This window comes from Phodopus roborovskii, unplaced genomic scaffold, assembly GCF_943737965.1.
Source record: "Phodopus roborovskii unplaced genomic scaffold, PHOROB, whole genome shotgun sequence".
Lineage (NCBI taxonomy): Eukaryota > Metazoa > Chordata > Mammalia > Rodentia > Cricetidae > Phodopus > Phodopus roborovskii.
In genome coordinates, this window is record NW_026126578.1 from 13,322,407 (window position 1) to 13,466,200 (window position 143,794).

General features: G+C 48.0%; 1 protein-coding gene across 1 annotated transcript; it reads right to left on the minus strand.

The window, feature by feature from the left end:
* Positions 1 to 7,245: 7,245 nt before the first annotated feature.
* Positions 7,246 to 99,502, minus strand: Iqsec3 (IQ motif and Sec7 domain ArfGEF 3). Its single transcript, XM_051203706.1, has 14 exons — positions 98,827 to 99,502; positions 70,713 to 70,796; positions 55,392 to 55,653; positions 41,558 to 42,657; positions 39,867 to 40,028; positions 22,647 to 22,769; positions 22,115 to 22,281; positions 19,174 to 19,313; positions 18,121 to 18,246; positions 15,774 to 15,873; positions 15,496 to 15,657; positions 13,182 to 13,274; positions 11,444 to 11,499; positions 7,246 to 8,015 (listed from the first exon to the last, which is right to left on the minus strand). The coding sequence occupies exons 1-14, from the start codon at positions 99,351 to 99,353 to the stop codon at positions 7,545 to 7,547; spliced, it is 3,573 nt and encodes a 1,190-aa protein (XP_051059663.1). The 5' UTR covers positions 99,354 to 99,502; the 3' UTR covers positions 7,246 to 7,544.
* Positions 99,503 to 143,794: the final 44,292 nt, after the last annotated feature.

Here is a 143,794-nt window from a genome sequence, read left to right on the forward strand (position 1 = left end):
GGCAAGCTTTATTAAAGAAAAAGTTCTCCTACTTTACTTTCCTGCCATCTATGATGGCATGCTTCTAATAACATCAGAAGCCTCCAGATCAATGACAGCCAGCATGTACACACTGTAGGATTTTCTGCATGCCGTGCCCAAGTCAATATTATTGCCACTGTGTTGGTGGGCAAGAGCTTTGGCAAACCTTTTGAGTTACCATGTCAGCTTTCCTCAGAGCTGGGCAGTTGGAGAGGATGAGCTACTGTGCTTTGCCTTTGGGTATCTTCAGAGTCAGCTGGTAGTCCAGCATATATGTTGAGTTCTTCATAAGTTGGGGCCTAGAGCTGACCATCTCCAGAGACATTTTGTTTTCTTTGTGACTGCCATCTTTCTGCCTTCGGGGTAGAATGCCCCTCAACCAAGGTGGCTGAGGGAAAACTTTTTTTTTTTTTTTTTTTTTTGAGAAAGTGTCTTACTATGTAGCCTAAGCTGTCCTTGAACTCACAAATCTCATGCTTCAACCTTCCAAGAGATCCTGGGATTGGAGGTATGCACTGCCATACCCATCTCTATTTGGTCTAATGATTTGGCGAGGCATTTTGATAGCCATGGGTTTACAGTTTCTTTGTAGTTTTTGGTTACAAGGAGCCTGTGCCGTGTCTGCAGCTCTGACTTCAGGGCTCGCTCACTGGCTTAGCCATGATGTCCCTTAGAAGGTTGTTAGCTTTGTCCGTCGTCACATGAGCTTTCAGTTCTATCAGTTTCTACAGCACACATATTTTCTATTCATCTCTGCTCTGTCTGTCTTATTTCTTTCCTTCTGTTTAATTTTGGGCGATTCTTTTGCTCTTCCTCCTGCAGCTAGGTATCTTCGTATCCACAAAAAGGATAGCTAACCTGGTTAGTTGGAGTAAGAGGCCAGGGATCCTGTGCATCCTTGTGAAAGGAGTGAGGCTCTCCTACCCCTGGCTTCTGTGTCCTGAGGGTGAGTTCTTGAAGGCATGGGGATCTTAGGAAAGAGGAGCAAGGCAGGTCTGCCTAGGAACCATGGGGAAAGTCAGGTTTCTAGCCTTCCCTGCAGCCAGCCTTGGTTTTCTCAGAGTCCAGCTTGGGCCTGAGGTCACTCAGTCCTGAGGTCGTGAGAGCAGGAAGCCCTGGGTTGCTAGGGGCTGGCTGGTTCTCTAGGGAGCAAAGCACACAGACCTGTTGGAGGGGACAGGGGTGGGGGCAGGGATGGAAAGAGTCTCCACCCTTCCTGCCCATCTCTGTTGGTACCCTCTGGCCTAATCCAGGGTGGAGTTTTCCTGCTGGGACCAGTTCTAGACCTGCCCCTTCTCCCATCCCTGATAATTAACCTCCTTGCTTCCAGGGCCTAGCTCTGGACCCTGTCGCCTATGTTGGAAGAACAGGGAACAGTAAAAAACGTGGGCTTGCTTTAGTTCCTGGGCTCTGGTGGCGCCTCAGCCCTCTCCACCCTCTGAAGGGTCTGCTTGGAGGGACATAGAGTGGACCTTGCTTCGGACAATCTGTCATATTTGTGTACACCGGCATGGGCTGTTCTCATAGTGTCCCCTCCACAGCTGGAACCTCATCTGCCACGTGAGCCTGTGGGTCAGAGGAAGGAGTTGGTGAATGAAAGGACCCAATGGACGTGGTACTTGGCAGGCTGTCACAGTTCTGTGATTACCCAGAGATCTGTGGGTAATGTGGTCATGGTCATCTGTGGGCCAGAGCACTGGGGAGATAGGGCAGCGCTGCTTTTCCCAGGAATCTGTTATCAGGTGTCAGAGTCATGAAGCCTGCTCTGGTTGGGCCTCACCCTGTAGTGTCTGCCTCCCAGATCAAGGGGGTCTCACCCCATAATGTCCAACCCCAGGACCCACAGGGGCAGCAAGGCCCAGCGTCCCCCCCCCAGGGCCCACAGGGGCAGGGGCAGCAGGCCCAGTGTCTGCCTCCCAGGCCACAGGGGCAGCACACTCATTCCCCAGCTTTGCCTCCCCTGAGCTGTCTGCCTCCCTCGGTCTTTCTCTGTTGGTTTGGGTTTCTGACAATCATCTGCTGTTTGTTTGTTTGCCTTTTCCTCTATTAACTTAAGGGAGTTTTTCATCTCCTCTTTAAGGGCCTCTATCATTTTCATAAAGTTTTTTAAAGGTCATTTTCTTCTGCTTTATCTGCATTGGGACGTTCAGGTCTTGCTGGCGGAGAACCCTAGCTCCTGGTGACGCCATATTGCTCTTTATGTTGTTGTCCTCGCTGTTGTCTACCCATCTCTTCCTTCAGTGGGTGCAGGTGGGGCCTGTGGCTTAGGCGAGGATCTTCCTACAGATGCAGGTGGACGATGAACGTGGATACAGCTCTGGGGCTCTGGGGCTCTTCTTGGCAGGGCCAAGGCTCTGGTGGTTGCAGATGCTGTGGGGGAGGGTTTGGGGTGTGGGGAGGCTGCTTCCAGGTCTCTGGGTTTCAGTGGGTGGGTGGGGGTGGGGCATGGGCCATGCTCCAGGTGATTAGGGCCTACTGAGTAGGGTCTTCCAGCCCAACACCCAGACACTCACCTCTCCTGGTGTGGGTAGGGTTCTGGCAATCATCTGACCTGGATATTCTAGAAGGCCGTTTTTATGATTTCCTTAGTGAGGGGTGGTGGTTTTATTGTTGTTGTTTCATGTTTATACTTTAGTGGAATTGTTTCCAATGCAGATATATTTACACATTAGGACATCATCTTTTGGCACATACCTTGGCTTCTACTTCAAGAAAGATATGTCTACCCTGCCCTGTAGATGTGGTTTCAGATGGTTTCTCTGACCTTGCTCTCCTCAGACAGCCTCTCCTTGAACACGCACTTTAACACAGGTCCCCATCACCCCTTGCCTGTCACCACACTGTAGATACCGCTGGATATTTCTTCTGTGAGATTTCCCTTCTGTGGCTTTGAGAGCAGAGCTTTGCATGTAGCGATGCATATTCCTCCCACGGCCTGTCAGCTGTGTATGAGCTGATGGGCCACCATCTTATCTGGCCCATTGCTCCCAGTCAGAAACCCATAAATTTTGGGAACCCCGGAAAATTTCTAAGCCAGTCACCAATATGTGACTCCTCTATCTACAAAGTACCACCACAGGCCTTGACATGTGACAGATGGGCCTAGAGGCTCCTTTAGGACATTCTGGCTTCCCTTTCTTTCTGGAGGGTGCCCTTTCTCCTGGACCACACTGCAGTGACCAGAATGTTGGGAGAGTGGAACTGCCTGCTAGCCTGCTTGCATCATTGGTCCTGTGGTCCTCTTGGCCTTCGGCCTTCTCCCAGGCCTAGCCCCAGATGAACCCCTTATGGATGCTCTCAAGGGGCCAGACTTCAGCTTTCTGGGTCAGAGAATTCCCAGGATGGGACAGGTCCATGCTGGTATCTGCTTCTTCTGGAATTTCCCACTTCCTGGGAAAGGGTGAGCTTATGTTCCCAGAGGTTTTAATAGAGGAACATGGAACCAGCCTGCGGAGCTGTTTAAATGTCTGGGTCTTCAGAACTCTGGGCATCTGGGAAGTTGGGCGTCCTCTTCGCAGGTGCCAATCATTTTTCTCCTTAAGAGATTCTCTGATGTATTGCTGAGGCCCTTCCCTCTGGCCCTGCCAGGAGAAAGCACCTTAGCCACTCCTGCCTTGTCCACTGAGCCGAGCTAAGCTCTTTGGCTGTTACTATGCACTCAAGCCCTTCTCTCCTCAGCCCCCTTCCCAGCCTCCCAGACACACCTTCTGTTTGTGTCCTTGACACAGTATCTTGCTTTATATTTGTGCCTGGCATGGCACTCACTATGTATCCCAGGTAGGTCTCAAACTCACAGTGACTCTCCCGTGTATTGGGATTACAGGAGTTTGCCACCATGTCCATCTCTGGACTCATCTTATAACCACTTGACTGCTGTCTTGCTCTTCTCAGAGCCTTGGATTCCTTTTCTGCTCCCAGCAGGAGACCTAGCACATGGGAGGGGTTTGGAAATACTGTCCTACTTACACATAGTAGCTTTTTCCCAACGGTGTCCCACAATTTCTTCACCCAAGCCTGTTGTCCTGGCTTTGTTAAGCCATTCTCTGGATTAGGTGTCAGACTTTGCATGTGAATGATGGTGAAAATCAGACATGAATGTTCAGGCCTCGCTCTCCACAGATTGCACACATGTACTAGTTGAGGGTGGAGGCAGGTTCCTCTTGACAATTTTCTGACCTTTTACCTCAGCTCTGCCCTCATACCCTCCCATCAGACGTCTAGTCCTTATTATCCTAGCTCCCAGACTGCAGATGTTTCTTAAGACAGGGCCTCCCGACAGAGTTATACCCTAAGGCATCATCTACGTGGCCACAGAGAAGCTGGGTATCCCCAAGGACTCGTGGTTGGGATATCTTCTTTCTGGACCCTAGCAAGAGAGACACTCTGATTCGAGGTGGTGTGCGTGCTGTGTGTCGTCCCCAATCCCTGCCCCCCCCCATGAGAGTGAAAGAAACAATAGACACAGGTTTGCTCAAGTGACACTTTCAATAGAATCTCTAAAACTCTATGAATTGAACAGATAAAATACCTCTGGGCTATTTTGTTACAAAATATTTGCCATTTGGGTTTGTTGCTGAGTGCAGCCACCCTGCCTGTCTCCAGAGAGCTGCCACTCCATCTGGTGAAGGGTGAGCAGGAGGAGAGGTACCATTGGAAGATGGCAGCTGATGCAGAGAGACAGACAGATGCTATCAGGAACCTCTCCAGGGTAACAGAGACACCCTGGCAGGCTCTGGACAGGTGGGGTATGTGTGGGGTATCAAAGATCCAGGGCCCATACATATTTGTGGGAGCAAGACATCTTTGCAGATGAAAAGACAGACAGCCTGGCTTCCAGGAGAGGCTGCCAAGATAGGACCTGCATTTGGAGATGGGTTTGCCTAAAAGTAGGTAGGAAACTGGTCCCACCTCCCACTTGATTTTGGAGTTGGGGCCAAATGTATAAATTGGGAGAGGGGCCCAAGCTCCCCAAAGTAAGGCCTAGAAAGTTGATGGAGGGCAAGTTTTGGGGTGATTTGGTCTGGTAGCTCAGCCAGCACTCTACTGCTCCCTTAACTTTGAGACAGCCAGCGTGTCAAGAGCCTCTTTCTGGGCCTCTGGGAAGACTGGTGGCCCTGACCTGGCCACTGCCATGGGAGGGGCAGGAGGCTTCTCCCAGATCCTCTGGGGACTAAGGTAGAGATGGAGTTCTACCATTAGCGGGTTGGCTGAGCATGCAAGAGATGCAACACATGCCGGCCTGGGGCTCTAACTTGGCCACCCCCTACCTCTCCCTTCCCTGGGGTATTGGGGCTGAAAGCTTGCCAGCTCAGGACTGTTCCATGTTGTGACCCCAAGCAGTGTGGCTTCCTGTGCTGGATTTTGCTCCTGCCAGCAGCATCTACTCAGCTACTGTAACAACCTTAGGTAAAGCTCTCCCTGGAGAAAAGGTGCAGGGTGCCTGGGAGGTGGTGTCCTCAGAGCTTGCACGTGTGGGCCAGCCTCCAAACCTCTGCTGGAGCTGGAGCAGCTCATCAGCAAAGTGAGGCTTCAGTGGATGTAGGAGGGACAGAGGACACTGTTAGCCTGAACCCCATATGAGCAGTGGGAGGGGCTTGACAATGGGAACTGAGTTTCCAGGGCTAATGTCCCTCTTCATTAGCCCTTGACACCATGACCCCTACTTCAGAAACATGCTTAGACACATTCATAACTCACACTCCTTCATACCTCACAGCCTTCCTACAAGTCATACGTTTCCTTCTATTTTTAGCCTTCTCATCCATCCAATCCCATTCAAAGCTCTGCTTTCCCTGGGCCCTAACCCTTTCTGCCCCAGTGTAGATGGGTGAGGTGTCTGAGTAGTGCACCCTGTCTGCCAGCTGTTACACTCTAACATGTTCTGATTATTTTCTGAAACATGGGTGCTCCAGAGGGGTTCAAGACAGCCAATTCAAACAAAACAAAGCAAAAAAAAAAAAACAAAACAAAACAAAACAAAACCAAAAACAGGCTGGGAGCCCCTGGGGAGATAGCACATTGGCCAAAAGTTACAGAAACAGCCCAAACCTCCCTGGGTGACATCATAATGACCTGTGGGTGGAAACACAGACATGCATGCACACACGCATGCACATACATGAAATGAGGTCATTTGGCCCCTCTAAGAGCCTGGATGCCTCCTATCTGGTCCAGAGAATTGAATCTTGGACTGAATAGCATCCAATGTGCCTCTCACCTCTTGGGAGAGGTGTTTAAAAACAGGCTATGACTAGGAGGGCATCTTAGTCAGAAATAGCTGCTGGCACAGGACAAAGGAGGCTGGCTGGGCTGGCATGTGACAGCCTATGACATCACCCCTGTAGTCTATGGGGCTGTCTCATCTGTCTGGGGCTCTGTAGGGTCAGGGCCACCTGTGCTGACTCTGGGTCCTGGTAGGCCTGGAAAGTTGATAAGCCCTGCATGGCTCTGCTCTGCAGTTTTGAAGGTCCAGGAATTCTTAGCCATCCCAGCTGGAAGCCAGCCTGCATTTTCCAGGGAGGGACTGTTTCAAGGCTGGGGCAGCAGGGGTCACACAGTGACGTTAGCACTCCACTGGTTCACCTTGCCTGTGTACACAGAGGCTGCAGAGTCATACATAATAAAGCCCTGACCACAGGCCAAGTCATACCTCTGCTGGGCAGGCCAGCACCCCGTCCCCTTGCTTCTGGTACCACACGGAAGTAACCAACCCGCTTCTCATATGAGTTTATAGATAACTGCCTGTGTGCACTCAGGATTGGCTGAGTGCTGTTGGAGGCTAGAGAACCAAGAAATGCTCTCTAAAAGTGCACTTCCCAGACATGCTCTCACAGTCCCAGGGTCCTGTTGAATTGACCCAGACAGAACTGAATGCCCTGCCCCCTTCCCTTTCTTGGCTCTTTCCTGGGTCGGGGTAGCTCAGAATTTTCTGGTGGTAGCAGGAGAGGTGACATGGTGAAAAGGGAGCCAATGTCCCCGGGGAGCTAAGAGCCAGTCTCCTACCTACAGGCTTGGGTGACAAGGTCCCCCTCCCCTGCTACTCTTAGCCAGGGCTAGCTTGCCTCTGTTCAGCTTGTCTATAGATATACCTTATGCCAGGGTAGTCTGCCTCTGCTGGGCTGTGCTGCTGGCAAGTCCAGCCATTAGCTCTTGCTCTCTGGCCCAAAGCTTGAATACTAGTAGATCAAGATTGCAAGCCCATCAGCCCACAGCTCCTCGGCTTTAGTTTCCCTCAATCTATAGTCCAGTTAGGGGAGCATGGTGAACACAGAGAAGGCATGGCCCATCTGGCTTCTGTGGGACCCCAGGAAGAGTAAGAAGGTGTTTACGTATTTGTGGTGAGGTACTCAAGTAAGTTAGTGAAGGATGGTTGGGTCAAGCAAACCATCTTGCCAGGACATTCTCTTTCCACAACAGTGATCAGTGGCCAGGAAGGCATTATGCCAAGATGTGAGGAGTGGCGAGGGGCAGCCCAGGCTCCTGAAGGACGGCCCATTGGAATAGCGGGGTGCTAAGGGTAGAGCTTACACCAGGCTCCTTGAGCCACTGGAATAGCGGCGCCGGAGCAGCAGGGAGCCTGGTGGGCAGAACTGATGAGGGTGGTTGTATGGGGGTGGGGGTGGGGGTAGTGGGGGCTGGTGGATGACCTTAACTGGGGAGCCTGGACCACGCAAGGGTGTGGAGCCACAGGAATCTGAGGAGGATGAGGCATAGCAGGACAGAGCCTGGCTCAACAGGGGCTCCATGCGGGCCAAGCAGGGTTTGTCCAGGACAATGACCTTGACAATTTGCTGGCACTGCACCAGGGTGCCTGGGGGTGTGGGTGGCGGCAGCTGCGGCGGCGGCAGCGGTGGGGGCTGCTCCCTCAGGGGGCTAGGCTGTGGGTCTGGCAGCAACGGTGGTGGTGATGTTGGTGGTGGCGGTGGTGGCTCTCCCCTCTCGACCCCCAACCTGGGGCTGTGCTGGGACGTTTGGAGCCTGTTGTGAATTGATACCTAGTTTAGAAACAGCCAGAGAAGCGTGAAATGTTACCACTAATTCCCAGCTGCCAGGGCTGGCCACCCAAGCCTCCCAGGGCCTCCCTTCAGACCTCTCCTGCCTACCAGGATGCTCTTAGCCTGGGGTAGACCCCATGCTGGTCTCTCCACTCAACAGGGAAACTGCTTTTAAACTCTGGAGTTATATGGAGATAGCCTATGACAGCCACGGTCCAGTCCTTCAGACCCCAGGTTCTTCATCTGTGAGATGGTTCCCCAGGGCAAATTCCTCCCTATGTACTCTCTAACCCCTGAGCTTGAGAACTAGTCCATCCTCCTAGTGGTCGCATGGGGTGTGATTAAGGAGGAAGCCTTATCATTTAAATTACCATCAAGGTGCCTGAGCCCAGGATGCCAGGGGACCTGGCCCCCTACAACCCCCCAAGGCCATGACCCCTGCATCTGAGAGCTGCTGAGACAGTCAAGGACAGGGCCAAGTCCTCATCACCTTCCTCTCCCGTCTGGTCTTGGTTAGAGCTGCTTGTTATGGGGCAGAGAGATGGAGAGCTCCTGTCTTGATTCCTTGCATGGTGTCCCAGACAGATTGTTTGTAAGGGTGTAATGAGTTTGGATCAGAGTTGCTGCTCAGGCTCAGTACCTGCAGCAGCAGCAGCCTTTCCTTTCCCACAGACATGGGGAGGGGGCATTGTCTCTGAGTCCCCAGCTAACAGGCTTCCAGGTGCTGGGGTTTCTCACCCAGAGAAGCACATTAACATCAAAGTGGATACTGGTGGTTGCACATCCTTGACTCCTGCCTGCGAATCAGAGAGCCTGGTGACAGGCCCATGCTCCTTCAGATGGCTCTAAGAAGAGGCACCCACTTTTGCCATGTGGGCCCTGATTTCTCCCTTCAGACTCCCACTCACGGTCTGTCCCTGGTGCTGGGACCTTTCTTTAGAGCCCCACCATGCTCATGTCCATCTGCCTCTGTCTGGGGTATCAATAACTCTTCTACTAAACTCCTTACCCCACAGCAGTCTGTCCCCCCATGAACCTGTGTACATTTCACTCATGATAGGCCTAGGAGTAGAAATCACCTAGCTTCATCTTGTTAGCAGAAGAGGACACAATGGGAGGAGAAAGATTTAATTCTTCATCCTCTTCTAATTCGCCCCCTCCGTCTCCCTAGCTGGTAGCCATGACACCATCATCCTCCCCAAACACGTGGGCCTTCTCGGGGTGACTAGGACCCTTCTGTCTGAAGATGTTTTCTGCTGTGCCTGTCTGTTCTCAGGTACCACGCTGTAGGGCCAACTTCTCAGGGCACAGAAGGGGATGCTGAGGCCACAGGGGAGAGGACCTTATCCCAGGCTGGGGCCAGAACAGCTCACACTGTGTCAGAACCCCAGATCAGCATTTACCTGTCCTGTTTATTGCCTAAAGGTATAATTTCAGATCTCTTTCCTAGACTTGGGCAGTCGCCCTTGCCCAACACATGTTCCCCTCAAGATTCTCAAGCCCCGGCACCATCCTCTGCCTGCCCTCATCTTCTTTTCCCTGTCATCCTCGTTTTCCATCCTGGCAGCATTGCCCGGGCCTGAAATCACCCTCGATGAGGTGCTCAGAGTCCTTTGCTGTTGATGCACACAGCCTTCAGAGGGCATGGCCAGTGTCTCTGTCCTCTCTGGGGATGTCACAGGCAGAAGACCCATGTCACCACGGCTGATGCGAGGCCTAGGCTAACCTCATCCCTACTTGTTTCTGAGCAATTCCCCAGAAGCGGCTTGAGACAGCCTGACCAGCCTCACCCTCTCTGCCTGCCAACCCCCGCCTTACAGGCACCCTAGGTCTGGCGCACCAATACTGGGCTACCCAATTTAGGGCTAGTGCGCCTTCCTTCTCTTTCTTCCCCAGCTGCTCCTACATAGCCCTCAGCTGGCACACAGTATGCACTTTCCTCTACATGCCAGTCCCACCCCTTTAAGACTCAGCAAATTGAGAGAGAGAGAGAGAGAGAGAGAGAGAGAGAGAGAGAGAGAGAGAATGAACATGGGTAGCAGTCAGAATAGCTCAGAGAAGATGGAAGAGTGCCTGCCATGGGGGCTTGGCTAAGCAATGCCGGAGGAGAGGGAGCTAGGGCCAAGCCGAGAGGAGGCTATGGGGTGGCCAGGTTGCCTCTGCTTAGGGGAGCAGAGGCTGGCAGGATCCCTGGAGCTAGCTGGAGGGGTGGGGCAGCCTTGCAGATAGCCACATGACCCCTTTGGGCAGGTAGGAGGAAAGATGGGCATCATATGGCTGGGCCTCCCTGGGTAGTCCCAAGAGGATGTGATGGAGGGTTGGTGGTTAGGGTTATCTGCAAGGCTGAGAATGGGCAGCTGCGGGAAGATGCGGGCGCAGGGCAGGGGATGGAATACCCACCCTGGGGGCTGGTCAGCTGCTGGGGCGGGAAGCTCCTCCGGGTAAAGGTGCCTCCTCCAGAAACACGTGGGGGGTGGGGTGCGGGGACAGAGAGAAACTGAACTCCCAGGTATCCTGCGGCTCCCCAGGGCTTGGCAGGCAGCTGGGTGGGCTTCTCCCTCACATCTAGGGGAGCCCTCCTGCTAGTGGGTGGGAGAGGACTGTCTATGAGCAGCTGGTGGTCCTCAAGGCCTGACAGCCATGGAGAGGGTCTGAATAGGAGGCAGTGCACGCTGCCTCCAGGGGCCCGCTTTGGGTCTGGCAGGAGCCAGCTGTTAACTTCTAGGTGCCCTTGTGGCTTGGAGATGGCAGCCTCTCCTCCAGTGAGGAGGGTCTTCAGCTTTATCAGCTCATCCCCCAAACCGTGGCATCTCAGCCCTGTTCTGCCTCCCTTTCTCCTGGGCTCACCCCACGCCACGGCCAGCTTTTCCAGAGACCATGTCTCCAGGGAGAAATTCCTTCTCGCTGTCTCAACCCCACTCCTCCGGTTTCCCCAGGAGGTATCCAAATGTCCCTAGGAGTGATCATGGGGGACTTTGGGAGCGAGCCCAGGCTCCCTGTTAAGGGAGCGTGTGTGTGTTGGGGGGCTTAGAAATGGATCATTGAGCTTCTGATACAGCACGTGTTGGGGGGGGTACTGAGCAGTGTGTTCCGGAAGTGGGTGTGCAGAGAGCATGGAAGGGAGGGCCTCGGAGGGTTGTGGGTTCATCTCCCTAGGCTGGTCTGGGAGCTGGGCCCTGGAGGGCAGTGGGCTGGGTTGGCTGGCTGGGGAGCAGTTTGGCAGTGCTTGTGGCTTAACTAGGCGCTGGAAGGATGGAGTTACCCATGCTAGCAGTAACTTTTAATTGTATCTCTTGAAATTGGTAAAATGGTGAGTCGGGCTGGGGAGGCATTGATTAATACCTGAGAAGAGAAACAACAGAGACGGTGAGAAGAGGGACAAGGGGTCACAGGATCACTCACCTGGATGCCACCAGGCTTCCACTTACCTCCCCCGAGCTCTCCCTCTCCGCTGCTTTCTCGCTTGCCATGGCTTCCCTTTTGGCTTTGAATGCAAACAGCACAGAGCTCATTCTCCACCAGTCCTGCCTGGAACCCTTGGCCCTCCTCCTCCCCATCCGGTATCTCTGCCCCTAGTGGTGTTCGCAGCAAGACTGTAGATGCCACACACACTCCACCAGGGTGCTGCCTGGCATAGCAGGCTGGGTAGCAGGAGCCTCATTCAGCCACTTAGTAGCTGTGCCATTTTGGGGAGAGTGCTGCACCTTTCTGGGCCTCTACAGACTTAGAAGCCTCTGGAATTCCTTCTGAAATTCGCACCCTGAAGTCATAGTCTCCCATGCCAATACAGTCTGGGAAAGCTGGCTTTTCAGTGGGTCCTGATTTGTGGGCACCATGTAAAATCTGCCTCGGTCCACGATAGGTTCCTCCAAGGAGGGGCTGTTATTTGCTATGGTCACTGTGACTCAGGGGAATTGTGAGGATTTGAGGGTCTAAATCCACACAGCACACCCACCACAGTGCCTGCCATCCATGGAGCTGCCGAGAGCCTGTTACTAAGATTATAGCTTCTCCCCATCTGATATGCATCAGGGACCCTGTAGACCCCCAGAATGCCTTGATGACCCTTGCTAAGTTCTTCTGAAGCTTAGCCCCTTGAGTTTCCCACTCCCTGCCCCCAGCATGGCAGTTTTCAACCCTGTGCTTCTCAAGGAGCAAAGGGAACTACACAGTCAAGGGCACCATGGGCAAGACTGTAGAGATACACATCCAGATCTGACCAGGGCTTGCAGCTCCCACAAGAGAAACTGGAAGAATGAAAAATCTCAGCTGAGAACTGGTGCTAAAATCCAGGCAGCCCTGAAAAAGAGCCATGACCCGCACCCTGAGCCCTTATAGAGTAAAAGAGGGCCATTGGTTCAGGTAGATGGAGAGTTACGGTAGCATATAGACGACAACTCAGAGAGATACTTTCTATAGCACAGAGCTGAAAACCTTGCTGGTAATGGGAATGACATGTCTTGGCTGGTGCAATCAATCCCTGTGATGCTGTCTATCCCTAGTCTGGCCATAGGACTAGCTGTAGAGGTGTGGGGACTGACCTGAGCCTGAGGATGCTCAGTGCTCACACTATAAGCTTTGAGTGTGGGGTGTGACACTGAGTGGACAAGCTAATGCCCAGGCTGTGTGTGGGGTTTCTGGGTATCCCCTGTTCTTCTAATTTCTCTTTAGGAGGGGGCTGTGGGGGGGGAGGGGCAAAGCCCACCTCCTACGATTCCTGCCAGTGGGTAAAACTGAGGTGGCTGACAGAAAGGATAGAGTCAGGCTGGGGTAAGCAGGCTTTCAGGGCTGAGCAGAGGGACAACTAAGCCCTAAGGTCATTTCTACTCCACTCGCCTAGTGGGGAAATTTAATCTGATGAAACCATTTAAGAAACAGAGTTTGAGGCTCATCTGGGTAGAAGCCAGGACATCAGGGCTCTTGGCCTGACTCCAAGGGCAAGTGGAGACAGCCCTGCACTTTGGGACAATTTACAAACTGGATGTATTTCTCTGTCACCTTTTCTCCACCCAAGCTAAGGACTAAAGGTTAAAGACGGAAGCCTGGGACTGCTCCATGGAAAGAAAGAGATGGAGGAACAGCATGCCCCACCCAAAGCCTCCAGAGCCAGGTGCAGGACTGTGGTGGCCTGTTCGTGGGCTGGGTAAGGGCAGAGCCCAGTCTCACCTGTGGGTGATCCTTGCTTTGACTGGGGGTCCCCCTGGGCTCCAGCAGACCTTACAGAGGGTGCCTTTGTTCCCTGCTGCTTCTCCAGTTCCCCTAAAGAAGGGAGAATCTGTGAACAGAGGTGTCCCCCTCACCCGCCTGGAGCCCCTGGGAGAGCAGAAGGGAGGAAGGAGGGCCCTTTCCTGCCCACGCTGACAGGGACTTCCCGCTGAGCATTGAGATCCAGTTAAATCTCTCTGGGAGTTGTATCTGTGAGTGGTGTTGGCAAGATTTGCTTGACTGCCAGAGGGACCATGAGAGACTGGTGTGGGACAAGGAGGCAGATGGCTGGAGTTGACACCCTACACTGATGGTTCTTAGGTACAGTATCTAGCGTGCTCTGCCTCGCTTGAGGAGACAGCTGGGCCCACATCCCAATGTCATTAGGAAGATTACCTGAGGTAAGACACGCAGAACAAGGCCTGACTTGGGCAAGTGTTCCACGAATTAGCATTAGGACAGTGTGCAAGAAAATGCTGCATGTGGTCCCTAGGCACAGTTGGTGACATCCATGTTTACCTAGCAGGATTATCCCCCTCGACAACCCCAGCTGCTGAGTTTCCTGCAGGGTGTGTGGTGTTCCCCCAAGGGGTAGATTCCATAGCATGTGTGGCTGGGACGTATTTCAGTTGGTCCTTCACCAGAGCCTCCCTGCACTGCCAACTAGCCCGCCTGTTCTCCCAGTTCTAGGGAACTGCTCGTTGCCATCCTTGTAGATTTGACAGGTATTATTAAAGTGTTCTCTCAGCTTCTTGGCTCCATGGGACATGACTCAAGTGTGCTTTATTAAAACTATCCACTTGGGTTCCATTCTCTGTTTCTTTGGCTGTCTAGAATCCAGGGATACTGAACAGGAAGTGTCCAGACCAGCAGTTTGTCCTTGTTGCTGGAACCATGCCATCCATCATTCTTACTGAGTTAGTTGCTTGCTGGCCCAAGAGGGCCCTCCTGGTTTTGGAGGGCTTAGTGCCATAATTACACATGAATCTAGAGAGCCTGAGTATGATGCCCATTGCCACTCGCTGGGAGAACTGGACTCCCTTCCACAGCTCTGCTGGCCTCAGTTTCCTTGCTTATGAGAGGATAAGAATAATGTGCACACATGGGGTGTTGCAGGGATTAATTAGTGGGTTCTGTCACCTGCCCAGCGCCAGGTGGGTAGCAGGTACTTAAACGGTGGCCACTGGTGGCTTCTGTTTACCTCTTTCTGACTCATTTCCTCTCCTGCCTGCCTCAGTGGGGAATCCTCTTCTGTACTCTGTTACTCCACTTTGTCTTCATCTGAAGACTGAGAACCAGTGCTCTGACTACGTTCCTTCCAGCTTTCTGGTCCCCAGGAAGCTGTGGAAGGCGTTTTCTCTCCCGCTTGATATAATGGACTCTGACCAGGACTGCACCTCTCTACTGCTTTGAGAAAGGACTTCCCGGATGCCCTGGGGCTAGAAGAAAGGTACCTCCCTCAGTACAGCCCAGCCAGGTGGCCAGTGGCTCTCTAAGCAATTGGAGCCTTTTGTGACATTCTGACCAGGAGAAAAGTAAATCCATTTCAAGGCACACCTTTGAGAATGTACAAGAACAAATAGCCACCCTGGGTCCTCTATGCCACTAGTCCGATCCCTGAAAAGAGTTTGTGACATTTCTGAGTCCAAATGGACCAGCATCATACAAACTAGCATGTACTTGATGACTGCACCCCCTTGCCAAGGAGCATCCTGTGCTCTGGGTTTTATTTTAGCCCAATTTTGAGTTATTTTCTTAGGAGAGTATACACAGAACCTCTGATTTCAGTCTCAATAGAAAGACTGTGAGGTGAAGCATTGGACTCAACTGTATATGCCATGTCTGCCTGTGTTAGCACTGGTTACCTTCTCAAAGGTGACAAAACAGCCACCTTGCAGGCTACTGCGAACAGAAGCAGAATTCAGCCCCTGGTCTCATGGATCTGCTCTGCCTGGATCAGCTGCCTGGGCTGTTCTGGTCAATGCAGAAGTGTTCTAGGTGAGAAAGGCCCCTGTGCACCCCACATGGCTGGCAAGTGTGCACATTCATGTGTGTACTCTGAGAGGTAGGGCTCAATTTAGCTGTGAAGCAACCCCACATTGGGATGGGATGTTGCCGCGATGTTAGGGGTGGGGTGTGGGTGTGGGTGTGGGTGGGGATCAGGCTGGGCACGGAAGGCATGGCAGTTCTCAGGAGGCAGAGGTAGGTGTGTATGCAGGCTTCCTCTACCTTTTGGACCCCATCATCTGCCTTAGGAACTGGGGCCCATCCTTACACTCTATCCGGATCTGCTCCAGCTCTGTCACCTCGGCAATGGACTCCTTCAGGTCCTCCACAAACTTCTGCATCTCATCGGAGCCAAGGGCGCAGAAATGCAACACCTGCTTCTTCTCAGAACCGGCGACTGGAGTTGCCAGCGTGATGCCGTGGGAGTAATCTGGAATCCAGCCACACCCCGCGGTGAGCACGTGCAGTAGGGAAGCTGGGGCAGCCAGGTTCAGGGCAGACTATGGTTTCAGGGAAGCTCCCATCCTCCCAGTCCCCAGGACTCACACTCGTTCTCAAAGAGGTGAAAGCGCATGCCTAAGAGGCCCACTGCCTTGCAGAAGGTGTAGGTGAAGGAGCTCTTCTTCTTGGGGCACAGCTTGAGAATCTGCTCAGGGGAGGGACAGAAACAGATGAGGGGGCTTCTGTAAATACTGTGTGCACACAGGCAGGCACCAGCGCCCACAGACATTGTGAACACCGTCAACACACAAAGATGCACACCTGTGCACACCAGGCACAATCACCCCCCCCCATACTTGGCACAGTACTCATGTGCCGTCCCTGCTTAAAAGCCACTCGAGCCCATCACTTCTGCATTAGAAGCCCTGGCCTGTAAGTCCCCCCCAGATCCAGACTCTGCCCCATGCCAAGTCCTATGGCAGCCATTCCCACCCCCCCCCCAGCTTTCTGCACAGCCAGATTACTCTCCTTGTCTCCTTATTTAACACAAATGCCCCTTAGAAAGTGTCCTTTCAAAAATCCCATTTAAACCCACAGACTAACAGCAAATGCCCGAGAGCCCCTTATACTCTGTTCCACCACAGCTTCATAGACTTCGTAGTACTCCCCCCATTGGGTACGGTCTCATTCATTTGTTTTCTTTCGTTTTTTTCTCTCAGTTTTTGTTTCTGCCTAAAAGGAGAGAACAGCTCACCGGTAGCTCAGGTATATAAACTTATATTTTATTTAGTAGCTCTTATGAGATGCAGAAGGACAGCTGTGACAGAAAGCCCTTCCCTCGAGAGGCTCATGTGATTGGGCAGGAAGACAGCTAAGGAGAAAACATTTCTACCCACCCAACAAACCAAAACAAGGCAAGGAAAGAAAGGGGTAATTTCAGAAACTTGAGGGTGTTCGGAAGGAAGCAAAGCAGGGTTAGAAATAGAAAGTGCTTGGGCAGACTGCCTTGCTTGTGCAAGAGGCCACCCAGGGAGGCCGCATTCAATTAGAGACCCCCTTGAAGAGCGGGAGATGACCACACCCAGAGGAGCTTTGGAGGGGAAGGGGCCATCAGAAAAGAGGTCTGGCAGGTGGGAGGCAGCATCTGGGGCCAGGGTGTTAGAGTAACCCAGGGTGTGTAGCAAATGAGCTCAGAGACCACTGGGGTTGGGGAACCCTGGGGAGAAGAAGCCCGGTAGAGGGGAAGACCCTGATGCACACTCCAGAAAGGCATGGAGGCTCTGTGGAAGTGAGGGAGACAGGAGGGACATGGCATTTTAACATCCTGTACTATACAGACATATTTGTACTCCATACTGCAGAAAGGAGCCAGCATGTGTATGTTATCACTGGCTGTTCACACACAGGTATCTGAGTTAAGCTCCCCCTCCTAAACCCCATGCCCCTGCGGGAATACAGTTAATACAGGCAGTCACTAACTAGATTCTGTTTCAATGAGTGCCTGAGCCTAAATTTCTACCATGCGAGGCAAGAGGCTAAGGGGTGGGAACAAAGGAAGCAGGGTCACCACAAATCCCCCAAGTGGCTGCCTGACGGGGACGGGGGGGGGGGGGCGAGACCAAGCCCCAGAAGGACTCAGTGGTTTCGCTGCCCCTCCCATTCCCCTATATAGCCTGCTGGGAGGAGATTGGATGGAAGACAGGGTTTAAGATGCTAATCCACTGTCTTCCAGATTATCATCTCTGTGAACAAAGCAGTTTTAAGATTCAGTTTCCACCTCTTCTCATTGGTTCTGCCAGTGACAGGCACCAAGTGCTCCTGTGTTCTGCTTACAGAAAGAGGGCCTGAGAGTCGCTGGGCCAGAATGTCAGGTGGGAAGAGCTAGAGAGTCCCTGGGCCAGAATGTCAGGTGGGAAGAGCTACAGGTGCTCCTGTGGGACCCTGCAGTGGTTTCCATGGGACTCACGGAAAGAGAAGGCCAGAGAGAACAAATCTGTGGGAGCTCACCACCCCCGCCTGCTTCTTGGCACTTGGGACAATTCCTGGCGCACTGGGATGGATTAAAGATTTATTTGTGGGACACTTGTTTTCAGAGAGAAACACACCATACATGCACATGCTCTCTCTCCAGCCTCTCCTTGGGACCAGGGACTGTGGCCCTCTGCTGACTTTCCAGGCAGGGATGTAATGTCAATACGGTGTGCCTTGCCCCGGGTTTCTGTGCCACAGAGAGGCAGGTTGTCTGGCTGGGGTCCCGCTCATTTTCACTGTCTCTGTGCTTCAGATTCATGGCTTATCAAGCAGGGACTGACTTATCCCCCTTAACTATAGTCTTGGTCCGCCTGCTCAGTGCCTCCATGCGTAGCCTTGCCCTGCCCAGCCCCAGTAGGCAGGGACTCAGGACAGCAGCAGCTTCAGCTCTCCCCTCCCCAGCCCTGGCCTGTGTGCTCACCACCAGCAGATCGTTGAAGAGGAACACTTCTCTCTGGTGCGCGGCCTGCTTCTGGAGCTTGTTCACATCGGTCACCTCAAAGAGCCGGCTGCAGCAGACCAGGCGGCGGTGTGGCATGGACAGCACCTGGAACTCACATAGGGCTCTATATGAAGCGCTAGAGACCCCAGGGCCCTCCCTTCATCACACCTCTGGGGCAGCAGATCTGAAGAGGGGGTTCATTATGCTTGGGTAATGAGATCATGGGATGGGGAACAGAAATTGAAACAAGCCTCCAGAGTTTTCAAAATCTGCCAGCCTGTCCCCCTCTATGACCATGCATGTGTGAAAGCCTTTTCTTTACTGCACACCCAAATACAAGTGTGCAAGGGAGAGGGGATTATAGGGACCCCAGAATCTACTCTAGTAGCTAAAATATCAACTGGCTTGTAGAGCAGACAAGCGCTGAGTCCTCAACTGCAGAGGCTCTGAAGTGAAGGTCCTTCCTGCACAGTTCACAAGCAGAGCTCCAAGGCATGCTCCAGTTGGGGGATAGGAACCTGGCCTGCCTCACCTACAGCTAGAGTAAGGTGCCAGGAGCACAGTGTGCCACAGAGGATGCCAGCTTTAAAACTCACTGCACATTAGAATACATTGTTTGGATCCAGGTTGCCACAACCTACAGTCTAGGTAGCTCATTTTTGTGCCTTCTACCCATTAGGGCCATCCAGGAATGTCTGTCCTCCACTGTTTCCTATGAGGGCATCCTAAGGTTTCTCAACTGGTCGTCCACAAGCTTAGATCACTGGCTGGTCCTTTCTAACATCTCACCCTAGTAACAGCAGCTGGTGGTAATGTGATGAGGCAGTTATGCAGAGAAAGAGGATGCCGTTCCTGGCACACAGCACAAACTCCATCAGTGACTCACAGAGAAATGTCTTTGAGAAAGGGAACAGGGAGCCTGGGGAGACGTCGGGAAGGACAGGACAGGGAACAGGAGATGGCTGGTTGGGTAGCCAGCCATGGAGAGGAGGTCAAGAGCTGTGCAGAGTGCTGTTTCACATGGATACTTACTGTCTTCATGCCCACAATGGACTTCTCCACCTTGGTAACATATGTGACGTGGTCCTCATTGGATTTGAGCTCCTTCTGCTGGATCCTTTCATAGATGCCTACCACCAGCTCTCTGGGGATGTCAGCACCATCATCCACACCTATCAACGTGGTAGGAAGGGCACCAGGGCATCAGACAAGAGGGACAAGGTTTCCCTCTCCAGCGGAGCACCAGGAAGGTGGCATTGGTTGTGTTTTGTTTCTGACCTAAAGCTTTTAACAACTGGTTCTCCAGTCCCACTAAAGGAGAGACACACGTTTCAGCCATGTCTGCTAACGTCCTCTGCTCCCACCTCCTAGGCCTCTTTCCTGAGGTCGCCACATTCCCACTAAACATCTCTGCTTCCGCACGAGTATTGTCTTCTGTTAGCTTGCCTTGACCTCACTCAGTGTCTCCCCAAGAGCATGCAGATCACCTGTCTTGTCTCTTTGGGGTCTTTTCTCTCTGGGTCGTCCTCTCCCCTTTAGCAGGGGACATGGTGTCAAGAATGGGTACCATGGAGCGGTGGAATGAGTGATAGGTGTCTTCCCTCGCTGGGAGTGGAAGAGCTGAGCAGGACACAAAGAGGCGGTTGATGCCTGGAGGTGGCACAGACAGTGGACCTCTCTGCCTATTCCCCAAATGTTATACACTGGTAACATTCAGAGGGCAAAAGGGTTACCGGATGGAAATAAAAAGCAGTGTGATCGTGGGAATGAAGAGTGAGGGAGAAAAAGTGAGAGGTAAGGCTGAGGAACAGCTTCCAGAAAGCCAGCCAAGACGTGTGTGTATAGAAAACTCCCACACACAGTAAATGAAGTAGGAAGCTCACACCTGAGTTACAGGAGTTCAAGAGAGAGCGATAAGAATGTGCAGAAGGTAAGTGACCAGTACACTGCACTGAACTGCTTCTGTGCCCATAGCTTTGCTCCAACCAAAGTATTCCCAGAACTGCATCTGTCCCAAACACATGCAGTTTTCCCCCCTTGTCTTCATTCTCTAAACAATACAGTATAACAACTGTTTTCATAGCATTTAAATTGTATTGGGCCTTAAAATACTCATCTAGAGATGACAGAGTATAAAGAGAGAGAGAGAGAGAACTTGAACACTCAACAGGGTCCTGGAAATAATTCCTTGCAAACATAGAAGGATAACTATGAATCAGAAAACTTTACACAGCTGGGCATGTGTTTTTAGATTAAAATGTTTGGCCCAAAACTACAGTGGATGAAGAAAAGCTTATCATTGTGAAAAATTTCTACATAAAGGCAGCCAAAAGACCCCAGAAGCTTTCACGTACAGAGGAAAAATGATGTTCCAAAGGCCAGGAACTGGATGGCCGAGCAGTACTTCAGCCACATCTAACATCTAACCTATGTATTTCCAGGCTGGGATTCTGTTCCAGTTAGCTCCCAGACACATGTGAAGGCAGAAGAAGGTAGATTCACAATGCTTTACCGCTTTGTCTCCCATGTGTCCTTTCTTTGGAAAACAACTAAAATGAGGACACTGTGTGACGTCCAGCTGTGTGATGGTAACACTGACAAGGAGATGAAACACCATGCAGATCTAAGAGGTTGGCATTTAGGATATGGTCAGATGTTTTAGTGGTGGAAACATAGGAAGCCAAATGGAAAACAAAGACAGGTACCAACTCCAAGGGAGTTGGAAAAACTGTAGCCATGATACTCTCAAGATTCAACTTTGGGCTGTGTTCACTTGGCTTTCCTACCCCGACTCTGTTTTTAGTGGTGGTTCATGAAAAAGTAGGAAAAAAAAACTCTATGTGATAGAATTTAAATAATGCTTAAAATCAAAAATGAACACAGTATTTGTACTGTGTCATCACATTTCTGTATCTCAGGGAGTTGACTAGGGTCCTTGACAGCATTAGGCAAGATAATCCCAAGCTCAGGACAGCGTCTCAGGTGAAACTCTTGTCATTTTTATACATCTTTACATAGTCTGTGTTTATAACAAGGGATAGGAAGAAAGAAACAGCATGTCATTTATTGATATGAGCGGAACACTAGACACATAGCCAACAGGCTGGGGATGTAGCTCAGTGGCAGATGGCTTGCCTAGCATTCAGAAGTCCCTGATTTCTATCCCAGCACCATAAAATAAATCAATAAACAACTAAAAACTATTGAAAGTGTGGCTCAACGGAATGCCAGTGGTAACAGGGCAGGCTCTTTTTTCTTTTTCTTTTTCTTTAATGAACCTTGTAGAATTATTTTACTTTATTGAGTACATAATGCATAACTTTGATTATTTTTTGTTTTAATTTTTGGAGGCAGGATATTATTCTACAACCCAGGCTGACCTTGAAGTCACTCCATAGCCCAAGCTGGCTTTGAACAAGCAGCAATCTTCCTGCTTTATCCTCCTGAGTGCTGAGATTATAGGTGCAGTATCACTCCTGGCACTTGGATTTTTTTTTTAATGCCCAAAGCTATCCACATTACAAACATTATATGCTGGTAGCTTTGATCTAGTCCCTGTGAGAGGTGAATGGTAGCAATTAGAAAGGTTTCCCTGGCAGGTACTATCAAGTGACCTGAGAGGCTGAAATCAAGGAACTCAGAACTGGAAAGCCTTATTCCCAGTCCTTTTCCTTGTAAGTGATGAAGTGAGAAGGGCTGGTCCCACCCAGACACCAGTCCAGTGCTAACGGCCTGGAGCTTACCCAGTGGGGATGGTCCACAGTACACAGAAGGCAGGAGGCATTGCTATAGGGCCTTGCTACTTTGTATAGGGCTGTGGTATCTGGAGACTCTCCCAGCCTGCTAGGGGTGGCTAGGTCCTCAGGAACAAATAACATCTACAGTTAGGGTGCACTTTCACAGAATTAACATGAACAGGACCAGGCCACACCGTGCAGTGTCCTTACCCTACCTACCCAGTGCAGCTTCTTACCTCGGAGGTTTCGGATAAAGTCTTCCAGCATCATCTTCCGATCAGGCTTGATGTTGGGGCTGTACATGTCGGTGTTGAGAAGGATGATGGCAAAGGCCAGGATGAAGATAGTGTCTGGGTTGTGGAATTGCTGCACCACCTCGGGGTTGCACATGCAGTAGCGCTGGCTGTGGGGGGCACGGGGCAGGACCGTGAGCTCCCCAGCCCCAGCTCTTGAAGAGTCTGGGGACCAGGGAGATCACTGGCTGACCATCCCCCAATACCCACCTCCCATATGTGCTTAGTACAATGGGCTGGCTGTAGGTGAGTGGGGAACGTCTATTAGAGGGTCCCATGTGGCTCCCAGCTTGGAGGATTCACTAAAGGATTCTGTTCTTGTTTCTTGCAGCCCACTGTCCCACCTATACGAGAAGGGCTTCACCCAGCTCAATATCTGAGTCCAGAATCATGGCAGCTTTTCTTCACCTCTCTGTTTCCCCGGGGTCAGGGCTGTGTGGAGGATCAGAGAGAGGAGGTGGGAAAGGGTTCTCACCTGAAAGCCTCTATGAGTCGCTCTACCTTCTGGGCTTCCCCCTGCACACGGATGTGAGCTTGAAACTTCCTCAGGGCCTCGTCCAGCTCCATGTTGGAAAAGTCCATTTCATCTACCACACAGCTGAGGGCAAGCAGGAGGGGCTTGTGAGTAAGGTCAGCCCCCCTCAACTCCTCTGGAGCTGTGGGGTGAGGTGAAGCCACCCTGGAGGGGGGGGCGCTGGCTTGCTTCTAACCAGGAGAGAATGGAGGAAGAGTCTTACAGCTTTGCTTACCCCTCCGGGGTCTCCTCCGAATAACCCAGGAAGACAGCAGTCTCCTGCCATCCTTTATCTTATTCAGCAGCCCCTGGAAGGCAAGCTATTACTGCTGTCTCTGTCCCACAGCAGAGTAACTGAGGCCTAGAGTGATGGACGTTTGTGGAATATTTGTTTAACTATGCAAAGATGTCTTGCATTTGCTTAATTAGGTACAGATGCGTTGCTGTTTTGCCTTGTCTGCCTAAGACAGCTGATTGGTCTAATAAAAAGCTGAATGGCCAATAGCAAGGGAGGAGGTATAGGCGGAACTTCCAGGCAGGGAGAATAAGTAGTCGGAGAATAAGTTAGGGGAAATAAAAGAAGGAGGAGAAGGAGACAGAGGGAGAGAGGGAGATGCCAGGGGCCAGTCAGACAGACAGACAGACAGACAGACATGGAGGAAGCAGGAAAGCAGGTCATACAAAATGAAGGAAAGGTAAAAAGCCCCAGTGAAAGAAAGGTAAAAAGCCCCGTGGCAAACATAGATGAATAGAAACTAGTTAAATTAAGTTGTAAGAGTTAGTGGGACAAGCATAAGCTAAAGGCCAAGCTTTCATAATCAACAAGTCTCTGTGTCTTTATTTGGGAGCTAGTTAGCAGCCTAAAGAAAATGCCAACTATGATGAGCTGGTGCCCAGTACCACCAAGAGTAGTGGAAGGCTGAGCTCAGGCCTTTCTGTTCTGGATCCAGGTTCTCTCTGAGCCCCATAGATCTGATGGTCAAACAACACTTGGAAATGGGACGAGCCAGGCATGGTGGCGCATACTTACAGTCCTAGCTACTTAGAACATTGAAGCAGAAGGATAATAAATGATTCTACCTCGGAAAAAAATGGATGGAGATAAATGCTAGACAGCATATATCCTATCAAGACTGATTAGGTGCCCCTTTCTCCACACTAGGGTCTCCAAGTGGGCGAGTCTTTCTAGCACCCCTTTTTTCTCAGGCTGTCTGGAAAGGACAACACCTACACAGAGTGTTTCCCCTGTTTGACCAAACCCATCACTTCCTTCTTGGGTGCTCTACTCCAAGGGTCTTGTGTGGGCTGATAGGAATCTGGGCATGGCCATGCTGCAGATCTGATCTTTCCAACATTAGACCTTCCTGCCGAGAGAGGCTTATCATGATGTGACTGGTAGGTGCCCACAGGCTCTCAGAGCTGATGGCTGTCATCTCTGTCACATGCCCCATCGTAGTTACCTCCCTATTGGTTCCTTCACAGCCTGCCCCTTGTTTCCTCAGTTAGCCGGGCAGACATCATCACAGCACAATGTGGGCATAAGTCACCTTGCCCTTCAAGGGTGCCCTCACATAGCTCAGCATCCAGCACTCCCAACAAGGGCTTATCACACATCTGCAGAGTGGCCAGCTGAGGTGCAGACAGGCTCTGAGCACAACCCACCTCTCCTATGATCTCGGAAGACCAAGAGATCCCCAACTCTATTGCCAGTTGTCATGTGAAAGCAAAGAGAGGTTCCAGGAAGCAATGATCTGGGCATGGAGGTGTGTGGACTCTGCCACCCCTCTGAGGGGGGAGTAGGAAGAGGAAGTGAGGTCCGACCCCAGAGAGTGCTAAGGAGGGAGGGTTGAGGGGGGCTAGGTCCCTTCCTCTTTCTCCTCCCTGCCTTGGGTAAAGCCATAGCCATCCTCAGCTGAGTTCACTGGGCTCTCTAAGGCTAGTCTCAAGCTTGTCTGGATTGGTTCATGGATGGGGCAGGAAGAGCATGAAGGCAAAAGGCTTGCCAAGCCTGAAAATCAGTCTGGAGCAGAGAAGGGCACCTGGGTGGCAGATCCTCTATACCCACCCAGGTAGACAGCACTCTGGTTGCTCACTGGCTTCTGCTCTGCACTTTGTGAGGGAGCACCATGTGTGGGTGCCCATGGCTCAGCCCAGGCAGGAGCCGGCATCAAGCCCCATAGTGCTGCTCTCCTGGGAAAGGAGACGGATGTGCAGCAGGGGGTGCAAAGACAGACAGACAGAGCAGGTGCAATACCAGGGGGCGGAGCCCAAGTCAGAGCCAGAGATGCGATAGAGCAGGTGTGGTGTGAGCCCTGTAGTCAGAGGCACAGAGGGGGCCAGGGAAGGCCAACGGAGAACAGAACAGAGAGAGAGAGACAAAGAAGGAAAGGACTATTGGAGGAGAGAGGAGAGAACAAGAGGAAGAGACAAGAGAAGAAAGGAGCAGACAGAGGAGGCAGAGAAATAAAGACAGGATAAGGAAGACGCCATGTGTTCAGTAAGGGGCCTGAGTGTGGAGCAGAGGGTGAACACGTTGTACCCTCTCATCCCAGAGTGGGGGCCTTATAAAGCTAAGGAAGAGAGCTGTTGGCTCAGCTGGGCCAACACTGACTAAAGATCCTGGCTCCTCCAAGGTCCAGGCTGGCCCGTGGCTCCAATGGGCTAATTATCTGGAGGCTTCTCCGGCCTGGACCGTTAGTCCTTTTATGCCCTTCCCCCATCCCTCTGCTGTGGGCTCCTGAACACTCCCCTCCCCTTTCTGTGTCTGTCCCTCTGCCCCCAGAGCTCTGGGCCAAGTCTCTCTCCTAGATGGTGGAAAAAGTGGGCGCTGGAGGCAGGGAAAGAAGCTGCAGCTGCTGGGGTGGGATCTGCCCAGCCAAGCACAATGGCCTAGTTTTTAGTCCTCTACTCAGGTGACATGCAGCCTGCTGCCTCACCGGCTCACTGGCTTGGGGACTGTGGCTAAGCACTCCGGTAATGAACCACGAGCCTGAGACCAGGAGCAGTTCAGGGAAGCAGTCAGGAGAAACAGCTCCCATCCCAAGACAGGGCTGGAGGACTGCCATGGGGCCAGAGAGCCTCTCATTCAGCATCTTCCAGCCTGTTCTAAGATCCCTCAGCTGGGATGGAGAAGATGTTAGCTAAAATACAGCTCTCTGGACCCCATCCTGATCCAGTGAATTAGAACTTTTGGAGGCTAGCCTAGGAATCTGCATTCTTCATCAGTTCTCTGAGTGATACTTGAAATGTGGAAACCAGGGGCTGAGCTGAAGCAGAGGGAAGGAGGAGGCTCAGCCCATTCACTGCAAGCATTGGAAGTGTGAGTCTAGCCACCATCAAGCCCCAGGGAGCAGACTTTGGTGTGTTTGGTGTGTTTGGTGTGTGTGTGGGGGGGGGTGCTTTTACCCTCCCAGGCTATCTGGGCTACTACTCTGTGTGGGGTAGTAAGGGACAAAGGGCGGGAATTATGGATAAATGCAGCATCCCCCACCCCTCAATGCCTCCCTGGGATGTACCTTGGGGAATCAGTGGTTTATTTTTTAATTATTTTTTATGTGCGTGAGTATTTTGTCTGCATGTGTGTGAGGGCAATATACTTATGCAATTCTCTCAGAAGCCAGAAGAGGGAATCAGATCCCCTGGACCTGGAGTTCCAGGCAGTGGTGAGCTGCCATTTGGGTGCTGGGCACTGAACACAGGTCTTCTGCAAAAGCAATCCGTGCTCCTAACAGCAGCATCAGTGTTCTAATCCTAGACATCCTGGGGGAGAATCCTGATTTTTTTTCTAGCTACAAAGCCCAGCTGGAAAGTAAAATAATGGGCTGAGCCATGGTAAAGCGCCCATTCTTCCATAATAGCAGGCCACTTCTTATATAATGGTGGATTAGCCAAGGTTATATAAGACCTGGGAATACCCTACCCTCATCTCAACTCTGATATTCCCTAAGCAGGACACAGAAGCGAAGTGAGCTCACAGCCCGCCTATGAAGGTACCATGGAACCCCCAACAATGGTGCCCAAGGGCATAGCTCTCTGGCTTGGAATTCACCTCCCTGTGACTAGCAGTGGCTACCCCACCCTCTACTCAGGGAGCTGTTATTTGCTTTCCTGATGGGGTCTGTATCCTCCTGAGGAAGGTGACTAGGTGGCAGACTGTGTTGTCACTCCAGTAGACAGTCATCTTTAGGACTGTCACCTGTGACCCTAACAACATGGGTTCCTTCAAGAAGGCTTGGCCGGCATCTCTACATTCTTTACCTTCTTCATTTTTCTTCTCTATACTTCATTTTGTAGCATCTGCTAGTGTTTAAAATTCCCCTTTCCATCCTTCTTTGTCACCTGGAATCCCTAAAGGGAGCAAGCAGACTGTTGGTCTGTTTACCAAAACTTGGGGGCTCCTTTTGGACCCTTGCTTATTGAGGGTTACTTTAGGGCTTCTTATGTGTTCAATGTGAGACATTTCCCACATCTCATGTGCATTGGCACATGATGGTACTGTTGTGGAGGTTATGAGACCTTTGGGGGCTCAGGACCTTGCTGGCAGATGTAAGCCCCTGGCAACCTTCTTCTGGTTCCCTCACCATACTTCCTGAACCCCTCTCCTGTAGAAAATTATTTTAAGGTATGTTACTTTTGTTTATGCTGCAGAACATTTGTTTTAATGACGCAAAAATGTGTTGCATTCTTTTATGTTGCATTTGTTTAACTCTGTGAAGCTGTGATTCTTTGCTGGTCTAAAATACCTGATGGTCTAATAAAGAGCTGAACAGCCAAGAGCAAGGCAGGAGAAAGGTTAGGTGGGGCTGTCAGGCAGAGAGAATAGATAGAAGGAGAAAGGAAAACAAGAAGAAAGGAGGAACAAGAGAAGGAGGGGAGGATGCCAGGGGCTAGCCAGCCAGCCACGGAGTAAGAGTGAAAGTAAGATATGCAGAAGGAAGGAAAGGAAAAAGCCCAGAGGCAAAAGCTAGTCAGGATAATTTAAGAAAAGCTGGCAAGAAATAAGCCAAGCTAAGGGTAGGTGTTTAATAAGTAAGGATAAGCCTTTGTGTGATGTATATGGGAACTGGGTGGCAGGCCCCCCAAAAGAGCCAAAAAGCAACCAATAACAACCCTCCCCCAAGAAGGGAAGAGCTATTGTCTCACACTTCTGCTACTGTGGAAGGTCACCATGCCTTTCGAGATTTGATGGGCTGCACAGGGCAAACCATGACCTAAAGTAAACTTTTCTGTTAAGTTACTCCTGCCAAGTATTTTATCATGTGATGAGAAAAGTAACTAATCTAGTATCTCACTAAAATGTAACAAGCCAATCATCTGGATTTTATGAGATATTAACTATCACCTGTTACTTTTGTAACATGTTCATAGAAGATACTGGCCCTACATGGGGGCTGCACAGACCTCATCCAGGAACACCTTCTGGGCAAGCCTGGCCACCTTCCCCACCTTCCCAGCATTCCCTGCTTCTCAGGATTGGTGCTACTGTGGTTCTTCTCCCTGAGGGTTTCTACATTTTCTTGGTTGCTGATTGATATGGGAGAGACATGTTCACTGTGGGTGGTGCCACCCCTGGACTGGTGAACCTGGTGTTATAAGAAGGCAGACTGAGCAAGCTATGAAGAACAAAGCCAGTAAGCAGCATCCCTCCATGGCCTCTGCATGAGCCCCTGCCCTGTTTGTGTTCATGCCCTCATGATGGACTGTAATGAGGAATTGTAAGCTGAAATAAACACTTTCCTCCACAAGTTACTTTTCTGACTATGGTATTTATCACAGCAATAGAAACCCTAAAAATGACAGGGAGCCATGCTCTCAAAGCAGAGTCAAAAAACTATTTAGTTATAGAGGAGTATGGTGGCAAACACCTATAATCCCAGGACTTGGGAGGCTGGGGCAGGAGGGTCACATGGTCAAGGGCAGCTCAGGTTCTCACCTTCCATCCTCCAAAATCCATAGTAATCATTGCAGGTTCTTTGTGGAGAAAGATCATATTCTATACAAAGGTGAAGAAAACATATTTTGTATTGCTGTGCCCATAAAGAACTCTTAGGGAACATGCAAATCAGTTGAGATCTGAGAAATGAATTTCACTGTTGAGGAGAAGTAGATAGATGGAGGAGGTTGATGCATATACGAAGGTCTGGTGGTAGACAAGAATTCCAAGAATCTAGGGAAAGGTTGGTGAGTCTGCAATGTAGGAAGGAAGGGAGCCTGGAGGACATAGAGGCTTGGGGCAGACAGGGTCTTGACCTGACAGAGATTTGCCAGTTATGAGGATTCTAGAGTTTATCCTGAGCAAGGTAGAAGCAATAGAGCGATAGGATCCAGTTTTCTTGAAGATTACTCTGGTTGCTGGGGGAGAAGGAATGAAAGGGAGGGAGCAGTGAACAAGAGGGGCCAGAGCTCAGTCAAGATGCTACTGTAGGGGTCTGAGCCCTGTTGGGCTGAGTCTGGGTCAAAGAAGAGGAGGGTGAATGCAGGTTCAGAGGCTGAGATACAGCTCAGAGGAATCTGGACTGAAGGATGGAGGGGGATGCGAGCTGTGAAGACAAGTGTCCCAAAATCAGTCCCATAGCCTGGGCCAGGACTTGCGGTGAGCATGAGGCTAGATCGAGGCTTTATCTTGGGCCACTGTGTGAGAAGTTGTGTTGAGTTGTTATTTCTCCTTTACTAACTTATTAACTTGTTCCTCTTCCACCCCCCTCTTTCTCCTTCTCTTTTTCTCTCTCTTCCAGAACCAGAAGTAGAACCCACAGCCTTATACACACTGGTTTAACAACTCTACCCCACAGCCCCTTCAACCACAATTAAGACCCAATGTGTGTCTCTTTTAGTTTACAGATGAAAATCCTTGTGGTGATGCGTCTCTACTCTTCAGTCACTCCCTTTGCCTCTGCTTTTGTTTCAGGAAGGCATCTCAGTTCACGCCATCTTGCACCCTCACTTCTCTTCACGGTCCAGTCCAGTGTTCTCAGCACCCATTGACCATCTCTGGTCAAGGCCACCGCCGGTCGCCATGTCACCAAGTTCAGTGGACTCTCTTGTCATTCCAACAGACATGGGGAACACTGCCTCTCCCTGGGGTAAGCCCTTTCTCTTTCTAGGCGCTCCCCTTACTCTGTCTTAGAGGTGGACCCCAGGCCTTCTTCCCTGTCTTTAAAACCCTTCCTTAGTTTCTGCGCAGTGACTCTGATTGCTATGGCAGCTGAGAGCTTGTCAGGGTTGTCTCTCCCACTGAGTCCCCTTATTGCTGGGTCCCCATTGCTTTATATTGCTTATAAAAACACAACGACAGTGCTACCCAGCTGGGTGCAAGTGCGTCACCGCTGCTTCCGCTGGAACTGGAGTGGCATACTTTTCATTCTGGTTGAGTCATCTGACGTTCTGAACGTCCTTTTTGGGTGGCATCCATGAGAATGTAGGGTGCGCTGACTTCTCTCGCATAGATCCTAGGTTGTTGTGCATCTTTTGTTTTACCTGATATTTAACAGTTTGACTTGCTTAAGTGAATATTTGACAATGTCCAGTTCAATCAGTTCTGCAAATGAGATGTTCCCAGGTGCAGCACATGCTTCCATTTAAAACTTAAATTTTATGTACACGTATCAGGAAATATCTGCTCCAATGTAATGAGCCAGGCCACAAGCACAGTTCGTTATATGCAAGGATGAGTGTCCTTAATCCTCACCCACTCAGGAGGCCACTCACAGTGACCCAGCTCTCTTCTCTCCTCCCACACCTGCCACAGGCTCTGGGATCCACCCACTTCCCTCCCTGCTGCAGCCAGGGCTGAGGCTATGGACTTGGTCCTTTCTTATCCTCTGCCTTCAAATCATCTTTGAGAACCATCCTCCGAGGATGCTTGCCTGGTCTTCACTGGCTTCCCGTTTGCTTTTCTTCAGAGTCTTTCACGTCCTTACATGAAGGTCAAGTTCCCAGCAGAGCTAGCAGGCCTTAGCACCTTTGCCCTCCTCCTGGCTCCCTCCTGTAGTCTTGCCTTTGTGTCACCTAATCCCAACCTTGAAGGTCTGCTGGTCTCCCTGGCTTCCATGGTTTTCTGGATCTGTCTTCTGTCTACGTTAAAAATCCCTTGCATGGTCAGAACATGTTGCTTCTTGGATCTGCTTCGGGATAGGCTAGTCTCACTTTTGCTTCCCTTTGTAGGGTCAGTGAATGAATGAGTGCGTGAGGGATGGGTTGAATGAAACAGGACCCTGTGCAGTTGAAGGTCATCTAGAGAGAAACTCAAGAGCCCTTGGAAACTCTACCCAGGGGCCTAGGATCACCGAGTCAGTCTCCTTTGCCAAAATTATGTGGAACTGACCCCAGACCTCTGCCAGGGAAGTGTCCTGGAGGATTATAGATGCTGGCTGGTGAAGCAGCGTGGGCCACACACACTTCTTGCTTCCTTCAGCTGCAGAAGGAAGTGAGTGTGCCAGGATGTGTGGACATGCGCGACTTTCAAGAGTCTGTCTGAGCTTACCTAAGAGGGCTGTGGCTGGATCAGCCAGTGAATCAGGGGTAGGGGTGGGAAGACAGGGTTTGCTTGGGCTTCCTCCTTTCATGCAGGTCCCAATGGGCGGGGTGAGGTGAAGTGGGGTGAGGTGGGGGCTGCAGCAAATACCTCAGGAGGTCCAGCTGCTTCTGCATCTGTATGAACACATATGCTCTTGCATCAAGTTGCTTGCTAACACTGATCTCCTCACCCAATCAATTTGTGTTGCAGGGAAATGAAGCATCCTACACAAATGTGATCAAAATGAATTGCGTCATCTCAGGAGCTTTTCTTTCTTTTAAAAGGAGAGCAAGACAGTGTCTGGCAGACAAAGGAACTGGTCGGGAGCTGAAAATAGGTAATAACATCAGCAGGGAGTTTTTAATTGGCCAGAAGAGATGGTAAAGATATTGTCAGTGTGGTCCAGCTGAGGCCTGGGAAGAAGCAAGTAGCTGCGCTTCAGGGGAAAAGGCCCCAGGATGCAGGCACCCTGCTTTTGTTCTGCAGTGCTGGCTTACACAATTTAATTAAAAATATCCTCATCCACTGGAGAGTTACTTTCTCTAGTCAGAACTCGGAACATGCTCTGTAAAGGTTAAGGCCTTTTAGGAAAGTAAATGGGGCCAAGGAAACAGGGTGATCTCAGGGGACCTTCTATGGTGCCCACGATGGCACTGGGTACAAACAGAGAAGGGGAGGAGAGGAAAGCACGTGGGACTAGGAAGACTGAGTCAGGGGAGGAATAAACGAGAGAGAGAGAGAGAGAGAGAGAGAGAGAGAGAGAGAGAGAGAGAGGGAGATCATAAAAGAGGGAGCCATTATAGGTTTGAAGAGAAAACTGAACCTAGAGAAATGTCCAGAGACCTAAAGACTGACCACAGTTTGAGCAACAGTGGAAAGGCTACAATAAATGTCCTTCCATAATAATGAGATCAATGACTAACTTATCCACCATCATGGAGCCCTCATCTAATAGCTTGATGGAAACAGAAGCAGACACCCACAGCTAAACACTGAGCTGAACTGGAATCCAGGTGCAGAGAGGGAGGACAAGACCACACGGCAGAAACACATAGAGACAGCTGACCTGAACAAGGAAGAGCTCATGGGTCTCCAGACTGATATCTGGGAATCCAGCATGGGACTGACTCAGGCCCCCTGAGTGCTAGAAGGCCTGAGCAGTCTAAGGGACCTCAGACAGTGGAGCCAGGATGCATTCCTGGTGCACAAAAGGACTTTGGGGGCACACCCCCCATGGAGGGATACTCCCTTAGCCTAGGGACAGGAGAGAAGGCCTAGGCCCTACTCCAAATGATTTGACAGATTTTGATGATCCCTCCTGGAAAGCATCACCCTACATGTGGGGTGGGGGGGTGGGGGCATGAGAGGGTGGGAGAGAGCGACAGAGGGAGGGAGGGAGAGGGAACTGGGATTGATATGTAAAATAAAAATAAAAATTAAAAATAAAAGTCTTCTTTCAGGCCACCTCCAAAGGGATGCCTGCCAGGCACACTCAAGGACCCAGGAATCGATAGTACTAAGTTCTAACTATCCAGACAAGTTAGAAATCATTATGAATGCCAGAACACATTTTGTTTTTCTTGCTGAATTTGGTGGCCTGCTGGTGGACAGGGGTCATGAAACTGAAACATGTCTCAGAATCTCCTGCTGCCCTTACTGACCCCGGGTTACTGGGCTCCACCCCAGAGTTTCTCATTCAGTGGTCCTGGAGCAGAGATGGAGTTAGCATCACCAGTAAGTTTCTAAGTGATGCTGATGTTGCCAGTAGGGTACCACAGTTTGAGGGCTAAGACTGTGCTGTAGCCGTGCGGGGCATGGGAAGAGGTCAAGCCTTTGGGTTTGAGTCTTGTGTCTGCTATATAGCAGTCGCTAAGCCCCTTTGTGCCTCACTTCCCTCCTCTGCAGAACAGACACAGTGCCTGTCACGTCTTCTGGACAGGGCCGTTATGAGTTTTAAGAAGATGATGCACATAAAAGGTAGGTCCTGGTATAGCAGGATTAGCAAGCAGTGGCTTTCACTGTTTCTGGAGATCCAGCCCATGTTGACATGCTAGGCAAGTGAGTGGATTGAAAGTCCCTAGCAGCAGAGGTATTGAGAATACCCCTTCCTACACCAGCAGCTAACTGCCTGAATGACGCCACCAGCCAGCTATCTGTGAGCACTTTAAAATGCACACCAAGCAGAAGAAACCGGATCTAGTGCAGACCTCTTGAGACTTGGGGATTTCACTCTCTGCCCCGCTCTTTCCCAGATGAGAGAATCAGAGCACAGCAAATAAAAGGAGTAGAGGAGAGGAGCTATACCTGGTTCCACTCAGTTTCCTTGCCACTGACCAGTGGACCGGCCATTTCTTCTTTCTGGATGCCCGTTCTGCCTCGGCAAGGTGAGAGGACTGAGCAATAGGTGAGCCCCACAGGCCTTTCATGCTTCAGAAGCAGAGAGGGTAAGAACCGCGAATGCAGCAGATCACGCTTCTCGTGGGTTGGGGCACAGACATGTGTGTGTCGTGGGAACATGGGCTCATTCTGCCCAGCTTCGGGTCTCAGCCATGTATGAGCTGTGTGGCCAAGGGGAACCTCCCTAACTTCCCTGTTTCCTGGTTCCTGCATTATTAGAAATGAGCACTCGCACAGCTGCTGCTGAGCCGGAACAAGGCCTGCATGGGAGATTCCTGGAGCTGAGCCCATCCTGCTGGCACATCCTGGAAGCTTGAAACAGCGGGTGATCTTTGTCATGCTTCACAGACACACCGCAGGGCAAGCTCACTCCCTGGAAGTCCCTTCTAGAAGTCTCAAGGTAGAGTGGCTAGTTGGAGCCCCCAACTGAATATTACATGGGGTATGAAAATGGTCCCTCCAGAGCAGGGGCCCTGAGAGACCGGGAAGGGGCAGGAGTTAGAAATGTCCATTGGTGGTGCACGCCTTTAATCCCAGCACTCGGGAGGCAGAGGCAGGTAGATCTCTGTGAGTTCGAGGTCAGCCTGGTTTACAGAGCAAGTTCTAGGACAGGCTCCAAAGCAACACAGAGAAACCCTGTCTTAACACCCCCCCCCCAAAAAAAAGGAATAAAAAAGAAAAGTCCATTTGTGTAAAATCCCAATGTATATACCAGAAGGAGCCTCAAGCCTGGATATGTCCACCCTATCTTTGAGGCCCCCAAAGCCTCCAGTTCTGGGAGTAATGAACTCCTCATCTTTTGTGACCATTTACTGTTCAAGAGAGTCCTCAGCCACATCAGAGAAGGGGTGAGCACCTACAGAGGTGGAAGGTCAGGGCTGTGACCCTGAAGAGGTACCACTGATGTTATTTTTTCTCACAGTGCCAGGACTCGAACCTGGAGCTTTACATATGCCAAGCTAAGTGCCTTACCATATTACAACCATATAACTATGTTACCCCAAGACATCTTTGCTTCTCTGAGTGGTAGCAGAGAACTTTCCAAAGCTGTGGAAAGAGCACCTAGTCTTCTCCCTGCGTGGTCCTTTCTCTCCTTTCTTCTAGATCCTTCCAGGGTCTCCCTGGGCTCCAGCCTCACCTTCCTCTCCTCAAGGGAATTCCTCAGGCATAAGGTGTGCTCTGAAATTACACACAATACAGTGGTCAAATGTTCTCAAACGATTTCTTGCTAGCCAGAAAGGAAGGCCACATGGCCTTCAAACTGTTGCATCATATGACAGACAATCTGTCTTCATTTCAAAATGTCCTGGGAAGAACAAGCCTGTTACACGCTGGCCAACATATGCTGGTGGAGATGAAGTCATAAACCCTGACTCCAACATCAAATGCTAATTAATGTGTCCCGGAACTTCACAAAACACTGAGAAAACTAGTAGAAGGAAGGAATATGCCAGAAAAGTTCCCGGCTGTGGGCTTAACCCTAAAGTTGCCCTTCAAGCATTTTCACTGAAATGATAGACACGGGTGTCCTCCTGGGCATGTGATTCACATCCGAAAGAATCATCCACACCAGGAGAGAGTCTGCTCACAGCTGGCCCAGAACATTCTCTCATCTGCCGGCCTTCAAACTCGCTGAAGCGAACACTTCAGGAAGGAAATAGAGCAGAGCTAAATTCCAGCCATGTGAAAAGTGTGTGTCTCTGTGTGTGTCTCTGTGTGTGTGTGTGTGTGTGTGTGTGTGTGTGTGTGTGTAGAGTTAGCTCTAAAAGATCAACCCTGCCTGGCTCCTATGTATACCTGGGCTTGCAAGGGGTCTCTTCTCTACATTCAGAAGGGCTGTCTTCAGGTACAGGGTAGTCCCCAGAAGGACACCCCCTCCCTGTTCTTTCCCATCCCTCCCTGACAAATCCTAGCAAGTTCTCATCCGGTGAGCAGACCTGACATCAAACCAGAACACGCACATTCACACTTTTCTGCACCAAAAAAAGCAGCACAGAGAGGTTCCAGTGCCTCTCAGTTTTAGGTAGAAGAAATAAAAATGGAAACAGCTAACATTTATAGAAACCCTCCTGAGTGTCAGGCAGTTCAACATGTCAACTTTACCTTAAAAAGATGTAATTCACCGGGCAGTGATGGCTCACGCCTTTAATCCCAATACTTAGGAAGCAGAGGAACATGGATCTCTGTGAGTTTGAGGTCGGCCGGGTCTACAGAGTAAGTGTCAGAATGCTAGGGCTACACAGAGGAACCCTGTCTCCAGAAAAAAATATGTAATTCAGTAGATACCATGACTTTTATGTAACAAGATGGACAACAAAAACAAACAGCCAACATCCTAGAGTGGGCATGGCCCTTTGGTATCTTTTATTCTTATTTGACTATAAGCCTATTAGAAGTCATTCTATATAGGTTCCTTTTCCTACACTGTGAACAAATACCTGACAAGAAGCAGTTTAAGGTAGGAAGGATTTATTTCGCCTTGAAGTTTGAGGGAACACAGTCCACTATGGTAGGGAATGGTAGTGGGAAAGTTGGTGGTAATGGGAGCATGGACATCATGTTCACACCTTGTGGATTAGGAAGCAGAGAGCTTGGGCTGGAATCAGGGATTAGCTATGACCATCTATTTCTGCCCTTAGAGCCCTGCGTCTTCCAGCTAGGCTGCATGTCCAAGAGGTTTCACAATCTTCCAAAATAGCACCATGAGCAAATCTAGTGTTCAAACAAGTAAGCCTGCAGGAGGCATATCATATTCAGACCATCACACCCCACCTCTAGCCTCCATTGGGTGCCTTTTCAAAATGCCAGATGCATTCATTAAAACCTCCAAAGTCACCATAGTCTTATGGTTCCAACACTGTTCAAAATTCCAAGTCCCCAAATCACTTCTGAGATTCAAGGCAGTCTCTATAAAATCCAAAGACAAGCTTCATATTTCTGGCATTAAACTGTATCAAGGAAACACACCAGTTTCTAAAGGGAAAGACAGGAGGGTGGCAAGGAAGGATCAGATCAAAGCAAGACCGAAGCTCAGCAAGGCAAATACCAACCCTTGTATCTTCACATCTCGAATCTAGGGCTCATGGTGACATCATGACCATGTTTGTTGTATTTGCAGTGAAGTCATAAGAATGCCACACTCTAATGCTATGCTGCCTCAAAACAAGAATCCATTGCTTCTGAATTCAGTCTCACTCATACCTTTAAAATCTGTGTAGGATGGATGCTTTGACCGGATGTAACTTGAATGGCTCCTAGCCCAGGTTCCGGCAGAACCCTTGACCACTTCTACAGCACCAGGGTTTGGACCTTTGTTGCTTGTGCTTCAATCGGCATTTTGTTCTTCCAAACTCTAACAGCTCACGAGGCTCTACTTACAGCCTCTAGACCACAGCTCCAAACTCTTCCATACGCTTCCTTTAACTAGCTTAGGGCCCAATAACCCACAAGGTTAGTCTTACCGGAGCAATGCCCCCACCTGTCAGTACCAATTTTCTGTATTAACTGTTTTCCTCATTACTGAGAGCAAATACCCAACGGCAAACCACCTAAATGAGAATGCATTTATTCTAGTGCAGGGTTTGAGGGGATATGATTCAGCATGTCTGGGAGAACTTGGTCAGGAAGGCAATGGGAATGTTGGGGAATTTGCTTACATCTCAGCAGATCAGAAGGCAAAGAGATTGGGTTAGAACCAGGGTGGGCTTTATAATCTGCCAACCTGACAGATAACAAAAGATTCTACAACCTTCTAAAACACCAGCAGCAGCTGGGGATCAGGCAGATGGGTATGTGACACTTGACATCCAAACCATAGCACATTCCTTTCTCAGTGTGTCTTCTGTGAAAAGGAGACCAGTGCACAGAGACAACCATCTGCCACCAAGAACACCAAGCGCCCCATTCCGGGATCAGGGCCCTTGATGATACACTCAGACTTGGATAAGCATTTGAGGCAGTTTTTGCTCTGGTTCCCCAGCCTTATGCTGGGTCTGAATGTTGTCTCTAAAACAATAATTTCCCTCTGAGAGTCATTCTACCTCCAACTTCCCTCCTACTGCTGCTTCTCGGGGAACTCTGTGGCTTGCCATGTCTCCATATCTAAGGGCATGGATGATTTATGATCTTCTGTTTGGCAATCAGCTATGTACACAATGGATGCGACTTGCTGACAGTCTCCAGGTAGGAGCAGGGGACATGTAGAACATCCCAGCAAAGCCTTGCCAGCTAGGGCAAAGCAGCCCTGGAAAGCCTGTGCTCTATCCAATGGGGGTAAGGAGGAGGCCACACATTATTTAATGTTTCCAGGTAGTTAGCTAGGGTGGCAGGGAGAGATGTCATTCTGTAAATGTGTTTCTCGCATTGGTTAATGAATAAAGCACTGTTGGCCAATAGAAAGCAAGATAGGCAGGACTAGGAGACAAGAAAGATTCAGGGAGAGGTAGGAGGAGGAGATTCAACATGTAGAGACTTGATGGAGAAGGTCTGGACCCTCTCTCCGGTAAGATGAGACCATGTGGAAACACTTAGATTAATAGAAATGGATTAATATTTAAGGCAGAGCTAGCCAATAAGAAATGCTAGTATCTGGCCAACAGCTTTATATCTAATACAGTGTCTCTGTGTGTTATTTGGGGCTGACGCAGCTCTGGTGGGAAAACTGCTCGTAACAGACCAATGCCCACAGTGTCTTGGCTCTTGGTAGTGATAACTGGCTGTCTTTCTTTGACTATGTTCTCCTGGCTTTTTGCAGGAAGAGGCAACTCTATCTCAGACACAAACTGAACTTGGGCCATTGGGTGCTGTTTTGTGGGGCTGAGTCAGTCTAGGGGCTGAGTTCAGATCCTGGGGTTCTGTACTGCAGAATAAAGCATGGGACATAAGATACTGGTGGGGGTAGCATCTTGCCTCTACTCTCCTCCCCACACCCACAATGCTAGCAGGAGAGCCTTGGTCTTCTTGTTGCCTTTTACATTCCTCTCTCATCCCTCCCCATCAATGTTCAGGCATGTAAGTCCCCCGAGACCATGAGCCATTCTTGTTCCCACACACAAACACGGAATACCCAGGCCAGGTCCATTCTTAATACAGAATAGCATTCAGTGCTTATTGAATGAATAATAACAGTCATCTCGTTCTTCTCTGAGTCTCAGCCCTCAAGTCCAAAGGCAGCTCTGAGAGTCACTGGCAGGATGACAAAGCATGGTCCCCACATTTAGGGCAGGCAATTCTCTGCCCTAAACCAGTTGCTGACCAGTAGGTGCACTAAGGAATGGGAAAGACCACAGATTCACAGGACACAGCCCAAATTTCTAATCTTACAGATAAGGAAACAGGATTTAAGCAAACATCTTTCCCATGTTACATAGCACCTAGGAGCTGATTCTTAAAATCTACCCATCAGCCAGCTCTCACTAGAAATGCTGGCTGCTGTAGGTCTAGCACAAGCCTGAGCACTTTGGTTGCCAGACTAGTCCCTAACCCGGCCTTCTCCAGTACAGGCCATAGCAGTAGGCCCAGGTCTGAGATTCTTATCATGCAGTGACTCATCCATTCCCTACTATGCCAGGTCACCTGGGAGGGGTGACAATTAGTTTTCATGGCATTGTTCCGCACAAAACCTGTGTCCTGTATGCTCCAGATCAAATGTGGGCTTGGTATTAGAACGCTAGCCCAGTCCCATGGGGATGGGGGTGGCGGAAGAAAACAGACAAAGCCCATAGGGGAACAGGGTCACTCCTGTCCCCTCCTGCCCCAGAGGAGAGAGACAAACCAGTCACCTGGGAGCGTGGGCCAGTTGGGCAGAAGGAGTTAGTGGAAAAGAAAAGGACAGAAGGTCCAAGATGGGGCATGGGGGTGGGGAGGGTGGAAAATGTGGTCACCCCAGCCCAGCTTTCTCCATGTTTTGTCTCTACCAATACGAAAATGAAACTCGCAATGGGGGTGTCCTGGGGCTGCTGGGAGAGGTAGGCTAAGGGGCTGTCCCTCAGGAACTGTCAGAGCTGCACAATTCATTAATTATTTGTTAGCTATTGTTTATATCACCTCCCCTTCCTGTTTCTCATGCCCTAGGGTGTCCCTAGAGTGTCCCAAGGCTCCAGGATCATCCTGCCACCAAATGAACGACTGCACCTATAGCCACTTGGCTGGCTATAGGAAGCTGGAGCAACGATTCCCACCTCCCGAGAAACCCAAGAAACAATGAGAATTCTTGGGTCCAGGGCACGCATGGAAGGAGGGAGAGCAGGGGGTGTTTCGTGGGCACTCACTCTAGTACATCACGGTTGAACTGCTTCTTGCTGTTGCCCAGGAACTCTCCAATCATCTGGCGACTGAGGCCTTTCCGCTGGAGGAGGAAGTGGGCCACACCGATGGGGGTGTCAGGGATGAAGCCGCGTGAGATCAGGAACTGGATGCCCTTGTCCGGGTTTCTGTAGCAGGGTCAGAGCGGGGAGGAGAGAGGAAGTCAAGGCTGTTTGGGGCTGCTGTCTTGACTCCTTGTACAGGGAAATCTACTTCCCAAGTGCCACCAGGGAGCCCCATGGGAGCAAAACATCACACCCACACCGGGTGGTGGTGGTGGAGCACAGGTATGGGGCTTGAAGCGAGAAGAGGTCTGACTCAACAAGAATCCGGAGCAAGGGGAGATGCTCCCTTCTCTGTCCCTGCCTGAAAGACCTCAAGGTGGTCTGGGGATGTACCTCATGCACCCCGCACTTCAGCTGCCCCTGGAGCTGGGGGTCCCTGGCTCTGAGGAGATAAATAAGCCCTGGAAACCTTTCCTCAAATGGTTGACATTTTCAAGATGTTATCCTGTGACTGCTTCCCTAGCAATCCATTTGTATTGTGTTTTGCAAAGGTACCATCCCTTGTGTGGGGGAGGGGATCAGACCAGTTCTTCACTAGGGAAAGGATGGATGAGAGTATCTGATTTCATGTGCCTGGTTGCTATTCTGGGAAACAGAAGGATGTTCCCAATCTCTAGATCCTGCTGGGAGGATTGCAGGTGACTATGAACAGCAGACAGTGAGCATCTTGAGGCCAGAGGCCATGTCTCACTAATCTGTCTGGTACAGGTCTGGCATGCAATAGATAGCAGTTGTATGGATAAGTGAGTTCAGGAAAGGATTCATGCCCTGGTCTGGGAGCTATGAGGAAATGGACGAGAAAGGGTTAATGAGTGTCTCATGGACTTTATGTCTGGCAGGGAAGGACGTGTCTACTTCCTCTGTGTCACCTGGCAGCCCGTGCGCTTGTTGCAGTCTTGTTTGGGTCTCTGAGTTATGGCAGCCAGTAATCTCTCTCCTCCCATTTCCTAATTCCTTTTCTACCCCACTTGCTTCTCTATACTTCCTTCCTGTCCTTTTCTCCTCTTACCTATCCATCTCACTAAAATTATCTAAAAATAAATTGTTGCTGTGGAGAGAGGGAATGGCCTTGGCAGGCCTTCAGAGGATAGCCCTGGGGAGTCACCTGTTGCCTTCCACCTTCATGGCTGCTGTGGGGGACAGAACTCGGGTTGCCAGGCTTGCACGGCAGCTACCCTTGCCGACGGAACCGGGACTATACCTCATTTTCACACTGTTTCCCCTCTCTTTCCAATGCCTCATTTTGTGAACCCAGTGTAACAACTCCATTTTCCCAACTTCATTTTTATTCTCAATGATCCTGTGCAGTCTTCATTTTGCCTGTGCTCAGCTCTGTATTTTCCCACTTTCCAAATCACCACTTCATCTTAAAAAGCAATTGTTGTGAAAAACCTATGCTTGATATGTTATTGGTCATCGAGAAAAATATGTGTACTTCTTAAATTCCCTGGAAGCTCAGGTGAGGGGTATCAGGCCAGGCACAAACTGCCTGGGAGGGCCTTGGGAAGATGCTGTCAGGACTAGGTACCCAGCAAGTCCCTCCCGCTTTGTTCCCTCCCTCTGGTCCTTCCTGGGACTCCAAGCTCACTCACATGTTGAAGAGGTTGAGGCCTATGCGGTACAGCCGCTTGCGCAGGGTGTCTGTGGAGAGCGTGGGGGACCTGCAGCTGGCCGGGTTCTCGCAGTGGTAGCGTGGCAAACTCAGGATCACCGCCTGCAGGGCCTCCTTCGAGGCTGCTGCAGAAACCTCTGAGCCAGATTTGGCGGACTTGGTGGATGTGCTGCTGCTGCTCAACTGCTCAGAGTTGTCGCCGCCCGCCTCAGCCCCTTTCCCTGCCTGCCCAGCCTCTTCCTCTTCCTCCTCTGCCTCCATGGCCACCGCCTCCTCAACCACGGCCTCAGCAACCACTGGTTCAGGTGCGCCCTGGGCACTACTCTCCGCCGTTCCTGAGTTCTCACCCGGGGGTTCTGCCTGTTCCGAGGCTGGGGCTTCGGAGATGTCCGGAGCTGCGGCTTCCCCCTGCTCGGTTTGGCCAGCTGCTGGCTCGGCTGTGGCCTGGGTGGTCTGCGCGCCCAGACAGTTGGCCACAGACAGGGCCGTGGAAGAGGAAACGGAGATGTTCTGGTTAGCGATCTGCACCGTGACATCCCGGAAAGCCATCATGAGGGTACTGCTGTGACCCTGCGGCAGGCCGCCTGTCTCATCTCCAGAACCTGGGCCACTCTCAGGCTCCCCGACCTCGGCCTCCAGGCCTGGCTGTCCTGCACCCGGGTGCAGGGCCTGGTGAAGCTGGTACGCGCCACTCTCTTGCAGTGAGCACATGGTCTTGAGGCTCCAGGTATTGAGGGCGTCGTCGATGGACTTGGCCAGAGACTGCACCTGCTCGGTGAAGGAGTCCTCCAGCTCTGTGAGCGAGCCTGCGAAGGTGGGTGGCAGGGAGGGCGAGCGCCCCAGCGGCAGCCCCAAGAGCCCGCAGCCCTCCAGGAGTGCCTTCTCTGCCACCAGGCTTTCTGCTGTGGGTGCCCGCACTTTGCGCAGCGAGATCCGACGGGGGAAGCGGCTTTCCAGAAGCGAGTTGCGGATCTTCTCAAAGTTCTTGCTGAGCTGGTACTGGCGGAAAGCGGTTTGGATGGTGCACGCGGCGCGCCGGGATACCAGGTGGCCCCCGTATTTGTGTTCTAGCATTTCAATCTGCAGCAGGGACAGAGAGAAGAGCTCAGTTAGAGAGAAGGGCTCAGTTGGGGGGTGTGGAGAGAATGTGTATTAGATCAGTACAGTCCACCACTGGACCTAGGTTCTGGGTTCCCAGTGCACGAGGTGCCTTTACTGGAAGCCCACATCCAACGACCCCAGACCTTGGCAAAACTCCCACAGGATTACATCCAGGATTTGTGATGTCCCCTGTGGCAGTGAACAGAGGTGTTGGGATGAAAAGTCCATTTAGCTAATCTCTTGATTATTAAAGAAAACATTAAAAAGGCATGCTGAAGTATTTATGAATAAAATACATGTCCCGAATTTGTATTGAAACACAGTAAAATGTACTAGCTAGCATGATATTAATATTACTAAAACATTAATAAAGACGGTTGGAGCTTGGTGTTTGCTGTATGGGAGTTTATTACACCATTGTTTCTGCCTTGATGCATAATTAAAGGTGAAAAATTAAGCAATGGTGTTAAGATCAATCAAACAAAAACAAAACTATCAGCACTCACTTCACTGCTTGGGATGCTTCTGTTTCCCTAGGAGCACCAACAGCTTGGCCTCTGGGTTTGACTATTTTTGCATGACCAGCCCCAGTCCAGATACCAGCACATGGGAAAGGGTCGATAAACATGAGCATTATGAGACGGACAATGGCCCAAGCATAGGCTCCCCTCCAGGGATCATGATCCAAACCACCTTTGTATCAATAGGAGCTGTGCGCAAGGGCCAGGCTTGGTCAGGGTCTCCCCTGAGTATTGCTCCGGGCACCCCTGTGTTTAGAGATTTGCCCTTCAGCTCTGCCCTTTATCTCTGCCTCCCCACTGCTTAGGTTGCTATTGTTCTTGCTTACTCTATCAAAATTTCTCAAGGAAGGATTAGGGAGACATTCCCTTGCATTCATGATGCCCCCCCAAGTGACTGACCATTTAACCATGCCACTTGACAGGCTTTGAATTTAACCAAAGGGTTGGGTGATAGACTGAATTAGTATCATAGACTCCATGATAAGAAAATGTGTACCTTGACTCTAAAATCATGCCCTTCACTCATCCTTGCCCTCCACTTACACACTATCCTTTTGTAACTACAAATCTGGATGTGTGGACCAAGAATCACTCCGGCACTGACATTCCCACATTCTCCACGAATCCAGGATGGGGTGGGGGCACATGTAGATTTGATTTCCATGAAGCAGATGGAAAGGCAAGTCCATCCTTCTGTATAACACTGTAACCTGCTTCGTGATCTTCTCAGCCCACCAAAGGGCTTGTCTGAGATGACTGATATGGACTCTAAGCATCAGGAAGAAGCACTCTAATGGCATGAGACCTATGTGTTACAGGGGAGTCTTCAAGGTGACATTAAAAAGCATTACAGGTTGGGCATGGAGATATAGCTCAGAGGCATTGCCTGATTTATGCAAGACCATGGGTTTCATCCCTGACGCTGCTTTAAAAAGAATCATGTTGTTGTCTGTCAAATTACCAAACACTTAGTAACTTAAAATAACGCCTTTATTTTCTCAGGTTCTTTACATCAATAGTCTGGACACAGTTCAACTGGGTTCTATGTGTAGGGCATTACCTTTGGAGGACTTTCCCATATGGGGCAAGGTTGCATCTCCTTTCTAAGCCTCGGTAAATATGCTATAGTTCAGCACTGAGAACCCATGAAGCCATGCTATTCTTTTCTGTCTAGTATGATGTCCACAAGAGCAGAAACAGATTCCCTGGGGGCAGAAAACCAGGTTTCTTAGAGATACATGAGGAGCTACATAGAGAAACAAAATAGCTACCCTCTAGCTGTGAGGTAGGCAGAATTTCAAGATGGTCCCAATGAGAACTAACCCTACTGTATTTAATTCTCTCTCCTTGAGTTGGAGGTGGCTTAATTAATGTGATAGACATTATTCCTGTAAGTTTCCAGTATATTAGAAATATTTCCAATCAACTGTCAGTTAACAAAGGGGAAATTGTCCTTGTAGAATATTTCTGTAAAGATATGTTACATTTGTTTATACTGTGAAATGTTACTTTAACTGTATAAAGGTTGTTACATTTGTTTCTGCTGCATTTGTTTAATTATGGGAAAATGTGTTACATTTGTTTCATCTTAACCGCCTAAGGCATCTGATTAGTCTAATAAAAAGCAGACCAGCCAGGAGCTAGGAAGGAGAGGGATAGGCAGGATGGCTGGGGAGAGAGAATAAATAGGAAAGAAGAGGAAGAAAAGAATGAGAAGAGGAAGAAGAGAAGGAGGGAGAAAGAGAGGCACATGTCTGGGGCTGCAGGAAGCAGGAAAGTAAGACATACAGAGAGAAAGGTAAAGAGTCCAGAGGCAAAAGGTAGATAAAGAGAAACAGGTTAATTTAAGTTAAAAGAGCTAGCCAGAAACTAACCTAAACTGGGCAGAGTATTCATAACAAATATGTCACTGTGTTGTGATTTAGGAGCTGGTTGATGCAAAACAAAACAAAAACCAAAAACAAACAAAAAAACAAAAAAATACAAACAAATAACCCCCCCCCAAAAAAATGCCTGGTGCATGTCCTGATGGGTCTGATTCAATTGGGTAAACCTTTTAAAATAAAACAAAACACAGGGTGGATGATTTCCTGTATACCCCAAAGGAAGAAACTGCCATATTGTGGAGAGTTAGATGAACACTCCCCTTTACCCTCCTTTTTAATCCCTTCCCAAGGACCATGTCAAACTCACTCAAGGCCCAGACTTTGGGTCTCTTTCTCACTGGTCCATTTCTATTTCCTGGAGAAACCAAGACCCAAGAGCATCTTGGCAGGGGATAAGATTCCATATGCAAATGAAAGAAGATACAGAAACCCATTACCTAAGATAGTTCCAACATGGTAAAGAATCTATCTGCTTGGTATGGTATTGTATTGATTAATTCTTTGTCAATTTGATATAATCTAGGGTCATCCAGGAATAGAAAACCATAATTAAAAAAAGTCTCCATCAAATTGGCCTGTAGGCAATTCTTTGGGGCATATTCTTGATTAATATTTGGTTTGGAAGGGTCCATCCCAATGTGATTGTGTCACATCCCTGTATAGATGGTCCTGAAATGTGTAAAAAAGCAGGCTGAGCAATCCATGAAAAATAAAGCCAGTAAGCAACATTCCTGATGGCCTCTGTTTCAGTTACTGCCTCTAAGTTCCTGCCTTGGCTTCTCTTAGTGATGAATTGTGACCTCTAAGCCAAATAAACCCCCCTTCCCCCAGTTGCCTTTGGTCATGATGCTTATCATAGCAATAGAAAGCAAACTATGATAGTTATCATCATACACAGAGTCAGAAGACTGGCCAAGATGATTCCAAGAGGGTGCATCTTCAAGCTTAATGTCTATACTGTATAAAGAAGCCAAACTTTAGATTCCTGTTCATGTCCTTTAATCCTACACTTTAATCCTCTATGATTCAAATCTGAAATGTCTCCTAGTGGCTCATACTCTGATGTTTGTCTCCCAGTTTACAGTACTGAGTTGTTTTTTTCTTTTCTTTCTTTCTTTGAGGGGGGATGGAGAGGGAAAAGCCTTTTAAGGAAGTGAGCATCTATCTGGTGGAAATAGTAAGTAATGACAGTTATAGCTAGCCCTTCCCCCATCATGCTCTGTTTTTTGATGAAATGAACAGCCCCTGACCACCATGAGTTGAGATGCTACACAATGCTTTCTCTGCAGTTATGAACCAAATCCTCTCAGATCACTGGTGAACCAAAATACATGTTTTTAAAATTGTTTCTCTTAGGTAGTGTGGTTACAGCAACATAAACCTAATTGATACAGAAAATGGGTGTCACAAGAAAGCCTGTTACTGTAACTAAATCTGACCACGAAGTTCTTAGGCTTTTGGAACTGGTTTGTAGGAAGAATTTGGAAAAGTTTGCAGATATGGGTTTGAGAATCCCTAGAGCACTGTCAGTAGAGATTAATCGATTGGAGTTTTGAGGCTGGAAGGCTGATGATAATGTGGATAGCAAAGACTGTGTTTATGAGATTTCAGATGGGAACAAGGACTCTATTGGGAATTGGGCTACAGCCATTTGGATGTAGCCTGCAAAAAGTTTGTTTTCATCCTGCTTGTACCCTGAAATTGTAAGCGAGACTTAATTAATAAGTAATGGGAATTTCAAGACAGCATAGCACTCAAGTTGTGTTAGGGTTATTGCTGAGTGCTTCCAGCCAGGCATGTAGTCATAGTTTGAAGCAAAAAATAATGCAGAAAGATATGAAAAATATTGTCCAGAATAGCAGCTGTACTGGATGGTTTTATGTCAATGCCACAAACTAAAGTCATCTGAAAGGAGGGGACCTCAATTAAGAAAATGCCTCTATAAAATCAGGCTAAAAGCCAGACTGTAAAGCTTTTTTTTTTTCTTCAAATTTAGTGATTGATAAGGGAGGGCCCAGCCCATTGAAGGTGCTATCATCCCTGGGCTGGTGGTCCTCCGTTCTATAAGAAAGTAGGCCAAGTAAGCCTTGAGGGGCAAGCCAGTAAATAGCATGCCTCTATGCCCTTTGCATCAGTCCCTACTTCAGGGTCCTCCCTGCTTTTCATGATAAACTGTTATATGGAACTGTGAGAAAAATAAACCCTTTACTCCTCAAGTTGCTTTCGGTCATGGTGTGATGGGAGATGTCATTCTGTAAATATGTTTTTCATATTGGTTAATGAATAAAGCACTGTTGGCCAAAGCAAGATCTGTAGGATTAGGAGACAAGATTTCAGGGGAGGTAGGAAGAGATTCAACATGTAGGATCTAGAGAGCAGAACTCTGGACTCTCTCTCTGGTAAGATAAGACCATGTAGAAATACTTAGATTTATAGAAATGGGTTAATATTTAAGACAGATCTAGCCAATAAGAAATGCTAGTAAGAGGCCAACAGCTTTATATCTAATACAGCATCTCTGTGTGTTATTTGGGGCTGACCCAGCAGTGAGGGAAAGCCTGCTTGTAACAATGGTGTTTTATCACAGCAATAGTCATCCCAACTAATATACATTTAAAATGGCAAGAGCAGCAGCTGGAGGCTTCAGGGTGTAAAACTGCAAACTCATTTGAAAGACTTACCTTTGACAAAAAGAGTGTAGTTGGGGCACTCAACTTGTAAAGCACTGCCTAGATAGGCATTTTCTCGGGTTTAACCACACAAGCACTCAGAGGCTGTTGTAGCTGTGGTCTAAAAAGGCCTGGCTACTGCTGACGCTCTTGGGAAAACTTGATATCATTTACGTGGTGCCAGAATTTCAGACATCCAGAATATAAGAGTTACTGAAGTCATGGAGACTTAGACCTAGATTCTTAAGGAGGGGCTGGAAGGTCAGAGAGACCATATCCCCACTTTAGGGAGCCCTTGACAGGGACATGTGTGAAACTTTGAGAGTGAAAACCCAGGATACAATAAGACCTCAGAATGTTAGAGGTGGCAGGAACATAGAATATTTGTAGGCCAAGGAAAGCTATAATCACTGGTAGATTCAGCCCAAGAAAGAGGTCATGTGGATTGCAAATAGCAGGGCTGCCCAGGCATGGTGGAGCCCAAATGATGCCACTATCCCCAGAAAGCCAGAAAACTTGACATATTCTCTAATGAATTTTGGTCTTGCTGTAGTTCAAACGTTTGTTTCTATGTTCTCAACTCAACTGTTTTTGGAGTGAGAACATTCACTTTGTGTCATTGCATATCAGAAGTATGTACCTCATACATACTTTGATTTCTTTGAGTCATAATGAGACCCTGCAGTTTAGAGGTCCCCCAACTTTTGGGGAGATACATTCACTCACCATAGTATTCAGTTTCATAAAGACGGTTGTTTTCAGATATATTGTGTACTTTGACAGTATTTGCTTTCTCTCCCTTCCTCTCTTTTGTTCTCCCAAGACTTGAGCTTGTGAATGGCTTTGGTATTGTTAAGACTTGGGTAAGCTTAAATGTGAACTAAATGCATTTTGTGTTATGAGATGCCATAGATGGAATGTTTTGACTTAAATGTAAGGAGGATCCCGCAGGCTCATATTTTAAATGCTTATTTCTGAGCCAGTAGTATCACTTTGCGACATTATGGACCTTTTTTGGAGGTGGAGCTTAGACAGTTACTAGGAGTGGACCTTTGAAGGTTATCCCAGAATCTGGTTTGTGTCACACTCTGATCGGCAGTTTGATGAAGAGCCCTACCACAGGACCACACCACTGTGGAGTAAGCTGCTACTCCGTGCCTCTCTTGACATGATGGAATTGAACCTATGAGCTTCCCAGACTTCTTTCTTCCCTTGAGTTGTCTCCGAGAGCTGGGTGGTCACAGCAATGCAAAGATATACTGGGAACAAAGCAAAGCACTGTGAAGGCAGAGGCTTTGCTTGCCATTTTCACTGCTTGGTCCCCAGTTTTCAGACAGTCCCCACCACACAGTCAGCATCCTATGTAGTGAGTACATGAGAGAACAAATTCCCAGGTGAACTGTGTGACTCTTGGAAGTCCCCATCTGATGCAGAGCAAAGGATCAACCCTACAGCAGCTGTGCCCTGTGGACATTCCCTCGTCTTTCTCTTTCTTACCTGCATTTCTAACCTCTACCCTCTATCTTCTGCTTGCCTTCAGACCCTCTGAAGACTAAACTACAACTTCATTTGACTTCTCTGCCCAACGGCACCAGCTTACCACTCCATTTTCCACTGAACCTCTTGGAAGACTAGTGAATTCTCTGCCTCCTTCCCAAACAGCCAGACTCCCAAGCTACCCTCCTTCTCTGCCCCCATGTTCTTTGGTTTCTATGCATCCTATAACTTTGGAGGTCCTCTGAAGCGATCCTCAAGAAGACCAGCTATGGGCTTCATCGGCACAGGTCCTCTCTCACCTGTCCTTCTCCCTCTCTTCTGAAACTCTTGCTGCTCCTCCTGTCAAACTCTTTGGCACTTAGAACCCTTGTCCCCAGTTGGACTATCAATCCTAGACTCTAGTTGCAGAATCCCTATGCATGCCAGTCACAAGTTATGTGCATACCATTTCCAAATCTCTAAGTACAATTTTATTTTTCCCTTATCCATTTCAGAGCCTCTTCCATGGTTTCCATGTTGGGGCCCTAAAAGAGCAACTTATGCTGGTTGATAATTAGCAACTAATTAAGATGGGAGCATCCCAGGAAAAGCCTTTGTCAGGACTCTGACTATCTTCATAGCTTGCCCACTATCAGAATGCCACTCTAATAGCTTGAAGAGCAAACATCACATAGGGAAACAGCCCCTTTTAGGTCTTCTGTGCCGGTGGACCTTGGGCATGTTTGGGCCACTGCCCAGCCTCTCTTCTAGAGGTATATGTATTCCCCTTTCTCTAAGACCTGTTTCAGAAAAGCCATCTTCCCTGCCAATATAGTTGTCTTTGACACTCTGCTTTTCCACGAATTTGGGGGTATATTTAGACTACCCACCCCTCTCTTCGTTTACTCTTCTCACCCCAGGCAGGAACATCATTTATTCCAAGGCATTTGCTATGCCTCAGTTACCACAGATACTCGAGCAGGGCCTAGCTGCTCATGGAGAGCACAGAAATCCAGTTTTTACTCCATCACCCTCTGCTCCAATCATTTTGCACAGCCATCCCCTGCTGGCTCCAGCTGTTTCCAGTACTGCTTTCCCATCTCTGAAAGCCACCCACGATGATTACACCTCTGACTTGCTCTGAACTATCGGCACTCCCATGCTGCCTCTCAAAGGCATCCCTTATGTCTGCTGATGGGCCAGACCCATGGCTGGAGGTTAGTAAATGCATGTGGCCATGAGCTAATGTGAACTCTTTCCTATGCTTGGGGGGGAATAAAAACCCAGGCTTTCTCCCTGAGCTAGGCTGGGAGCCAAGTTCTCCATCCTTCCTCCCCCTCCATACTGCCCATTTCTCACGGACTCGGGAGCTCTGCAGTGTTCCGGGTCAGGCTCACCCAGTCACCCCAATCCTGTTCTTAACAGGGTCAGGCTCACCCAGTCACCCCAATCCTGTTCTTAACAGGGTCAAGTAGAGAAGCTGAGAGGTGATGTGGTGGCCTGGAGTGCTGGGGGACAGGAGTGGGTTGGAGTGCCAGAGGGGGGCAGGGCTGGAGTGCCCAGAAAGTGGGGGTGGCTGGACCCACTAGCCAAGGAGCAAATCTGTTCACTTCTCCCTGAGCCCTGTGGCCCTGACTGCTCCCAAGAGAAAGATCTCTCAGTTTCTGCCAGGAGCAGCACTGAGGGGGTTCTCAGTGTCATTGGAACATGCTCCCTCTTTTCAGGAGCCAGGCCAATGGGAGCCTAATGAGGGCCCGAGAGATGGCAGCAAGTGAAGGTGGGTGGGGAAAGCAGGCAGTGCTGAGGGGCCTGGGCTGGGTGGGGGCGTCTTTCATAGGTGGGGGAGGGTTTCCTCTGGTTTGAGGGTTCTCAACTGAGAACATTAAAGCCAATCATGTTTTGAGTTTCTGGAACTTGGCAAAACAAACTCGAGCATCAGGCTGAGAGCAAGAGATGCCATGTGCAGGGTTGCTCCACAGCAGGCCAGGCTGTGGAACTTACACAAATAGTTTACTGTGATGGCCAGAGATGGGAGGGTACCAGGCTAAGACCATGGACTACATCTTAGTCTGAGAAACAATGCATGGCAAAGGCTTCGCACTATGCCTGACAGATAGCAGTGCTCAGACGGCCCTGGGTGGCACCTACATGTTCACCACAGGAAGACTAATTCTGTGACAAAAACGATTGTGTGTTCTGTATTATGGTGTTACCAGGACTGGCAGTGAATGGAAAATAGCAGTGTGACACCCTTCTCTGAGCATGACTCCAAGTGTGTAACACTTCTGTGTAGCCTGGGGACACTTCAGGACAGCACCCAGGTTCACAGATGAGGGAACAGGGTCTCAGAGAGAAAAGGTATTTGGAAACCTAACCAACCACTTCTTGGCAAGGTGCCCCCTCCCCGGGAAAGATGGGGCAAAGGGTGTTGGAGGAGGGTAAGAGGCCCCTTCCTGAGGCAGGGTCTTGGGGAAGGGGTCAGTGAGATGCAGGGGCAGATTTCTTTCATTCACTCATGCCAGGCTGAGTAGTTCCTAGAATCCAGGGACCGTGCTGAGTGCAGGAGTACAGGGATGGCTAAGAGCAGAGAGGCAGCTTTGGACCACTCGGACCACTGGCTCTCCATGTGGATTGTACTATGTAGTGCAACCCCTGCCCCACCCCCACCCAGCCCCACCCTGTGAGTGTTCAAAGCACAATCACTTGCGCAGCTCTGCAAGAGTCAGAGAACAACCTGGTCCTTGTCTGCATGAGTGGAGCAGCTACTAGAGAGCAGACACAATGCCACAGCACTCTTTACAGGCGCTCGCCCAGCTTGGGGCTTCTGGATGAGCCGTAAGTATAAACTAAGACCACCGGAGACGGAGACGCAGAGTGGAACCAGCTCACGCTCAGTGCTTTCCAGTAGAGGAAGCATTGTGTGTGAAGGGCCAGAGGCAAAGGCTGGCCAGGGGACTCCCAGCGGTGAATGGGAGCAGTAGGGACCCTGGTGTGAGCTTGGGTCTGTGTCTGTGGCAGGGGAACCAGGGGAGCCAGGGAAGCTTTTGTGCTGCACATAAAGGCAGCCATCAAGGGTTTCAAGCAGAGAGCTGCTTGATTAGAAGTGCACTTTGCAGGGATGACTCAGCCACACTGTGACAGCCAGGTGGGAGAGGCTCAGCTAGCCAGAGCTGGAGCCAGCAGGAGGTGACCCAGGGGTGCCGGCAAGGGGCAGGCTGGCTTCAAGTGGGCTGGTGGAGAGGGAGGGGAAAGTCAGAGGCAGGCTCAGTGAGGGTTGGAGATGAGATGAAACGAGGTAACAAGGAGCCTGAAAAGGGATTCTGGGTCTGGACCGGCTGACTGGGAAACCTGGGAGGGAAAAGACAGGGGAGGCCATGGCTATCCACAACCCCAAGTCTGAGAACGGCTGGATTCCATACAGAATACTAAACCCCCTCTCTCAAAGAGTTCTAGTCAGGATCCAGTTTAGGCTTCACGCTCACACATTCCTCTTTGTCACAAAGTCACCCTAACATCTTTTTCTCTGCATTTCCTTCTGATATCTCTGATATTTTCACACATTTCAATTAATTTTTAAGTTGGCCTAAAATGCAATGCGTTTCACTGTAGCATTTTCATACTTTCTTTTTCTTATGTAATATACATGGTTTTATTGATTTTAAGACCTTCTCCGCATGGTTTAATTTCACCTCACTGTGGTGCTGGGGATCAAGCCTAGAACCCCAGAAGATACATGAGCATTCTCTCACAGAACATCATCTTAATACCCAGCTCTGGGCTGGGCACGGGGGAGGGTAGTAATGATGAGAGGCCAGAGAAGTTTCTAGAGAGGGGAGGAAACACTTCTCACTAGCTGGGAATTAAGAGGCCAAGGGAGGGGTACTGGGGGGAGGAGGGACAGAAGCAAAGGCGAAGTGTGCAAAGCCCCAGGGACACATGTGAGCTGGCTGAGGCCCAGAGAGGGCAAACAGCTTGCCCAAGGCCACATAGCCCTTAGCACACGCTGAGTTTCAATAACCTTGCTCTGGTCTCAATCCCCCTTTGGCCCCTGCTCCTCCTGTATACCCTGTCTGTGGTTAGTCTGGAAAGATACAAAATTCAGGGAAGAGCGACATTCGTTCCTCAGGCCGAATGGCCTGAAATGCAAACCTATCAGTTAGAATTAGACTTAACACTAACGGCTCAAACATCTGGGTCTATCACAGATCTCCATTTCCCATCAGGTCAGCTAGCACTTTACTAACTCCTTCTGTTCAAGCCAGGTTCTCTTAGGCTGACGGGATATGACGACAACCTCTCCTCTGGGATGGGGAAGAGGCTTGGCTCTACATCTAAGACACTTTGCCTGATGCTGGGAGAAAGGTACAAAAGATGATTCCTGTCTCAGAGGAGTGGAGAGACCCACAGAGTTGTAGGGGTGCTTGCAGCTAGCCCATCCCCCAGACCACACTGTCTCAATCCTCATAGAGCTTCATCCAGTAATAGAGACCCCAGGATCACACAGGCCAGGTATCTACACTTCTGCCAGTTTAATCCTTAAGCTAAAATGTTCTCTGCCCACAGCTTTTCACCTATCAGAACCCCCGTATTTTTCCTGGAGGGAAATGCAGCTCATCGATTTCCCACTCCTCAGTCCTTTCACATTCCAAACTTGTTTTCTAGTCTATGCTTTATTCACATGATCGCAACCTGTTCTGTTCTCCTTCTTCAGGGCCTCCAAGTTCTCCTTTTCCATCCAGAATGCAGAAGATCCAAGGATCTGCTGAGGAGTGTGAGGTACAGGACAGCTGGCCGGCCGGCCACCCCACTGTCCCGTGGCTCTGAAGGCCCCTGATGGTCCGGAGTACTGTGTGCAGCTCCCTCGCTAACAGCAAGTCTGTGAGCTTTCACTCAACCAAAGCCCCAGGCTCCTGCTCCAGATATGGCTGTGTTCATCCAACACACAAAACATGGGCACTTTGGGCATCGTAAGGCTATAAGCAGAATTTCACTGGCTATTTTCTGTCTATTTCCTCTGACTTATTTTCATTTGAAGCATCTTTCTGCCCATAGAAAACAAACAAACAAAAAACAAAAACAAAGCTCAACTTCAGTTACTAAGGTTCTGGCTGCTGCCCTTCAGCCTTACCTCATGAGAAAGCTCGGTACCTGTAAGTTTCATGTTTTTATCCAGTGCCTTCTCAGAATGGGGAACTGGGCAGAACCAAGGACAGCAATTTCCCCGGACATAGATCAGACAGAATATGCTGGTGGGTGGTGCGGGGTTTTGCTTCTGTTTTGCAAATTCTACTTGTGAAAAAACCCACCTGTTTGTGTTGTCATCTAATCCACATAACCCTATTTTGTCACATAGCTATCATGAAGGATTTTGTCAAAATGCTTTACTGAAAGTCACGCACATTGCCCACTGCTAATCCCAAACCAGGATGATAGCTTGGCATCAATGTCCTCCTAAAGGAATGAAGTTAGCTTGGCTTTATTCAGTCCTACCGGCTTCTAGAGATTTGCCTTGTTCACGGGCCAAGACTGGTTCTTTAGGGCCTGCACACTATGGAGCTAGCAGGGCTATTGGCAGTAACTGAAGGTCTAATTCCCGATTTTGCTAATGAGGAAAGCAACGCTCAGAGTGTTCCGTGGGCATTCCTGAAGGAGCAGTGAGGATTGGATCCCATATCTACCTCTCTGAGTTCAAATCTGTTTCTTTGCGGAATCTAATTACATCTCCCTCTAAGCCGGTGAATGCCTTCATCTGGATCGGTCTTGGAAAGCCTGCCCACTTACACTCCGCTGCTGATTTGGCACCTTATTCTGCTTGTACATGCCTTAGCATTGGGCTTACCATTGGGAGGCATGGAAATAAGGCTGTTTCTTCTGGGTAAAGTGGGAGTGGGGACTGAGGCTTCTACCTTGTAAAGGGTAGAGCCCCTGGATATACTAGCTACAGGCCTTGTGGTACAGGGCAAGAACCCTGCCAGGTAAAGGCCAGATGGGGCTTAGGCATGGCCTCCTGAGGAACTGGGCTCTAGGGAAGGGCAGTTAGGTAGCTCAGCTGGGGAGAAACATTGAGAGACAGTGTGCCTGCAGGTCCCTGGCACCCTGGATAGCCCCCAAAGGCAGGGCCCTTCACCACCCTCCCCGCCCCCCTAGGAGGCCCTGGGTACCTGTTTATTCTTTAGGTCAAGGGAGAGTTCGTACTCGGAGGCAGCAGGGGTGTGGGAGCAGAGCGCCGTCGCCAGGGCAGGCTGCTGCTGGCCGGGGGAGGCCGCGCGGAGGGGGCCAGCCCGTGGGGAGCCCCCCGCCCCCGGCCGCTCCTCCTCCTGCTGTAGCTCCTGGGCTTGAGCCTTCGGGGCATGGACACTGGGTCTGCCGGCTGCCACCACGGAGTCCTCCATGCCCCCACCGGCCTGGGCACAGGAGCCATCACTGTGAACAGAAGGCATGGTGCTCGGTTGGGGGAGAGGGGGATGGTGCATGTGGCCTGACCTGCCTGGTTCTAGTCCTTTCCAATGAGAGGGACTAAGGGATATCTTCTGCCGCCCCTCTAGGGAAGGGCTCTTAGGGCTGGAAAGAGCCCCAGGCATATAAGTTTGGGAGGGCACCCAGGTTGAGGGGGTACCTGGGGCTAGAACTGAAAACAGGGGCCGAATGGTAAAGAGTGACTGGGCTCACATCTGGGATCTGCCCTCTTAGCAGCAATACTATCCTGTGCCCAGTCTGGAAATGGGCGTCTTAGCTGTCCAGGCCTCACGGAACTGGACAGGCATAGGTACTGTACATCTTAAAACAGCCCAGCTTGTGGACACTGCTATAGAGCGTTAACCCCCGCAGTGCCAACTACTCTGGCTCCACGGCCACTGCTTGAGGGGCTTAATGGAACTCACTACATCTTTAGCCTGCCCTAGCGAGTGTAGGAGAGGGAGTGGCCATCATGGGTCCTTTCAGACCTTCATTTTGGGGCTGATCCTATGGAGAGGAGGGAGCTTGTGCTGCTGGGTATAAAGAGGCCTCTGTTCTTGCCTGGCTTCCTTTTCCTCCCATGGAGGCCCTAGCAGGTTGAGCGATTACTGCCTTCCTTTTGTCCACCCTGAGAAGACAGGGAATTAGTAACCTGCGCTGCTTCTCTCTCCACTAGCCTCCAAGCGGTGCCCTACTCCAAGGCCCAGGGCTAAGCCCTTCCTCTAAGAAGCTCCTCCGGATAACCGTAGTCTCCCTGCTCTGTCTCAGAACACCGAAAGCCATCCTCAGAGAGTCCCTGTGTACTGCACAGTGAGGACAGCGGTGTCGTTAACAGCTGGGCTACAGCTTCAGTCCCTACCACTGCTTGACATTGGCCATGTCGCTTTGCCTCTGAGCCTTGGGTTCCTCAACTGCATAACCAGGGTCAATACCAACCTCAGTGAGTTGTAGTGAGGGACACAGGAAGTCTACCTGAATGAGGTGTTCAGCACAGGATATGTGCTGAGTAAAGGTGTGTTTTTCTACACTGTCACTTCCTAGAGGCCAAGGCCTGGATTCTATTTGATTATTCCCCTACCAAAAGCTGCACAGATGATAAACGCACTATCAGTAGTTACTGATCTATGTATTAAGAACCAAGGGCCCGGGGAATGTCTTGCATGGCAGACTGTAACAGAGGGTCATATGGTGAAGCCTTCCCAGCTTTTATAGAGGAAGAGCATGGGGTGGGTGAGGCAGGTGTCCCTGCTAGGAAACCTCAGGACTTAGTTCTTCCAAAACTGCCCACCCCCCAGGTGCTCCCAACCCTGTCAGAAGGCCTCTTCCGTGTTTTCCCCGAGATGTTCCTTATAGGGTCCCAAACCCCGGAGGTGGGATGAAGATCCCTCATGGCCTCATCTCTACCAGTCATCCCAGCCTTCCTTACTCCCCACAGACGAAGAACGTATGGGTGTGTCTCGGCCGCAAGGAGCCTTGCTCTACGGCATAGCACTCTGCTCTGCCACTTCCGGTGTGGCCACCAGACGAGCTCCATGGATACAGTACTCTAGACATCTTATGTGCTTTCTCACCACAGTCTCCAGAAAGTTCTTTTTACCATCTGGTTTCAGCTCCTCTTGCTACGGCATATGTCTTTTCCTCCTCTCGAATACATGGAAATGGCCATCTCCCCAAAACAGGGCACCTTCCCTCCAGGTCTGAGCCTCCCTCCTTCTCTGTTCTGCAGCCTGTCATTGCTTCAGTTGTGGCTGTGACACCCATCACCACTTCATCCCCAAAGTGTCCAGGACTCTAGGGAACTGAGGACTGCTCAGGGTTAGAAAGCCATCTGCTTTATTTGGCTGTTGACATATGCCTGGTAAGGGGCTTCATGGAGTTGTTATCCTTTGATGGCTGCACTCTGCAGGTGACAGTGTAGGTTGGTGGGTAGGTCTTGGCTTTGCCTGCCTTCCTTCCTTTGGACTCACCTGTAAGCAACGTGATGGAAAGTGGCCATGAGCCCCCTGCACTGCTCTCACCAACCCCATCAAGATCAGATAGCAGAGGGGAAGATGGTGGCTTCACTGTCAAGGATGTATGAGTTATAATTCTGCTCTGTTCCTCACTATGTGACCGTGGTCCACTTAGCCACCTTCTTTGTAGCTATACCTGTTCATTTACAGAATGGATAAGTACTTTGCCACAAGGAACAGATAAAGCATATATTAAGAGCCTGGCATACATCAGGGCCTTAATAAATAAAGGGAATGGCTTGCTTCTGAGCCAGAACCACACAGCATGAAAGGTATTTTCCTCTGTTGGGTCTTCTGTCGACCTTCCCAAAACTGGTTCCCCATATAACACACGGCCTCTGTGAGCTCCAGATGGACTGGCTTCCTTGAGGCTTATCTGACTCCTGTTCTGTGCATGGAGAAGAGGTCCTGGTTTTGAATATGATCACCTATGGGATTGCTGGCTTCTCTGTGCTCACTGCCTCCATGCAGCTTCCTTGATTGTACCCATCACAATGTAACCTTCCCTGGATAGGCATTGTCCAGAGTCCATTGTGTAAATCTGTGATTGGGACCCTCTAAGCCCTATTTAGACAGATAGTTAAAATAAATGCTTGGATTTTTATTCTAGAACCATCCTGTTACACTATCACAGATGGAAACCATGATCTTCAGGGCACAGCCCTTGCCCTTGCATGCAGAGTAATGCTTCTTCCATGACACAAGCTGTGTGTGTTTTTGCAGCTCCTTAACGGGACAGGTTCTAGGCAGCCTAGCCTTAACCGAAGTTCTGTAAATGGAGTCATTCATTTATTCTGCAAATAAAATACCTTCATTACAGTCACATCTCTGAGAGTCTAGAAGGTGTCTAAGTGATTTCAGCTCCCTTGGGTTCAGGGACAATGCACTTGCCTGGGACAATACTAACATGTGAGTGGAACTATTCAGGTTTTTCCTTGGTCTTGGGCACCAACTTGAAAAGGAAACAAGTAGAATGTGGGTGATACCAAAAGGAAGGTCTCTGAGAAAGCTTTGATAGTGCCTATGTGACATTAGGCGCCTATGTATACAAAGGCCCAGGGAACCAGTAGACTAGCCCATGCTTGAGAGTGTGTTATTTGTATATGGGAAGTGAAGGTCTTTGAGAGACTGAGCAACAGGCAATTGCTCAGAGGGACACCACATGGGATCAAAAGAAAACGACCCTGTTCTGGAACTAGATAGCATATGTGAAGGTCACTCAGGTTGGAAATTGGCCTGTGGTTTGAGGGTCACTAGACACCTGCTCTGCATGCCTGATCCTGCATATTATAGCATATATGTCTTCTCTGGGTTTTGTGACTTCTCCATCCCTCCACTGTGTCTATTACCACAGCCACTTTCCTGAAATGCAGGTGTTGTACTGCCAACCCTCTGCTCAGAACTCCTCAATGATCCCAGGGCTGTAGGAAGTTCATTTACAGCCACCCCGACTGGCCTCTCCACTCCAGCCATTGTCACCAAGTCTGCCGAGCTCTCTTAGACTACTGCGCACCTCACACCATCTTTCTCTCTCTGCACAACCCTCCCACCCACACCTTTCCCTTCCTCGTGAACTCTTTCAGGATTCATTTAGTGGCTGTGGGAGGAGTTGATCCTTCTACATCCCGTGTCTTACCTGTAGATAGCTAGGTTTTGACACTTGATTCTCGTACAGCAATGACATTCGAGTAATAATTCATCAGTGTGCCTGTTCTCCACTAGACTCCCCTCCACCATCCACACACCCTTTTAAATCACAGGTACTTGTTACACTGGGCTGGCTCCTAAGATGTGTGTAATAAATGTTAAGGGATGAATAAATGGACAGGTGGGTAGATACATATTGCTTAATCTTTACTACTTCTCCAAGGGTGGAAACACTGGAGTGTGCTTCGGAATGTGCCGCTCCAACTGTTCCCCGAGGAAGTATTATTGCATGTCTGCTGAGAGTGCTGTGGGGGTGGGGATTGATTCTCTTTGACTATGGGTGTTATCATCCCTATCATGAACTATGAGCAATAGAGAGCTATATGTCCCCAAGTCACATTCTCCCCATGAATGCTCACATGGCCAACTAAAGCAGGGGTATAAAAGCCCCTTGTGACCGATTTTAGGGACTTTTAGCCTTCCTACTGAGTGTTTATGGCAGAACTGTCCAAGACCGGTGGGCTTTTGTAGTTTGACATTGCCTCTGTTGTGTCCATCATCTCTCCTTCATGGAGATCATCCAATGCATGCAGGTAAAAAGTTAATACATTGAGGTCAGAGGATGCTGACCAAACTCACAACGGAGGCCCTGATTGCCACTCCTCCTCTTTTCTTGGTGGCTAGGATTATCTTTGTCTTCTGTTCTCAGACCTATATATCATTTCCAAGATCCAAGAGCCTTTGCTAAAATCTCTGGGTTCTCTACTAGGAAAATGTCTATACTCTGACACCTGCCATGTCTTATTATCACATCACTGCTGTAGGGACTTGATGCACATAACCAGGTAAGAACACTTATTCAGAGCAATGGCCATGAAGAAATGTTAGTGTCAAGGACTGCAGGTATCTCTGAGGACACAGAGAAGATGCTTGGAGAAGAAGTACCACACACCTTGCAGAGACTGGTCACTATCTTAGGTGCTGATGGAATGCTAATTCAAAAGCTTGAGAGGGGTAAGGCTCCTGCCTCTGCACCCAAGTAGCCAGACACCTAGTGCTTCTGTGCCTCATCCCCCTATCTGAAAAGTGGGGCTGTGAATACTTCTCTTCCAAAAGAGATGAGGATGGAGTGACTTCACAGGTCAACCTTCCACAGGGAGCACTCAAGAAAGAGGGAGTCTGGCAGATGGTATCCACATTGCTCTACTAGGGAACTATGTCCCCTTTTAGGCTCCTTAGTGGGCCCTGGTAGGTCACACTTTGCAGTATCAGGAACTGGAGGGAAGAGGACAACTGAAAAACAGGAGGGATGATGGGAGCTTTGTTTGGAGAGGGGACCACCTTGCCCTAGCTTGAGGCTAGCTTGCCCCACAGCCTGGCACACAGTTGGAATAAGGTGACGAGGAAGTGTGCCAATCTCAAGGGGTTGGAGGAAGTACATGTTGGTCTCTGGAAGGACAAGATGCGAGATGTTTTTCTACCACTGCAGTAGCTGTAACTGTAATTATGGAGAACTCGCTGGAAGGATTTTGAAGGCTGGAGGACTCCTCCCTCAGGCTGAGGCTCCTGAGGACCTGGCCACCCACACTAGATTACTCCCGACTCTGCCACTCATTCTCAAAGCTCTTCTGGGACAAAGAAACAAAGCATTTTCTAGACAAAAGCCAACAACGTGCTTCATATCCCCTAAAGACTTTCCATCCTTTACTAAAATACATCTCTTTCCCCCCCTTTCTTTGAATCAATAGAGTTGCTTTAGATGGTCAGAATGAGTGTATAAAGCCCCAGATGGGACCAGGGAAGGGCTGAGATTAAAGGGAAGGCCAGAGTTAGTGACAGACAAGAACCAAGTTTGGAAATAGGCTGGGAAATCCTGCCCAGGGTGGGCAGAACAAAGCCAGGGCTGACCTCCCCCTTCCTTCTGTGTTCTCTGGTGCTGGGACATCACCCTCCCTTAGTGGAATCTGCTTCCTCAGTGTACAGCAGTGCTTCAGACAAGATGCCTCAGTAGCTGCAAGGAAGGAGAGGCTGGCTTCCCAGTTCTGGTGCCTTGTGCATCACCAAAGGCCATAATCTTCCATCCCTGCTTAGGCTCCCAACCCTCAGCCCACCCCAGTCCCCTGTGTAGAAGCCTCCTATGTCTTCCTAGAGCATTTAATACAAGCTCCCTGGCCCATAGCTCCTTGATCACCATGACCCAAGCTAGAAACTAGGTCTGCTGTAGAAGTCCCAGGGAGGGAGCTTCCATTTCAGGGACTGCCAGGGCTCCCCTGGTGGTGACAGCTTTTCTCCACCCTAGGGCCCCTAGAGAGAAGTTATTTTCTTTTCCTGTTGGCCTCATGGAAGTTTTGGCCTCACAGCTGCTCTACAAGGGGTTGGGGAGTTTGCTTCATCTCTGTGGGTTTTCTGTCAAAGCGGTAACAGCTTCTTGAATGGGCTCCAGCCTTTACCCTACCCAGGTCTGTCATACCCAGGACACTCACCAAGATGGCCATAAATGGCTAGCTTTTGTGGTGAGCTGGCAGCTCCTGCTTAGTCTATGCAGTGACTGCCATGTCCCATGACACTTCAGGTGTCTTGTCTCGAAGCCTCCTCTGGACAGTGTCTCGTACTTTTTGTTGCCACTGAAGCCTTCACACTGCTAAGCATGTCATAAACATGATGGGTTTTCTGAGACTCTCCCCTGCCCTTTGTCAGCACACAATACAGTTTCACAAGCTTATATTTCTTGCCTGGGAACAGCTCAGGCTCAATGCATCCCTGGTGTTGCCTGGCTTCATCAATTAGTCCTCTCATCCCAGGAGGAGGAAATTCCTGCCTTCTGATACCCTGAGCTTTATGATGAGCCTCCACAACCTTCCCTGAACATACAGCCCAATGTTATGTCACAGCTGGTTCATGTAGACTTAATATTTCCAGTTGTACACACACTGTGTTTTTACCCAGAATTTTGAGGCTGAGGACTTAACTAACACCCACCCGAACGCCTCACAGAGCTTGTTAGGGTGACTACCAAACCTTGTGCACATGACTTGTCCCTGGGACAAGGCAAGGGGTTGTATGTTCTAACTTGTGGAGTCCCTTCGTTGTGGCTTCTTCCTGTCCCATCTCGGGCCACCCACCTCGCCCCTACTTTTATGTCCTTGAGCTATTTCCAAGGAAGGAAGTTTCTCTCAGGCTCGGTATGAGCAAAGCCACGGAAAGGCCTCCACTGAGGAAAATGTGACCTAGGGACCCTCTGAAAACTGTAGCCTGGTGCCTGCTTTGGTTTGGCAATAGCACCCCAGACTCAAGGCTTGAGTGCTTAACCCTCAGTCGGGGGTACTGCTTGTGGATCTGTGACGGTCAGCAAATCTCAGTTGTCGATGTGGCGAGACCTGGGTTCACCTGGGAGATGGACTTCTGTGCAGGCCTAGCGGGGATTATTTGATTAGAGCAACCAGGGCAAGAATTCTCTCACCATTCTCCTGGCTGGGCTCCTAGGCTATGAAAAGGAGAAGGTGAGCCAAGCACACTTCATGTTTCTCTGCTTCTCTGCTGTGGATGCAGTGTGGCCTGATGCCTCAGCCTCCTTCTGCTCTGATCCCCCCACCACGGTAGACCTTAACCTCAAACTGCAGCCAAGCTTCTTCCGTGTGTTGCTGTTGTCAGGCTACTTTGTCACAACAGCAGTCAAAGTACCCGAGCCGGGAGACTGGGAGAGGAGCCTGCACAGGAGCATCACTAGAACAGGCTTTTGGAGGATGTACCGAGCCCCTGGTTCCTGTCTCTACCTCTGCTCCCTAGCTCACCAATATTCAGACAACCCCCACCTCAAGCTTCCACCATGGTGAACTAAGCTACTCCACTCTGCTATCCCCTCCACCATGGACCGAAAACCCTTGGAAACAGTGAGCCAAAATAAATGTTCCCTCCCTGGTTCTATCAGGTGCTGTTATGACACCAAGGTAATTACTGCAGGACTCAGGGTTAGATGTGGCGTAATCACCTGTAGACTAGAACATGGTTCTAGCACTGCCAGTAACTATGGGACAAGACTTGCCACTGTGTCCCTGGAATTCCTTTTAGTTTTCCTTCTGCGAGGCTTTGCTGGTATCCCAGCCTGGTCTTTCCTGCTCAGTAGGAAACTCAAGCTACAATGTCTGACTGGCCCCACTACTTCCCTTAGTCCCAGTGGGAAGGGATGCCAGGCGCACCTGAGGCAATGAGCATTGGTCAGAGCCTCTCCGCTACTTACTGACTTTGGGAGGAAGCTTTGGAGTCCCACAGCAGCTTTGGGGCTGAACTGAACCCTAAACCCTTCACTCTTGACAGTAAACTGATTCCTCATTTCAGAGGAAAAGACAGGCAAGCTCTGGGCTGGCAAGGAGACTTTTCTGATACAATGCCTGGCTCTCTATGTCATCCCAGCCTCCATGGTGCCATCCCAGGTCTGGTTTAACCTCTACATGTCCTGCCTGATATCTAGAAAACCCCCAATCTGTTGCTCTAATTGCCTGGCATCCATCTGGGACACCCCCTTTATGATTTCTGTCTCCATTTATCCTCCATTCAGAGTCTGTCGTGAATGGACTTTTGCAGCCAGGACTCCATCAGCCACAGGTGAGGACAGACCTATTTAGATAAGGTTTCCTCACCTGCCAAGCCTAAAAGAGGACCTCTCTCTGAGGGCTCCAGCACAGTGAATGTTATGATTTGGACCTGAAATGCCCTCCCAAAACTACGTGTTGGTTGCTAAGCTGCCGCTCTCTAGGAAGCAGAGGGACGTTTAGGACATGAGGTCTGGTGGGAGGAAGTTAGGGCACTCTTTAGTTAGGAGTGTGTTCTTTAGAGGGATGGATAGCGGTATCTCAACCCTTGCTCCCCTTTCTCTTTTCTCTTCCTTCCCTGTGACTCATCTCTGCTTCCATCTCTCTCCTTCCTGGCTGCTGTGAACTAAGTAGCTTCTACCATCACATGCTTCCTCCCTGATATGGGGCACTCGCAGGGGCTCAGAAACAATGGAGCCTAGTGACTATGGTCCGAAACCTTTCAGACTATGAGCAAAATACCATTCATCCTTTAAGTTGTTTTTCTCACACAATGAGCATAAGCAACATATAAGGTCATGGGATCCCTGCCTGTCTTCCATGGGTCCACCCCCTGCTATTGATCTAAAGATGATCTCAATCATCTTAAAGTCATAAATTAGCCAACTCATACCCACAAGATCCATAAATCTCTTATGAATATGTTTGGTAAGATAGCTCCCCTGGGGTCCCAAGGAGCCCTGACTGGCTCCCTATGCTTTCCAAACTTTGACATGGGCATAGAGCATGGTGGCCACACAAAGCTTACCAGTCTGTGTGGGTGCTGGTACCTGTGGTCCAACCAAGGTAACACATTCAAACATAAACAAGAAGAAGCAGGGCTCACAGCCACCACTGGCTGTTGCTGCCTTTGAACAACTTCTGGTCTTCTCCTTTGCCAGCTGGCCTGTCTTCTCAGAGGGGACACAGGATTCTTACACTTAAGTATTGAGAAGCAGGTAGCTGAAGATGTATCCAGGCACTTCACATGAGGGTAAGAGGTGAGGGCCAACCTCCACAGCCATCTTCCACCCACGTGTGTCTTGGATCTGGAGTGAAAGAGTGTCCAAGTCCAGGACAAAGGCCAGGATCTGACAGTGCATCCTTCATGTCATACTGGAGAAACTGAGGCACAGAGAGGGGATGTTCCCTCTCTGTGCTGGCAAAAGTTCTGGGAACCTCAATCGTACATCAGCCAGAACTTCCCCAGCTGGAGTGTACATGGCAAGGTCCTTTCAGCAGAGCCCCTGACCCCTCCTGCCCTGTGCTGGTCCATCAGCAGATGCATTCCCTTCACTCCCTTGGCTCCTCTTCCTGTCAAGGGTAGCCACACACACACTGGCCTTCTTGGTCTCTTCATTAACAATTGTTTTTTGTTGTTGTTCTTCATTTGACATGATCTTCCTATGTAGCCCAGGTTGGCCTTGAACCATTGATGTCTTTGCCCCAGCCTCTGCTATATTGGCATTATAGGAATTTGCCACATCTTCTATTTGTCCCTTTAAGTTATCTCAAAAGAAGTATCTAGAAGCCTCCTATCTTAAGGCATCTCAAGCCTCTAAAAGGGCAATGATATCTTTCAGGATGCCTGATAAAACTTGCTATAGGTTATTTCTTCTTTTTATTTTCTTTTCCCCTACTCTTGGTTTGATTAAAAAAACACACCAAGTGATTTATTTTTATTTTTATTTTTCTTGGCCTGACATTAAGTGCCATTGTGGAAATTATAAATTATTTTTATGGTGGGTGATAGGGTTAATTGATAAGTGAACTAGTTGAGAGCCTTCCAGAAGGGAAATAAAACAAAGGTCAAGAAGTTGTGGGTGGGAAAATCTTCAGGCCTTCAAGGAGAGGGTAGTGCTTGCCGGACCAGAAAAGAGCATCCTGAGGAGCCGCACTCATCAGTTCTGGTAAATAAAACGTAAACAGCTTCACCAGAAAACCGAGAAGACTGTGCTGAGCATTGTAGAATAGCAAGGTACTCCTAGGGTACTGTTCATTTTGTTCTGGAAGTTCATGAATGGGCTTTTGAAGGGACCAAAAAAGAGGCCACACAGGTCCTTGGGTCCTTGGGTCTGATGTCTTCACCTGGTGCTTCTGGCCCTTTCACATGGCTCCCAGGCCCAGATGAATGCTGTCTCTAGGGTACGCAGAAGCCCCAATGAGGAGCGGGGCTAGACCCCTTGCTCTGCATGGATCACTCTGCTCCACACTCCATAGTGGGAACTTTCAGTCCCTACTGAGGACTAGTGGGTCAGCTGTGCCATGTCAGGGTAGGACACTGGCAGATTTTCACAGGTTTGGTGACTCCCAAAAGGTCCCTACCCACAGGACCCCTGAAGGAGATGAGCATTTTCTTGGCCCCCTTTGCCATGTACTGCCTCCTTGGTGCGAGAACACCAAGGACCTGTGGCGAGGAGCCTAGCAAGCGAGGGGGCTGCCCCATGTGCCTTGAAGGATATCATGAGAAGATGCTCCAGCAGTGTGACCTGGGTGACCCTTTGGCTGGTCTAAATCAGCGAGTGGGATTTGTTTCAGGAAGTCTCTCGCAGGGCCCCAGTGACTAAAGGAACAGGCATGTGAAAACTATAATTGCCTAGTGAACACAAGCTGGTCCGTTGATCTGTTTCAAGTCAGCTGGGTGAAGGATGTGGGTGATGGATTAAGATTTTCCCCCAGGCTAATGCAGGATCTCCCTGATCTTTCCAGAAAGATGCTGCCTGGAGGGTATCAAGCTGGTTCAGCATCTTACAGGTCTCTAGAATGTGCTGTAGGCATCACTGGTTAGCTGTTTACCAGGTAAGGCATGTGAGTCATGACCCAAGTCAAGTATGGTGGGACCTGGGGAGCCTGGTTAGAACTGGAGTCTCTAGAATGGTGCATACCAGGGAGAGAATGCTACAGATTCTTTCTTCTTCTTCTTCCTAATGATAGTAAAATGTAAAGCCCAAGGCACAGAGAAACAAAACAGTGGAAGGTAATTAGTAATTAATGCTGTATTATTGGATAAGTTTCTTTTTACTTCTGAATCCATTAGACTTCCAAAAGGAAATATATGTTATTTACAATCAAATGATCTTGAGCTCTAGGAAGGAAAAACTCCCAATGTCAGCATACACTGAGAAGGTTAGGCCTTGGAGTTGGACCTGTCTCAGCTTCCAGATGTCACTAGTCGGGGCCCTTTTGCCAAGTCCTTGTGTGCACTTGGACCTCACATCAGTCTCACAAAGATGCAGGTGTGCAGGGATGATGGCCTGCAATAAGGGTGTGGCCATGGGGGAGGAGCAGACACCACAGGAGGACATACTCCAGGGTTTTGGGGCTCCAGGCTCCCCAGCTGTGGGTCCCTCTTCCATGTGCTGGGTTTCCTCTGCCATCTGCCTCTCCTGCAACCCACCTTCCATTGCTCTAAAGCAAGCCAATTGTCCTCATCTAGTCCCATTACCACCCACGGAGAGGAGTGGGCAGCAAATCTGAGAGTTGCTGGGAGGCGGCTGGCCAGCTCTTGGGTCATCCATTGTTCTGAATGTCACTGGGCCTGTAGCTGCAATTACAAGCTTATTCAGTTCCCAGAGCAAAGCCCTGCCATCACAGTAGTGAGGAGGAGGTAGGGAGGGGCCAGGACCAGGTCCCCAGCAGGGGGTGGGGGTGGGAAAGGGAGAGCCTTGCACAGAGCTGCTGTTTCCTGCCTGGCCACAGCAATGCTGAGTTGGGGCTCCGCTGGCTCCCCATGCTGGCAGAGCAGAGACACAGGCTGTTTAAAACAGCCCGAGCTGTGTGGAGTCAGTCTCATTGGTACCCACTGTAATACTGCCGCTTCATGTCGCTTCGGCACCCTTTGCCGGGCCACAGCTGCTTCTTTGCACCCAGCTCCCTCGTGCCTGTCCCTGGCCTCACTTTCAGGTCACTCCTCTTCAAAGACACCACTGGCAGGCTCTAGGTCTAGAGAGAACCGCTCCTGACACAGCTACCAGGGGACCTGGGGAGGGTTGTCATCCCTGCTCTATGACTGGGCTTCCTAGCTTGTATGGGAGCCTGTCAGGGTCCCCCAGACCCTGTGGCTTTCTGTCTAGAGTGTTAGCCTCCGGCTAAAAAACTGAGCAGATAGGTAAACTGCTCTTGCATCTCCTAGAAGAGCCCAGGACTTAAGAAGCAGGTAGATCCCTGGCCTGGCCCTGCAGTATGGAGTTGGGGGGGAGGGGTTGACTTGCTACAAACTTGTGTTGACCTTGACCTCAGCTGGAAAGCAGAGACAGAGGAGGAGCTTCCAGAATTGGCTAAAATATATTACTGGCTGGCTTTGGCTTCTCTGTCATGCAGCCTTCTGTAGAGACCAGTTGCTTTGTCTCCAGAAGTCTCCAGGAGACTGACAGAGCTGGTAGGAAATCGGTCTGGCCAAGGATTTTAGGGGCAGTCCAGAGTCTCAGGCCTGTTCACCCTGGGCTCTCAGCCTGACCTTGGACCTTGACACAGTCTTGGTGAACTCTCAGGAAGTGTGTTGTCTGTGGAGGTGGGATGCCTGGTCCTGGGAAAAGGACAAAGGATTGTGCAGGGGTCAGGAACAGATGTTGTGAGTCTAGTGAGAAAAAACCTGTCTTAGTTTGGAGTTTTCCCAGAAACCAGCAACAGAGAGATCAACTGACAAGTGAATTGTTGAGCAGTCTCCCCAAAGGATCCAAGAAGCTGTCTGTCATCTGACCAACAGATAAAACAGACCATGGGAAACTATAACCCAGACAGATGGGAGTACGGCTGAAATCCGGAGACCGACCACTGGCCTGGGATGACTGCTCGTCCCATGCAGAAAGGGCAGCGCCCTCCTGGAACACTGCTGAGAGCCTGCCCCCTCTCGCCCTTTCCCTCAGCACTTCCGGTCTCTAAGCCCATTGCCTGGACTTCTAGAAAAGACCCAGCAAACCTTCTGGGAACTAAGAAGGGTTTTCCTAGCATCCGCTCCAAGCCTTGAAAGCAACCCTTTACAGGGAAGGGTACTGAATTGCTTCCTGCTGCTGTTGGGTATGGTGCTCCAGGGCAGCCATGTTGCAGAACACGGAAGAGCGTGAGGGTGGAAGGGAGGCGGGGGGGGGGGCAGAGTCCGCCCCACCTCGGCCTCAGCTTCCCTGTCCACTCTCCCCAAAGAGGCCCTGCACTTAGACAGTACCAGCACAATGTTCACGGAAAACTGAGATGATGAGGCGGGAGGCCCACTCCTCTGCTGCCGGAGCAGTGGCGATCGGTCCACAGCAAGGAACCAGGGCCCCTGTCGCTTCCAGCAGGGTCACCTGTGCGCCTCCCAGAACTCTACTCCTCTCCTCTTTCCTCATCTCTTCTCATCCTGTGTCTCCCACGACTTTTCTTCCTAAGTTCCCGAGGAGCCCTTTTCTCTTTAGTGTTATCCTAGTGCCCTACTAGATGGAGGCAAAGGCTTCTCAAGCATCCAAGTGAGCCTGTGTGTCTTACACTGCTGGACTCAGGCCCAACTGTGACAGAGACCACACAGACCAGGGTACCCTTGGCCCTTCTCCTCTGTTTCCCCACGCCCTCCAGCCTGGTCAGTTTCAGGGACCCCCCCTTCCTAGGTCTTGAGCTTAAGGGCCCTGACTGCTCGGCCCTCTGTTGGTCCCACCTCCTCTTGTCCTTTCCCCAGTGGCCTGCTGTTGAGGGTGTGTGTGTGTGTGTGTGTGTGTGTGTGTGTGTCTGTGCACGCACGTGCCTTTTAATATTCCTCATCACTTCCCAAGGAGTGAAAGGGGACACAATTATAGAATCATCTAATCTCAAATGTGAAAACGGTGAGTTCAAGGTCCCAAGTTCAAGTCCAGGTGTTGGTATTTATGCCATGACTGTCGGTGACTCATGTAACCTCCCTGTCCACCCACCCACTGCAGGGAGGATCACATGCGTGTTCTGCCTCCCTGAGCAACTCAGAGATCAGTGATGTTTCATTCCATGTTAATGCTACTTCCTAGACAGAGCCACCCTTACTAAATGGACTGAGGAAACTGAGGGCCAGGGATATTAAAGATTTAAAGTAATCCCCACGTCTGGCGATTTGAGAAGGGGCCAGAATACGAGTGAAGGACAGACACGTGTGAGAAGAGACATCAGCAGAGACGGAGAGAAGAGCAAAGGCAGAGAGAGGTGACATTAAAACAGCACAAGGTGGGGGGGTGGGGGCGGGGGCGTGGTGCAGGCATGATGACAAGGACCACAAGGAAAGGCCATGGGAGGCGAGGGGGACTGTGGCTGGCCTAGACAGAATGAGGATAGCACAGGGCAGTGACGCCAAGCCCTGCCATGTTACCACTACCCTCCCCCTCCAGTCGTCAGCCAGCTCAGTGAGGGCTGAGGAACCCTTAAAATCAAAGACAGTCTCCTTTTTGGAAGGAGAAAGATTGGAAGGAAGACTGCATCTGCCCGCAGGAGGGCCAGGCAGAGTGCATGGGTTGAGAGCATCCCCTGAGTCCAGCCACCCTGTCACAAGGAATACGCATAAATGCAAAGTCAAATTCACCTCTCTCTCTTTTTTTTTTTTTTTTTTTTTTTTGCCAAGTCCACAATTTACACAAGCAGATCGGAACATGGCTGGGATTGGAGCAATGGGGTACAATGACCTTGAAAAGTGAGAATCCAATCGCTCACTTAGGACCAGAGGAAGGAGAGAGGAATGGGAGGATGGGAAGCAGAGAAAAGCAAACAGACCACACAAGACTAGCAGGAAGCCAAAGCAGCTAGCGTTGGGAACTGGGCTCAGAGAGGAAGGAGGGCGGCAGGGGAGGGAGGAAGGTCCGGATCGCACCTTTGGGAAGCCAGGTCAGAGCAGGCAGGTTTCTGCTCGGTGTCAGCGGCAGGACAGCAGAATTGGTGCAGCACGGTCTCATTCCTGCAAGCAGAGAGGGAGAGAAGGTAAGGCAGGCTGAGCTAGCTCCCAAGACCCCTCAGCATCTCCCTGCTCCCAAACCTGGCTGCCCTCTCCCTGCCCGAAACCCCAGAAACCCCAGGTGACCAAACACTGCTCTGGAGGAGTGTGCAGAGCACATATTCTGTCCATCCAGGCTTTCTCAATTGTTCATGGGACAAATTGAAAGGCTGGTCCTGAGCACAGCCCGCCTGGTTTCCTGCTCTTGTACTGTAGTGTGCGTCCCAGCAGGGGCCCTACCTGTGATTCTCTGTTCATGGAGCTGCCTTTCATCCTAGTTAGTTCTTTCTGACCCTGTTTCTTAGAAGTCCTGCGATGCAGAACAAGGTCTAGACACCTATGACATGAAGACTCTGTACCCATAACAAAGCCTGTCACTCACAATGCCTTTCCAGTTGTCCCCTGAAAGTTCAGGGCTGTCACCAGGATGTCTCATGGGAATGAGGAAGTGGAAGTGTGGGTTCTAGCTGGAACTCTAGGTGGCCAGCTGTATTCATGTTTCACCATTGTGGGCCTCCATCTATTTGCTCTATTGAGACAACTTGCACTGTACTGACGGGGTTGTGATGGGCATGAAGCAGCTCTCAACCCTAGCTGCCTGTTAGAGCCACCAGAGTTTAGAATATACCAGCGCCTAGCTCCCACACTCCGGGGACTCTGAATCATGGGATCTAGCAGAGGTTCAAGTATCAGAGCTCTTTATAAACTCCAGGCTGCCAAGGTCCCTTCCCTGCTAACATGCTGTGATTCTGTTACCCTTACTATAGGTTGAAGTTACCTTGCCCTGTTGCCAACTCTCCCTTATGTCAGAAAATGTCAGTTCTAGAAGGATGCTGGCTCATCTGAGAGAGGGTTTCAGAATTCCTTTAAGTCCAGAGTGCATTGTCTGAATCAAAGCTTTCCTTACAAAGGGGGAACAGTTAAATCACTGTGAACAGAGATTGTCCCACTTCAAAGACCTCCCAGGAGCAGTTTTGGAATCCCAGGCACCTCTAAAGAGTCTCTACCTTCTGACATCAGAGATCTATATAGAGCACAAAGTTCAGCTATGTCTATGAAAAAAGATGGAACGGAAACAAATCTGAAAGAAACAGAACTATAGCTTATGAATTGGGAGATGTTTTGAACAAAACAGAGAACAGGAATGCCATTAAGAAAAAGATATACTGGCACTTCGGTGTATGGGAGCCTGAGGCAGAAGGACCAGTTTGAGGCCAGCCTGGGCTACACAACACACTACTGACTGTCTAGTGCTATGTAGTTGAGACCCTATTGCTATAAAACAATACTATTATAAGTCAAAGGCAATATACTGGGGAGGTGTGTTTTGCCACGTACGGCAGAAGGCGTGAAGACATGGGCTTCTGTGCTTGAGCACTTGGTCTAGCTGATGATGCTGTGTGGGAGGGTTGTTGAACCCTCAGGATAGGAGGCATGGACGACAGAGCTGGGTACCTGGGAGCTCTTTCTGGTTCTGTCATCTTCCTGAGCTTCCAGCATATGAATAAAGCCACACTGCAAATTTACACAGGTTCCCACAACCACGGTCTAAGCTGCTCCAGCCACCATGTCCTCCTGCCATGGTAGACTGTGACCTCTAAAACTGTGAAGCGCGATAAACCTCTCATGCCTCAAATTGCTTTTCTCAGCTCTTCTGCCAACTAATATTCTTCTAACACTGAGCTCCAGTACACTTTCAGTGAAAAGACAAACCCAAGACAGAAAAGTGGAAATAGTCCTGGGCAGAGGGAAAAATCTAAAGAGTCAGCAGATATCTGAAGAGCTATTCTACACAGCTTGTGACCAGGAAAATGCAAATTAATGTAGCACAGAGGTACCATGGCCCATCCATGAGATGGGCAAACACTAACAAGATGGCTAATTCCCAATATTGGTGTTTCTGTGGGAGATAGGGGTGGGTGGCTCTCAGCTCTGCCTGACTAGGTATGAATTCTTATAGCTGCTTGGGGGAATTAAAAAGGAAATGCCTTCTCATCCAGAAATACCACTTCTGGGTTCTTATGCTTACAGGGATGCAAATATTTCTCAGAAAGGTGTTTATTCCAAATGTTTAAGCATTGCTTTTTTGGAAGAAAGAACAGCTAGAAACAATGCAACTCCCCAGGCAGTGAAGAATGGATAAAACTGTGAGGCCTTCATCCATACTTGTAATTATAAGCCTGTCCAAAAGAATCAGCACTTTATCTCTTGGTCTGTAGATGGGGGTCCACACTTATGGCTAAATGAGAACATCTGGTATAAAGTATAGAGTACAATCTAGAAATGGAGACCTCCTCTCCTGAGCGTGTTAGTTTTTTGTCAAGTTGACACAAGCCAGAGTCATCTGGAAAGAGGGGCCCTCAAATTGAGAAAATGCAGGGAAGTCTGTGGGGGCATTTTCTTGATTAATCATTGGTGAGGGAGGGCCCAGGTCACTGTGGGCAGAGCCACACCTGGGCGGGTGGTGCTGGGTTGCACAGAAGAGCAAGCTGAGCAAGCCACAAGAAGCAAGCTGGGACACAGCTCTCCTCTGCTCCTCCATGGTCTGGTTCAGTTCCTGCCTCCAGGTTCCTTTCTGAGTTCCTGTTCTGGCTTCCCTCAATGAAGGACTATGGTGTGGAAGTCTGAGCCAAACAAACCCTTTTTTCAAGTTGCTTTTGCACACAGCAATAGAATGCAAACTAGGACATCCCCCAAATGTAAATCCTACACATGTGTACTTCCTGTTTGATGAGTGCAAACTAAGCTGTTAAGTTCGGCTACTGCAGCAGATGAAGCTGGGGGGAAAAGAGGTCAGAAGTAGAAAGAACAATGCTTGGTGTAACAGTAACCAAAAAAGTCAAATATGAATTTGTGCTTATGCTATTACTGCAAATACATTAAAACCGAATATATACTTAGATGGGAATAGAGAGTGTCAGAAACCAACACAAATACTAATTCCAGGTGTCACATATGGTTTTTATATTGAATCTACTAAGTAAAAAGATATTAGCTATAACCTATGATTATAGATTAATGATTTAACATAGCATTGTAAAAGGTCAAGGGTTGAGGGCATAGCTCAACAAGAGAAGGAGGCTTAGCATGTACCAGACCACAGATTCAATGTCTAATGTGTGCAAAGAATGAATGAAAGGTCAACAAAGAACATATTGGGCTGGGATGGTGGCTCAGTAGTTAGGTTCTCCCCATCCAAGCATGAGGGCCTGAGTTCAGGTGCCCTCCCAGCACTCCTTAAAAGCTATAGTCACCAGTCAGACAGTGGTGGCACATGCCGTTAGTTCCAGCATTCAGGAGGTAGAGGCAGGTGGATCTCTGTGAGTTCAAGGCCAGCCTAATCTACAGAGTGAGTTCCAGGACAGTTAGGACCTTTGCACAGAGAAACCATCTCAAAAAAAAAAAAAAAAAAAAAAAAAAACAAACGAACAAACAAACAAACAAAAAAGGTGTAACCCCACCAGTGCATACAGAAATAGGAGGCTCCCTGAAAACTCCCTGGGCAGCCGGTCAAGGTTCAGTTAGAGAACCTACTTCAAAGAAATGGAAATCTATGGAGAAATATACCCAATGTCAACCTCTGATTTCTAAATGTACATGTGCACACACATGTGAACACATACCCACCTATAGAGAGAGGGATGGAGGAGGAGGAATAATAATGAGGTGGAAAAATACATGTCTGACTCTAACCATTCTGGTGAGGGAAGTCCTTTTTATTTCTCTTATTGGTGGGTGGCTAGTGGCCAGGCAGGAAGAATAGGCAGGGCTACTAAAGAAAAGGAGAATTCTGGGAAGGATAGGCAGGGAGTATTCACCATGTAGCCTGCCAAAGGAGTTAGAGGTCCAGACCCTTCTCTGTTAAGATAAGACCATGTGGAAATACTTAGATTAATAGAAACGGGTTAATAATTAAGACAGAGTTAGCCAATAAGAAGCCCAAGCCACCAGCCAACAGTTTCATAATTAATATGGCATCTGTGTGTTCACTTGGGGCTCTGAAGGGCGTGGAACCTGCCAGAACAAAGAAAGCTCATATTACACTACTTGTTACAGGTGAGAGCTGAGGCCCAGAATGGAGAGACAATGTGTCTAGAATTGTTCTATGACTAGTCTTCTAGTTTCCTTCCCGCAGCTCCTTTTTTGTTTAGTCCACAATGAGTTGGAGGATGTGATCTGTCCCCCTGTCCAAGGTCATGTTCCAAGTCCCCTGATCTGGGCAGGCCCTGGTTTCCATGAAAGGGGGGGCAAAGAAGTCTTTCTCACTAAGATGAGAAGGAATCTGTGAGGGGAAAGGGTCTCTCTCTGTGGCCCTTCCTTCTCTGGAACTCACAGCCCCAGGGTGGTCATGAGGAACACAGCAGACAATTTAGGTTCTACATTAGGGATACTCTACTAACACTCCCCCAAACTTCGGAGAACATAAAAACCACAGGAGATGGAATCTGACACAGCCTGAGACACAATAACCGAATGTTATGTGTCAGGAGCACAGGTCCTTGACCACAAAAGGGACATCAGCAGAAAAGCAGGGAAAGTGTAGATAAAGGGTAAGGTTTGGGTGACCGGGACAGATGGTAGATGATAAGCAAGTGACAGATGACAGAGAAGTCATGATAAAATGTGAAGGAAAAGAATAATTGTGAAAATGGCAATAATAATAATTGTGCTTTATCACTTTATATTATTTGTTGGGTGTGCTTATAAACATTTTACAACACTATTATTCAGTTTTACAAAACCCCAACACAACTTCCTCATGAATCTGTAGAAGAGGAAACTGAGGTGCATTGTGTTGGTGAACTGCCAGTGATATGTCAAGTTTACACGTTTATCTCCTTCCTTATGGCAACTCTTTTTGCCCTGCACTGTAGCTACAGGGAAGAAAGAAGGTAAGTGACTTGCCCAAAGTTATTGTTACAGTGTGAATGTAAAATACCTCTCCCCCCCCCCAGGGCTATGTGTTTGATCACTTTGTTGCCAACTTGGCCCTTGTTGTGGACATCTGCAAACACTTTAGACATAGAGCCCAGCAGGTGGAGAAAAGTCACTCCAGGCAGGCCTGTGAAGACTCTACTCAGTTCTGGTTCTAACCAGAGTTCCCTGCTCCCTGTTTCCTGGCCTGGCTGCAATGTAAGGAACTCTAGCAAGCAATCCCATAGACACCAGCTCAGCTGTTCCTGCCACTACATCCTTCCACTGGAATGATGGGCTGGCCCCTCACCCACTGAAATCACAAGTCAAAATAAGCATTTTCTCTCATAAGTACTTTCTACCAGTCTTTGGTCAGCACAACAGGAAAAGTAGTTACTACAGTTGCAAGGTTGTAGATAAGGTACAGTAGTAAGTGAACAGTCTGGTTCAGGGGCTATGGCCCTGTCCCCTCCCCCTTATTTATAAGGTTTTTTTTTTTTTTTTTTTTTTTTTTTTTTTTTTTTTTTGTGGAAACTGAGATCATCCTATGCCAGGCTGGCTTGTAGGACAGCTTGAAGGCACCATAAGTCCCCACACATGGATCCCAATCTCCATGTCTTCATATGGGTCACTCATCTTTTAAGGCCTCCAAGTTCTCAATAGTTTCATTAGGCCAGCAGCAACATCTGGGCATTTGAGGGCTTTTAAGAAGAGTAAGTACAAAGTACTTAGTAAATAGAAAGGCACTCCATGATAGGGAAGGCCATGTCAGTGGGTCTTTTATTCCTGACCACAGTGCCAAATGCTGACACATTTATACAGCTCCTGGAACTCTCTTACATTTCTAGTATGAAGGCAAAATGGCAGTCTGGCATTTTGTTAAACTCACTCTGGGCATATGTCACTTCAATTGTACTTACCTAAGATAAAAATACATAAGAACACAAAACTATTCATAGCAGCAAATATTCATAGTAGGGGAGAAAAGGAACAGTATAAATGCCCATTTGTCTGCTAAAGGGACAAGCAAATTATAACATATCTGTAGGGTGGGATACACGCTCTGTAAAGAGAAACCAGCCCACATGCCCCAACATGGATGGATTTTCAACATGCTCCAGTAAACCAAGGCCAGTCTAGAAAAGGCAGCGACAGGACCAGACGGAGGGTCTGTGTCAGCCACACGGGAGAGGAAGGACTGACAGGGAAGGAAACATGGGTCATCTGGGGCTATGGAAATGTTCTACATCTTGCTAATGACAGTAGTTACGCAACTTCAGACGGCTGTCGGAGCACATCAGACCATGCCCCTAGATTGCGCTGATTTCATTGTATATAATCACACCCTGGTAGGACTGATTTTAAACGAGAAAAAGACCAAATCTGTGTTCCTCCCTTCTCCCTTCTTATTTTCCCCAAAGGCTTTTAAGCTGTTTCATCTTTAAATCCCCTCCGCCCACAGTCCCAGGTCACTTGCGCATTAACCTCCTTCGCAGCTGTAGGATGAGATGCTGTATTGTCCTGCTTCCTCCTGTTAGATTGCATTTGCAGAGACCAGATGGTTCATTCCTGAGCCAGAGCAGTGCAGGGGCCTGGAAATGGGACACTGAGGAAACTGGGGTGGGATAGTTGAATGGGAGGAATTTGGGAGCTGGGCCAGCGGGCTGAGAGTCCCTGGGATGTATGGCAGACATTACCTGAGCTGCAGAAACACATCTGCTTGCACTCCTATCCTGGGATGGTCTGGTCACCCTAAGCCAGGTTCCTGCCCCTGAATGGTTTGTTTCTCTGGGGATTTGGTTTGACTCTGAATGGAGAATGGGACATCACCAGGAGAGGAACATAAGCCCTGAGTAGGGGCAGACTCTTTATATGACTACAGCTAATAGTCTCTGGAACTCGGCAGAGTAGATGTAGATGTCCTCTGCTCAGCTGTGCCACTCTGACAAGGCACAGCTCCACAGAAGGCCCTGGAAGAGCTCAGCATGGCAAGTGATGACAGCTCTTCCCGGAGCTGGCACTTGTGGCAAAAACAAAAACAAAACAACAACAACAACAACAGTATTTGCTTATTCTCAGGGAATGGTGGCCACCCAGCCAGGTTCAAGTCTCTGTCTGAGCCTGCCAGGAGCTGACATCGTACCTGGGGCCCTACTGCTTTCTCACTTTCCTTTAGGGAGGGTTTTCAGGTCTTTCCACCCCTCAGGGGAAAGATGGGTGATGGAGTCCTGGGTCTGAAGCTTCTGTCTGTCCCCTTTGGCCAAACCTTTCCTGAAAGCACCTTGCAGCTATCAGATGTCCTCATGACGATGAGGTTGGTCCTGTGGTAACCCAGTGTGGGTCTCCAACGGTCACTCCAGGGACAGGGACATCAAAGTTAAGAGTGGAGAAGGAAGATCATAAACCTTGCCCTACACAAGTATGACATGGTCTGTTTAGGCATTAGAGCTGCTTAGCAGGTTTAGTTTGGGAGGAAATTTTTTTCTTTTGTGGGGCAAAACAAACAAACAAATAAAACCAAAGAAGCAACTTGGGAGTCTTACACCTGTCATCTGAACACAACAGCGGTTCTCAACCTCCCTAATGCTGTGACCCTTTAATACAGTTCCTCATGTTGTGGTGTTGTGGTGACCCTCAACCATAAAATTACTTTGTTGTTACTTCATAGCTATAATTTTGCTGCTGTTACTTACGAATTGTAATGTAAATATCTGATATGCATGGTATCTGATATTCAACCCCCAAAGGGGCCAAGACCCACAGGTTTAGAACCATTGCTCTAGAGGATGAGGTAAGAGGATTGCCATGGGTTCACGGCCAGCCTGGACTACCTGGTGAATTCCTGGCCAGAGGAGCTTCAGAGCAAAACTGTCTCAAGAGCCAGCCCCACTGTCTCAAATACAACACCTAAACTTGAGAAAAACATTCTAATCCAGAGTCTTTGATTGCCGCTGCTGAACATAGCTTTGCCTCATTCAGCCCTGCTCTCCCAGAGAGGGGCTGCTTGCAGTGGCCCTCAGCAGCCCGCCTTTCCTCACAGCTTATGGGAAGCCTTGTGGTAACCAGCCCTTCCTAATGTCGCTGTACCCAGTCATGGCAGCTGACAGATGTGTGTATAACAGAGCTCATATGGTATGAGGACCTGAGAACTGAAAGAGGCCAAGCTAAGTTATGACAAGCCACCCTCGTGGGACCTAACCAGCTTTTGTGGGAATTAATCTATTGCTCTGAGACCAGCATTAATCCTTTCAAGCTCAGGACCCAATCACTTCCCATTAAGTTCTTCCTATTAAAGGTCACACTGCCTTCAAATTTTATGTATTGAAATATATTAGGAACCAAGTTATAACATGAATTTAGATAGGGACAAACTACATCCAAACTGTAGCAAAGACTGAACTTCTTTAAAGATTGGTATGTGGAGGAAATGAGTTAGAACACAAAGCATTTGAAGACGAGTTAGCTTCATCAATGGGGGCCTGCTACTGATATGTCTGACTTAGGCCATCCTTTCCCTTCTCCATGTGACTTTGAGGAGCAGGTGTAATGCCCCTTCCACCCCCTGTCCGGCCTCCATCTTTTGTTGGCCTTCAAGGTTGGTAGTATCCTAGGCTGTTCTGTTTTAGCACATAAACTTGCTTATATCTCCTATCACAAACCCATGATTTCTCTGAGTCAATGCTTGCCTGCCCTCTTTCCTTCCTTCCTTCTTTCCTTCCTTCCTTCCTTCCTTCCTTCCTTCCTGTTTTCCATCCTTCTTCAGCCAGCTCCCAGAAGAGTCAATGCTGGGTGAGCCCCCTTCCATTTTGCTCTCTTGCCCACCCGCTGGATTCTGGGGTCTTCCTCAGACCCTCAGCAGCACCTCCCCGGGGAGATTCCCATGTATTCCATTGCCCAAATGAGAGAACTTTCCAGTTTCCAGTGGACTCAGCTCTGGCAGGACTCAGTGGCCAAAGGCTCCTAGAGGCCCCATTCGTGGTCTCTTTCCATGGTAGAGAAGTGAACTAATTTGCTTGCTGCTCCTTTTAGAAATGGTAATAAGAAGTAACCAGCACCATGCTGGGAGGAAATCCAAGCAGCTGCTCCACTGAGAGGCCCATGAAGAAAGGAACCACCAAGAAGCCTCATGTGCCAGGCATTTGATGACCATCCTAAAGACAAGCTTGCAGCCTCAGCCTGGCCTCTCCAGTGCAGACTACGTGGAGTAGAAAAGAACTGTCTCCGATACGCCCCGGGCACGTTGCAGATTTCTTAGTAGAGACTTCACTGCATACTGAGTTTGGGGCTGGGTTTTAAGACTCACAGCATGAGTGTGGCTGTGTGCCTCCAGTCATTCCAGTTCCTCTCTGTGATGCTATGAGGGAGACACCCATTCATGCAGAAAGATTTCACAGAGGCCTCATCTCAAATCCTCGCAGAAGGCCTGGTTCCCAGAACAGCAGTCGGCTGTAGATTTGGGGAGACCTGACTCGTCTTCTTCCTGCCATGCTTTGGACGTGCAAGCAGATTCTCAGCCCTCTTTAGCCTGCGTTGCTCAGCCGCTAAAGAGACACCACCAGAAGCACGTACCTGCGAGCTCTCAGTGGCCCTCCTGATGACTAGCAGGCAGCAACATCCATTTCCCTGGTGCATTGCTGGTGTTTATATGCATCTCACAGCTCCCTACACTAGAATGAGCTTTCCAGAACCACTCCTGTGGCCACTTCATTTCTACATCCGGTACAGGACATGGCCTGGCACATGATAGAACAGTCACGGCTTGTCACCGAATCCATAAATAAATCCTTGTTCCTAAGGGGCTGGAAAGCAATGGGGAATCGAGCGTGCACACACAAAAAAACACATACATACATGCAAATAAAGGCAACTGTGTGTGCCATAGACATATGGATCTATTCATCACTGCCACCCAAGGTGCTAGGCATACAATCCCTTTTCATACATCACCTCAGCATATCCCTCACTTCACACCCATCTGGAAGGCTTTGGGGGAGATTCACCCAGAACAGAAAGTCAGTTTGCAACTTGAGTGGGCCCAAAGGCTTCAGCTCCTTTTCCTCTCCACTCTAGCCTCCCCACCCCAACACCAAAAGACCGGAGCTCATGCTGCCTTCTCTCTTTCTACTTTGCAAGCCCAGCCAGTTAGTTGTCCTGCTCAAGATCCGGTTTAATCTGACAGTGGCTAGGTGGCCTCCTGGGGCCAGGCTGGCAGCACCACAGGAGTTACAGAGCTGAGCCTTCCCTGAGTCTCACCAGCTTCCCTCAGGAGATATCTCTTCATTCCTTGGTGGACTTGAGCCTGACTGCTGAGCAAAGGCGACTCAGTAGGATGGATCAAGGCCATCAGGCCTGTGCTGGCTCCAGAGGAGGCTGCCTCCTGCTGGGTGCTGCTATTCAAATCAGAGCAGCACAAACCACAAATTAGCCTTCTTCAGTTGTGGGCATGCAGTGTCTGGAATGGTCAGAGCGAGTCTGGGCAATGATGAGGGCTGCATTTGTGCAGCGTTCCTGCCTCACAGTCATTTCTGAATGTCCTAAGAAGAGTTCCATGACTTATGTATACTTAATAGTGAAGCCTGGTTAATATATTATGTTAATAACTATAATTATGCATTGGTGTCACTTAGGTGATGGGAAACTAAAGCTAAGGGGGGCCTGATGACCTCCGAGGACCCACAGCTAAGTCTTCTGTGTCTCTTGCATTACTTCACACTGCCTCTGGTGTCCCTCACACTCCATTCCTCTACTCTAGGCATCTGTAGGGGTCAGGGTGAGTGGCTTCCGAACTGTGAATATAAGAGCCTTGGTTATGCCTTCTAAAGCAAAAGCTTTAGAATTAGACAAAAACATTGGACCTCATCCAGCCAATACCTGTCTCATAGCTTTAACCAGACTCTAAGCACTAACTCTTCTCATGGTATGCATGCAACTCGTAGGCTCATGGAATACCCACTTTCTTCTTCTGATGGATGGGCCCAAACCTAATATTCAACACACTTTTGCACACCTGCTTGAGCAAACAAATACACACACACACACACACACACACACCTTTCTTGGTGCCCAGCACATCCATGTTCAAACTCCTTAAATGCATTCCTGACTTCACACACACATCAGGGTACCCATAAAAATGCAGAGCTTTTATTCAAACTTCTAGCCACTCAAACCTATGTATGCACAATCTTGCACACAGAAGCATATCCACATACATACACTCTCTCCCTTACATACACACTCACTCTTGGACATGCACATTTATGCACATTTTACATACATCACTGAAGGTGTACACGTTACCTGTATGCATGTATACTGAGGTCAGGCCAAGGATGTTTGGTCAACTACATGAACCCTCCTGGCCATACAGACCATGGACTTAAAAGTTCTGTGATGACCTGTAAAACTACCATCCTGTGGCTACATCTGGGTGGCATTTGCCAGTCCTGTAGCCTAGTCCTGGGTGGCACGAAAGAGATAAGCAGGCCAATGGCCAAGCTCACAACTATGACAACATGAACAACTGTTATAAGGACATTTGGAGCCACTAGCTTTTTTGTCCCTGGGCATTGGTTTATGTCTCAGACTAGGCTTTGCTTGAGGAAGAGACAGTCTTGCCTAAGACGGGGATGGCTGTATCAGGATTTAACAGGCTGCCACTTGTGTGCAGAGCCAAAAGATGGCTCTTCCTTTCCTCTATGGCCTTGGGTAGGTCACCCTAATCTCTCTGCCTATCAAATCCTGCCTCTTCGGAACAGGGATAATGCATCATTCCCACCATGGCTTTGTGGATAAACGAGGCGATAAATGCCCATAACTGGCATGTGCAACAGAAATTAAATATACCAAACTGAATATGGAATAGCAGTGTGTGCCCTTTCTGTTTGGCTCTTAGCCCTCGGGCTGTTTAATGGGTGAGTGGATGACATCATCCCTCTGCTCAGGGACCCCTGGCTTCCCATCAGTCTTAGACCCTGGAAAGCCCTTTCTGTCCCCAGCTCTACCCACCTCTTTTGCTGTCACCTATCTAGGTCTCCCTACCCTCCTTCCCTTCTTGTTTTCTTAGAATACCTGATTTTCTTTTGGGGGGGAAGGGGTTCCAGACAGGGTTTCTCTCTGAAACAGTCCTGGATGTCCCAGGACTCACTCTGTAGATCAGGCTGACCTCAAAATCACAGAGATTCTCCAGTCTTTGCCTCCTGAGTGCTGGGAGTAAAGGTGTCTGCCACCACTGCCCAACAGCATGATTTCTTATAGCTCTGGGGTCTTCGCATGGCCTTATCTCCCTATAGAAAGGTGTTTGTGCAGACTCAAGCCCACACATCCCAATGCTGGCAACCAAGATCAGTCCCTATTTTCCTATTGGTTTTAATTTTTCTCTGCTCATATATCTTCTCCTTAGGGAAATCTTGCCTATTGTACCTCTCCTCCCAGTCACTCTTCTGCTTTTCTTTTAGTTCTTATGAGCGTAGATGGCAAATCCACAAGTTTCCTTATTGTGTTGTGCATCTCCTCACTATGGGGAGATGCACACATACACAATGCCGGGGCTTTTGATTTGTCTGTGACTCCCCAGTGCCAATGAATGCAGCAATGCCTAGCATGCAGGAGCTGCTCGACAGATATGATCTATGTCAGTAGACATCTGACTCCTCCCAGCGGAGCATAAATACAGTTGTCCATCCCCAGCGGAAGCACCCTCTGCTCCCTCTCTCCACTCACCACACCTATGCAGCAATGCACTGGGTTTCTAGCCTTTCTGTACAGCGTGAGCATGAAATGCGGAACTGTGTGCTGGCAAATGAATGCATTGGGCTGATCTAGCCTAATGGTTTGTAAGCAGAGTTGGGCATCAGAATCTGAGGGCTTAGTCTGAAGCCCTGATGGCTGCCTCACTCCTACCACCGCTCCCTGGTGATCAGGGACAAACACCCAGGCAGGCACATTTGGTAAAGCCTTCTCTGGGACCCTTGGATGCATGTGACTGCAGTCATCCCTAGGAGGGAGAAGAGAGGCTATGAACAGCACAGAGACACTGCCTGGGCTCTGAAGAGCAACCCCATGTGCCCTGGGTTGTGGAATGAGCCTACTCATTATGCTTTGCTAGGACACAGTGAGAGCAAAGCTTCAGGGCATTACACAGTGCCCACCCCGGGGCAAGTGCATGCTCACATTTCCTGCGCACTTGCAGTGATTAAACAATTATTTTCCTCCAGGAATCTTTGCCGATTGCCTTGCGGTGCTTAGGTTAGGAGTTTTCCTGCAGTGGGTGGCCAGTCCATGAAGCTGGCTGGCATGCCGCTGAATAGAGTATGCTTTCTTTCCTCCATTGTAAAGAACAGCCCCCTTATCACCCCAGTTTTCACCACTCTTCATGGCAAAATTCATCAAAGAGACTTCTTCAGACACTTTACGCAATCCTCTACATTCTATCTCCCTTTATACTTCTCGCTGGGGAAACTTCAAACACTGCTGGCTAATCTATATCCCTATATTTCTGTGGAATATTTTTAAAACAAACCCCAGAAATAATATCACTTTATTCAGCATGTATTTCTAACAGGTAAGAACTTTTAAAAGATATAATAACAGTATCATTATCACACCTACATAAATTAAGGGTAATTCTCTAATCTCCCCTAATACCTTGTCTGTATGTAAATTTCCCTGGTTGCCTTAAAAATGTCTTTTCCTGTTGCTTCATTTAAACCAGGAAGTCAGGTCCACACAGTGGGTTTACTTTCTCTTAAGCCCTGTTCCTTCCTCCCTCAAGCCCACCCTAATCACTCTTTCCACTATCCTCCCCCTTTCAAGGTCACGATTGCTTAAATACTGCTGAAGGCATTGGGCAGTTCCTCCTTGTCCTCCTATGCATGGGCAATGCCATTAGTGAGGGCACGGGCATGCCGGCAGTGACAGCCTCTGCTGCGATTCCTGGGTTTGCCAAGCTTTTCTCATCTACCTTTGGCCACCGCATCTCAGCTCCTTCCCCGCCTCCCAGCACTGGTGTGTGTGTTTACCCCACCCCTTGTCATTATTCACCAGTGTTGTTCAGGGTTTCTAGCTCACCCAGAGGCCCACTCAACGGCCCTGGCAAGTGTCTGCTGGGTCTCTCCACCTTCACTGTCTGGATTTCAACACCTGCCCTTCTGATGACTTTGGCTCAGCCCTTGAACTCATCCCCAACCTCTCTCTCTCTCTCTCTCTGTGTGTGTGTGGGGGGGGGGGCACATGTTGTAAGGTTGGGTTTAAGAAGACCAGGCTGCAATGCCGTTTGGGGGTGAGAGGGTAGGAGAGTTACTAATGCCATAGACTGTTAGCACAGAGGGACTCTGAAGAGATTTCAGCACCTCCAGACCAACTGAGGTTTCTGAGGAAAGGGAAGACCCAATGCCACACAATAACTCACATGACTACAGTAAGGTTGCCTGTGATTCCCCTCCCCCCCTCATGCAACCCTTTGTCACCCCAGAGTCACAGCAGTGCCTGGAGAGGGGCTGCGGGGACTTGGACCATCTGTGAGACAGTGGCTCCTGGCCTAAAGCATGTAATCTCTCAGGACGGACAGATGGACAGACAGACTACTTACTCCTCAGCTCATCACCACTTTGCTGCCTCAGTCTTGGCTGCCACCATGCTCTTCTTGCGTTCTCCAGTGTATCCTCAACTCTGCATTCAAAGCCCTCTTTAAGGATTCTACTCAAAACTGCCCTATGGGTCCATTTTTCTTAACTTCACAATAGGCCTTAATTCCCTGGATAAGAAACACTAGTGCTGACTGCAGGAGAGCTCTTCATTATGTGTGCTGCATTGAGCACTGCAGGATTCTCCACAGGGCCCTGGCCCACTCACGGTTGGCACAGACATATCTTCCCGAAAGTCTGCCAGCCACTCTGAGTTCTGGAATGTTCCCATGCATTTCCAAACTACCTGGTGGACCAGAATCCCAGGTGAGACTCTCTTACCAGATCGGCTACACCCCTGCACCCTTCCACCTTCCCTCCCTACACCCCACTTGGATGATTGGTCAACTTGACACAGTTTAGGTTCACTTGGGAATGGAGTTTCAGTGACAGATTGTTTAGATCAGATTGGCCTGTGTGGTGGTTTGAAAGAAAACCCACTCCAAAGGGAGTCCTACTATTAGGAGGCGAGGCCTTATTGGAGGAACTGTCACTTTGGGGGGGGGGCGGGCTTTGCTGTCTCTTTTGCTCAAGATTCCCTCAGTGTGACTGTCGGTTGGCCTCCTGTTGCCTCTGAGTCAAGATGTAGGACTCAGCTCCAGCACCACATCTGCCTGCACGCCGCCATGCTCCCTCCCCCCCCCCATGATGATAATGGACAGAATTGTTGAAACTGTGAGCCCCTTCAGTTAAATGCTTTCCTTTATAAGAGTTTCCGTGGCCATGGTGTCTCTTCACAGCAATACAACCCTGACTAAGACAGCCTGTGAGGGATCGTCATGATTTCCCACCTCAGTTAAAGGCAGGAAGACCACTGTTGGGTGACACCATTCCCTAGGCAGAGGATTTTGCACTCTGTAGGACTGGACAAGGTAAGCTAAACACAAGTATACACATATTGATTCATTCCCCTCCGTTTCTTGACTGTGGATGGAATGTGAGGAGCTGCTTCTTGCTGTCTGGACTTCCACAATGGTGGAATGTAGCCAGGAACTGTGAGCTGAAATAAACCCTGGCTCTCCTGGGTTGCTTTCGCCAGGGTATTTTTATCACAGCACCAGAGACTGAGACACTCACCAAGCTCTCTCTCTTCCCCAGGCTGTGCTCCTTGTGCACCTAGGCTCTTGTCTAGCTGAAACCACCACGCTGTCTTGCTCTGGGCTGTACCCCAGGGAGCCCAGACCCTGCATCCTTTCCTCCAGGTCCTCCTTGCTTGTGGGGACTTCCCAGCACCTGTTCATGCCCACTTTTTACCAGCCAGGCCCTCTTCTCTACTTGCCTTTCTTCCAGAGCAGCTCAGCTAACCCATCAGATACATCATTTTATTTGGGGGGACCTGCCAGCTTCCTGGAGGGGTCTGGTAATTTTCTGCTCGCTTCTGTATCTCCATGCCTGGAGTAGCAATTGGAACTTTGTAGACACTTATCACATGGGCGAACAAATGAATGCAGACAGTGTGGAAATGTGTCTTTAGAGAAGGGAGCTACTTTCTGTGAGACCTTTGTTTGCTTTCTCAGCCCCAGGAGACCTTCTGAAGGAGGAGGTGCTTCAGGAGTCATCTTTGGCCTGCTTGGGAGATTATAACAGCGACCTTGACAGCAAACGGGGTCCCAGAGAACAAAGGCATGCTAAGCCTGAGTTTTCTTTTCACCGGAGAAACATTCTCCCTGGATCTTCAATTGCAATTTACCAATGTTCATAGCATGGGAGGGCATTTCAAATGGAGCCCCTCAATAATGTCTGCCTGTTTCCCAATCCTCTTGCTAACAGGAAAGCATACCCCAAATGAATACACAGAGGCAGGCTGCCCAGAACCTGCCTTCCAAAACTACCAGAAGGCACTGAGGAACCTAGATTCATGGCCATGCAATGTGCTGAGCAGCTATCGAAGGCAGCTCTTTTGATACCAAATGTGTGTGTATGTGTATGTGTGTGTGTGGGGGGGAATCGAAGTACAGAACAGCAGTTATTTACTACAATTTGTGTAAAAAGAACTATGTACATCCAAGTGCTTGGATTTACCCACAAAATCAGTAGAAAGATAAGAAAATTGTTCACACTGGGTGCTGGAGAGTGGGGGGGGGCAAGGTGAGGTGGAGGTAAGTGGTTTTATTATAAAGTGAATGGGGGGAGAGGGATGATTCTTCATCAAACAGTGTGTATACATCCTAACTTTTTTTTTTTTTTGCTATATCAATGTGCTTGAATATACTTGAAAAGAATACATTTTAAAAATTAATTAAAGGCCATATTTAGATTTGATGAAATGCAAGTCAACAGGGCTGTGTGAAAAAGTCCACAAGCATTGGCCGAGGGGGCAGCGATGGGACAAAAGCTCCTTGCACAAGTCGAGGTGGCTCGAAGCTACAGAGCGAGTACCCGGCACCTCGGTGGGGCTGGATGGTTGTCTGCTGCGAAGGGCTAGGAAAGTCAGTGGGTTCCATGCTCACAGCCCAAGCTTAGTAGTTCCCAGGCTGTGTGGCGTTGGAACAGAGGCTGGGGAGGAGCCTGCTGGTGCCTAGGCTGTGTGCCCATGTGCTCTGGCTTTCAGGCTTGCTCAATGTTCTGCAGTGGCGCGTGGTGGCTGAACCAAGTCAGAGTCAGCTCAAAGTCACATGTAGCAGGAAGTTCTAGGATAGAATCATTCTGAAAGATGAGAGTAATGGTGTGGATTGAGGGGTGAGGTGGGCTGGAAGGCACGGTGGGGAGGGATAAGCTGGCCTCAAATATTTGAAGGGCTGTCAAATATAAAAGGGAGGGATGGAGAAGTCCTGTTCCGAGCCTTCCAGATTATTCGGGAGGTGTTGGGTCAAGCACTTGTTCTTGCCACTAGAAGGGTCCCCGATTAAGAGGAAGTAATAACCACATTCGGAGTCCTCACCAGGTTATGGCTGGCCTGTCACATCACCACTCCCCTTCAAAAGGAAGTACCAGGGCTGTGCCCAGTTAGTAAACCACCGAGTCAAGATTCTCTGCCCTGCTCCATGGTCACCTAACATTTAAGGCCCAGCCAGGAGGCTCTTTGGAATTCTGAGACTGCAAATCTGCCAAAGCCAAATATAGGAAGACGGTTGGGACTCTTCTGCAGGCATGTTGGGCATAAGAAGACTGTGTGTGCATGTGTGTGTGTATGATGAACAGAAATCAGCTTTGGTGACACTAACCTCATCCAAGACCCTGTCAACTCCTTCACTTCCATTCTCCAAAGAGAATCCCCAGGCAGGCCTGGGCCAGACTCAGGAGGTCAGGCAAGGGCACCCTGGCCCCACACTCACAGCAGGTCCTAAGGAGGGTGGGCCACCTTGCAGTGGTGGAAGGGGTGGGTTGTGAAGGGGGAGTAGTGTAAGTATGGGGCCGGGTGGGGTGTGAATGTGGGTGGGGGAGGGAGAGAAGGCTGGCAGGTCAGGGGTTGGGGGAGGGAATGAAAGCATGGGCCAACATCTGGGGCAGTGGAGGCTCTACCGGCTGGGGGGTCGGGGCGTGGGCGGCGCACAGGGGAGGACAACGCTTCTCCCACGCGTGTGACTCAGCAGCGGGCGCGCGCTCGGTGGCGGGGGCGCGCGGCTTTCCCGAGCCTGGGGTGCCCGCCCCCGCGAGGGAGCGTGACGCCATCGGCGTGCAGAGGGGGCGCGTGGGCCGGGAGATTCTGTGCTGTTCGTCAGCAACTCGCCAGCCGCCCACACTCCGAGTCCATCCTCCGCTCTCGCCCCCAGCCGGGAGTTCCTGGAGTGGGATGGAGGAGGAAGGATTCTCCCCATGCAGGCGGTGGCAGCAGTCTCTAGGCTCGGGAGGGAGGCTGACCGACTGACTGCAGGGCCCACCTCCTGCTGCTCCTTGCTGGCCGCAGGGGGCCCAGTGGAAATTTCCAGGGTTCTTAGCTCTGAAAGCCTCTTCCGGGATTTCCCCTTCATCCCACCCTCTGAGGCTCTGCTGCCAGAGTCCCCCTACTTCCAGAGAGCATTTAGTCTCGCTCAGGCTCCCTTCCCAGGGTCTTCAGATGTCTTTCAAGCAACTCACTAAGGGTTCTGCTTCATTATTCTTGCTGACCTGAGGATGTGAGTCCGGGGAGGAAATGAGTGGCCCAGTGGAGTTAGAGGGAAATCCAGACAAGGGGAGAGGTTGCTGCAAGGCTGAAACTGGGTCTGTGAGGGACAACAGACCAGCAGCAGCAGTCTTGGCAGCAGGGTCAGAATCCAGTTGCTTAAAAAGATAATGATGTCAATCTTCTGCCTCTACCTGGGTCCAGAAGTCCTGGTGAGGACGTTTCCTCTCTCTCTCTCTCTCTCTCTCTCTCTCTCTCTCTCTCTCTCTCTCTCTCTCTCTCTCTGTGTGTGTGTGTGTGTGTGTGTGTATTGGTGAAATAGTCAAGGATGCAAGGCAGGGCCTCTTGTATACAGAGACTGTACAAAGGAAATCCTGATGCTAGCTAGACCCAACCAAACAATTCCACAACTGCTTTGCAGTTTTTGTTTCTGCTGTTTTTAAATAATCATTGTGTTACATTTTAGGACTGATTGAAAATTGTGGTAGATTGGAACCATTCATCGAAGAAAAAATTACGGAGTTCCCTGCCTTGCCAGGGATGGGAGTGTATCCCTGACTGCTGGAAGCAGGAGGCTGATTTAACCTGGCAAGTTCAAGCAGAAGCAGCTAGTGCCAGGCCCTGGACACAGGACAGCAGGCAGGGAGTCTGCAGAGAAAACCACTGCAGATTTCTCTCCATTGCATTTCGCAGTACTGTAACATCGGAACTCTGTATCTCTACAGAGAACTCCTGGGGCACAGCTCGGCCAAAGCACTATGCAATTTCTAGGGGACATTCCTCCCAGAGGCTCACTTTTCTGAGATCCTAGAAATCCTGCCTTTCCCAGATAGAATACTGGTGACAGCAGGGTGGGTGTGGACATTCAGTTTGGCAGAGGATTACCGAGGTGCAATGGTAAACAACTAGCTAGCCAAGAGAGATGAAGCTTGCCACAAAGAGAAGGAAGAAAGAAAAAAAAAAACTGGGGTTCTGATAGTATGAATTGACCAAATAGGCCTCACTGGGCACAGGGGTGAGTAGGGATGAGAGCTGCCTCATTGCTAGACCTGTATAGCCCTGGGTGCACCTTCAAGCCCATTTCAGTAACACACTCACCTGGTGTCACACCCACACCCACACCATGTGCACACCCACCACCCTCCTTTGGAATCTTAACATGACCCAGGAAATAGTTGGAGACATGCCTGGCTGAGAAGCAGGACTAGAGGCCTGGCAGCCTGGGGGCTGGTTCCAATTGTTCCCGAGGCAGAGTGGTGATCCCCATCCCATATCCTAACTCTGTTCTCCCTCTGCTTCCTTCCCTCTCGCTGGGGTGAAGGATGGAACCTAGAGCTTCGCGTGTGCCTTCTGCCAAGAGCCTCCCAGAGCTAAGGCCATGCATGATTCAAGACTCCATTCCAAAGTCACTTTTCTAATGCTCTTTCAACTTGCCAAGGGTATGTGTGTGACTAAGACACATTAGAGTGCTTTCTCTTGCTCTGTTATCAGTGTGTTTCCTAGGCGAGGGCACTAGTCAGAGGCTGGGAATGGAAGTGGAGGTGAACTCTCCTTGCTCATACATAGAAATAGTGGGTTCCCTTAGGGATGGACACATTCTTCCACTTTCCACTGTTCAGCCTGAATCGTTGAGCCCCCAGACCTGCTCTCTGAATATGCTCAGATGGGACAAAGTCAGCTCAGTGTTGTTGGGCTAATGGTGTACCTCAGGGAGAGGAAGTTGTCTTCTAGTTAGTTCTTCCTCATCCCTGACACGGTCCCTTCTCTCCATCAACTCCAGAATCTAAGAGCCCTCTTGGCTGTGTGCTCACTGGCTTCACTTATTTATTTTTCAGCCAGCATTCCCTCATCGGGTACTGGCTCAGTGCCAAGCTCCGCTTTCATCTCCCACATCCTTGAGTTCATGGACCATCAGCCCCTGGTGCTGGTAGTCCGTATGTACTTTCCACTTTATAGCCATGTCTGATGTGGCCACGGGACATTCTGCCACCCCAAACGTTATCATGAGATCTTTGAAAAGAGCAAGAGCTTCCCCAGCACCCCGAGGCTTCTTCAGCCCTCACTTTGTGATCTTTTCAGCACAGAAGAGGCTCACAGGGGAGGGAGGCTGTCCTCTGGATGAGGCTCACAGGGGAGGGAGGCTGTCCTCTACAACCCACATAACAGTTACTTTTCTGTGCTTCTATACTAATCCCCCTGTGGGCGAGCTTTGTCTTTCCCCTTACTCCTCTTCTCAAGAGGTCTCAATTTAAAAAAGAAATTAGTGGAAATAAGGATACGGTAAGATTCTCAACAGCTTCCTTTCTGGACCCCGTGTGCCCCCGAGCCTCCTGCCTTGGTCTTCAGTCAAGCAGTGCTGTCAGGCACTGCCCTGAGAATTGTCCACAAACACATTTCTCTGTGGACGTGGGGAAGACTAATAAAGCTGCATGGATGGTTTTTATCTAGTCCTGAAAGTGGCATTTTTACCAAGAGAGATAACCCTGAAGTGCTCAAAATAATCTATAGAACTGTGGCATAGGGAAGACATTCTGGAGAGTGACCGTGGATCTGCACCCTACTCCGGCTCTCTGAACCTGGGTAGGTAGCCAAGTTTGCTCTCAAGCACCATGGAATCATCCTTGGGGTCTTCTAATCCAACTACCACGGAGTATCAGAGGAACAGGGTGACGAGTTAGAGCTCTAAACCTAGTCTTGAGACTAACTAGTTTGGAAGCCCCAGTCACTTCCCCCTCATACTTGCATTTTCTCTTGCAGAAGGAGATGTCTGGACCAGGTGGCCTTAAAGCATCCTTCTAGTTCTGACATTTGCTTAATTTCCAAGAGGTATTCATGAAGTCCTTTTGTCCCTGCAGCTCTGGGCAAGATGGAATAGCCTGATGGCAGCATAAAGCACAGGAACCTTCTCTGGGAAGAGACTTGGGAAGGCTGCCTGCACACCCTCTGTCTAGAGCAGTCAGCACGGGGAAAGGCCAGGTAACACTCAGCACAGCATTGCTTTTAGTTACATAACCCTCCTGATTCTAGCAAACAACAACAACAAAACGGTCTGTTCTCATAACTCTAATACACACAGGCAAATGCATTTACACCCAAGTACACACACACATTTGCACACACACACACACACACACACACACACACACACACAGAGTACATTTCTTTGCTAATGGTGGTTTTGTAGCCACAAGCACTTGTGAAAATCTGAGAAACTCTTCATGTGTTTCCTTTTTTCCAAAAGTGTCTTATTTAAGAAAAATTACCAGAAAGATGACTTGTATCTTTTAGCTCTGGACTGAGATAGTAGGGTCCCCTCAGTCCCCTCCCATCATTTCAGTTAGCATCATATGGGCTTCTTCTCTTTTTGATCTCTCCCTGTATTCTCTCCCCCTTTGCATAGTGAAGGTCCACCGTTCATCCCCATCTGCAGATGGGACTCCCCACTGGGCTTGCTTTTTATGAACATGGAAGCTGTTTCCCAAGGTTGTACTGTATCCTCCTCACTGGCCACTATTGTCCCTGTGGGTCACTTTGCCTTTTCCCTGTGGCTTCCCATTTTGGGGGAAAATGTCACAGAGTTCCTTCTTCTCACCAGAGGGTAAGGTAATAACTCACATGTCTTTCATATCCTTAAGAGAAAGGCAAATAATTTTATCGTGCTGCAGGAGAGCTTGCAGTTGGAGATGCACTTTCCAGCTGTGTAGCTGTCACATCTCATAGAGCTCACAAGCCATGGTGACTTTGTCCTGCCTGGCTACATGGCAAGGTCAAGCCTACAAGTCACAGCTCTGGAATAGTTGGGACGAGTGTTGTCTGGTGGTGGGGGAATGAAAGAACAAGGTCCAAAGGTGACCTAACAGACCAGAAGGGACCCTAGTGATTTTAGTCTGCTGCTGCTATCTAAGACCAGATGATCCACTTAGGTTTCCTTGGTCTTGGTTTCCTTATATGCTGAAGTACTGTGTTGTATTAAGTGCTTAGTTAGAGCTCAGCATAGGGCTAAATAAGAGATAGTACATAGTTCTTAAACTTCACAGCAACTCCTTAAAGCACCTCCTTTTTCTATGTGCAAAAGCAGGCTGTAAATGGAGATAAGGTGAGACCAGCTGCTCATCGCTAAAACAGGTCTCCTGCCCGGGTGTGCCTCTGAGATCCCAGGGTCTGACACTCAGACCTGAAATATGCTGTGCTTCAGTGGTTTCCCAGAGCTCGTTCTGCCTGAGAACTTCAGCTTGTCCCCTCACCTCACTCCTATCTTTTTCTTTCTTTGAAGGCCTGCAGAACCCGAAATGAAGTCAGCTGTCCCCTTCCTGCCTGGAAACCAGAAGCCCTTTGCAGCTTCTGTAGGGACCTGTGCTTGGTGCTTTTCCAGAGTGAAGCAGAAAGTGACTGCAGTGTCCTGAGCTTGGAAGCCTGCCAGAACTCTCCTGGTTGAGAACCTGCCAGAGTGTCCCCAGAACCTCTTATAAAGCTGCTGCCATTCTGTGTCCTGGACCATGGAGTTTATGTGGAGACTGCCATGGGGAAAATGTTCTGGCTTCCTGATAAGGGAAGTTACTGTAAAAATCTCTACATGGGACTTAAACTCAAGAATTGGGCCTCCTCTTAGACCTTGGCCCTAGCTGTGATTGCTTACTCTTCTTTCCCACCTCATACCCTTTAACTTCCTCCCCACCCGGCCCTAACCCAGTCAGCCTCTCTCTTCTCCTCCCCAGGCAGTGACCTTTGGAATTCAGACGCACAGATACTTGCTGAATGAGCATCTCCAACTGCTATGCCTCTTGCTTGGGTAGGGGCCAAGTGGAGCCTGCGCCAGGATGCCTCTGTGGGGCCCTGTAATATTGCCCGTGTGATATGGGTGTGAGGAAAGGGGGTTATGTGATGTATTGGGGGGAGCAGCCCCCAGAGCCTAAGGGATGGCTTGAGTCTGTACAGCTGTTTGTTTTTGTTTCCTCCTAGATTAAAGGACAGAAAGAGGATCAGTTTGGGCATTTGCAAAGGTCTGGGCAGCAAATCTTTGTAAAGGCCTGCTGTGTGCCAGCTTGCAGGAATGAGCAGAAGGATTCACTGCCTCCTCAAGTGAACCCTTCTCTGACCCCGCCTTCTAACTAGTTTGTGGATGTGGATAGACAGATGATTGAGCTTTGGCAACCAAGCATCCTAGGCTCAGGACATGATGAGACTATCCATACCCACTGACATGGCTCAGGCAGGGACGTTCTGTCAGCGGAAGAAATGTCTGCATGCAACACAGATGTCTCCCAGGACTGAATCTGCTAGACAATTTCCTTTCTGAATATCCTTGGCTCTTACAGTTTTCTGACACAGATTCTCACCTCTAGTCAAGAAACTCTTCTGTCTGGTTCGGAGTCTCTGTGTATGCACATTTCTTTTACTCTGTAATGTTTGGAGAGAGGGTGGCTTTAGGCAGCTGCAGTACTCTTACACACCTGCTTAAACGCTTCTAGATGTGTCTCGTTATATGTCACATAAGGACCACTTCCTCCTTCCTGTCCACAGCACAGAATTCAGGCACCTCAGCAGACTGGAAATCTGACACATTTATCCCACTGGTAGACCGTCACCCTCCCGAGAGCTTCCAGGGTAAGCTAGCCAGACGTTGCAACCTTCAGGCAGACCACCCTCACTCAACAATAGAGATCTCTACTTTGGTCAGCATCCTAGACAATTCTGGCTGGAAGGCATCTGCATAAATCATCTAGCCATCCCCAGACTTTAGCCAGCACGGATCTACAGAGCTCTAGAGATGACTCAAGATTTGTTTCATTTAGTGCTAGTAGGTAGAGCTCAGTGCTAGAAAATGATCTTAACATGTACAAAGCCATGGGTTCCATCTCCATCGGGAGAAGGAAATGGGGACCAAAGGAAGAAGGGTAGGGGAGAGCATTTGAGAGAAGGAAGAGGAAAGGAGAAGATAAGAAAGGAGAAAGGTAATGGAGAAGGGGAAGGGTACTCCAGGAAGATGAGGGAGGAAGAAACAAAACCACAGTAAATACTAAGGCTCTTGGACTTTTACACTGAGTTGGGGAGCTTGGAGTAAGAGCTGAATTTGAAACAAATGCCCATATCTTACCTTGAAGTGAGTAATTGTCTATCTCTGGGGCTGGAGATGCAGGCAAGCCCAGGGATTCTCAACTAAACACATGACTGAGTAGGTGGGCAAGTGTGCTGTAACAGAAGCTGTGGCCACAAAGGCCGCATAGGGTCATGTGCTTCCACCAACCAGGTCAGGCTAAGGCCTGGCTCTAGCCTGGAAAAAGGAGCTATGTTTGCTGCTTTCATTAAATAGTGTAAGCAGTGGGGGCTCGTGCATAGCAGGAAGCAGGAAGCAGACAGAGAAAGGATGCTAACCCTTGGGGCTTCTGTACTCACCTGCCTCCACACTGTTGCTTGCTTAGCCTGGATCCTAACACCAACCCGTTTGTGTGTCCCCCAGTGAAGGAGGGAGAAAGGACAGGTTGCACACTCATCCCCATCAGATGGCCACTAAATGATCCATCATTTCCCAGGCCCTGAGCTCCTGAATCTTCCAGTGCTGCGCAAGAAGAGTAATTGAGGAGAGACACTATATAGCTGTTGTTTGTGCTGTGCAAGCACGTGTGTGTGTGTGTGTGTGTGTGTGTGTGTGTGTGTGTGTGTGTGTGCGCGCGCGCGCATGCGTGCGTGCATGTATGCAGGAGTTGTGGATGGTATCTAATAATTCTTGGCCTTTTGAGCCTTTTTGCCCATCCGTAGCTGCCAACCTAGGGCACATTCTTCTATAATGAGGGCAGAGAGGAATAAGCAAATGTTTGCTGAAAAATTATGGTCTGAAACCCTCTCTTACATTCCTTCTCCCTTTACACAGTCGAAAACCATCTTAGCAGAAGCATGGGGAAAAGAGCAGGTAGGGCTCAGGGGCACAACTTCTGGTTCTCTTCCACCCTCTCCCCTTTTACCTCTCTCTCTCTCTCTCTCTCTCTCTCTCTCTCTCTCTCTCTCTCTCTCTCTCTCTGCCTGCTGGCTCTATCTAGCCCTGACCTGTAATACAGGATTCCCAGAGGATACACATCCAGAATGGGGCCACCGGTAGAGGATAGAGTGGGCTAAACACTCAGTGAGCAATAGTGACTCATTCCCAAATTCTATGGAGAAATGTTGGGTGAAGTCAGGCAAAAACACGGGAAAAGAAATGTAATTCTGGGGGCCTTCAGCCATTCAGGGTGTGAGTTATTTTGCAAAAAATGGAAGAAAGTTTCGAGGTAAGTATGTTCTCACTCTTGAAGTTTCTGGGTATCTAGGCCTAAGGAAAGAGGGAAGGCTGGAGAATCTGAGGAAAGTAAAAAGCTAATGATGACACCCTCAGAGCCTCACCAGCTTTCCAGGTAAAAGGCACCTAGATGCTTCTGCTGCCCTTCACCATGCTGGTTGAGTCTTAATTTTACTCCATAGGAAGCAAAAGCAGGGCAGGGAAGACAAGGATGTCACATGGTATTGACATGTGATGTTGGAGAGGAATCCAGGTGATCCTTCAATCTCTGGATTCCTAGCAGGAACATCTGTATAGAAGATAGAGCTCTCTAGGACCTCCTGGGGGCTGCAGAGACATCTTCATCCAAGAACAAGATCTGTCACCAGCCCTTCTTGATCACAGCTTTCCAGTGAGATGCAAAGAAAGGGAGTGTGTAGTGGCCGAGAAGGAAGATGCCAGCTGTCATGAGAAGAGGATTCAGGTGCAAAATCCTAAATGTCGGGCTGCTATGGCTGCTCCCAAGGAAGTGGGGTGGAATTGTTCCCTCTGTTAAGGAAAAGGCCATATAATGTCTGGGAAGAATATTTTTCTTATCTCAAATGTGGGTGTTGAGGAAAAACTGCCTTGCTGCTTTTCATGCCAAAAGAGAAAGACAGCCATAAAACTGAAAGACAAATATGCCATGGGGGATTTTCTCAGGGTTTGAATCAGATAGATGCATTAGGTCTATCAAGCTGGGTCATCCTAGATCTCCACCCCTGGGATCCTGTGACTCTGGTCAAACCTACCCGGTGACCCAGCATGCCTGACCCACCTTAACTCCATAGAGATGGGAGAGACAGTGAGGAACGGGGCAAAGAAGAGGTAAGCTTTTAAGAAACGCAGCCAGTCTTCACAAGTGTCTCACAAAGTACCTGCGAGGTGAGTAGAGATGAGGTGCTCGGCTCTCCCCACTTTGCCCTTCCCTCTCCTTAACATTACCTCATCAGGCCTGTGATGACCAGGTATTAGTTGCCACAGGGCCATTCTTTCCTCCACTGTCTAATCAGGGAAGTAATACTGACAGGATTGTCAAGCTTTCCCAATACCGAGAACACAGTCCAGCCCCCTTCAACGCTTTCTCCCATGTTCCTACTCTGTGGCCCTCATGAGTGAAGGAAATTCTCCAGGCTTTAGACTGCCTGGGGACAATTAACATTTCTCCTGGTATCCAAGGTGAGGTTTCCAAATAACCAAAGGGAACCAGGGCTTTCCATAGGCAGCTACAACAGAGATTTATAGAGGCATTGCGTTCAAGGAGCTGTTTCCACACTCATTGTTCCCTTCCCATGGTTGCCAACCTCCCTGCACTCAGACATGCTTCCCAGTCAGGGGTGAGCCGGGGAGTCCTCAGGTTGTAAGGGAGACACCCACAAGGTTGTTTCTGTGCCCCCCTTTGGCACCGCAGGGACTCGGAGTGAAGATGCTCACTTGGGTGGGAAGGGAGAAAGCTTCCCCAAGGGAGCCACTCCTGGCGTTGACTCCCACTGCATCAGATAAAGATTCCCCTGGGCAGCGCCGTCTCCCACCCTTCACCTTCCTATACCCAGTTTCTCTGCCTGTTCACATCCTTCCTGTCCTTCAGCTTTGCCCCCCTCCTCTAATAATCCTTGCTAGACCCCAGCCCCTTTAAAGCTCTTAACAAACCTCCTGATCAAGTCGTCTTCTTGGTGTCTCACTATTTAAACAGTTGTACTATGCAAACTCCCTTCCTAGCTTAAATCCTTAATGGTCCCCTGCTTTTGGCTTAATTTTTACTCCCAATTTCCTCTCAATTTTATCTCTTATTCCTGAAAGTTACCAATATCCCCAACCAGTTTAAGCTCATGTCTCATTCCACCACCCCCCAAAGATGGTCTAGATACTTCTTTTTTTGCTCCAACCACCACAAACCCTCCAACATGTATCTCAATCCCTTCTTTGCTGGGATCTCCTTGACACATTTCTATCCGAGGCATCTTCATCCGCTTTACTTCACGTTTACCCAGTCCTTCACTCTTACGTGCTGATTTCCCCTATCTCCTCACACCCACTTGCCTCTCCCACCTCCTCTTCCCCACTCACTCGGGTCTCCTGCTCAGGACGCCCTTGCCGAGGGCGGCGGGGGATGTGTGCTGAAGCAGGGCTCCCGCGGCAGCGCAACAACTCGGGGGACGCTCCTTCTCCTTGTCAGCTACAGCCCCGGGGTGCTGGTGGGGCGACTGGGGAGCCTGAGCCCTGCTGCCAGGGCCCGGCTGGGTCTGTGCCAGGAGCTGTCCGTGGTGCTGAAGCGGCGGCTCCGGCGTGGCGGGTATGAGCTGTCCGTGGTCCTGAAGAGGCTCCTGGGCCGCAGTGGCGGCCGGAGCCGCGGCTGTAGGAGCAGGCAGTAGGGCCGTCGGTGGGGGAACGAGCCCGGGCGGAGGCTGGGCTTGTAGAAGCTGCTGGTGTTCCCACAGGCTGCGGTTCTCCGCGCTCAGCTCGTCTAGACGCCGCTCCAGCTCATCGATGCGCTGGCGCTGGGTGTGGATGAGGCTTTGCTGGTTCTGTACGATGGCCGTGAGCTCCTTGAGGTAGAGCACAGCGCGCACCGGGTTCTCCAGCAGGCTCTCCATGCCGCCCGCCGCCGCCGCCAGCACCCTGCCTGCGCCTCGGCTGGCGGCGGGGAGCGTGAGCGCGCAGGAGCCCAGCAGCCCCGGCGGTCGGTGGCTTCTTCCCTCTCTCTTTCTCTCTCCCTCCCCTTCCCGCCGCCGCCGCCTGCGCGTCACCGCCTCACAGGCATTCGCACACGCACTGAGGGGCGGACCCGGCGCCAGGACCCACCTCCCACCTCTGGGCTTCGTGAGGGACTCGGCTTTCCGTAAGGCGGGGAGGAGAGAAGGGAGGCGAGGGGGGAGCAGTGAGGAAGAAGCTGGACCATGAGGGATGCTCCATGAGAACCCAGGATGGAGATCAGTCTTATTGGCTAGGAAGGAAGAGCTAACCCAAGCAGAAGTGCTGGGAAAGTGCGATTGGACCAAGAAAAAGAAAAAAGAAAACTACTAGAGAAAGAGGAAGAATAAAGGGAGATGGGTTCAACAGAGCAAGAGAGAAAGATAGGCAACAGTCTCTAAAAGGTCATAATCTCATTTTCCTGTCCCATCTCAGAGGTTGGGGGCAATTTTTAAGACTATCTGAGGAGAGGACTCACCTGCCTCTTTGATGCTCAACAATTTGCTTTTAGGGATGCCCTGGAATAGAGGTCCATGAACAGTCAAGAGACTAGAAAACACGTGTGGTCTGTTGCTTAGTTTTGCCAGGGGTAAATTAAAGCAGAAAGGCTCTCTGGAAATGACATCTCATGGCTCTTTGTACCAGAACTAAATAGAGGAGGGCTTCTGTGGCTAACTGCTTCCAGAACCTTCTGAGACAACCATTCTGTTAGACACCTAGGATGTACATTCAATTAGTAAACGTTGGATTAGGAGATGGTATAATGATAAGGATAGATCAGGATGGATGTGTTGGCTTCTTGTAGCTGACGAACAGTGGACAAAAGAGATGATAATTAATATTGAAATGTGGTAGTAAGGAAGAGAGTCGAGACCAGAGTATTGTCAGGGTCACCAGTCTGGGTTTCTGGGAAGGTATCTTGGCAGAGTTAACATCTGAGGAAGGAAGAATTTTCCTGGAAGCTGGGAGATATGAATCAACATGCAATGATCTGTTCATTTCTACAGTCTTTGCATATAAAACACCCACTGAATGCAGCATCATATTAGGTCAACCAGGAGGAAAATTAAGGCAGGGAGCCTGCTAGTGCTGGATTTACTCTAGAAATGAGGTCTCAGGGCACCTGGAGTCATAATTCACATGCAACAATCTGTATTCATTCTGACTACACAGTTCAGTGGATTTTGACAGTATATACCCAGTCATTTATCACTACAAACAAAACGGCTATATATAACAAGCACCCCTTTGCTCCGTTCAACTTCTTGTCTCCCCCACCACCCCGCCCAGCTAAGCATTCATCTGCTTCCTCTAAATGCACATTAGTTTCTCCTGTTGTGGAATTTAATATTAATGAAATCACATAATGTATACTTGCTCCTGTCTGATGTGTTTGAGGTCCATCCATCTGTTACAGGTACCATTAATTTATTTTATTTTAGGGTGAGCAGCAGCAGATATAGCACAATCCTTTCTCCTGTCTACCTGTTGATGAGCATTTTAGTTGTTTAGCACTTTTATTTTAAGAAAGAAAAGTTTGTTGATTGCACTGCAGAGGGAAAAGAGCTGGGTAGATGTTTGCCTTGATGGTATAGAATCAGTTGCTAACATTATTAAAGGACAGGAAGACACGTGTTTTGAATGTTTGCCAAGAGTAGAAATCTAGAATTGAAATTCCTGGATTGTTTGAAATACAGTTTAGCTTTGGAAGAGATTTCCTGATGATCTTTTCACAGTGGCCGCCTTTGTTCTCAGTGCCGGTGCAGAAGCCTCTGGTATTTCTCCTTGCTGGGATTTCTTTGTCCAGTGTTGGCTTTTATTTTCTTTCAGCACTTACAAACACTGTGCCAGGGTCCCTGGCTAGTATTTTCTGAAGACCATTCTTATTCTCATTATGAGTGAAAAGATGAAGAAAAATAGAAACAAGGTGGACGACAGGCACATAGAATGCACAGGCAGAGCTTTGAAACAGCTGTTTTAAATATGTTTAAGGATTTAAAGATATATGTGAACACAATGAGGCAAGAAATGTGATTTTAAAAAATAACTAAAGGGGATTTCTAAGCAGTATTCACCTCTCAGAATGTAATATCTGAAATGAAATTTGTACTGGGTGGGATTCCCAGCAGATAGATATTGTAGAAGTTTTAAGCATCAGTGAGATCAAACATAAACTGTCTAAATTGGCTTATGTCCCTCTATAGGTCACCGAGTCTCTGGTGTCATTTTTGTCAGTTTTTAATTTTCCATGTTACAGTTTGAAGATCCAACTGTATAAATTCCATCTTTTAAAAAATGTCCTTCCAATTTCATTCCTGGTTGGCTGTGCTTGTTTTCTCCTATTTTGGGTTCTCCTTTTCCTGTCTCTGCACATGTGTAGTAATTTTGTTTTTCTTTTTGATTGTGATTTTCCTAAGTCCATATTTTATTGTTTTCCCTTTAAGATTACAGGCTACTGTTCTAGCAGTGGAGAAGTCTCTTGGGGGGGGGGTCAGCTTGGTTTTGAACTTTGGCAGGATGATGACCCCTCTAGGGCTGACTCATCTTTCCGGATGAGGGCTGATCTCTGCGTCCTCTCTTTCAGCATGTATGAGCCCCAAATGTTCAGTCCACACCCCACCAGTGCTCAGTGTGATCCCACTGGGCTCAGTCTTATGGCATTCCAGTTTGTGCATTTCAACTCAGTAACCATGAGGCAGAATAGAAAGTTGGAGCATTATGGGGACATGAACAGTGAAAGGGGCCCCTCACCTAGGAACTGTGTTGAAGCTTTTTGTCAACTGAGAATAAAGGATTCCAACACAATGAGCAACATTTCATAAAGGCCCCCCTCTCTTTCCAAGTTAAAAGCCTGAAAATTTGTAGACATCTTTTCAGAAATCCCTTTTATAGTTAAGGGTACCTTCTAATGCCCTTGTGCAATTCCAGTGACTCCTGGTTCACCCTTATCAGATTATAACTTCATCCAAGATACTTCTCAAGCCACCCTATAATTTTACTTATTAAAAAGAGTAACTCTAAATGTAGCTTGAGAGCTACCAACAAGGTATATATGGTTAATATTAAGACACTGAACTATTACTTCCCTTTAAAAGTCTATGTCCCAAAGGTGGCGTTGGAGCACACCTTTAATCCTAGCACTCGGGAGGCAGAGGCAGGAAGATCTCTGTGAATTTGAGGCCAGCCTGATCTAGGACTACACAAAGAAATCCTGTCTCAAAAAACCAAACTAATAATAATAACAACAATGATGATGATCATGATGATGATAGCCCATGCCCACACTTGAATATATCTTATTCTTCCCCCCCCCATGCCTCTTTCTTAGCCACTGTGCTTAGCATCAGGCATCCATTGAGAAGTTCACACCCATGCCCTCAGGTGGCTTTAGTCTTTCCCTGAGCATCTTGCTCTTTTCAATAAAATGCAACTCTGCTTTATACTGGGTTGTCCTGAAATTCTTTTCTGCATCTAAGCCAAGGATCTGTTTATTTTAATTGAGTTCCCCAAGAAAACTAATGACCTCCTGTGGCTGCTACGAGTGACATCATGGAGTTGAGTCTCTGTCCCTACTGCCATTGACATTTGTCTGCAGATCCAAAGGGGGTGCTTCAGTTTCTGGAGGCCCTTTTTACCTTCTGTCTTAGTTTCCTTTCTACTGCTGGAATAAATATCATGACCACAAGCAACTTTTGGAGGAAATATAGTTATAGTACATTATGAAAGTGCACTAATTGGCTTTGTGTGTCAGCTTGACACAAGTTAGAGTCATCAGAGGAAGGAGCCTCAGCTGAGGAAATGCCTCCATGAGATTCAGCTGAAAGGGCATTTTCTCAATTAGTGATCAATACAGGAGGGTCCAGCCCATGGTGGGTGATGCCATCCCTGGGCTTCTGGTCCTGGGTTCTATAAGAAGATGGGTTGAACAAACCATGGAGAACAAGCCAGTAAGCTGCTCCCCTTCATGGCCTCTGCATCAGCTCCTGCCTCTGGGATCCTGTTCTGTTTGAGTTCTTGTCCTGACTTCTGTCAATGATGAACAGCAACATTTGAAGTGTAAGCCAAATAAACCCTTTCCTCCCCAGCTTGCCTTTTGGTCATGGTGTTTATTGCAATAATAGAAACCCTAAGACAGAAAGGAAGCAAGGGCAGGAACTCAAGGTAGGAACCTAGAGGCAGAAACTGAAACAAAGGAGGACAAGTGCAGTCTTGAGTCTTGGCTTCTGGGCAATGTATTGTTGTCCAGTGCTAAAACCTACATGTAACTAACAAATGTTAGTTACATTCCCTGCTGATTTTGATGCCCCCCTAAGTATGCATTCCCAGGCTAGTGGGCAATGAGCCCTTTCAAGTATGTGAAACATGCTCTCTTTATTAGGATAGTACTACTTATTTATGTATTTATTTAAGGGTACTGGGTTTAGGACCCAGGGTCTTATGCACATTCAGTGAGTCTTCTGTCACTGTGGTAGTTGGAATGTAATTGACCACATAAGCTGATAGGGAACGGCACTATTAGGAGGTGTGGCTTTGTTGGAGGAAGTGTGTTACTGTGGGGGTGGGCTTTGAGGTTTCTGGTGTTCAAGATACCATCCAGTGTCTCAGTCCACTCCTGTTGCCTACAAGATGTAGGACTCTCAGCTACTTCTCCAGCACCATGTCTGCCTGCATGCTGCCATGTCCCACCATGATGATAATGGACTGAATCTCTGAACTGTAAGTGAGCCACCCCAATTAGATGTTTTCCTTTATATGAGTTGCCATGGTCATGGTGTCTCTTCACAGCAGTAGAAACCCTAACTAAGTCACCAAGCCACATGTTCATTCTGACATATATAATTTGAGTCTCAATGTAGTGTTGATTTCTACAGGTGAGGCAAATATGGAGGTAACTGGATCACAAGGCTTTACAGTGTGATGTTCAGACTCTTCCCCAGCCAATTGGGAAGAGTGGGGAACCCTGGAAGGACAGCCTCTTTGTAAACCTGGGTTCCTCATGCTAGACCATGTTGTGAGCACTGGCTTCTGGCTTCTGTCTCTCTCTGATCTACTTCCAGTTTCACTTTCAGCATTGTAGAAGTCTTGCATCTCTCCTAATGAGTTCAACCAAACTGGACCAGTTATTCTTTCCCAAAGTCAAACATATCTGTTACAGGCATTTTTCCCACTAGCCTGGTCCCACAGCTGCATCAGCCCCAAATAACACACAGAGACGCTGTATTAGAAAAGCTGTTGGCCTATTACTAGAATTTCTTATTGGCTGGCTTGTCTTAAATATTAACCCATATCTGTTAATCTAAGTGTTTCCATGTGGTCTTATCTTACTGGAGAAAGGGTCAGGACCTCTGCTCTCTTGGTTCTACATTTTGACTCTCCTACTACATCTCCCCAAATCTTCCTATTCATGCCTATATTGCTCTCCTATTGGCCAGCAGAGAAACCAATAAGAGAAACATATTTACAGAATGGCATCTCCCATCACTTATCATCTGTCTTTCAGATGTTTTACACTCTGTCTAAAGTGTTCTTCCTCGTCTCAAACCCCAACATGTTCAAATCTTGTCCAATCAAGGCTTTGCACTCTATGCCATGAGCAGCTTCCGATTTCTCTTCTTCAGGGTGATTCTCATATCAGCTTGCTCTGGCTCTCCCCAGTAGTCACTCACAAGGGTTGTGACTGTGTGCACATGACCTGTGAATGTGCAACTCTGACCAAATCCCAGCACAGAGACAGATTGGCATGAAGTCTTTCCCCTAGCCATAGGAGCTGTTGGCTATTGACAACTTCTGAAAGAGGGAGGAGTCCCTTTCTCCTAGAATGTAGCTCCCGATGAGTTGTTGATTGTGCTCCAGTGGAGGGCCATACATCCAAGAATGTTTGTGCAGTGTGAATTGAATCTGATGGGTATTAAAAGGGGATGGAGGAGGTACACGAAGTTGGATGGGTAGGGGAAGGAAGTGGACCTGAGAGGAGTTGGGGTAAAGGTGAATATGATACAAACAGATTGGATGAGATTCTAAAAGAATTAAAAAATTTGAAACTGTAGGACATGTCATTTCTAGGCTCTCATCTGTGATACTTACATGTTGTGATGGCTAATTTTATTTGTCAACTTCCTATGAATTCTGTTGGCTGAGTTGAAATGAATGAGACTACCAGTTTTGGGGAAATAAAACAACCACTCTTTCTTGGGAGTGTCTAGCTCTGCGTTTGTGGGCATATGCTTCACTGGCATATAACAAGACCACTGGTTCTAGTCAGCATATTTATTTCACCCTGTGTTTGGTACCTAGCCTATGGCACCACTAGTACTGAAACTTCTAGAAGTGGAGCATGGGGGAAAGGAAGTTAAGGTGGCTGGGGGCATGCCTATGAAAGAGGTATTAGAACTCTGCCTCTGCCTCTTTTATTTTGGTGCTTAGCTCTTTTGACCATGTGCTCCCACTATGATGTGGCAGGCAGGGACAGAGCCAATCAATCATGGATAGGAACTTGTGGATCTGACACAAGATAGAGTAAGAGTGTAGCTCACACTTGTCATTCCATCACTCAGGAGGCCAAGGTAGGAGGTCCTAATGCACAAACAAAAACAAACAAACGATCAAGCTCGTCTTCTTTATGGCTAGGTTCTCTCTGGTGTTTATTAGAGCAATAGGAATCTAACATAGAATCCTGGGGGAGGATAGCAATTCCTCCAAAATTGTGTGTGCAATCAGTAATACCACAAGTGTGAAGCACTTTGAAGAACATCTAATGGGGTGTGTACCAGGTGGAATGCAGTCTTACTGCTGAGAGTGTACTGTGGTCCTGATGCAGAGTGCTTTCCCAGGCATGCACCTCTTTCTTTCTTCACTCAAAGTCCATGGCATATTATCATTCACCCCACTTTACAGAAAAGGGTACAGAGATAGAGTGACTCGCCTGAAGCTAGTGCCCTCCTTTCCCTGGAGGGGGCTTCTCTAAGGCACAGCCTAGGGAGTGAGGTTTCCTCTGCACCTCACGCAGCCAGTGCCAGTTGGAGGATGCATTTCACAGCAAGGGTCTTGGAAGGACTCTCCAGGCTATACTGTATCAGTGCTTCTCACTGGCTAACCCTGCTCATCCCTAATTGCCTGATTGATGATCAATGCAGGCTTGCCTGGTTCAGGCCCATTTTGAAGCAACCAGGCTCTCTGGCTTGAGTAAAACACACTCTGTGCAAGTTGTCTTTTCTTGGGTTTTTTTTTCTTGATTTGGAGATAGAGTAGACTCATGGAAAATTAAACAGGTTCCGTGAAAGGCAGCTGAGTTGGAATTCTCACTCTCTCCCTTCCCAACAATGTTACTTCTCTCATGGTGCTGACCTGGACCATAGGTGTCACAGGGTTGCTAAGAGCACACAGAAGAAGTGAAATGGGCTTCTCTTTTCAGACACAGGAAGATTTACTGTGCTAGGAAGGCTGAGTTTGCCCTGTGGTTGTAGAATCTTGGGTTCATCCATCCTAGCCTCTGAACACATCTGGAAGCCCCTCTGCTTTTATCTGTGTCTGTTCTACATAAACAGAAACATGGAAAACAAATGGTTTGGGATGTACACCTAGATCCAAACAGAACCTTCAGATCAGCTAAAGGTAAGGACTCCCATTGCCCACCATACCCCACCTTCTGTCCCAGGAGGCATCCAGTATTGACTTTGCAGAAGGCTGGAATCCTTGGAGAAGGACACATTGAAGACTCAGCAATCATGCAGCGGGATGACATAGGCAGACTTTGCCAGCCTCTCTAATTCTGAGCTTAGAGAAGTGGCATTGGATCTGTGGCATGACATCAGATATGCTTGAGGAAACTTCTAGCTGGAGCCACAGGATGGGCAGTGAACCCAAGTTAATCCTTAGACCTGACCTCTGACCCCATAGCTCTGTGTGCTGGAATCAAATTATGCCTCCTCTTGGCCTAAGGAGTCAGTGCAGGTGATCACAGAACCTAGGGGGTAAAAGCATGAGATGCCGCCTCTTTATTTCTTACAACTCGGTACATACAATGTATTGTGATTGGCCACTCCATCGCCCTTTCTGCCTTCATATCACCCTTCCCCTCCCTGTTCCCAACTAGTTCCCCTCCTAGTTTCATGTTTTTATTGATGGCTGAGTTTCATTAGGGTTATTTATGTGCATTTGGGTAAGGGACTGGAACATGGGCAACTTACCAATAGCCACACTACTGAAGGAATTCCTACCCCACCAATAGCTCCCCAGGAAGGGGGGGCTCATGGGCTTCTCCCCCAACCACAGTGAAATGTTGAAGAGCCCAGTCTTGTATAGGTCTCGTGCAGGTACCCACCCACAGTGTGTTCTTGACTGCAATGGCCTGGTCATAACTGGAGGGCAGCATTTTGTAGCCCATCTTCCCATCATCTGGTTCTTGCATTTTTTTTCTTCTCCCTCTTCTGTGATATTCCCTAGCCTTGGAGGGGATAAGCACCCAATAGTTTTCCTCCTTCTCTTTTTTCTCTTTCTCCTCTTCCTCCTCCTCATGCTCCTCTTCCTCCTGACTTTAACCAGGCATGAGTCTCTGCACTACCCACCATCCATTCCTAAAAGGAGCTTTCCCATCCTAAGCTGAGAGCAGTGCCAGTCACTGGGTATAAACCTCAGTATTTAAGAGGCAGTTTGACATCACGTTCATTTAGCAAATAGCAGTAATAGGTATCCCCATGAGTGACTATGCCATCCCTAGCCATGGGCTTTTAGACAAACTTACAGGCATGTTTTCCCTTCCATGGGATGGGCCTCAAATGCAATAAAAAAGTGGTTGGTTACCCCTTAAATAGCCATGTTACCATTGCACCAGTGAGCATCTCTAGACTGACAGGTCAGTGTTATAGAATGCTGGATCCATGGCTGGGTAAGACTGTTGAGCTTTTCTTCCCAGCAGCCTGGATAGTGCCTGCCTGCACTAAGAATGTGAACAGCAGGGAAGGGACTCCCAGCTTAGATCAGCTTGATTTCTGTGTCCTATACCAAGTGGGTAGGAACTTCAGCAGTAGGGTTTTTACTCAAGTTATGACTGACAGTCAAGAGCAATGGCATCTCAGTTGTTATGGGGACTACTCAGGGTCACAACTCAAGAGGGAGTTATCCCAGACCTGGGACTGAGGCTTAAAAAGTTTATGACTCCTCAGAGCAGCATTATCCAGCCATGCAGAATAGCAAGGAACCATCTCCACCTCCCCTTGTGCACAGCTGGTTATCAAACTTCAGGCTGACAAATGGTAAGCTTAGTGTGTGTGTGTGTGTGTGTGTGTGTGTGTAGCTGCAGTCACCCTCCCATTTCTGTTCGCCACTGGGCCCAGTCCAGCCCTCTGAGGTCCCATCAAACCACCCCTATGGCTATGCTTTCTGAGGAGTAGGGACAGGAGAAGGAAGCCTGATTCCAGCCGTCTGAGCTTCTCATGTCACATCTATCTGCACAGATTCTGTGGGCTGCCGTGTTTGACAAGTTCTTCCAAAATACTCCCTTGTTCTGAGTGCTGCCTACACTTCCTCACCCTTACTCACAGAAACCACCCCAAGGGTGACCTAGGAGGCGGGAAGCAGCCCCAGCACCCTCTGCAGAGACTTCTCCACTTTCAACCTTCTTTAGTCACTGCTAGACAAACTTACATGGGACTCATCTATCTATCTATCTATCTATCTATCTATCTATCTATCTATCTATATCTATTTATCTATTTATTATCTTTATATAAAAGAGTTTAATTGTAATTGAAGTTACCATACACAGGGGATAACACTCTTCCTAGACTGCCAAATAAAATGTCCAGTGCTAGGTGTGGGTTACCTCCCCTCAAGTTGTTGATCAGGTGTGTTCCAGAAACCCTCTGTGGTTTTTATGTTGTCACAAAAACCTTGACCAAAAGCAACCTGGGAAGGAAAGGTTTTGTTTCATTCACAGCTTACAGTTCTTCATGAAGGAAAGTCAGAGCAGGAACTCAAGGCAGGAACTCAAGGATAAGCCATGGAAGTGTCCTGCTTACTGGCTTGCTCCTCACGACTCACTCAGTTTGCTTTTTTATACAGCTCAGGACTGCTTGCCCTCAAGTGGGATTCCCTCTCCCAATGGGCTGGGCCCTCCCACATCAATCATTAGTCAAGAAAATGCCATATAAAAAATGCCTACAGGCGACATGATGGAGGCATTTTCTCAATTGAGGTTCCCTATTCCCAGATAAACCCTACCTTGTGTAAAGCTGGCCAAAAACTAACCAGAAGATGCCCAAAACAATGCAAATTGTTGCCATTGCTCTTATTTTGCCCTCGAAATTGCTGGTAAGACCCTACTGCTGAAGAGACACTTTGGTCATAGGATACGGAAAAATCAAGTTAGTATTGACAAGGATGCTTCCTCCATGCTGGATGCCTTTCATAGCTCCAGAGATGCTGTGCGGGCTGCTGGAGAGAAAAGCCATCAATATTCTTACCCTGTTGTGAGCCCTGTGAACTACAATATTGACAAGATATGCCTATGAGTACAATAGTGACACAATGTTACGGGGTAACCAACTACTTTCTGACTGACATTAAAGCCTGCTCAACAAGGGAAAACATATGCTTAGAGTTATAAATCTGGCCATGAACCCATGTTAAGGAGCTAAAGGCTCCAGTGAAGCCTCTTTATGAAGTGGATGGCAACTAATCAAGAAACCCATAACTTGTCAAAGTGCAGAGAGTAAGTGTCAGTGGATGTTCAGCAACAAATGGGGTACCCATACAATACCTCCCACCAAGGCTCAGGATCATCACACTAGGGAAGATTGTAAGGGACAGAGGTCAGGGTTGAAACCATGTGCTCTGAACTCATGAACTCACAGTAGCTGTGGCTGCCTGCATAAGAGCCATACCTCATCGACCCAGTCAACATTATAACTTGAAGGAACAAGAGTTCTCATTCTCTGTCTATGAGAATCGTGGACACTTGACGGCTTCTGGGGAATGGAGAGTCTGTTTTTGCTTTTGCTTTTTCCTGGTAGATCTGCCTTACCCCAGTAATGATGGCAAGTACAAACTGAACTCAGGAGGTTTTGAGGAGGTGATGGGTGGATCTGGGAGGAGTTGGGGGAGGAGTAGGGATGAGTATGATCAAAACACTATGAAGTTCTCAAAGAATTGATAAAAATATTTTTTAAAGTTCAGGCTACAAGGATCACATGAAGTGTATGCAAAGTGTGATGGCAGATTGACTCATCAGCTTCTCCACCCCCTCAATCTCTCTCTCATGCTCTGAAATATTTAAGGAAGCCTTTCACCCCACGATAGATAATCTAGGCAAGGGCATCCTTGTAAGTATATACGGATGTGATAGAGGAGGGGGCCTTTAGTTTGTATCAAAATGAAGTGGGTTTGTTGAGGTGTGGTGGCACTCACGTGTGATCCCAGAACTCAAGACAATAATGAGCTTGAGGCCAGTCTAGGCTACATAGTGAGACTGTGTCTCAAAAACAAATGAACAAAACAAATCCAAAACAAAACCCCTAAGTGGACTGCTTGTCTTATGTGGCATGACAACCTTCATTCATTTATCACATACTTATTAAGTATATGTCACAGCCACTGTCATAGGGTAGTTTGTGTGGTTCCACAGGGTCATATACTCAGAAGTCCCCTGCCTTTGGTGCATATTCTGCCATCACCACTTTGAAATTATTAATCATAGTATCAGTACATTTGTATTTTGTAAGTGAGTTATGGTGGGCAATGGAGCATGCACTTGGACAGAGGAGATACAGATTATATGTGTGGCCATCATTCCTTATGACTCATTACCCAGCCTTCTCAGTGTACCGTGAGGAGTGAATTCTGGGAGTGCTCACAAAGGAAGGAGCCTGGGAAGAGTCATTTCAAGTGTGAAGTAAGATCACTGGGCCTATGACTGAGGACACACGTTCCACCCAAGCCAAATTTGATTTGTACTTACAAAGAAAACATTGGGCTTAGAAGAAATGTGGTGAGTTTTTTTTTTTAATTACTTGAAACACTTCCTGTATTAACCAATAATTTCTCCTGATATATGACAGGAGGAAATGCTGCTTGTCCTGTCTTCTCTTCATTAACCAACTTTTTTTTTTTTTTTTTTTTTTTTTTTATAGGAGTGTCTCTTTCCTTGTAAATTCCAGTTAGCCTGTACCTCATCATGTAGCTTAGGATGGCCTGCAACTTGCAACAAAGTACAGGCTAGCTTATAACTGAATCCTGCTTTTACCTCCAAAGCACTGTGATTACAGGGGTGTGCCACCACACCCAGCTACACCCAGGTTTCTTGTACTTCACTGAGTGTATTTTACAAGTTGAAGACTGTAGGGTTTTTGGTTTGTTTGTTTTGTTTTGTTTTGCATTAGTTGCATGGACATTATTTTCCCAGTAGTTCAGAGAATCATCAGCATTTTAGTAACATTTTAAAGTTAAGATACATATATTCTAATACATAATTCTAGTTGTGTTGATTTTCTGTTGCTGTGGCAAAATGTCTGAGATTGGGGGCAGGAGAGATGGCTCAGTGGATAAGACCTAACTCCTAATAACATCACAAGCTGGAGATCAGGGCTTCAACACATGGGCCCTTGAGAAAGAATTTAGATCCAAACTATAACACAGTCACACACTTCGACTATGCAAGAGTGAAAACACAGATTTCGTAGCCTGTGGGAAACCAAAGATTTCATGTGGCATGTTATATTGTTTTATTCGCTTTGTTGCAGTGGTCTGGAAATGAACTGCAATGTCTCCAGGAATATCTTTGCTAAAATGGTGAGACCAAAGGTCTTTGGTTCCTTCTCTGTTATCACTTCCTTCCTCCCTGCTAAACCAGAGAAGGAAGTATGGGTGGAATGTGTGGGCATCCAGAAATGAAATAAAAACAGCCGGGTTAGCTTTGGGCATTAGCTTTGGGCAGTGTCTCCACTGTTCTGGAAGAAAAGATGCATACACATGTACTAGCTGTGGAATGTGAATTCTGTGTTTTGGGTGGTTCCACATGAGTCAAGGGCTTCTGTTTTCTATTAACAAATTGTCATACATATCATAAAAGTAACCAGGGATATAAAAATGCAAGAGAGAGAGAGAAGAAGAAAAGTCTGAATACTTTAGATCCATTGCTTTCCCTTAGTCTTCAGACAGGGGATGGATTTCATCTTCATGATGCCCCATAGGTTAGATCTATGGTGTTAGGTATTCAGCGCATGTGGTAAACAAAGCAGCCCTTTTCCTCCTGGAGCTTGGTATAGTGACAGAAATATAATTGAGCACTCCCAGTGTATATATAATATGACAAAAAATTATACAAGAAATATTACAGGGCTTCCTGAGGGCACTTAGTAGTAATCCATAATCTACTCTCAGGATCAGGGATGACTGGGATGTGAAGAACAACGTGGGGAGAGTGAGGGAAACAGGAAGGAAAGGATGTCCCGAGCTGAGGGTACATACAGCATGTACAGAAAGCACTGGGACAAGAGAAAGCCGCAATTATAGCTCAAAGGAAATCATCCTGCTGGGGCAGGCATCAGTCTTATAAACCACATTAGGAATTAATCCTCACCCTCAAAGTTACTGGAAGCCACTGGGATCCTAAACATAAGAGCAATGTCATCAAGCAATGCAGTAAGAGACTCTGACTATTTCAACAGACTGAAGGATAAAAAAAAAAAAAAAAAAAAAAAAAAAAAAAAAAGACCAGTAGAATGGAGGCACTGTGGCAACCCAAAGCATGGTGGTGGCAGGAACAGGGAGCTGCATGGGACCAAAGAAGAAGAGAAGTGGATTGGATAGGGCAGGGAGACTGGGGAGGGATCACACAGGACTCTTGAGTACCTGGTTTGTGCCTCTGTGAGGTGAAAGGGCTCCTTTCTTTAACTGTGTGTCCACCATAGAAACTAAGCTTCCGTGTCAGTGCAGGGATTGAGGGAAGAGTATGAGTTTACCTTCTCCTCCAATTTTGGTCCCTTTGAGACACCTAAGTAGAGATAGTAAGAATGTCATTGGTGTGTTTGTCCAGAACCTAGAAGCAAGGATTAGATAGAGGAAATAAAGTTGCTAGTAAAAACTATAGTCATGCAAATGGATTAAATGGGCTCTTCACAGAATAGATTATCCAAATGGCCAATAAGTATGTAAGTGCTCAACTTCATTTGCCAGTAGAGGAATGCAAATTAAAGCCACAATGAGATTCCATTTCACACTAGAATGGATAACATTTGAAAAGACTGACACTAAATGTTGGTTAGCATGCAAGACTCCCTGAGCTCTCACAGGTTCCTGATGAACAGGTAAGGTTGTACAACCATTTTGGAAAACAGGCAGACAGGTTTTGCAGAAATTAAACATCCTTGTCGCACGGTCTAGCAATGCACTCTTAGACACTTGCCCAAGAAAAACAAAAGCAGCCATCCTACAAAAGACCTGGGACATAATATTTGCTGCAAATGTCCTTATCATCACTTCCAAATGGAAATAACTGGGATGAGCCTCAATTAAGGCCAGAAAAACTAATTCTGGTATGTTCATGCGGCAAAATACTATTCTCCAATTAAAAGAAGCAAAAACTACTGGTAAGTGTAATGATAATGCTGTTGGTGTGTTTGTGGGTTAAAAACATCAGATTGTAGAGTACCGGCTTGGTATTTGTGACTATAGCAACCCTGCCTGTAACTGTCATTTTGCCCTATGGGTGACCCTGACACATATCCAAACCTCATGGTACAAATAATATTAAGACCATCATCTGAGTATGGTTTGCTAGTGATGGGTGTTAGCCTGTTTCTTAACTGATGTTGTAAATGTTAATGGTTTTGAGAAAGGTTGGGTAACTTCTCATAGGTTCAGCTCACTTAGATCCAAGCAAGCACATGTACTTCCTCCTGTCTTGGGGTGTGCGTGTTCACTGATCTGCTGTATCTTTGGTCTCTGCCCTCATCCTCCAGTTCTTATGCTCTAATCCTGGGCTGTTGTGACTATGACTGAGGTTGGATGATGTTCTAAAATGTGCAAAACTAATGTCCAGAGATAGAAATCTGATCAGAGGTTTCTGGGGGCAGAGATGGGTCACTGCAAAAAGATTGGATGGGTTTGAATTCTGAGAAGCACTGGGACTGTCCTACACGCTGGTGGGAGTGGTTACAAGGCTAGACGTATTTGTCAAAACTCACAGAACTGTACATGAAAATGTGTGAACTTTCCTGCAGGTAAATTATATCTAAGAAAGTATTTTTAGGAGATGTATTAAATGACAAGGGAATAGAACTTGAGGCTGTTAATCTTACCAGCAGATGCAAGATGTTGTTTTTGTATTACCCCTATGCCATCCATGGGGCTCAGAGAAGTGAACTGACTTCATAGATAACACAGTGACTTAGTAGTAAAGCCGAGGCTACAACTCAAAACCATCTATCTGGTTATGGGGCAATTTTATTTTTAAGTTCTTCCCATCAACCAGGCCTAACCTATGGCTGAGTATGGTAGCCAAATCGGTGGTTGAGTGGGCTGGACATGAGTTTGACTAACTCTGTGCTGTGCACTATGTATGAAAACAAGGCTCCTTGTCCTCCTCAACCACAACAGGTGCTTTGATGATAGAGTGTAAGGACCATAGTGCCAAAGGTTTTGTTCTGAGCTACCCACATGATGATGATGATGATGACGATGATGATGACTATGATGATGATGATGACGACGATGATGATTTTCCATATCCAAAGGTACCAGCAACAGAAGGTTTGGCCTTGATTGGGGTTTGCCCTGGTCTTACCAGACACCCAAAGAGCCAAAATCAGATTTGTTTCAAGGGAAAAATCCTGTCCTGTTCCAAGCTGTATGTGACTTTGACACAGCTCCAGATGCTTTAGAGTCCCAAAGGCCCCGAGGACAGCTACATCCAAAGGCAAACTCCATATAGAGTTTTGTCAGTGCCCATCATCCTCTTTTGAAGTAAATTGCTACTTCCAGGAGCAGACAGGCCTCACTGTTATGAAAAGCCTTATGTTATTAGAACACACTAAATGCCATATTCTGTAGGCTTTATGAAGTGTTTGAAGATCATCTGTCTATCTAAACTATATCTGTTTGACCTTCAAAACATACCTAACATGGCCACAAATTTGATTGTTAGATGACTAACTACTAACCTGAATTTCTTAATTATCCTAAATAGTTGTAATAGAAACTTTCAAGGACTAGAAATTTATATTACATTGCTTAGTGAGCTACATAAGTGCAATACCTTAAACAAGAGAAACATATATATGTATGTATTAACAAAAATTACCTTAAATTTGTATCAGTATACAAAATTCCATACCAATGTAAAGTATTTAAGACTAGTAGTTGCTTTTCAGTTTAAAAGTAGATTTAATACTCTGCTCTTTTATCCTACTATTCCTATATCCCCCTTTTATCTCCTCAGAATGAGATCCCTGAATCTTATATCCTTTGCTTAGTTTCCTCCCTGACAATAACCAATAACAACTTGCAACTAACCCCCACAAATGATGTCAAACATCCACCAAATGACCAGAAACCACCCACCTCACCTCTTGGGAATGTAGATGTTGTGTCTTTAAAATTCATCCCTATTTTCTAGGGGTGACAGCATCTTTAGGGAACACTGAGAAAATTGAGGTAATGGTTAAGTCCTGGGAGAACCAGCTGTTGTCCAGTCTCACTGTGATGGGAAAGTGCAAGGCTTATCTGAAGTCCTGGCTGAAGTAGTCTGTAAGGCTGGACCATCTCGAGCAGCCACTTTGAAATTGTCCTGGATGTAGATTTTTGAGGAAACTGTAACAGAGGCATTCTGAGAGGCTGGATCACCTGGGCTAGTTGTCTTCATTGGTGTCTGGTCCTTTTGGTCTGAAAACACACAAACTTTTAAAGGTAAATATATATTTGTATTAACATAACTTTGCAATGTGTGGTGTGCACAAATCAGCTAAAGATGATTCTCTGCTCTGTGTTTGTGTGGTGATATATTGTTTATGATTTTGATTTATTAAAGCTTGCCTGAGGATTCAGAAAGCAAAGTCAGTCACAAGCCATAGAAGCCAGGCACACACCTTTAATCACAGCAGCCAGAAGCCAGGAGGTGGTGGCACACACCTTTAATCCTAGGACTCAGGATTAAGAGGTAGACTAATCTCTGTGAGTCCAAGGCCACCCAGATCTACACAAGATTTAATCCATCTAAAAGAGGATTATAGCTCACACCTTTAATCCCAGAGCTCATGAAAGGTATACAAGACAGGAGCAAGGTCTCAGTATCAGGCATTCACTCTCCAGCCACATTGAGAATAGGGGTGCCCCAGCCCTGTTAGAGGTAAGAGCTCTCTGGTAGCTTGGCTGCTTTGCTTCCTGATCTTCAGGTTAAACTCCAATATCTGTCTCTGAGTCATTTATAATTTGTGTTACATGTTTGAGCAGGTAAAAGATATATGCCAATTTTATAAGTCCATTTGGACTATATAACCAAACTGTAATACAAATCTCGATCCATGTTACACGAAAGGCTGGTGTGTAATAATAAGTCACGAGGACTCTGTAGCCAACAAGATTTGTCAGGTCTCATCCAGTCTCAGAGCTGTTTCCATACGGAAGGGATCAGCAAATTCATTGCCTGTCTTGTAGTTTTTCTTATTTTTTTTTTCTTTCATGTCTGTAGGCAAGATTTTCAGGAGGTCTCTCCCAGTCAAATCTTGTCTTCATTAATTTTGAAGAATCCATAGCTTTTTGTTCCCCATAGAAACAAAGGCATAACCTCTCCCCCAACACAACACATTTCCTGACTTCCACTCTGAAGTTAAGATAATACTTAAAATATATAAGCTGTTTTAATTAAGCAGCTTTTTTTTTTTTAAAAAAAACTACAATCCAATGGCTCTTAGCAGCATCTGCCTTTCACTCATCAATATTCAAAAAATTCAGAGTCAACAAAGCAACAACATACAGGACCCAGATGCCTTGTGTATTATTTATCTTTAAGTGATTTGCTTTTTTGTATTACTTCACTCTTTCTTTAGAGATTACTCTATTATTTTTAAACTATTTATGTATTTTGCTTGTTTGTTTATTTATTTTCTTATTTATTTTTATGACTGTCTATACCATACCTAAGTACATTTTTAAGCATACTGTATTTGTTTAGAAGATTTTTTGGTCTGGACCTGGCTTTACTAAGCATCTTCAGCATTCTCTGACCTGAATGAGCCAAGTCTTAATCTGCTAGGCCATCCTCTGCACAGCCAGAATATGGCACTGGCGGCTGGCTCCACCCCTTCTGGGCCTGCCTAACCTTCCCAACTGTGTCTAGCCATCCTAGCTCTGGGAAGCAGCTGTGTCTGTACTGCAGACTTTTCTATCTAGTCTCCCTAACGAGCTCTGTTGCATAGCAGGGCCTCTTAAAAGAGTTGCACCTTTGTATGCCATTAGCAGTGGGCTCTGTGTATGTGTCATATGCTGGAAACCGAATGTACTTGGCTTTTCCTTTGGGCTGCCAGCTTACAAATAATTACACGGAGACTTGTTATTAATTATGGAAACTTAGGCTTTTGTGCAACTAGGTCTTATAACTTAAATTAACCTGTTTTTATTAATCTACACCCTGCCACATGGCTCAGTTACCTCTCTTCTGTACCATCTGTCCAACTTCTTTAGTGTCTTATTGACATCTCTCCTCCTCTCTTCTTCCCAGAGTTCTCCTCTCTTCCCGAAAGTCCTGCCTATTCTCTCCTGCCTAGATACTGGCCATTCAGCTTTTTAATTAAACCAATCACAATGACACATCTTCACCCAGTGTAAACAAATATCCTGCAATACAGGGCTGGTTCCTCAGCCTTACACCGGCTTCCTCTGCCTTCCAGCCAGGTTTTATGTCACATTGTCCCAAGAGGGGCTTCTGAGGCTAGGAAACCATGATCACCTCCTTAGGAAACTGCCAGTATTTCCTACTCCCCGGGCAGTGCTTTGCAATATTTGCCAGTAGTGGGTCATAAAAACTGTGGAAGGCAGCAGTTACAGTTCTGAAATAGAAGAGAAGAACAAGGCAAAAAGTTGAGTGTCCTCCCTCCCCCCAAGTCTCCATGATGGGGCATGGCCTCCTTACATTTCCATGGTTAGGGCCTCGGGTTTCCATATATGTATTGCTGACAGGAATATAGCAGGCATTTCCTGCTGTGGATTATGGAAAGCATTGGAAATCCATAGAATATTGCTAGGATATGTACTAGGCACACATCCTCCATCGTAACTGCCCAGAGTATCCCTACAAATGCCTTACTACGACCACATGGCCAGTTCTCAGCCTTTGTCTTGCTAGTACTTTCCTTTTCCACGGCAAATCTATTTGACAAAACACCTGTTTGAAACCTTTAAGCTTCTCCCCAGTTACAGCTCATCGCCAAGTCTTCCCCGTTCCCATAGTGCATTTGCATGCACCACTCTTAGCATATTTCACTCTGCTTGAATAAAGGTTAATTCAAATGTCACTTTCTCCCAGCTGTCTTGGGTGTTGGGAGCAGGTCTAATTCATCTTTGTTTTTCTCTGCATACAGCTCAGTGCCTGGCACATTGGAATCCCCGAGGAAACGCTTCTTCATTCCAGCTGAACCTTTAAATAGTCCCATGAGGTGAGTATTATCATTCCAGTTCCACATAAGGCAAGTGAGGCTCTGAGAAGTTAGGCAACTTGCCCAAGGCCACACAGTGAATTTACAAATAGACTAAGAGAACAGAGAAAGTCAATTGCTTTTCCCATGTTGGAGTCCTGACCTCTGAATGCACCCTTGGCTGTGAAGTATGGGCCCTGGATGAAGGCTTCCCAGATGATGACCTAGGCAGAGAGACCTGAAACACTCCAATTGCCTAATATTCTCAGAGTTGGTGGAGGGTCTTCTCAGGCCCCAGTGGGCTCTGTGACATGGTAGGGAGCTGGACTGACATAAGAGGACAGACAGAAGAGGCATGCCAAGGCTATCCAGAGGAAAGCTGGTTGGGCTTACTGTGGTTTTTCACTTTGCCTAGCACTTCCTAAGGGCCCTGCTCTCCCAAGAGCTAGTTTTCCCACCTTCCTTCTGTGTCACCAAGGGGACTCTGGCATCAGGAGGATGGCAGCGACTTACATTCTCTGGTCAGCCCAGAAATGTTAATTCCCCTTCCTCGAAGAAGGGTGGGCCAGGGCCAGGGTAGCTGGTGGTAGCAGGAGGTGACTGAACTGAAGGCCTCTCCCTTGCCTCCCATTCTAGAGAACTGACAGTTCCTGTCTTAGTTACTTTCCTGTTGCTAGAATAAAATACCTACACTAAAGCAACTAAAGGGAAAGCTGGTTTGTTTGAGTCCATATTTCAGCAGCAGGAACTTGGGGTAGATGGTCACATTGTACCCACAGTCAAGACACAGAACTATGAATGCTGTGCTCAGCTCACTTTCTCCAGGGTCCTGGCCCAGGGAATGTTGCCACCTACATTAGACAAACCTTCCCACTTCAATGACTCTAATCAAGACAATACCCAGAGGCCCTCCTAGAGGCCTGTATTCCAGGTGATCCCAGATCTCATTAAGTTGACAACCCAGCTTAACAGAAAGCATGGCTGCAGGGAAAAGCTGAATGACTCCTTTTCTAGCTCCCAGACTGAGAGTTCAGGGTTGAAGGAGGGCTTGGTCTGAAGTTGGACATCCTTTCAAGCACAGTGAGGACATGTCACAATCTTAATCTCTCGAAGCAGACCTTTGTATGGCTCAGTATCATTCTGGTCCATTGACTCTTGGGCAGTTTAGCAAAGGATCCTGCTGCTGCCAAGAGCCAGGCTTCTCTCCACATCACATACTCAGGAAACTGTTTCTTACTTTGAGCATCTTTTGTCCTGAGGGAGCCAGAGGGTTTTCAAAATCATTATGTCCTGATTGCTCCTTTTAAAAATCTTAAGTCAGTCATCCCCCACCCCTACCCCGAGTTTATCTCTGTCCTCTCACATTATAATTAGCAAACCCAAGATTCAGGTAGCACTTTCCACACTTAGCTCCCAGTCTCAGCTTTATAATAGATTCATTTTTATAGGACTCACTGCTCACTAAGCACTGGGACTCTTTATCTAGGCTTTCTGATTCTCCTCCATAAGAATCCCTCCTCTTCTAGCTTCCGTTAAAATTGTCCATCCCTTAAGACTGACAAGTTAAGTTGGCCCAGTGATCTCTGCTACCCCCTTCATACAGCCTCCACAATGCACACACATGCAGGCCAATGTAACGGTTCTTACCATGAAATGTCCCTCTCGGGCACTTGTGTTTAAATACTTGGTCTCTGACTGTGGCACTGTTTCGGGAAGTGGGTCACTGGGTACAGGCTGATCAGTTACAGCTGGCCCTGGTTCTGGTTCAGGGTGGGGATCTCTTCCTACTTCCCATCTACTGTGACGATGTGACAGGCTGCCAGCTCCCCCACACTAACACAGAGCCAGGCCTCTCCTGCCGTGGAATTATGAGCTAATACAAATCCATTTCCTCTTAAATTATCCTTGCTAGTTACTTGGTCGCAGCAACGAAGAGCATAACTAAAACACCATCACATAGGGAAGAATGATGGCCACTAGGAGTCTAAGGCAGGTTTATCAGGAGTTCAAAGCCAAATGAACCGTATAGCTGAGACCCTGACTCCAAAAATAAAAATCCTCCAGCCCCCTGCCCTCTACATAACCCCAAGGCCAGTAAATAGTCAGGACAGAGAGACTACATCTAGATTCTATGTCTGTTGCTTTGCATTGATTTGGCCACAAAAATAGAGGCTAAAGTCACAGTTCCTGTATAGATCAGGAAACAGATCACGGCTTAACCATGTCCTTGTCACGGCTTTAATAAACATGACCTTGGGAAAAGAAGTAGATTTGTGGTTGCCAGGGAAGGATCTATGAGGACTTGGGAATCGTGTGTGGCAGCACATACCTATAATCCCTGCCCTCCAGGGGCTGGGGGTGGGTGAGACCACCCTGGGTTACATAGCAAGTTCCAGGCCACCCTTGGCTATACAGCAAGAGACTGTCTCAAAAACCAAACCAGGTTCTGGATTCACCTAGTGGCGATGTTGGGCTGACCTTGTGAACACCTTATGCCAGCTCCTAATCTGGGGCCTGGTTGGGCAGGGATATGCTTCTAAGCTGGGACGGTCATTTTGATTGTCAACTTGACAGGACACACACTATTTTAAGGGAGACACACCTCTGGGTATGTCTTTGAGGGAAGATTCACCTTGAATGTGTACAGTACCATCTCATGTGCTGTGAATAAACTCTCTATAAAACGGCTGGATAAAATGGGAAAAAGGAGAAACTGGCCTCCGCACAAGTGTTCACTTCTCTCTGCTTCCTGACTACAGGTGTGATGAGGCCAGCTGCTTCATACTCCTGCCGCCATGCCCACCATTCCATGACGGACTGTATCCCCCGAACTGTAAGCCAAAATAAACTTCCTCCACTTAAGTTGATTATGGCAGGCATCTTGTGACAGTTATAGGAAAGTAACTAATACTCTTTGACAAAATATTTATTGAGCCCTGTGAGTAGAACTTGGTGCTAAAACTGAGAATCTGAGGGAAAACACCTCTCATGGTAGCAGTTAGTTCTTGCAAACAGGCCTTGGGACCATCCATATAAGTTAGCAAGTTATGGTTTGCTTCGCATAACAGTATTAATTTTGTCCTGCTTGAGTCATCCCTGTACCGTCACCCTGCCAAGCCACCTGGGGATCCTTTCTTTGCCTTGCTAAGATCCTTTCTTCCATTTCTGGCTGGATATTTGTCCTTCTCTATGACTAGAGATGTGCTGCCCAATGTTGTGTTCTCACAAGTAAAGCTTGCTTGGAGTCAGAGGGCAGAGCCAACCACTAACTAACCATAGAGGCTTGGAGGACTGTAGAGAGAGGAGACAGGAAGTAGTTAAGCAGGGCAGACAGCGGCTCCTGTTCTCTGATCTTTTAGGTTCTTACCCCAATATTTGACTCCAGGTTTTGTATTGATTAAGACTAATTAGATTAATGCTTCAGCCCAATATAAAGATGATATAATCAATGGGTGTGAACTAGGAGTTACATTACAATTTCAAGTGACATTAACTTTAATAATTTGACCCAAAACAGCCCAGACATCATCCTTTCAACACGTGATCATATAAACACATTAATGAGATACTTGAAAAATATTTTCATACCAAATCCTAGGAAGTTTTGGTCTATTTTACAGTTATGGTACATCTCAGTTTATATGTTAAGTTTTTATTGGAAATATGTGGTCTATGTTTGGATTACAAATGATTTACATTGAAAATGTAGACTAACAAATCTAAATTGTCTCACATACACTTAAAGTTTCCCAATAACTCAGTGGAGTATCAGTTTTAATTTTTAGTTTAGAATTAGTTAAGATTAACAGGACACCTTCATTGTAAGTGTTCAACACCCATATGTGACATGTGGCCATCCGGAATAGCCCCCCCCCCCCATTGCTTGGTCCCAGCATGGCACCACTTCTGACTTTGTGATCATCTTATCTAGACCATCTTCCAGGGTACTGGTCAGAAACAATCCCTCTCTTGCTTAGTAACTCGTCAAAATTTCAGATTGCCATTAGTTCTGAGCATAGAGATCTTTTCAGGGTCCCCTCAATACACAGGGAGGGAACTACATTAACCACTGAGAAAAACAATGCAGCCTGTGATCGATGGGTTAGATAGTGTGGGTGCCTGTGGGGGGTCCACTTTCACATGTGGCTCACTCTGTTGGAACAATCTGGTTGTAAAATGAGAGCCTTAAGGCATCAATTCATATTTCACACTTCAGAGTTTTCATCATTTAAATTCCTTCCTTCAGGTTGGTATTTGTCTTTCAAGCTTCAGATCTCAGGCTAGAATTGACTTGATTTACATAATCCCACCTCCGACATTTAGCCCCACCCCTTAGGGCTCCTTACCATTGGCTGCCAGGCGGCCCCTGCTGGGCATTTATCAGTGGTCCCTCTGCCCGCTCTGGGCAGCCACCCGGATGTTCCTCATTGGGAAGGAGCTCAGCTCTGCTGATGCTACCACCGCTGCTGCTTTGCTTCACGATGCCAACTAATCCTCCCTGAGCGGTTGCAAGGATTAGTCCTGCTACCCTGTGCCCAGCTCCCACACACGTAGGATTTCAGGACTGGGGGCACAACTAGCAAGAAAGGGCACAGCATCTAATGCAAATCTAGGCACTGTGCTAGCCTCCTGGGAGCAGGGTTCCCAGCTTCGTGGAGAACAGCGAGATGGATGCCGTTAACCAGACACTCCCGGGCACCACCTTTCGTCTAAGAGCCAGAGAGTGAGAGCAGCGTCTTAGGCCCCAGTCTCTGCCTGAACATGCGTATATATGCGTGCATGCACAGACCCATGCATATGTACTCCTTTTTTGTTCCCCTGATTCATCAACCTCGTTCTGACTTCACGGGATGGCCATTAATGACTTACTCCATTAAAATCATATTTTACAATAGCCTATGTGTAAATAACGTTATATATTGGGCCATCTTTCTTCATCCAAAATCTTCTGATTTTAATTAAAATCTTGCTGTAGGTCTCAGGCATTGTGCCTGTCTGAGAAATTAGCTTGGCTCATGGCCCCTGCTTAACTCCACAGCTCGTGTACAGGAGACGGGAATGGAGCTGGTAGGTAGAAGAGCCCTAAGGTCCTCAGCTGAGTCATTCTGGGCTCTAAGAGGTTGGTCAAAGCTCCCTGACACACATATGAAAGGAGACACATGGGAAATCCAGGTGCTGTCCCCAGAGGTTTGCATTATGGCTTCGTGAAGTCCGTCTTATCCCCTCCTTCCTCCCTGTCACATGCCGGTGGTCACAGGTAAGTTGGAACAGATCTGGGGAATGGCCTCTTCCTTTAAGGATTGGCACAGTGCAGTTGACAAGAGTGTTTATTAAGAAGTAGGGTTGAGGATTGCAAAGCCAGCCTGGGCAATATAGTTTCTATTTTAAAAATAGAATAAAGGACTGGGCCTGCTGGTCTGGAGCTGCCTTTGATCCCAGAGCTCAGGAAGCAGAGGCAAGATTCTCTTTTAGTTTGAGACACGCTGGTCTATATAGTGAGTTCCAGACTAGCCATGGCTGAATTCTGAGACCTTGTCTGGGGAGGAGAGAGGGAGGGAGAGGAGAGAGAGAGAGAGAGAGAATAAAGAAGTACTGACCTTTGTCCAGTGTTTAAACCTTTCAAGCCCCGTTCTTAAGATAGTTTTCCTTACCAGATTCTTGAGAGTACAGGACACATCGTTTACATACAAGAGGCTCTACATGCTCCAGACTCCAGAGGTTGGGAGGCCTGTAGCCCACTGCTATGTCAAAGGTAACCAAGAGACAACTGGTGAAGAGAGAGGTCTTTATTTACAGACTGGGCCAGAACCCAGGGAAGGGAAATTCTGTCTCTACCTTTCCTACAGGAATGTGACAGTTTTATTCCAAAGATGAAGCAAAAGCCAGGAAGTGGGTACAGTGTAGCTGTGAGTCAGAGCTGTGTGATGCCTCTTCTTGCAAGACAATTCTTCCTGCTCTGCTGCCAGGTGACATGCTATTCTCTGTCTGCACAGACTCTGCTGGGGCCCTCTAACCCCTGGGGCCATCCTTTTGGAGCCTGAGACACTGCCACATCAAGCCTGTTGGGAAATGAGGTTATTAATAAAATAGGTGAACACAAATATACCACCTTTTCTCCCACAGACATCCTAATTCCATCGCAAGTATATTATATGTAAATTACCCAGTGCATAGCCTGGTAAATGAAGATCTCCTAGATCTAGTACAGCAGTCTGGTTCCCATCCACACCTGCCATTTCCTCCCCACCCCTCTCAGCCTTTGGTTATCACCAAACAGTTCTTTGTCTCCTCCCACACCACACACACTGGCACATTTTCTCATTGCCTGATGATTGTAGTAGAACATAGCTTTTGAGGTTCATAGCCAGACTACAATTCCCAAGATCCCTTGGAGTCAGAAGTAGCCATTAAACAAGCAGCAGCCAATGAAAAGGGATTAGAGAGGTAGCCACTGCTTCTAGGCAAGCTTCTGCAGACTCCCCAGAGGCTCTTCACTTTGTGGCTTCTGTTTCCAAGCAGATAGCAATCTCTATGAAAAGGCCTACGAGAAGCTGATTTCATTGAAAACCACACTGCAGTGGAAGGCCACACATCACAGAATATCTGGGCAGCACAAACTGATCTTGATGGAAGGAAAATACCCAAAATTGGATGTGAAGGAAAGTGGTGGTGGTGGGGGGGGTAGTGTGTTGGAAGAGTTAGGGGAGGGAGGGTGAAATGATTGTACTCATTGTACAAAAATCTTAAGGATCTAAAAAACAGCAAAATACAAACTCACAGAGTCCCACAAGGTCATAAAAGCAGGACAAATGGCTAACATGTCTGCCTTCATTTGGTGTTTGCTTTGGATGAAGGTGCAGATGAGTCCTTAACCTTTCCTCTTGAGTTCTGTTGAATTTGAAAAAAGAGCAAACCACCCCCACCCAGATAAGGACAGTTATTCACAACAGATAGACAGTTCAACAGAGCACCTTGTAGGGTGGATGAGTGTGCAGGGCTGGAGCCCACGGGTCAGTGGAGGCAGGACTGTAACTGGAGTTTCTGTCCCACCTGGTCCCTCAGTGTATCAGCCCCAAATGCGTACAGAGAGACATAGTGGTTATTAAACTGTTGGCCAACGGCTCAGGCTTTTTATTGGCTAACTCTCTCTTAATTATTAACCCAGTTTTATTAAACTATGCATTGTCTCGAGGCTGTGGCTTACCTATAATCCAGCATGTCACTTCTCTGGAAGGTACATGGCTTCTCTCTCTTGGCGTCTCTAGCAATCCCATCATCTGGTACTCCTGCCTATACTTCCTGCCAGGCTATTGATTTTATTCATCAACCAATAAGAGGAACAGACATACAGAAAGACATCCCCACCATCCCTTCTTTTCTGTCTAAATGAAATGAAAGTTTTAACTTTAACAGGGTAAAATTACATATAAAAAACAGTTATTAAGCATGAACTATAGTTAACAATATTTAGTCCATTAACATTTGGCAACATTTAAAGAAAATGTATTATCATCTTTCCTATCTTTGTGAGTCTAAAGTTTTATATGTAACTTATCTTTTATCATAACTAAGGAAATCATAACTATAACTGTCTCTCTTCAAGTCCATCAAAGAACACAGAAGGATAACATAAAAACTCTAGAGTTGACAGAGACTGCCTGCATAGTCACCCAAAGTTCCTCTATAACACTGGAGCGTCCATCTTCTGCCCATAGGCCATGGTGTGTCTGTAAACCCCACCTTCAGTGGACCACACTTTGACCAGGATTGCTCGATTGTACTTACAGCTTGCCCTTTATTTATGTATTTATTTGAACCTAAATCTCTCTCTTTCAAGGCTTATTTTATTTTCATTTGTTTATATGTGTATTTTTGTGTATCTGTGTGGATATGTGCATGTGAGCACAGGCGCCTGTGGAGGCCAGAAAAAGGCACCCGGTTCCCTTGAGCTAGAGTTATAGGCAGTTGTGAATCACCCCAGTGAGTGCTGGGAACTGAATTCAGACCCTCCACAGGGGTACTGCTCAGACATCTCCCCTGACCCTAAATCCAAATCTTGTATCAATACTAAAGAAATGGAATTGGGGATCAGTGGACCCCTTCATTTAGTTTTTGTCTCAATATGGACACATTGCATAATTTTTCTGTCTTTTCATCACTATTTCTCTGTCTCTCTCTGTATCTACGTCTCTCACTCTTTATCTTTCTCTTTTATTTATTTTTTTCAAGACAGGGTTTCTCTGTTCTGTAATTCTCTGTAGACCAGGCTGGCCTCGAACTCACAAAGATCTGCCTGCCTCTGCCTCTCTAGTCTTTAGCTGGTTTGCTGGAATGGGGGAGTCAAAGGATATAGCTGATAGAGCCCAGAGCTTTATACTAAAAAGCTCTAGTAACACCTTTGTTCAATGCAGCCAGAAGAAAAGGTGTCCTTCAGTGTCAACAATTGTAACAAGTCAACTTCAGGTGAGAGGAAAGACCAGACAGTTCTACACAATGGCTGGAGTTGCTTTCATTTCAGGGATGTTTTCTTATCTTTCCACTTTGGCCAGTATTGGCTTCTTTCTACCAGTATTGAGTAAAACAGAGAAATAAGTGTTTGGACTCTTCAGTTCCCAATGTTTGACCCTTGGCATGTTTTCCCCAACCACTGATCCACGAACCCCAAATCCTGCCTTTCCTTCTCTTTGTCATCAGTGGGGGCAGGGAGGTGAGTCTTTTGAGGTGCCTGTTCTCTTCAAGTTAAGTTGAATTTCAAAACTCTGACTGGAGGGGAAGCTGTGTTCCTTGCCTTTGGGAGCCCTTCCAAGCTTATTAGAGCTCTGTCTAATCATTTGGGCAAATGCCTTTGGTGTGGCAGGCTTTGTCTTTAGGGCTTCCTTTGAACAAATTTGGTGTTATATTGAATTATTTGGGAAGTTGCCAGTGTAACAGAAAACCCTGTGTGGATAACTAGTGGAGGAAGTATGTAAGGCACACAAAGTGGCATTTTGTGTGTATCTTTTAGAAGCTAAGGAACACGCCTGAAGGTCATTGGGGATGGACCCTTTTGTAATTGACAGTTGGTTAAAACAGGACTTGATTAATTATTCAGAGAAATGGAATCTAATTCCAGTCCCATCCTAGGTAGAGAATGACATTCCAAACTGCCTAGAAGGGCATTAATAGGTAACTTTTAGACTAATTTCATTCCCCTTTGCTGTGATAAAAACATCCTGGTAAAAGCAACTTGCGGGGGTGGGGGGCAAGTTTATTTGGGCTCACAATTTCAGGTTACGGCCCATCATCGTGGAGAAGTCAAGGCAGGAACTTGAGGCAGCTGGTCACATCCACAGTAAAGATCAGAGAGAGACAGAATGCACAGATGCTTAAGGTTTAACTTAATGTCTTCTTTCTAAATAGTCCAGGACCCCATCCCAGGGGATGATGCCACCCATTGTTTCAATGGGTTCTCCCACATCAGATGATTATGACAGACACACCCACAGGGCAACTTAATCTAGACAGTTCCTCATTGACAATCAAATTGACTAAACCTAAGCACCACGACTATTTAAAATTTATAAGATCACTCTACTGGAGGCTTTTCGGGAAAGAAAAAGGGACATTGTATTGAACCTTCCCATAAAAGTCAATTATGTGGACCTGGGTAGGAAATTTGCTGCAGGAGAGGCTATCTTTCTAAAGGCTTTAGAAACTGTATAAAACTCACCCAAAATCTCTGTCATCACAATGGTTTTTTTGTCCACTGTCCACTCTTACCCTTTGAGAATACTGTACTCTACAATAAGCTGTCAATTGAATTCTGCAACTTTGTGTGGGTAACTAGCAGGGAAAGGACAGATTATAAATTGCATTGACCTATCTTTGACACTGCAGTGTGTGTTTCACATCCGAATTCATTTGTTGGGGTAACAAAAGCCAGGGAAGTGAAGGAGTCTCGAGTAAGATTCTATTGACATGGCCATGAAAAAGATTCACTCTGCCTCTCTCAGTGCCTGCGAAGGAGAACCCCAGCTGACTAGTCTTCATAAATGTATGATGATTTATCTAAGATGCACTCCAAATTATTTTCATTGTTTTTATGTGTCACTTTGTCTGCATTTATGACGGTTTGGTAGACACTGAAAAATTCCTGACTGTAGCAATAGTCCCACTAGAAAGACATGATTTAAATGCTATCTACATGGAGCCTTGCCTCCTGGATTTTGAGAAGAGAAAATGCTCCCTATGGTCCACTCTGCTTGACTGTAGGTAACCAAGGCATTAACAGAAGTGCCATAGGGAAGCATGTAAGAAGAATATATCTCACTCTTGGGTTGCAGGCAACTCCAATAAAACCCAGGAGGTACCCATCAGGGTCGGTCATCTCTCAACACGAACTGCTCATATCCCTCACCCCTTGACAGTGAGACTTCCCAACACAAGTAAGAGGACACATTGACTAGCTAGTGGCATCTGGGAAGGATCCCCACTAATCAGGACCTGTTATTAACTCAGAACACATCCTTAGCATTCACTCTGGCTCCAGTCAACAAGGTGAGCCCAGAACTAAAACTCAGTCTGCCTTCAGAATATCTAAAAATTATTGACTGAGGTACGTACCTGTAGCTACTTCAAAGATTTTTGTACTTTTAAAGACCCATTTATGTTAAGATTATTATTCTTAGCATGCCTAATTTAAATTGTGATCTTTTGGGACTTGGGCCAGGGTTTGTTTCCTATCTGCACTTTTTTATTTATTGTTTGTTTACTTATTTATTTATTGCTTGCCTTGAAAAACTGACTATGCAAAGACATTTCTAAGCCAAGACTAATGAAAATATAATTGTTCATTTTTAAGTTCCAGGTGGAATAATTAGAAGTCAGTGTAGGCGGAGTAAGGAAGTTCACGAACACCTGGATAAAAGAATATCAAATATTTATTTGGGGAATACTCACACAATGAAGGTAAAGAGCTCCTGGGGTCTTTATTTTATCAGTCTTTTGACAAAATCAAGGTTCATTTAAACTTTTGTTTAGGGTGATAGTGTATGTATGTGAGGAGGGAGGGAGGAGGGAGGGAGGAGGGAGGGAGGAGGGAGGGAGGAGGGAGGGAGAGACTTCTGTATAGTTGTGTTGCTAATGTTGTGGGCTCATTTATATACTGAAAATATTCATGTTCCTCAAATATATAAATCTTCAAAACTAGAAAAATCAAGGAAACACTTTTGTTAATTGTTTAATTATTTTTTCTCCCTTGCTCTCTTTTCATTCAGTCTGGGACCATTGCTCATGGAACCCCTGTGCCCTACAGATAGGATAGATCTTTCCACTTTGATTAACTCTGTTTAGAAACCTCCTCAAGGTGTTTTTGTCTCCTGTGTTATTCTAAACCCTGTCGAGTTGACAATATCGTCATGTAACACTTGACCGGTCTGTCATTCTCCAAACTGAAATCGCTGGTGGTGCTGGCCTCTCCCTGCTTGTGTATTGTGACCATCATCATTGCTAAACTTTCTGCACAATTCTAACCATGGCTTTTCCAAGTCTTTCGTTATTCTCTTATAATCCTTCTCTAGGGAATGTGCAAGTCAATCATAAAACATGACTCTGCTTTAATCCCAGCACTCATAAGGCAGAGGCAGGTGGATCTCTGTGAGTTTGAGGCCAGCCTGGTCTACAGAGTGAGTTCTAGGACTGGCTCCAAAGTAATACAGAGAAACTCTGTCTCGAAAAAAGAAAAACAAACAAAAAACAACTCTGTGGAATACTCCATTTTCAAACTAGGTTTTCTCTATTATATATATCTTCATAAAGAGATACTGTCTCATTGCCAGCAGCAACAATGGAGTCACTTGTGTCAGCCCTGCCAAAAGTAACCAAAGCCAAAAGGTTATGGGCAAATCACTCTCATGTATGGCTGCCTGGAAGTACATCTGAGATAGACTATTCGTGTGCTTACACAGAGCTATTTAATAGGGATGATGACTTATAGATTTTTCCTTTTTATAACCTGCTTTATAAGGGTGCTATATACTTAAACATCTGCCTTTGTTTTACACCAACATATTTCAGCCAAGATAGCCTATCATCTCCTCTTGTATTAGTTTATCACTAGGCTAGGAGATTTCAAGGCCAGACTGACCAATACCCTAACTCTATCTTGATTGAGGAAATTTAGACAGAAGAAGGAGACTGACATAGATACTTAGAAGTCGCTTTTGCTAAAAAAGCATCAACTCCTCTGTTGGGCACACAGGGCAACTGTAACAGGACAAAAGCCTACCATCTCTGCCCTTATTTTGTGTCTGCATTTTGGCTGAAGGCTCTGAGGTACATTATTGTTCTTAACCTTTGTCTCCTTGAATTTTGTGAAGAGCAAAACCTCACAGGACAGACCCATAAGCAGAAGACAAGTTTCCATGAGGTTGAGGCTGTACCTCAAGTAATTAACAGAAACAGGTGATCCTTCAGGACTGGAGCTGGAACTGATGGGTGGGGCCACACCCCCCCATCAGTTATGCATGGCTCTTGTTCCCTGTTTAAATCTCATCTTAGTGCTAGGGCAGTGGATGTGGGGGGCCACTGGGCCCTTATGTTTGTTCCTTTACCCAGTGTGGCCATGTTCCATAAATCTCCTTTCTCTGCTTTTTCAGCATTTCTCATCTTGGTAATTGGCACAGTGGGACCGGAAGCAGGGCCTAGCTTCTCTCGGTTGCCGAAGCCAGGCCTTTTGCACTAAGATAACTCCTGTACTCCTGTAACACTTGGGCCAGGTTGTTTCCCCTTGCCACCATTCTGTCGGTACACACTGCTTGTCCTGTGCCTTCAAACACAGACTGTTAGGATGTGATCTGTGCTGTGAGGAGAGAGGGGAGGTGATTGGGAGCACATTTTAATCACAGGCAGATACACAGTAGACAGGTAAATTATACAAGGGCTTAAATAAAATGATCATTTGTTTCTCACTAATAAAGCATCCGAGTCAACAAATGATGCCTGAGTTTTTAAATCTTGCTTTTACATTTTACTTAGTTTAGTGTGTGTGTGTGTGTGTGTGTGTGTGTGTGTGTGTGTGTGTGTGTGTGTGTGAAAGCATGGATACTTGATTCTCTCTTTCCATCTTGCGGGTCTCAAAGATGAACTCAGGTTGGCAGGCTTGCACCATGGGGCTGTGAGCCTCTTCACTCACTAAGCCCTCTTGCCAGCCCCTCCCCTTGAGAAGCAAGGCATCTGAGTAAAGTTTAATGCTGGCGAGGGAGGCGATCTTCAGGAGAGGGAAGTGGTTCTAAGTACAGCAGGGCTAGGGGACAGGAAGGAAGTGGCTCTCATGAGAATGTGAGAAACAGCATTTGTTTACAGAAAGCACGAGAGCGAAAATGAGTAAGCAGGAAACATCAAAGGCCTACAATGAACTGCAGCTGGCCCAGAACACAGGAGTTGGGTTTCTTATAGCTCCCAGCTCCACAGAAGGGAGCTTGTCACACATGTTTAACTTGTAGTTTCCATTGCATTTGTTGTTTTTTGTTTCTTTTCAACAAGTAACAAAATTTCTATTAGCCTTAGATGAGTCCCCCCACCTACCCACCCCTGTGCTTGAGTTTCTCCTAATAAAGACACATCATAATACATATGGCACCCCAGAACGTGTTGTGTAACTAGAAAATGCTTACTGCACAGATGGGCTTAGACTAGATTCATTTTTTCTTATATATATATATATATATGTGTGTGTGTGTGTGTGTGTGTGTGTGTGTGTGTATATATATATATATATATATATATATATGAATGATTGGGCACCTGATAATAGGAAAAATAGAAATTGTTTATTGAGCACTGTGGTGATATCTTGCTTGTATAAATAAAGCCTGTCTGAACGTTAGAGAATGGAGCTTGCCACTAGCTGACCATAGAGCTCTGGAGGACAGGAAGTGAAGTAGCTGGGAGGAAACAGGAAATCCCACTCTTGTCTGCTGAGATGCTAAGGCGTTAAGGAATGCCAGTGGCTTGTTCCTTCTTCTCTCTGATCTCTCAGCATTTTCCACTATATCTGACTCTGGTTTTGTTTGTTTGTTTGTTTTTGTTTGTTTGTTTGTTTTGTTTTTTTGCTTTTGTTTTTTTAATTACTTAGACCAATTAAGAACTCCATTTACAGAGCACACTGCACCAGGGCAGCTAGCTGAGCTAGGATAGTGGTCCTGTAGCATGGGGCAATGGTATGGGGGTAGGGGTCCTTGTTACTCACAGTTTTCCTGCGAGCCTGATCCCACAGCATTTCTTATTGGCTAGCTCCTTATTAAATATTAACCCATTTCTATTAATCTAAGTGTTTCCATGTGGTCTTATCTTACCAGAGAAAGGGCCCAGGCCTCTTCTCTCAAGTCCCTACATCTTGACTTCCTTTTATACATCTCCAGAATCCTCTTTGTCTCCTAGTCCCGTCTATCTTGCTTCCTATTTGCCAACAGTGTTTTATTCATTAACCAATAAGAGAAACATATTTACAGAATGACGTCTCTCATCAAGTCTCTCTTGGGAGAATTACTTTACAGTTTGGGGAGCTTCTTTACGTGCAATTTCCTGGCATCTAACTCAAATCATGGGATGGAGGGCAGCCTACATTGGTGTGCATACAGTTCTGGGAGGTTATCATGAGCTGCTGAGCACATGGTTTCTGGCTGTGGCATCGCTACCATTCAATAAAGGCCATGAAAACTGGTCTGCAAAGACAAGATGCACTCTTTTACAACCACAAGGTGTTGAGGGAAAAGAAGGAAGGTGGCCTACTCATCCATATGAGTGGTTTTGAAAAGACACGGGTGAAATCAGCAGTATCCTTTGCTTATCCAAACTATCTAGAATGTCCTTTCACCAACGTCACCAGTAGGAATTTCAGGAGAAAACTGGTACCCTCCTTCCCAATGAGGGTCCTGGGTTCCGATGTGCATTTTATACTCATAGATCTGGGTGGTGGTTCTGTTTCTTGTCAGCCAGGCAGAAGCTGCCATCACCTGGGAGATGGGCCTCTGGCCATGTGGAGGGGGATTATTTTGATTGACTTAACTGATGTGGGAATCCCATCTTAACTCTGGACAGCACTGTTCTCTGGGTGGGGATCGTAGACCATATGAAACAGTGAGCTGAGCCTTGGCATTCGTTGCTCCCTGCTTCCTGTGTGTGGATGCAACGTGAGCCACTGCTTCAAGCTCCCACTGCCTTGACCGTGGACTGTATTTTGAATTGTGAGCTAAAACAAGCCATACGTTCCTAGCATCAGCGTAGTTTATCACAGCACCGAGAAAGGAAAGCCAGACATGCTCAGTTCTGAACATCCATACTTCCCATGCTCCACAGACGAATGCAGCTCTGGCCACTGTACTGGGCACTGTTGACCTTGTGAGGGGCACTGTTGACAAGCTTGTGTCTTGTTCACTGTGTTTCACCATTGACTTCTTCAAGGATGCACCGTGGAAGATTACTCACCCTTACCATACAGGCAGGAGTACTTCAGTTTCTTCTACCCAGAATGCTCTCTGTGCTCTCTCCAGGTTTTGAGGAAAGGCCCTGATTGTGATAAGAGGCTTTTCTTGCTCCCCTTGGCCCTGCATGCACAGCTGGATTAGAGTGCTCATCAAGGGGGAGTTGATTGTTTTGAAGGTGCTCCACCTGCCTAGTACCCTGACTTTTTCAGCCTGTGGAGATCATGCTGAGCAGTAGCTGTTCACAGACAGAACAGTAAGCCACTGGCCAGCTGTATCTTTATTAACTCTCAAATGACCTTGTTGCTTCCTGATCTGGGGGCAGTGTCTGCACTCCCCATTGGTGAGTAAGCCTGGGTGAACACCTACATCCAGATGAGGTGGCAAACAAGTTCACCCCGAGACATGCCATGCACAGAAAGTCCCCTCATTTCCTCCTCCAGATGCTACAGCTTCGAAACACAAACCGAGTCAGCCTGGCAGATATGCAGCAGGCTCAGCACGGTGATAGGCAGCAAGGACTTTCTTGACCGAGACTCGGGGACTTAGGTTCCTTGGATGGTTGGGGAGCAGCTGGCTACAGCTTAGTGACCTGAAAAGAGGGAATGGATGGGTGCTCACAGCACTGGAAAGCCAAGAAGTTTCTGGAAATGGGACTTTGAGGGAAGAGCTCACCCCTGAGACAGAGTTCAAAGCCAGATCAATCCTGTTGACTCGGATTGGAATAATGTTGGCCTAAGAAACATAGGGAGAAGCCAGAGGCTCAGAAGGGAGAACTTGGGAAAGCCACACTAGGAGCCAAGGACAAGTTCCCACTTGGTAAAGGTATTGCAGAGAAATGCTCTGTATAATGCATACATTTGTACTACTGGAGCTAATAGCTTCTCATAGAGCAATGCCAGTTCCCAGTTTGCAGAATGGGAGGTGGTAAGAATCAGAGGCTGAGAGAAGGCAAGCAATTAATCAAGGTCGCACAGCACTTGGAGCCCAAATGAAGCCTCCCAGCCCTTCCTGCCACACTTAGCCCAACCCCACTCACACCTCCTTTGCAACCAAGGGGCCTGATGCGGCACCTAAGAGCAAGTCTGGGGTGGGTGCCAGGTCTGATTAATGTCTTCCTCACCGTCTTCCAGTGAGGGGCTGTGATTAGACCTATTTATAGGGGCCCGGTGTCTTAATATTCTGCCTGGCGCATCTCTTGCCAATCAAATCAGTGCCGTCTGCAGTGATTGCCGCTTTAGTGGCACCAGGGAGCGGAGTTAATTAAACCCAATATAAATAGACTCTGCCCGCGCCTTGCAATTCAGAGGCATGTTTTTCCTTCCTGTCCTCCACCCCCAATATGTGCTTCCTTCCTTCTGGCCTCTTCACCCTGACCTGGGGGAACACAGCATGGACACCCTTTTTGTTAGAGGCAGTGGCCCTTGTCCTGCCTGTCTCAGGCCAGTTCTTGGTCCTCGGGTAGTGTTTGTGGCTTCCGTCTTTCCTGGACTTGGTAGTCTGCATTGGTGATTCCCTTCTCCCATCTAGCCCTCCCCTTCCAGCCTCTTCTGTTTATCTAAGCATGGGAGGTCGAACGAGCTAATGTGTACAGGGAGCTTAGGGTATGACTCACCTTCTGAACTCTCCTCGTACTCCCACCAGTGCCTTCCCACTACCCACTCAGCAGCCTCCGCAGAGCTGCATCTCCCATGAGCCTCTAGTCTGCTCCCAGCTACCCCCCTGCCTCCACTCCTATACACAGACTGCCAGTGTGCAGGCATGGGTCCCTCTCCTCGGCACCACCATGCCACTGTCCCGAGGCTTTGGTTTCCACTCGCAGGTACCCTAGTTCCTGTGAGGATCCAGCCCTCCCAGACCTCCACAGTGCTCTCATCCGATCAGATCTGTGGACAAGTGTCGAGAGACGCCCATCTAGCAGCTGGGGACATCCTGTAGAACTGTTAGATCTCTAGAGGCACCCTGGCAGGTGTAAAGCCACCGGCTACCCTGTAGAGGGCGGACTCTGGCTTGACAGGCTTCTTGTACGCCCACATAGGTACCCTGCAGGAGCTGCCCCTGTAGTGAGGTCTGCCCTAGGGGACCCAGCTTATCTCCTGAGAGGGGTTCCAGGTAGCAGTCAGTTCCTACAGTTTCTTGAGTGTGAGAGCTCACCACTTACTGTTCTCCATAATCTTCCCAGGCTGCCTGTGGATCCCTCAGGTCTCTATACTTCCCACTGGAAGGAGTCTTTTCCTTCACTGACTCCCTTGGCCAGGACTGCCTCAGCATACAGGTGTGGGTAGGTGCACAGGGCCCGGTGCTAGTTACAGTCAAGGGCTAGCATGTACAGCCAGCTAGAGAGTATGTTCTGGCTGGAGAGACAGGCCTAAATACTGTCATGTTCATATGATTTTGTTGTACGGTCGTCAAAGCATACTGTGGACATCTGTGTGGTGCGGTAACTGACTGTGTGTGAACTCTTGGTGTAATCAACCCACACTGTGAGCCTGCCCTGCTAACCCAGCACCCTGCGCAGGAGACCTCTGTGGGCGCGCACGCGCACGCGCACGCTAGAATAACAGCAGCAAGTGGAGTATAGTAAATGCAGAAGTCAGTAGAGCTGCTGCTGCAATCCAGCATTCTGTACAGTGCACAACTGTACATGGCTCATTTATTTACTTATCTTTATTTAGTTACATTTCTGTGGTGCTAGAGATCGAGCCCAGGGATTTTGCCTGTGGTAGGGAGTTGCTCTGTCATGCTCCAGCTCTTGAACTTAGATACAATGGCCCATACAGCAAGCTTGTGTATGCAGCATCTCAGACCCACAGTGAGTGTTAGACCGGCTGTGTCATTAGGTGACGCCACACACACACACTGCAAGAGAAGGCACCACTTATCCTTTGTTGATGACAAAACTGAAGCATGAAAGGACCAAGGGAGTTAGCCAGGGGACAAAGCCAGGGTTCCAGCTCAGGACTATGGTTCCAGCTTCCATGATAACACCATTTCCAAAGGCCAGGTGGCATGCAATGCCACTCATAGTAGGGGCCTTGGCTTGATCTAGAAGGACCAATGAAGAGATGTGTAAAGACATTGTCCTTCATGGTAAAATCTAGGACTAAGAAATAATGTTCCAGAAAGGTAGAAGAGCATGAATAGAAGCCCTGGGGTGAAGGACAGTGGCGTTGATGCAGGCAAAGGCAGCTGAGGTGAGTAGGGCTGCTGATGTCATTAGTGGTGTTTGACTTGCTTTACTTTCTCTTGCTGTGACAAAATACCTGAGGTGACCAACCTAAAGGGAAACAGAAGAGGTCTTCTTGGCTAAGTTTCAGATGATTCAGCTCATGGTCACATGGCCACATTTTGGGGAGCACAGCACCCCGTGGTGGAAGCTGATTGGCAGTAGAAGCTTGCTCACCTCACTGTGGCCAGGGAGCAAAGAGAGAAAGAGGGGAAGGATCTGGGATCCGCTGTCCTCTTACAGGTCCCTTCTCAGTGACCGAGCATCTCCCGCTGGGTCTCACCTCTTAGTGAGACCCACCATGGTGCCACACTGGGTGAGCCAGCCTTCAGTACAATGCGCCTCAGGTGGGGAAGACCAGGCCACAGTGGAGGGGCAAAGCTGAGGCTTCCTGGGTAACCAACACTTGCCCTGCACAGTCCTTGGCAGAGATGAATTCTCATCCCATGGTCATTTAACATGATTATGTGTGGTGATTTCTGTTCCCTTGCAGAGGCCCCGGTTCTGTCCAGGAACAGTCCTGTCTTTGGTGGGAAGTCACAGGAGCTGAGACGTGGTCTCCGGCCTGGATACCCATACCACGCCTCACACGGGAGGACTTTTCCTGAAACTCTGTATGATGTACTTGACAGGTAGACTCGGGGTCCCTCTTGGGGTTCAAGTCCTTGCCCAGGCCCACTGTGGTTGTACATCACAGCCCCCATTCCTTCTCCATGTATCTCCTCCTTCACCATGTTAATGTATATGTCTTCCTAGAGCTCTCCACACAGGGGGAGCAATAAGGTCACTGTCTCCATCTTGTCTTGGCTGTAAACCCCAGGCTGACCCCCCCCAGCACTTCCTTCCCCAAATGTGGCTATAGAAGGGGTGTTATGAGGGGTGGCAAGGGAAGTCACCTCTGTAGGACAATGCCTTGGTTGAAGTCTGCCACGGCTGACCTGCACTGTGACTTGCGACACATTGATTAACCCCTTTAGGCCTCTGTTTTCATCTGCATAATTACGGTAACAGAGTCTCCTCCTGTGGGACTATTGGAAACAGCATCTTGCACACAACAAGCATGCAGCAAGTGTTAGCTCTTATCTTTTCAGATCATTTCTGCTCACTGCATCTTATGGTGGCCGTACATCAACCTGCCATCAATCACAGGAAAGTTAGAAGCCTCCTTTGTGGTTATTGGTACTTAATGTTCCCCAAGTGGCACGTAAGTAAGAGGAGATTGCCCTCCAAGAGCCATCAGCCCCAGATGATGGCTGTGCTTGGATTGAATGTAAAAATGAAACCCTGAGAAATGCTCGCATTTCCTCATGGAGGCTGTGACCTTGTTCTTACCCTCGTCTGGGAGAGTGTTGGATTTTGGCACATGGACCATTCCAGTTCTGTCACTTGGCACCTTACATACGGGCTGAGGAGAGGATGGGGGGCCTGATGGACTGTGGAGTAGGAGTTCGCTGAGCATGAGTGCACAACTTCTATGTATTCTCCATGTTCTCTGTTTGCATGGGCGTGCTCTAGAGCAGGAGGTGTGGGAGTGAGCAGGGCTGAGTCAAAAGCTGACATCAGGAACCTGGGGTCCATGTAGAGAGCCCGGACTTCGAGTTTGATCCAGGAGTTCCATATGAGGTCCTGAGTGGGGGACATGATGGGATAGAAAGTTCTGAAAAAGGCAAAGGGAGAATAAAAGTTGGGTCTTGGGGTCATCTTAAACACCGGAGTCAGCCCTGACAGGAGAGACTTGAGGCCCCAGCCCTCAGAGGCAGGGGGGGGGGGACAGGAGAGACATTTCAAAGGTAGCAGAAGTAGCAGTGACTAGCTACAGGGAGATGGGAACACAAGAGCAGGGAATGGGGGCAGGGAGTACAGAGCTGTCCTCTGCCTGCTCCCCAGCCCCCCCCCCACACACACGCCAATTCCCTCTACTGCCGGCCTTTTATTTCTCATGGATGGGTTTTGTGAGGAGGGAGTCCACCCCTTACCTATGTTTCGCTTGTTTGGGACCTCCGGATAGGTGGAGGAGGAAAGGGGGTCTTTCCACTGCCCCTGGAGGAATCTGGGTGCATCATAGGTAGGTCAGTGCTTGGAGCAGACCCTCATGCTCCCTTCTGCCTTAGCAGGCAGGAGGGAAGGACCAGCGCCTGCAGGGCGCCTAGCACTTTCTTGCAGGACTCTTGGCTGTACCTTTCAAAGGTGACTCAAGCTATCTGTCTACTTAGAGGTGTCACCGGCTTTTCATGACTCAGATGGCACGCAAAAGGGTGGCAGAGCCTGTGTGTGTGTGTGTGTGTGTGTGTGTGTGTGTGTGTGTGTGTACATGCTGTTGAATGCCTTTCTCACAGTTCTGATCCGGCCACATTGTCCTGGAAGTTACCAGATGTCACCGGCGGTTGACACCCAGTCCTCCATCCTGGGAGAGGATCCACACGCTCCTCATTCTCCCCCCCCCCCTCACCTCCCACCTTCTTTTCCCTTCCCATTCTCTCCTCTGGTCTTCACTTCCTCCTGCTTCCTTGTCTCTTTCTCACCCCTGATGCCTCAAGGTTGCAACAACAGTTGCAATGTGAAGTGTTTGCAAATCGTTCTACATTTCCAGAGAGTGGAGGTGTCGGTGAAAGCCAGAGCCCTGGGCCCTCACCTGTCCTCCTGCTTCTGCAGTGGCTGAAGGTCAGGAAAGGCTGCAGCCTGGTGGGGGGTGGGGAGCAGACAGCTCTCCCTGCCTGGTGTCTCTCAGGTCTGCCGTGGGTGGTGAATGCATGTGTCCTGGGCCAGGGCAGGCTTGCAGGAACCAGAGCTGTCTGGCTTCATGGGAATATTCCCCTAGGGAAAGAAATGGAAGTCATCTTTGGAGGCCGGTGTTTGGCAGCTTAGCCTATCCTGGCCAGTCCTCTCCTACTCCCCTGAATTGCTGCTGCCTGCTCCTCTGACATCCTGCCCGCCATATTGTTCTCTTCTGCTTGGAGCTTCCTAATCCCTTTGTGTTCCAGACACTTCTTCTAAGAGATGGGCCTATATGGTCTGCCCACCCATGAAGGAGTATATGATTTCCTCTGAGGGCTAAGGCCTCCCAGCCTGCGTGAGCTGAGAACTCAAGCTTATCAGCTGGCAAAGACATGCTACCTATCCATGAAAATGCGCCTTCGTGGCCATTTCTTCACACGAGGTTTTATTCTGTATCTTGAAGCTCTGACCATGGTGCTTTCCCAAGGTCATACAATGTCAAAACAGATGTACAATCCATGGGATGCTGTGGTCACTGATGTCCCCCTTTTTTTCTCCTTGATTGTCCTGATTTGCTGTGGGGCAGATGAATTCCCCTCGGTCCCCCCACAAATCGCCATGAGTGGGTTTTAAAACATACGCAAGCTCCTTGTTGAACAGGTGAGTAGAGAGGGGAATGAAAGGGATGCTCAGAATGAAAAGGATGCTGCCCTCCAGGGCTTGTGGAAGGTGCACTGGCAGAAGCTGGAGTAGTCTCTGTGCATACACGTACAACCTCCTGCAACAGTTTCTGGACAAGTGTGCTCCAGGCATAAGCTATAAGCTTGAAAGTGAACCTGCCTTTAAGTGGGTCACCAGGCACAGACTCTGTCCCACACTCTGTCTGTCTGCTTCTGCCGTATGGTGCTCTTCATTAATCAGCATCCTAGCTTAGTGTCTCACGTGATTCCTTCCTAACATGACCTCTTAGCAGCCACTGCCAGTCATCTGAGAGGCAGAGGGTCTATGCACTTTCTCATTCTGGGCCTGTCTTCTCCTGATGGCTGGTGTGGGGCCAAAGAGATTTGACTATTGTGGAATATTCCCTTACACTGTGTGAATACATGTCACTGTGATTGGTTTAATAGAAAGCTAAATGGCTAACAGCTAGGCAGGATTTGTTGGGCAGAGAGAACACAGGGAAGAAGGGTAAGACACAAAGAGTCACCAGCCAGGTGCAGAGGAAGCAGTACAGGTAATTGTAAAAGTGTAAAAGAATGTAGATGAAAGAAATAGGTTAATTTAAGTTATAAGAGCTAGTTAGAAATAAGCCTAAACTTTGACTGAGTTTTTATAATTGATAATAAGTCTCCATGTCATGATTTGGGAACTGGTTGGTAGGGCAGAAAAATCTGCCTACAAATAGTACCCAATGTCTGGGCACATATTTCCACATAAGACCCCCAAAAAGTGTGTGTGTGTGTATATACACACACACAAGCCCACAAAACTGGAGCAAAATGAAGCTTCCTAGCCCCACGGTCTCTCATGCAGGCTGAGTACAGAGACATGTCTCCTGGCTGTAGCCTAAGGGCTTGAACCGCCACCTTGCCATGAGCTAAGCTTCAGGGTGGTTTAAGGTTTTGCTCACGCTTAAGGAAAAGGTTGCAGATATGCAGTGAAGCAGGTTCAGATGAAAAAAAAAAAAAAAACAAAAACCAAACCAAAACAAAAAATCCTCTAAACAGGTTACATTGTGTTTAACAAGGTGCATAAGCTCAAGGAGAAAAAAAATAGGTAAAGGTAGTCACAGAAAAAATAATTAAAAAGTAAGAAAGTCTTTAAAGAGAGAATAAAGTAATAAAAAATAAGCCAAGCCATGTAAGAATAGAAAATACACAGGGAGTCTGGATCCTCTATGGTGTCTTGTTAACTTTGAACTTTTTAAATTCTAATGTAGAAAAAAATGATAGCTACTGAGAAACATTGGATTATGGAAACTGCTGAATTAAACTATCCTATACTTTTTAAATGTCTTAACTTGAAAATAAAAGTCAGACAATATGTTGCATTGGGGAGAGGTTATGCTTTTGTTTCCATAGGAAACAAAAGGCTGTGGATTCCTTCCAGGTTAATAGAGATCAGATTGGATCAGAGGAGACCCCTGAAAATCCTGGCAACAGACATAAAGAAATAAACCTAGAAAAACTACAAGACAGAGCATGGGAAACAGACACCAATAAAAATGGAAGGCCCAAGTGATCCAGCCTTTCCAAGTGCCTCTGTTGAGGTTTCCTCAGAGTTCTGCAGACAGAACAGCTTCAAGGCTGCTGGCTGAGATGGTCCAGCCTCACAGACTATTCCAACCAGAACTTCAGATAAGCCTTGCACTTTCCCATTGCACAGAGGCTGAACAACAAATAATACAGCTAAATATCCCAGGGCTTGACCATTATCTCAGTCTTTTTTCCACGGTCTCCTAAAGATGCCAGTACTCCCTGTTAACAGGAAACAGTCTACAGAATATGATGTCCACATTCCCAACAGGTGGGGTGGGTGCCTTTTGGTCATTCGATGGGTTATAGATCTTTGCTGTCATTTAGGAGGGTTGTTTACAAACTGTTATTGGTTATGATCAAGAAAAAAAGCTAAACAAAGGAGTTAGATTCAAGGCTCTCTTCCTGAAGGAAAATAAGAGGGATATGGTATAGAAACAATTAGATAAAAGGGTAGATTGTTTTCTTGCCTCACAGCTCATTTATGGTTTTGTCTGTGAAAGAGTGCCACCCCCTTTGGGGGCCATTATGTTTCAAATCACCACAGAGGGCTTGGAGTTTTCCTTCTTCGTGTACACACTGGCTGCATATTGTCCATGAGACTGTGTTACAAGCAATCAAACTCCTGCCTGTAATATATCTCTGGTTCCTCAATCTAGTATATTTCCTGTCAAAAGGAGGCGCAGTTGATTTATATTGGCGCTGGTCCCAAAAACTCCCCTTTTCTTTTTCTCAGTGCTATGGATCACCCCCCCCCATTTAATAAATCATCCCATAAATTGCCAAGGCTTGTATGGAACCATCGGCCTTCTCTACCCTCCGTGCAGGCACGGTGTAGGCCTGTGTCCCATGTCTTCCTACTCTCTTCGTGGGCTCCAGAGTGGGGAGTCTATATTCCACCAAGCATGCTTTGGCAGAGTGTGGCATGCTGGGATCTGAAGGAAGGTGAAGCTGAGTTCCAGTGTGGTGATGAAGATGCTCACTGTGGAGACTCTGGGGCTTCAGGATGAGGATTCTGCTTCTCCCACTGGAAGGAGGCGCAATTCTAATTCTGTATCGCTACCC

What these genes read in the sequence shown, in the direction of transcription:
- Iqsec3 (XM_051203706.1), bottom strand. Translation starts at nt 99,353, where the DNA reads ATGGAGAGCCTGCTGGAGAACCCGGTGCGCGCTGTGCTCTACCTCAAG. An exon ending in TCTGACCTGGCTTCCCAAAG is followed by an intron (nt 55,654 to 70,712) that starts GTGCGATCCGGA and finishes TTCTGTTCACAG; the next exon opens with TGATGGCTCCTGTGCCCAGG. An exon ending in TTGACCTAAAGAATAAACAG is followed by an intron (nt 42,658 to 55,391) that starts GTACCCAGGGCC and finishes TCCCTGCTGCAG; the next exon opens with ATTGAAATGCTAGAACACAA.